The following is a 106,279-nucleotide window of genomic DNA, read 5'->3' as shown; positions in this document are numbered from 1 at the left end:
GGCTCATGTGCTGGAAGCCTGGTCCACAAGTGTTGGTCCCATGTCCAGTGTGGCAATGTTAAGAAGAGGTGAGACCTTTAAGAGGTGGGGCCTAGTAGAAGGTGGTTAGGTCATTGAGGGTGCCACCTGTGGAAAGGATTAATGTATTCCTATAGGGCCCTGGTTAGTTCCTGCAAGAAAAGGTTGTTAGAGCAAGCCTGGCTCCTGCATCACTCTGGCTTCTGTCTCACCACGTGATCTCTCCTTCTCACACTTGTTCCCACCAGGTTGAGAGATAGCCAGGACAGTGTCCACTAGAGGCCAAACAGATGGTGAAGCTGATCTTGGATTTTCAACCTTCAAAACTATGAACTAAACAAACTTCCTTATAAAGTACATCATTTACAGCAACAGAAAATGGACTAGGAGTTCCCCTATTTTCCTTCTGCACAATCTCATTCACTAGTACTCATTAGGTCTCTAATTAATGTGTTCTATAAGAGGAAATCCCACAGGTCTGCAAACATTCATGGCACAGTACCTTCTTCCCATTAGTGCCTGATAATAACAGTAGGTATCAATTATTGGCTTGTCTTTGATGCAATGTTGGGAATTTTACCCAAGCTCTTCTGTGATAGCTTGGTAAGTGTATGTGAGGATGCAATTCCTTTACCTCTGAGGTCAAGCTATGGAGTGGGGCATAGAGTTTCAGAGAGCTATAATGACCTGACCAAGTGGGTATTGCAGTTTAATGGCAGACTGGGACCAACTTCAGGCCTCCCCACTGTGTTGTGAAATCAGATAGGCTTGGGTATTTGAGGACAATTTTCACATGTCTTTGAATTTCAGTTTCCTCACTCCAAAAAATGGTGGTGATAATGTCTTCCCAAGCAGGACTGCTGTGAAAACACAGTATACACCTACCTTGTCCCACTCAGTAATGTCTGGCCACCTTTGCTTCCCTCAGCCAGGGATCTTTCTGGAATACTTTTAATTTGTCAACTTTTCCATGATTATCAGGGCTTGGAATGGATTCCCTTCAAATGACTAAGGTGTCCTTTATGGGAAGCTGTCCCCAAGCAGCTTACATCACTAGAGAAACAAGAAACGAACACAAAGACTAGTCATTCAGTGTAGGGTTGAAAATAGGACCAGAAATAAGTAGGATTTGGAGACAGGAGAGACCAGAAGGAGCTGCACTGATTGGAAGAGATTTTGGAAAGGCCAAGAGTCTGGAGGCACATGCGTCTATCTTCCAGCATCTAGCATGCACTCATTGAACTGAAATGAACCTGAGTCTGAAGCCAGAATTAGACAGGCAGTCAGTATAGATAGGTAAATGAAGTCAGTTCAGATCAAGGAAGTCAATTTTGAGTGAGTCTGGCAAGTTGGAGACTGTCCCACGAGGGACTGAAATGTTAATTCCTTCAGAGCCCTCCCTCCACCCTTATCAAGAACCTCCCCCTGCTCCAACCTGTTGCTAAGGTAACTTGTCCCACGAATTGCCCCTCCCTACAGGAAGCTATAAGATTGTTAATTAATGCTCCATCCTTCCGTTCTCCCTTCAGCCCACCTGTTTTCTTTTGGCCATCCCACCAGCATTTCCTAGGCCTAGTCAAATGCCTAGTTACATAGCTGGAAGGAGAAAGATAAGGGGACGAGGGCAGGAGAACGCTTCTTGGGATACCAGGATACCAGCTATGGCTCCCTCTCCCTCATGGGAGAAGTCTATGTTACCCCTTTCTAAATAAACCCTGCTTTATATGCTTGCCTGAGCATGCTTCTCTAATGTTCAAACTTCAACATGTGAGGAAGCAGGACTCGTCACCAATAACCAGAATCAAGTCAAGGAGTCAAGAGGAGCTCTATGGTCCAGTGTCACCTCAGCCAGAAGAGGAGTGAATCCTACCCTTCCTGTCACCCTTATCCTTACTCTGAAGACCACACTTGAGAGCCTGGAGCAGGCAGATGGTATCCACTGGGGAATAAGGGGGGATACCCAGAGTACACACATGGACCAGCTTAGGGGTCAGCCTTGGTTAGTGAACCCTAAATAGGTGGACCATGTCACACATCTCCCAATTCCAAACACTCCCCAAAATGTTAGTCTTATCTCCCAAAGTGTCCCTGGGAATTGGCCTCTGAGTGTCCTACCGAGAGTCAAACCCTTTTCTGTCTCCATGATTGGCTCTCAGTTCTGGCATACTACTCAGTAGGCCTTCTCTGCTTTCTGGATCCTGGGGGACACTAGTTCCTCTGAGCCCATCCTGTTTCCTGTCAGATGTCTAGGCATTCTCTGGGCCCTGGGGATTCCTTCAGCAATGCAGCTCACACCTGCACATTCCTGAGCTCAGGTATCCAAAGGCAATATCCTGAAGGAACTTTTTTCATTGCCTATGTGGGTGATAAATCTGCCCAAATAAACCCATTTTTAATCTACTTCGTTTCTCATTCCTAATGTTGGCAAACAGGTCAGGAAATCACATGCTCATCCTGTGGGTGAGAGTTTTAATGGACACAAATTTTCATAGGACATATGGGACTTTGTGCAACAAAGGACTTAAAGCTTGCATACCTTTTGGTCTGCCAATACCTCTTCTAGGATTTTATCCTGAGGGAAAAAAATTTAGGAGAGTGTACAAAGACATGTACACAAGATGGTTCATCAGAAGGGAATCCATTCCAAACCCTGATAATCATCCTTAAAAAAAAGTAAAGACAACCTCCCAAGTTCCAACATTAGCGGATAGGTTGATTAAATCATGGCACATCAATAAAATGGAATCCAAGTAACTATGAAAAAAATGGTATAGCTAGGTGCTATAAAAATGGTATACAGGTGCATGCCTGTAATCCCAGCAGCACAAGAGGCTGAGGCAGGAAGATTTCAAGTTCAAAGCCAGCCTCAGCAAATTTGTGAGGCTCTAAGCAACTTAATGAGACCCTGTCTCAAAATGAAAAGGACTGGGGCTGTAGCTCAGGGGTTAAGGGTCCCTGGGTTCAATCCTCAGTACCAAACACACACACACATACACACACACACACACACATACAACAGTGTAGATTATATGTGTTTATACATATAAAAATGATAATAATAATAATAAGCAAGAAATGGTTATGAGAATATGTAATGATGATAGATAGCATTGAAGAAGCACTTACTTGTGCTAAGCACTATTGTAAGAACTGTATGAGGACTAACTCATTTGTTCTCTGCATCAACTCCATTAGGAAGAAACTGTCACTATTCCCATTTTACAGGGGCTCAGTTGGTTCTATAACTTATAATGAACACACTAGTCAATGAGCTGAGGCAGTTAGACTCTTAAAAACCACGATTCTGCTTCTCAGTAGAGGGCTGAATTTATTCTTAAAATAATAATAAGTAGTATATATGTGTGTGTTTAAGAAAGTCTGGAAGGCCTGGAGTGAAAATACTAATTTGAAGCATTATTATAAAATGCTATTTTTAAAACCCCTATTATATATACTGCTATTCTTTCAGAGACATAAATTTATTCTGTAATTTTAGAGTTCACTCCCTCAGTTCTACCATACACTCATGTTCATGAAGTGGATGGATGTCACTCTTTCATATTGAGGGTTAGCATTATTGGCATTATTGGATCTAAAAGGATTCTTTCTCAGTTTCTTCCAGTTTCAGTGTGCACAATGTTTAGAATTCTCTACATGTTGAAGGTATATTTAAAATACAAAGACTCCCACTACAGAATGATTCCTGGCATTCTTTAAATTTAAAATCTCTAAAGCTTTCCTTTTTCTTCTTTCTCATTTTAAGAGACAGAGAAAGGATGAAATGGAGAAATGTTTACAGAACAGTTTTTATTTCTGTCTTGGTCTCATTAAACTGACATTATTTAAGTCATTGCATTCATTTAGAAATAGCTTCCAGACCAGCTTCTGTTTGGGTATAGGGCTCCTGGGACCCTCTGCCCCTCTCTGAGCCCAGTTTCCCTATCTCCTGGTCCTGACAACAGTCTTTGCTCTACGTATACTCCTTTCTGGTCATTTCTACAGTGCGTGGTTTCTTGCTACTAGAACACTTCCAGCCGTGCTTTAAAACAACCTCCAGAGTGACAGCAATGGATGCCCAGGTGCCTGCTCTGCCTGGGCCAGCCCCTTCTGCATTACCTCATTTGCTACTTACATTAGCCTACTGAGTAGGTATGATTTTCCTGGGTTATTAGGGGATGAAACTATAATCAGAGAGTGTTGACAGCTTGCTAAAGGTCCCATAGCCAGAGTTTGTACACAAATTTGGCTCCAAAACACACATTTTCCTCTTTATCCCAACTCACGGTGATTCATTGAATTTTGTGGGCTTTCTTTTTCTTTTTCTAAGCTGGGGGAGGTAAGGAGAACCTGGAAAAAGGGTGGGGGATTTTTACAAGGAAAAACAAATTTTGCATTTTGTGATCATGAATATATCTTACTTACTCTTTTGAGAAGGTGTGTTAGCTAAATATATTTTGAAAATTAAAAGAAACACACACTCATACATACACACATAAAATCTTATGCTTTTCCATGCTTCTGTAGTTCATACTGATGGATGAAAGATCACTGTGATCTGACCTTTACACTCATTCTATAGCCTGGTCTGCTCTGAATCCCTCTACATGGTCATGGAGTAAACACAGAGACAACATTATTAGTAGAACAAAATATATGGTATTTATTAAACATATGTGATATAGGTAATAATATCAAAGTACAGCATGCCTGAACAGATTACTCATTCTTCCAACAAAAACACCATTGATACTGAAAACATCCAATGATTAAATTTCTACAACATAAAAAATTCTCTTTAAGTTAAAGTGAAAAAAAAATCACAGGTTGAATAAATACGGTGATTTCAGCTGATCCTACAAAGGCATAAGGCACAAATTAAAATAAGAGATTAGCAATCAGAATGAAGCTTGTCTGGCCCACACAAGTCTCTAATGGTGGCTCCTACAACCCTGCACAGACCCTCAACACCAAGAGGAGAGAGCACTGTACATTGGGAATCCTTTCTTCGAGGTTCAAGTTTTTCCAGGTGCCCATGCTTCTTGTGAAGAGGCTTCTTTGTGCCAGAGAAACACTGTCTCTAATACTTTTATGGGTAAACAAAACTTTCATGCTATAATAACCCACCCTGGCATGAGTAACATGAAATTTCAAACTAATGCCCTTTCCCTTCCCAACCAAACTCTAGCAAAACACAAAATAAATTGTGAAATTCTGTTAGGATTTCAGTGTCTACATGAGAAATAAATGACGATACAGTACAGCAGGGTAACATTGGTTGGGTGTCTGAAATATGACCTTATAGACCTCTTCCTTCTGTGTCCCCTCTGCCTTCACTTTCCTTCCTCTCTTGGAAGTAGGTCAGAGGCTCAGCAATTTTCCACTCCTGTTTACACTGTGTATATGAAGAAGCAACAGTCACCCTTTCCTGACTTGAAGCCACAAGGTTTCAGGGGCTTTGCCACCTGTAGAAAGTGCATGTATCCACATGCCTATGTCAGTGTTTTCTTCATGGTCAACTCCAGGACTCTCGTGTACGGGGTGTAGTTTCTAGAAGGTATCACAATCTCGCGAGTCCTGCCTGTTTGGCTGCAAATGAGAAAAGGCAGATCAGGAAGAAGAAACAAAAAACTCTACATTCTTCACATGGCAAGACGACTCTCTAAAATGGTTTTTCAGCATTTAAAAAACAAAACAAAAAAAAAAACTGCAGTTTAATATTTTACTCAAACATTACAAAAGAGACCTGCAACGGACTGAATGCTTTGGTCCTTCCAAACTCATGCTGAAATCCAAACTTTAAGGTGATAACTTTAGGAAGCAGGGCCTTCACAGGTGATTAGGTCCTAAGGGTGTGACACCCATGAGTGAGATTAGTGCCTCTATAAAACAGACCCATCATCTCATGTGCCACAAGAGGACATGAGGAAAAGGTGTCATCCATAAGCCAGAAAGTGGGTTTTCACCAGAAACCAAATTTAGGTTTTAGACTTCCTGGTTTCCAGAAGAGTGAAAACAAAGTTTCTGTTTTTCAAGCTTCTCAGTTGATGGTATTTTATAATAGTAATCCAAATATATTAAGACAAGACCATAATTTTTGAAACTTTTAAAGGTGTACCAGGCATCAGTGATTCCGAAAAATATAAAACATACAATCAAGGAGTGCATACCTTGGCAGGAAAGACATGCAAATAAGTAACTTTAATATAATGTGTTAGGTACTATGAGAGAGACGTAAAGAGCTGTGTTGGATATTCTGTTTGCTCATACAGATCTACTTTCCATCCCTCTTCACTTGCTGTATGCTCTAGGAAGCTGACTTGAAGGTCAGCATCAATGAACTTCTCTGTTTTGTTCTAATCAGCTTGGAAATGGCAGCTAAGAATCATAGAATGGATGGACAGAGAGTCAGGACATTTGTTTCTTCCAGCTAGGCTGCAGCTGGGTAGCTTAGTACATTCCTCTCTCAAAGGCCAATGCTACATTTCTGCCCTTGCTCTCTTTTACCAGCATTCTCCCCTGCCTCTTCAGGCCTATGGTAGTGCTATGGTTTGGATATGGATTGGTGTATCCACCAAAGGTTCATGTGCTAGAAGCTTGGTCCTCAGTGTGGCATGGAAAGGTAGTGGCACCTTTAAGAGATGGGGCCTAGGTGAAAAGGGCTCTACCCCATGCTGGATTTATGGTCTGGTGAGAGTGGACTGAGGCTAGTAGGGGTGTATTCGTTTCTCAGAGCAGGTTGTTATAAAAAGAACAAATATTGGCCCTCCTCAAACTCTTGCTTCCTGTGTCACCACATGACTTCTTTTTCTTTTTCCACATGTGCACCCGACATTGTGATATCATCTACCATGAAATGCAACCAGAGCGACATAAAACAGACTAAGACAAGTGGTTACGGCTTCCACTGTTGCCAGCTCTGGAGCACAACACTATTCTTGTTTATTTCCCATACAGTTGCCCAAACATTTCTAAATAGCCCCTTTGAACTCCTTCAATTTTCCCTTCCTCTCAGGACCTTGAGCAATGAAGATGAACACATGAAGAGTTAATTGAGGGCAGAACAATTTAGCATCACCAAGAAATTCACATCCGGGAATTTACACAGGGAAGGTGAATCTTGAGGGATGCCTGGCATCATCGAGTAGGCAAAGAGGAGATTGGAACTTCAGGCCGAAGGGATCGTATGTGCCAGGGCAAAGGAGGGTGAGCAACAGAGACATGTATTAGTAAAGCAAGGAGTTCATAATAAAAAGTGGCAGAAAAAGAGACAAGTGGAGAAGGACCCTGAGTGCCTTGCTAAGGAATTCAGGAGGGGATAGGAAACCATGATGTATTTTTATTCTAGCAAGATTTCTCTGGAATTGCTGAAAGTTATCTATGGAAAAGCTGGCCTGAAGGTAGAAGGTTAGCAAATTCTTGGTGGTTAGGAAGTGAAAAAGAGATGAGAATTCCAACAGGAGTATCAGAGGTGAAGTAGCAAGTTCAGGGAGATATTTAGGAGGCAGAATTAACAGGAGAATGAGACTAAAATGGAGACATAACCCATTTTAATCCTTCTGGATATATAACTCAATTAAATTTCCTAGCTTCTCTTACAGTTAGGTGAACCATGTGACTAAGTGGGCAGAAATGATTCACATTACTTCAGGCTTAGCTCTTACTGCCTTTCCACATATTCCTCCATGCTCCCTCTCCTTTCCCTTTTATGCAGACAATGCAGTGGAGGATCCAGGAGGACTCTAAAAGCCCAGGAGATCACTAGATGAAAGAATCTTGGGTTCCATTATACACATATCAGCAAAGTAGCAGGATATAAAATTAACACTCATAAATCAATTATGTTCCTATACATCAGTGATGAATCAACTGAAAGAGAAATTAGGAATACTATCCCATTCACAATAGCCTCAAAGAAAATAAAATACTTGGGAATCAATCTAACAAAAGAGGTGTGAGACTTCTACAATGAAAACTACAGAACACTAAAGAAAGAAATTGAAGAAGACCTTAGAAGATAAAAAGATCTCCCATGCTCTTGGATAGGCAGAATCAATATTGTCAAAATGGCCATACTGTACAAATTCAATGCAATTCCTATTAAGGTTCTGATGACATTCTTCATAGAAATAAAAAAAAGCAGTCATGAAGTTCATTTGGGAAAGTAAGAGGTGCAGAATAGCCAAAGCAATCTTTACCAAGAAAAGTGAATCAGGAGACATCACAATACCAGACCTTAAATTATACTACAAAGCTACAGTAACAAAAATGGCAAGGTATTGGCACCAAAACAAACATGAAGATGAATGGTACAGAATATAAGGAACAGAGACAAACCCACATAAATACAGTTATCTCATATTAGACAAAGGCACCAAAAACATTCATTGGAGAAAAGAAATAAGCCAATTACAAAAAAATGAAATAAGCCAATTCTAAAAAACCAAAGGCCTGATGTTCTCTCTGATATGCAGATGCTCACTCAAAATAGGCATTTGCTGGGCTGGGGCTGTAGTTCAGTAGTAGACCACTTGCCTAGCATGCATGAGGCACTGGGTTTGATCCTCAGCACTACATAAAAATTAAAAAAAAAACCCAAATAATATAAAGGCATTCTGTCCATCTACAACTACAAAAAAAATTTTTTTAAATAGGCATTTGCTTGTAAATGGATAGAACTGGAGACTATCATGCTAAGTGAAATAAGCCAATCCCCCAAAACTAAAAGCCAATGTTCTCTCTGATACATGGATGCTGATTCACAATAGTTGGGGTGGGAGAGTCGAGGTTCACCAGATTGAATAGGGAGGAATGGGGGAACAAAAGGGGAGATAGGAATGGGAAAGACAGTAGAATGCATCAGACATAATTTTTCTATGTTCATCTATGAATACATGCATGACCAGTGTAACTCCACATCATGTACAACCACAAAAATGGGTAACTATACTTCATGTAAATATGATATGTCAGAATACATTCTACTGCCATGTATAACTAAAAAGAAATTTAAAAATTAAAAAAAAAGAATGTTGGGTTCCTGAATGACTCTGTGGAGTGGGGCTAATACAACCTGTCTTTGACTATGATGTGAAAAATTAATATTTATAGTGCTGAGCCACTGAGATTTGTGGATTACTACATAGCAAAGCTATATTGCTCGTGCTGACTAAAGCAATGATGAAAAGCATATGAAATATGAGAGTAAACCTTTCCCCTAACTTCCCACATCCAATCATTCACAAAGTGGTGCAGGGTGTATCAGAAGCATGGTGGCCAGATCTTAAACTTCACATGTCCCCCTCCAGACATCCACCATGTCTTCCCATGTTTTCCATCCCGCATAGACACCTTGAAAATGACTCTTTCATACAGGCTCAGCCACAGGAAGCATCTCATGTTGCACTTGTTGTATATATTTGTCTCCATTGCTAGGTATAATTTCTCTGAGGGGAAAAACCACATCTCAGTCATCTTCATGACTCCAGCAGCTCACACAGGCTGGACACAGCTGTCATTTTACATAGAGATGACAATGGACACCAGAGACCAAGGGAATTTTGAGGAGTGAGTGGTCCCAGTGTCACCTTCCATGAAGAGAAATCCATGGGACCTGGCACTTCAGGAGTCCCTGGAGACCTGACCAGGCAGTGTAGGCAAATGGCAGGGGCAGAAACCAGATGGCAATTTGTGCCAACTCCTGTGAAAATTCCTCAAAACAGAAATGGTCTCTGGTGACAATATTCTAAAAGCCTATAAAATGCAGAAATATTTATAAAGGTGAACCTTCTGGGTTTCAACAACAGGCACTCATATCCCAACCTTCAAAAAAAAAAAAAAGTGGCATATTTTGCTAAAGCAGGTCACTAGGAAACAACAGGATTTCAAGAGCACAAATAATTTCAACCACAGAACTGAAATTCACCTATTTTCTTTAACACATTCAGGCTATTGTTAACCTTTTATTAATCCACAAAAGGGCAATCCTCCTCCTCCACATAGGGGGGGCAGTATTAGCAGAATCAGAAAACAAAGCTTTTGACCAAAAGTTGACTTTGCATTCCAATCTCTACAACAGAAATGTGAAAATGTGAGCATTTTAAAGCACATACTATGTGCTGTGCACTTATGATCATGGGGAATTTTTTTTTCTTTTTCATCAAATTGTACCTATTAAGGCATCATTGATGAATTTCCTGGAAACCATGTTTCAATTCACTAAAGGCAGAAGAAAGAAAAGCCTCTTTTTCTTTTGGATTTTCGCTTTTCTCTGTAAATGAAGGCTAGACAATCTGAAATTGTTCTCCATGGCTTTAATTAACATGTATCATACTTTTCAAACCGAACTTCTCTGTCTTTAAAAAGGAAGGAAGGAAGGAAGGAAGGAAGGAAGGAATGAAGGAAGGAAAAAAAGGAGAAAGGTGTTTAAAAGCCTCTGAACTTACAGTGAGTCACTCCTTACCCTTTTCTCTCCCCTCACCTTAAGAGATCCTTGCTCACCAGAAATTCAAGAACACAAAGGTTAGACAGAGGGGCAGAAGTTGAAGAGGAGACAGTAGGGGCAGGGAGAGGGTACTGAATAGATTCCACTTAGGGGAAGACTAGTCTCAGGCAGGCAGGCAATCCAGTGAGATTTGAAATTATTTTCTTCATCCCCTTTTTAAGGATAAAAGAGTTGAGGTTTCAGAGAGGTTAGATAATTTGCCCAAGGCTGCAATCAGTAGCAGCTAGTGGGACAGGGAATCCAGGGCATCTAGACTCCGCAATTAGATCACACTGCTCAGTTCTTAGTCAGAAAATAGGGTGTAAGAACAAAGCACTTTTGTGTAATTGAGGTTTAATTCAATACTTTGATTGATTGAAAATATTCTGGAGGTGACTGTTCAAAATATATTCTGGAAAACACCATGGACTCTTTTATTAATTAGACGCAAGTCTGAAGTCCAAGTAATAACCAGAAATTTTGTTAAAACATACATGACACAATTTAGCAACTCTATCAAGTATTTTCCAGCTACAATGTACTCCAAGACTCAGGCCTGCTTCTAACCCCAGCTGCGTGGCTTCTAGCGAGTCACTTTATTTCTGTGGGGTTCTGTTCTGTGGCCTGTAAAACAAAGGGATTCAACTAGGACAGGGATGGGAGAGTCCAATTTATTTCTGACCACAGAACTCTATTCAAACAAAATCTTATTTGGAATCCAATATTCAAAACGGACTCAGATTGTTGTGGGGAGGGAGGGAGGCCCCCAGGTCAGGACCTCACTAACCCTTCCTCACCCCCAGCCGTGAGGCCTTTCCAGGAGCCATGGCTCAGAGCGAGGCAGTTCCAAGAAGCACAGGTGGAAAACCACTGCCCTGAGTTATCTCCCAAACTCCTGCACCCTCACCAGCAGGAACTGCCTGCCCTGTGCCTTTCACATAGTAGGCACTTAATAAATAATTGTGAGGAAATGCATGAAATATGACTCTGCCTTTTCGGAAATGTGGCTATGTAGTTTTCATTTCCTCTGCTGACTGACCCAGGTAGTTAAAGTGCTAAGATGGATCCTGGGGGAAACCAAATGTTACATTTATGGAAAAGCTGCTTTTAGATACTGAAGCGGCTTCCAAGTTCACCGTGGCCATAAGTTAAGGGTCTGTCAGCACTTCCATTATGAAAACCGCTTTGTGGTTTCATAACTTAGCCATAAAAGTTTGCCTTGGGCTCTGCTTGGACATACAAATTGAAAAGCTTGTTTTAAGCCAAAATGTGGGAATTAGAAAACAAACAATTTATTGGTTTCAGACATAGTTTTGTACCCGACTTAGCCAAACAAGATTTATTATGTGGGCAATTAGAGTGGACTAAACCACTTGGTTCTTGAAAAACAAAAATGGCCAAATTATTTATATTTCAAAAAGAGTCCCTGAACACAATCAATCACTCTTTTTAGTTATATTTTCATCACATACACTGTATCACACATTGATGAAACAGTCTATTTATGTATATTTTTTTAACATTTTCCGTTAATTTTATCAGAATGACAAAATTGCCTTGTCTTTACCAGAAGACAAGAAATGTAAATAAGAACATTGTCAAAAAAAAAAAAAGAGCTTTATGCTGCTTTTGATAATTTCTTTGAGGATGATGAGTGGCTTATTTTAATGAGCAAAAAAAAAGCATCCTTAATAAATTTTTAAAAAGTCAAGTAGGGTGGGCAATGAGGTTTTCTCTTATAACATTACAGATGATAGAGACCAGGACACTGAGGTCCAACCAAGAATGACCTGCCAGAAGCATTCCTGCTGGCATTTAGGAAGCCGGAACCAAGGACTCTCATCCCAGCTTGGTGACTGGCTTATCACTCTTTCCCACCAGATATAACCATTCAATTTTCCAGGATTCAACATTTTTCTGGGCCACCAGTGTTAGTACAACACACACAAAGGCCCCCACTTATGCAAGAATCCCCTTTTGCACACAGGATATAAGGCATTTTGTGACTTTGACTAGCTAGATCACAAGTCACATGTGTATCCTTGTTATAAATTTGTTTTATGTCCTCTTTAGGCCAGGCACAGTTGTGAGCAACTAGAAATGAGAAGTTAGTTATCAAGGGCAGACTACTAAGGCACAGGCTCCAATCTCACTCAGGAGGGACACAGGCCTGGGCATGAAGAGCAGCTTAACAATGAAGAAGCCAGTCCTGGCCCAGGCATGCCCTGAACCAACCAGGCTATCGACATCACAAATGTGACAGAAGCAGATTGTTTATACATGAACCAGACCAAATGCTAGATAATACTCTGCTACAGCTCTGGGGAACAGAGTATCTGGTTCAAGATTTAGACCCTCTTTCTTCAACATTACCAAGGCACCTTGCACCACCCTCTCATACTGTCATCAATGTCTGCTACATATCTGTCTGTCCTTCCAGACTCTACTGTGTGGCACGAACCAAATCTCACTGCTTTCAGTGTCACAGGGGAGGTATCAACATCTAGTTGCGGAGTGAATGAATGAACAAATACTTGCACTCACTGGTATGTCCAATTTCTCTTTCAAAGTAGCTTTTCCAGGTCTCTCCTTCAATATCCCCTCCACCTTATATAATGTCTCTGTTCCTACGGAAACCATTCTGAACCCTCAGCAACCACCGCTTAGTTTTGCAGAAATATTTTTGGTAGAAAGAATGCAATTCTGTAATTAACCATCCAGTGAAAGTATTTTCTTAAGTCAAAGAAGAATCTGGGTCAAAAAAACAGGAAATTCTTAAATACCTGGGTAGAAGGTCACATCCCACTCCAATCTCTCTGGTTTCCACTTCAGTTTTGGATTGGGTTTCTGTTAAATAGTCCAATCTGCTTTGTAGCTCATTATTCTAGAAATAAGGGGGAAAGTACTTTTAGTCAACCAAATGTTTTCTCACAAATATGCAATTTATATACATTATTTGATTTCCCCCTATGACATGGACATCTACCACAATGTATTTACTAAACATCTCTTATACAATAGAATGTGAACAAATACATTGAATCCTTTTACATAAATCGGTGTGTGTACATACATGTACATCCAATTTTACATAAATGAAAACAACATATCTTAGTCTACAAAATAATCTGTTTTTTTAGTCAACAACTTGTTATAGGTATCTTTCCATGTTTACTAGTTTTCTTTTTGTCAGCAAACTATTTTAATTGGTTCATATTATTCCATCCTACAGATGTTCATTGTTTATTTAACTAGTCTCTTATTGATGGGCATTTAGATATTTATCACTTTTTTGCCATTAAAAATAAGGTGTCGCTCAACTTTTAACATTCCCCCATTAAACTATAAAATGAGTAAGTCTATTAATTTAATTTAGTGGGAAATACCTCTATAACTCAATAATTAGTATTTCATAGGTGTGGAAAATTCAAAATCTCAAACATATAAAATAGAACAAGCTCCTTGGGATTAAAATTAACATTCTGAATAGTTTCTTTTTTTCTTTCTTTCTTTTTTTTTTTTTTTTTTTTTTTTTTAGTCCAGAGCCAAACATTACATAGGTAGATGATTAGATGCTCACGAACTGGAAATTTGTCCCATGGGGGAAATGAAGGACAAAGGTGCAAGAAAGTTGAGGATATGGGAATAAAAACAGATGAAGTGGTTGTATCTGAAATTTAAAGGACAAATCACATAAAAAAATCAGAAAGAAGTGGTTATCTCTGTGTACTGAGGTTTTTCAGATGCTTTTAAAGAAGTTTTTTTTATATATATTTTTGGTAATGCTAGACTAAATTTCCAAGAGGTAATGACAGCATTTATCTTCCTGGCTCTATCCTTGAAGCATGACATGTAGGAGATGTCAGATAAAATGTATCAGATAAATAAATGTATAAATACTTTTACAATGTTATTTGTCTAACTAGAAAAAATTAAAGCATTTGCTTTTTCTTATTTTCTTTTTATTTATTGATTTATTTATGTATTTATATATGACAGAAGAATGCATTACAATTCTTATTACATATATAGAGCACAATTTTTCATATCACTGGTTGTATACATAGTATAGTCTCATCAATTCGTGTCTTCATACATGTACTTTGGATGGTAATGATCATCACATTCCATCATCATTAATTTTCAAGTTGGAGCTGAAGCTAAGGCTCTAGTCTAAGATACTAGAAAGCACAAGGAAGTTTAAACGTCTTTTGAAAATAGAAGCTTATTTGTTTTGAAAAGAAATATGTAGGTTAGAGTCAGAAGCTCTCCCTCTGAAAGGGTGATACCAAGGAGCAAAGCAGCAGCTCTCATGCAAACCCGTGTTCTTCACCAGGTAAAGGTCTCTGGATCCCTTCTGATAATTAGGGAGCAAAGAAAGATAATGCATTCCAGATTCCCAAGAAGCTAGCCAGCTATGACAGGAGTATGGGCTCCAAATCTTTCACCCACTCCTTAGTATGAAGAATAGTGTTGGCTTACTGCCAAGAGGATGTCAACATTCTCTTCTCTCTCTCTCTCTCTCTCTCTCTCTCTCTCTCACACACACACACACACACACCCCTTCCCTGGCAATATCTGGACTCTCCCATTTGCAAGGAAAGAGAAAGGCAAAAAAGACCTGCCACTGTGCTAAATCCAGCAATCCTGTGACCTTACCCCTTCTCAGTTTAAAGACTTTAGTCATAAGGATTTCACAGAACGCTGGGTCTAGAACCTATTCTTAGAGGGCATAAGAGACAAAGTTAGCAGATATGCCCCAAATGCTACATAGTGAATAATGGCTATGTAGCCCCAAATCCTTTGCTCTTCTGGAAATTCTATCTATGTACATCAGGCAACCAGAGAAGCACAGAAATAAAACATTTATATTCATCAAAGTTCAATTCGTTGATAAAATATTGGTTTATCTTCTGTATATCAGGCAGCCTGTGAAATTAGGTGAGGAGAATTAGTTAGCAGTTTTAATAGATATAGCATGATTTGCAACTCCAGAGCAGCTCAGACCTGTGGGAGCACAGACAACTGAGCAGAAAGAACTTTGTGACAACTTTCATTACAGGAAGTCACACAGAATACTAAGAGAATTTTCAGGGGACAGCAAATTCAAAATGGGAACAGGGAACGGTGATTCTGGAGTTAGGCGAGGGAGAGTAAGAAAAGGCAAAGTAGAACTCCAGGACTGTAGAAACACACTAGGTTGAGAAAAGGCACCAGGTTGCATTAGAACAGCAATTAGTTATGAAGGGCTATGGATACTATTATAAGGAGTCAAAAGCCAATCCCATAAAAGCAAGGTCAGCACCAAAATTTTATAATCCCTTGGCTCCCAAGTGAAAATTGCATTAGAGGGAAATCAGACTAAAGACAGGGAGGGTAGCCCGGAAGGCCACTGCAGTTATATCGCTAAAAGAGTAAGAGCCACACTTCTGGTATAGAGGAGAATGTACTAAAAAAGCCAATCCTGCTGCAAATAATATCAATACATACTGGATAAGAGATAAAAGGCAGCTAACCAGGTTTCTAGAGAGTTAAATAGAGACAGGCAAGAGACCTGAAACTTGAAGCAAAGTGATAAGTACTTCTTGTATTCTCTGTTTTGTTTCTTTTCATTTGTAGCTTTACCTTCAGAGTAGCAATGCTGTGGTAGCAGCCACAGATAAAATAAAAATTTGTCATAAAGACCATTGTTCTGGTAAAAGAAACCAAGAGAAGGAGTAAGGGCTGCCAAGAGAGAAGTCAAAAGAAAAGTGTGGGGGGATTGGAAATCTGTGCATAGACTCAGCTCAAGTGTCTGATAGATCCTTGAACCATGTTTACAAGGGGTGAATTAAAAAGAGTTTGCAGCTAAGACTTAAATAATGGAACTCAGACCTGAGATATCATCTATCCTGGGCTTGGCAGGGTGTAGTTGGGGTCAACAAAATTCAATTCATTTTAAGACAAAAACCTCAGTAATCTTCACAACAAAGAAATAGAAACTAAAGTGTTATGGTTTAGATATGAGGTGTCTCCCAAAAGCTCCTATGTGAGACAATGCAAGAATTTTCAGTGGTGAAATGATATAGATTATGAAGTTTGACCTAATCAGTGGGTTAATCCACTGATATGGATTAACTAAGTGGCAACTTTAGGAAGGTGGGGTGTAACTGGAGGAAGCAGGTCACAGGAGGTGTGACTTTGGGGCTTATATTTTGTCCCTGGTGAGCAGACCTGTTTCTTGGATGTCAAGTCCTGAGCTGCTTTCCTCCTCTATACACTTTCACCATGATGCTCTGCTCACCTTGGACCCAAAGCAATAGAGTTGGTCAGCTAAGGACTGAACCTCTGAAATCCTGAGCCCCAAATAAACTTTTTCTTGTCTATACTGTTCTTGTCAGGTCTTTTGGTCACAGCAATGAAAAAGCTGGCTAAACATCTTGTCTCCATAGCAAAGCACTTATAACATCCAGCTTACAATGCAAACGTCTTGACATCTGGAGAATCAGGAAAAATGTGATCTATTTTCAAGGGAAAAAGAATCAACAGACACCAATGTTGATATGACTCAGATGCTGAAATGTTCAGATAAGGACTTTAATGCAGCTATCATAACTGTGATCAATGAAGTAATGGAAAAATATGCTTACAAGTAATGCTATAGTTTAAAAAAAAGAAAGAAAGAAAGAAAATATAAGAAAGGACCAAATGGGAATTTAGAACGGAGAAGTACAATACTTAAAATTTTTTAAAAAATTATTTTTGCTAGATAGACTTAAGAATGAAAATGTTGCCAGGTGTGGTGGTGCATGCCTGTAATCCCAGTGGCTCGGGAGGCTTTAGGCAGGAGAATCAGGAATTCAAAGTCAGCCTCAGCAACTGCAAGGTGCTAAGCAACTCAGTGAGACCCTGTCTCTAAATAAAATACAAAATTAGGCTGGGGAGGTGGCTCAGTGGTCAAGTGCCCCTGAGTTCAATCCCTGGTACCCCCCCCCAAAAAAAAAAAAGAGGGAAAAGAAAATGACAAAGGAAGGAATCGGTAAATTTGAAGATATATGAGTAGAAATTATCCAAATAAAAGAAGATAAAGAATGAAAATAATAAATAGAACTTCATGGAACTATGGGACAATTTTTTGAGGGCTAAAGTAAGAATACTAGAATCACAGAAAGAACAGGGAGGGAAACAAAATCAGAAAAAATACTCTAAGAAATAATGACTGAAAACTTCTTGAATTTGGTGAAAGTCAAACATTTACAAAAGAAGTTCAGCAAACCCAAACAGGATAAAGTCAAAGAGAAACATATTATAGTCAAACTGCTGAAAATCACAAGCAAACCTTGAAAGCAATCTGTTGCCTACTAGGTAATAATCATTTGGGTTATCACAGATATCTTATTAGGAAGGATGGAAACCAAAAACAGTGAGTATTGAGAGAAAGAAACTGTCAACCTTGAGCTTCATACTTTTGGTGATAAAGTGAAATTATGATCTTATTTTCAGGTAAGAAAAACTAAGAAAAAGTTTTACTACATGGCCTACATTACACATATGCTAAGTAAAAGTTCTCTGGGCTGAAGAGAGATGATATCAGGGAGAAACTTAGAATTTCAGGAATGAATATCAAGCATCAAAAATAAAAAAAAAGTGAATAAATATGAAGTTTTATATTTTCTCTTAATTTCTTTATAAAATATGTAATTTATTAAAGCAAAACTAATAACAATGTATTGTGGGTTTGTAATAACTATAGATACAATGCATATGACAATTTTAATAGTGGGGAAGGAGTAATCATACAATCACTGCAAGGTTTCTTCATTTTACACACAATGGTATAAGACTATCTCTAAGTGGACTATGAATAGTTGGTGTATATTGTGACTCCTAGAGCAATTACTGAAATATTAAAGAAATAGAGCCCAAATGCCTATAGATAAAATGTTCATCTAAAAAAATATTGAAATAATCCAAAAGGAGGCAAGAAAACGGAATAAAGTAACAAAGCAAAACAAACAAAAGAGCACAAGCAGAAATGAAATGGTAGACCGAAATCCAATCATATAAGTAAAATTACTAACAAATTATCCTTTATAATTAAATGTTTATGGGCTCACTGCAATTAAAGGCAGAGACTACTAGAATGTATGAAAAAGCTAAGTCTCAACTATATATTGCCTATAAGAGATTCACTTTAAATACAGAAAAACAGACCAGTTGAAAATGAGTGGATGGAATAAGATATGCCATGTAAATAATGAATATAAGAGGGTAAAAATGGCCATATTAATATGAACTAAAAAAAATTCAAGGCAAAGAGTATTAACTAAGGTACTGACCAATATTTCATGATGAAAAGGTCAATTCATCATCAAGATGTAAAAATAAAAATGTGTACGTACCTAAAAACAGAGGCTTCAAAACACAAAAATAAAAAACCAATAGAATAAAAGAAATAGTCCAAAAGATATTAAGGGATCTTAATAAACTCTCTCTCAGCAGCTGATAGGACAACTATTTAAAAATCAGGAAAAATATGTTATGTAAATGATATTATCAATAACCTAAATGTAACTGATAGTTATAGGACATACACAACAACAGAATATATATTTTTCACAATATTTAATCAAAATAAACCATATGCTGGCCATAAAACAAGCCTCAATAAATTTAAAATAATTAAAATCAGGGGGCTAGGGCAGTGACTCAGTGGTAGAGCACCTACCTTGCACATGTGAGGCCCTGAGTTCAATCCTCAGCTCCACATAAAAATAAATAAAGATATTGTGTCCATCTACAACTAAAAATATTTTTTTTAAAAAAAGAAGAAGAATTAAAATTAGAGCTGGGATTGTGACTTAGTCAGTGGTAGAGAACTTGCCTAGCATTTGTGAGGCACTGGGTTTGATCCTCAGCACCACATAAAAATAAATAAATAAAAGTATTACGTTCATCTATAACTAAAAAAAATTTTAAAAAAGAATTAAAATCATACAAAGTAGGTTCTTGGGCCATAATGATATTAAATTAGAAATTTAAAAAAATAAGATATCTAGGAAAATCTCAAAGATTTAGAAGTTAAACAACACACTTCTAAATAATCCATAAACCAAAGAAAAACCTCAAGGGAAATTAGGAAGCATTTTGAACTGGATGGTAATAAAAACACATCATATCCAAGTTTTGGGGATACTGCTGAAACAGAGCTTAGAAGGCCATCAATGGCTTTAAAGGCTTATATTAAAAACAAACCAAAAAAAAAAAAAGCCTAAAATCAATGACCTAAGGTTCTGCCTCAAGAAGCTAGTAAAAGAAGAGTAAAGAAATCTCAAAGTAATGAAAAGAAAAAATTAATGAATACCTGAGAAAAACTCAATAAAATGTAAAACAGGAAATAGAGAAAATCAACAAAGCCAAAAACTACTTAAATTTTTCTAAGAAAATCAACAAAATTGATAACCCCATAGCTAGATGATTAAAGAAGAGAAAGAATGTACAGATCACCAATATCTCTCTTTTAAAGAGAGAGCAAAAGGAAAGAACTGAATAGCTAGGTGGGTAAAAAAGAATAACTCTTACTTGATATAAAACACAAAAATTACCTCATAGTAAATCATCTAGATGAAAAAGCTATAAAATCCTTAGGGGAAACCACAGGAGGAAATCTCTGAAAACTTGCAGTATGAAAAGATTTCTTAGTACCACAAAAAGCATAAATCACAAAAGAAAAAAAGTCCAACTGAACTTTATCAAAACTAAAAATAAAAATCTTTTCATATTTATCGTTAAGAAGGCAAATTAAGAGAAATATTTGTAGCACATTTATCTGACAAAGGGCTGGATCCCAAATATATAAAGAACTCTTCTTACAACTCAATGAGAAACCAAATATTCAATAGGCAAAATTCAAAGGGCAAAAGATTTGAACAGAGACTTCAGAAACCAAGATATATGACTTGTCAGTAAAGACACAAAAAGATGCTCAAATAGGAAAGATATTCAACATCGCCAGTTACCAAGAAAACTCAAATTAAAGCCACAATGAAATGCTACATACCCTCTAGAACAGTTAAATTTAAAAACAAAAACAAAAAACCCAGCAATGCTAAGTCTGAGTAAGGATGTAGAAAAACTGGTATATTCAAAGTGATGGTAGGAGAATACTGTATGATTCCACTTATATAAAATGTAAACAAATCTAGAGTGGTAAAAAGTGATTAAAAAGTGAACCCCTGCCCAAAAAAATCAGGGGGTACCTGTGGTGAAGGGGGGATAGTTTGCAGAGGGAAACAGAGAGTCTTTGGGGGAATGACAGAAATGTTCCTTGTCTTGACTCTAGTGGCCACTCACAGGTATATGCACCTGTCAAAGCTCACTGAATTACAAGTGGAGCATCTTTAATCCAAAATTATGAAATCTGAAACTTTTTACACACTGACAGAGTGCTCAAAAAATTTATATTTTGGAGCATTTTGGATTTCCAAATTTTGAATTAGGGATACTCAACCAGTAAAGTCTGGAAATATTCCAAAATCTGATACACTCCAAATACTTCCGGTCCTAAGCATTTCAAGTAAGGGATTCTCAATCTTCATACGTTTTAAATGGACATAGCTTATTTATGTAAATTATACACAACAATGTTGATAGGAAAAGGTAAAAGATGATAAGCGTCTACACATGGGTAGTTGAGGAAAGTTAGAGGAGGGACAGATTTAAGAAATATTTAAAAAGTAAAATTAAGAGGACCTGACCCAGTGAAGCACAGAACATCTGCCTCTCAGTCTTGCAGAACTGGACCAGAGTGTAAGACAATGAATAGCTTCAGACTGCTGACTGGACTATGCTCCATAAAAGACTGCTTCTGAGAATCAAATTGCAGCATATTCCTGCTTTCAAATACTACCACCTTGTGTTTACATGTGTAATGAATACTACCAGGTGACTTGGAGGCTTGCGTGCCTCCCAGAGAGGAAAAACCTAATGTGGCACCTTTGAGCATTTGGGGGAGCTTATGTACGACACAAATGCATGGTAGTCACCTCCTTCCCAGCTCCCCTAAGACCCAGGAGAGTGAGCAACCAGGAACTGTAACACATGCACTGAACAAAAATTCATCCAGTCAAAAGTAAATGGGGATATAGCTAATTAGTAGAGTCCTTGCCTAGCATGCACAAGGCCCTGGATTCGATCCCCAGCACTACCACACACACACACACACACACACACACACACAAAAGTGAATGGGAAGCCCTAGTGCAGGCACTGCAGCCTAGTATTATAGGGAAAATGAATGATAGTCCCAACAATGCACCAGACATATTGAGAGGTTTATGAGGCACACAGCACATATCAAGTGCAGAATGGACAAAACCAAGACATTTGACTCCTTTCTTCTGACTTTAAAATTTCACTGTAAGTTTAGGATTTTCAGCAGAGAAAAATGTAATGGAATAAGTCTCAAAAAGCCTTTCAGCCTAGTGTGGTGTGTACGCCTGTAATGTGACTTGGGAGACTGAGGCAGGAGGATTGCAAGTTCAGACAGCCTCGGAAACTTAACAAGATTCTGTCTCAAAATAAAAAATAAAATGGGCTAGGGATATGGCTTAGTGGTTAAGCAACCCTGGATTCAATCCCTGGTACCAAAAAAAAAAAAAAAAGCCTTTCAACCTTATGAAGATGTATGCTTAGAATTTTATTTTAGGAAAAAAATCTTATATCAGAAATAAGGAATTGAGATATTTTGTCTCCTAAAGATGAGCAACACAGAATTGTTGGGAAAAAAAGAAAAAGGAAGAAGAATTGGTCTATTTTTGTTATTAGGAAGATTTTAAATCAGTTGATGATGGTGGAGTCTGACAGGGCCAGGCAAGAAGAAGCTTTTAGAAATTTGATGTGTGTTTTTGAGGGGGTGTATAAGTGTAAAATCTAATGAGTTTGAACACAGGTAAGTATTGATGATGAATACAAGAAACAAAGTAATCCACATTCTCAATTTTCAAAGAAAAAAAGGGTTCTAGATTGTCAGTCATGATAAAGGGAAAAGCCAGACCCTTTCTCTCAGTCCAAGATCAGGTACAGAATATTCTCCTGCACTGTTCATCTAATGTCCTGAAAATTCAACAAAGTTTTAAGACATTTATAAAAGTAATCTCAGAGATGATCTAAGTCCTCTTCTTTCCTTCCTCCCTGCTTTTCTAAAGATGAAGTAACTAAGCCCAGATTGTCAGTTGGCATGATTTCCCTGAGGTTAAACATAGATAACAGCAGAATGTGGATAAGAATCTAAGTTTCGGGCTGGGGCTGTGGCTCAGTGGTAGAGAGCTTGCCAAGCATGTGTGAGGCACTGGGTTTGATCCTCAGCACCACATAAAAATAAATAAATAAAGATATTGTGTCCATCTACAACTGAAAATCTATTTTAAAAACTGAAACAAATAAAATAAAGGTATGCTGTCCATCTACAAATACAAAAATATGTTAACCAACAATAACAAAAAGTAATCTTAAGTCTCCAAATTGCTGAGTGATCAAGAAAGAATTAACATAGGGCAACCTTTTACAGTGTGTCAAGCACAGGTCTAAGTGTTTTACATAACATTGTTTCATATAATCTTAAAAAAAAATCCACGTTACAAATGCTGAGACTGAGGTACAGCAAGATAAGTCCAGAGTGGCTTAGCTTGTAAGTGGAGGTGTCAGTATGTAAATCAAGAACCCCTAAGACAATGGAGTTAAATTAATGATATGTTAGTAAATTTTTTTTCTCTTTCTAAACAGTATATATTTTCTTAGTTTGTACACATTCTCTTATCACAAAGGCAATTTAGTGAAGATTTTTCCTTTTGATATTTGAATCCTCTGAATGCAAACAGCACTATACATTAAAAAAATAAAAAAATAAAAACACCTCACTTTGTGTTAGTAAATTTTTAACATAAGGCTCTCCAGGGAGGAAAAAACTCCGATTTGTGGTGACTGTGATCTCCATGGTGTAAAGACTCCCTTCACAGCTAATTTCAAAGTACCCATGTGATATCTCACTGAAAGTAGAATTGAGAAAACATGCACAGAATCATGTCTCATGAGCCAGTAGGAGGCAGCAGCTCCAGAACAGCACCAGGTGTTCCTGATGCTCTGTGCAGTCCTGAAATCCATGGCTCAAGAGAATAGCTAAAATGCTCCTGGGGGAGACGGAGGATGGAGAGGGGGGCCTCAGACTGAAATTGAGTTTGCTAAGCCAGACTGCCGGAGTAAGGTGGGGCATTGTTTGGGTGACCTTCTTTTTCCTCTCTTTCCTCTCTCCTAGAACCAGCCTCTTTCTGGACACATGGACCTCCATCGGGACACTCACTCTAACTTTCCCCAGGGAAGGTGTGACCCCTTTTACAGGGAGCTGCAATTTCAGAAGGAAATCTGAGAAATAGAAATGCACATTCCTAAAGCTGAAGCTAGACCCAGGGACCATGGTGGTGGGGGAAAGGGTGGGCAGGAAGAGGGATGAGAAAAATAATAATTTACTCAGCTTCCAGAGACTGGAATTCTTGGGCCTTGACTCTGATACCAGACCCCTATGGGCCACAGGGGGCTTCTGGTTATGACTGTCGTAGGCAGCCCCTCAAAACCAGAGTAAATGAAGACCCAGCTCATGATCCCTGCAAACAGGCTCAGGCTCTGATTCAGGCTTACCCATCTCCACTAACCTGGACAGGTTTCCTAATGTCCCTGAACCACGGGTTCCCATTTATAAAATGGGGAGAATACAATCTAATGTGAAAGGAATCCCTTTTAATAAAAAAGAGAATAATACATTAAAAATTGAGTGTGAGCATGTGCCAGGTACCATGCATTCTCATTTCACTGTCACACATACGTAGGTGCATTTATGATCCCATTGTATAATTTTAAGAAATTTCCCCAGGTCACTCAGCTAATAAGAAGCAGATCCAGTGCTCACTCTTGGGTAAGTGTGATTCCAGTCTTCACTTCTTACATTATGCAGAGCATATGGAAAGTAACTAGCAATGTCCGACACACACTCCATACTTGATAGATGTCATTTCTTCCCTTTCCCCTTGCTTCATAATTGTCTCCTGTGCTGTCTCACTGGGGAAGGACAATCATGAGGAACACTGACAAGGACAGGTGCTTGGCAAACCAGCTTTTCATGGAATCTCAAAAGGAAAAGGCTCCATGCCAAGTTCTTAAGAGCCTTTAGAGCAAATACATTTTGGCTTCTCCTGCTATTAATACCTCACCTCCTAAGGTTCTTCCAACCCCATAATTTCCTTCTCTGGAACCTATACAAAAATCCCCAAATGACTTTCAAAAAGTCAGAGAGTCAAGAATACTATACATCTTAAAGTTTCAGGTGAATTAAGTCACCTCATGGTCACGCACTCAATGTAACAGAAGAGCACTGGATTAGGAGTCTGTTTTTCAGCTGGCTCTGGCATTCACTAAGCTGGGTGACCCTGGGCGACACCACATATCTTCTCTGTACCTCTGTGTTTTCATTTGTTCACACAGAAATAATAGTCCTTGTTTTGCCTTTCTTAAAGTCACTGAGAAAATCATATAAGGAATGTAAGTGAAAATACTCCACAAACTATACCGCACTACATGAATGTTGGAAATTGTCAATATTAATCAACAGCTTTTCAGCCTCATTGAGGAAATTCTCAAAAAAAAAAAAAAAAAAAGACAACTATAGCCAAAAAGCAAAAGTGAGCAGCAAGCTGGCGTGAGGAGAGTGAGATGGTAAAGAAAAAGGAGCTGTCGGAGCCTCATTTGCAGAGCTAGCAGTTAACCTTCAATCCATTTTATAAGGCCAGGAAATAGCCATATTTTTTAATTAAGTGTCAGCGGCAGGATCAGCAACATAAAATTTAATGGTAGGGAAGACACTGACTTAAAGAACCATAACTTCTTACCTCTCCTTCCAAGAAGGAAATCTTTTCTAAAAGCTGCAATATCAAAAGCTGTTTCTGTTGCACTTTTTTCTTTAATGATTCAATCTAGAAAGAAACAAATGAAAAACTGTCAATCAAAAGTATAGAACTGTATAAGTTAACCTACTGGGAGAGTCATATGGCTTTGGTTGTCATTTGAACAGAACCAGCACATGGATTTCTTTGTGTTTTCTAGAACAGCGCTGACCTGAGATGCTCTACACAGGAGCTCTGTGACCAGGGAAGCTTGGGTTTACAGTTGTGATTTCAGAGTCACGTCTCATTAAGTTTGTTTAGTGCAACATCTCCATGTTGGTTCTGCTGTGTGATCCTTAATAATAGCCTAGAGACAATCCAGGGAACTGCAGATATAGCTCAACAAGAAATAATCATTCAGCTTGAATTTATGAAGCAACCCACATTTCAAATATTCATTTTTGTTATTCCTGATAGCACATTCATATCTGTTCAACCAAGTGTCAAAAAGTTGATGTGTTAATGGAATTTCAAGGGTTGAGGATTCTGAGGTCTGGAGTAAGCAGGACTAGCTTCCTAAAACAGACTTGAGCTGAGCTAATGCCTTTGTTTCTACAGTATACTTTAACTTGGACTCCTCCCAGACAGACCAGAGGTTCCCTAAAAGCAAGAACTGGAGTACTTTATATCAGACTATGTCTTGAACAATAGCGAAAATGGTACGCTCATTAAATAGCACTTTAACTTTCTAACCATCTTGCGTATTAAAGTTGAACATTCACAAAATCATATTTAAAATTTAAAATTCCTCTCAGTGCAAAATGTCATAATTCCTCCTGCCACAGTGGTGCACGCCTGGAATCCCAGCAGCTGGGGAGACTGAGGCAGAAGCATTATGAGTTTGAAGCCAGCCTTGGCGATTTATCAAGGCTATATGGAACTTAGCTTCACCCTGTCTCCAAATAAAATATAAAAAGGGCTGGGATTGAGCCCCCCTGGGTTCAATCCCTGGGTCCCCTCCCAAAAAAGTTATAATTTATATGGAAGGGAATATAGCAAAATAGAAAAAGTACATATGCATTTACCCTTTGACTCAGCAATCCCATTTCTAGGAATAGATTTCAAAGATATAGTGGTTAAATAGAGAATGACTTAGATACAGGATTTTTTTTTAAGAAAACATAAAGCAAAACTCCATGATGAGTGATTGGTTTAATAAACCATGTATCATAACAATAGATGTAACCTTCCAAAACATGAAGATCTCTAAAACACTGATATGATGTGCATAAAGCATGTATAGTATGCTAGCTTTGGTGTAAAATAGCTGGGGACAAACAAATGCATATATATTTGTATAATAAATACTACAAAGATAAAGCCCTAATTATTTTTATATGTTTATTTTTTTTTGTATTTTTGGTACCAGAGACTGAACCCAGGAGTGCTTAACCACTGAACCACATCCCCAGCCCTTCTTATTGTTTCTTTAAATTTTGAGATGGGTTCTTGCTAAGTTTCTTAGTGCTTTGCTACATTTCTGAGGTTGGTTTTGAACTTGTGGTCCTCCTGCATTAGCCTCCCAAACCATTGGGATTATAGGCATGTGTCACCACACCCAGCTAGAACTCTAATTATTAAGAAATAATTTATCAATAGAGAGAGGGAGGAACTTAGGGAGAGAGAGACTGGATGAAAGACATTTTAGATATTTTGTTACTTTTTGGATAACTTTGAGAGCATACTTTATAGATTCAAAAAATAAAATTTAACCAAAAAGAAAAAACTAACTCTAAAACATGATGACTAACTGAAATGAAGCAATTTTATCTGTAATATTAAATTGGTGAAAAGTATTCAAATGTTGTTAGCACAGGTAATTTGATATTTTAGAGGAAAAAATACATTTTAAGTATAAATACTGTTGCAAAGAAACTATTTTATATATGTTGTAGTATAATCATGTTTGGGAACAGGATTTTTAGTATAATAAAAAGCAATACAAGCATGAAATTAAAGAAGCAAAAAATATTTTGTTAAATTTGAAATGACCATATCAGTATAAACCCAGAATCTTTTGTTGTTTTTCATAAAAGATGCATTACTCCTCTGAGAAAACTTCAAAACAATAACAACATGACACCTTCAGATCTCTATTTACTATTCTCCATTAAAATCAAACAAACAAAAAACCCATAAGATATGTTAGAGGAACAACCCATTCCAGGGACAAAAAATAAATTAGATGAATTTGAGATACTTTATTATATCTGAAAACAAGAACAGGACAAGTCCCTCAGTGGGCCAAGGAAAGAACAATTTGAGCATCAAAAAGAATAATGAAGCCAGGCAAGGTGGTGCATGCCTGTAATCCCAGTAGATCGGTATGCTGAGGCAGGAGGGTCATGAGTTCAAAGCCAGCTTCAGCAACTTAGTGAGGCCCTAGGCAACTAAGTAAGTTAGTTGTGGGGACGGGGTATGTGGCTCAGTGGTTAAGTGCCCCTGGGTTCTATCCCCAGTACCAAAAAAAAAAAAAAAAGAATTATGAAATTGAGTAAAACACATACATGGGAGATATATATTCATATATACATATATGTACACACACATGAATACTTCATAGGTCTTCAAAAAAAAAAAAAAAAGCAATCACAGCTTCTTGGGCTCCACTGGAAGTGACAAAGGCACCAACTCCTTACCTGAAAATGTGGCAATATAAACAGAAAAAAATCAAGCATTTCTCTTGCCTCTTTTATACAAACTACTTTTTGAGACTGTAACAAGCCTGAGTTTATGAGGAAAACGTTTTCACTTTACTGAAGAATTTTACTTAATCAATATGGTAGGAATGACAGAATAAGAAAAATCACAATCTTGCAATCTCTGTGAAATACTTAATACAACCATCACCAGAGAATGAAACAGAGTGGATGAAAGCTGAGGAGGAACTGTATAGTTATGTTTTGGCCCATCACCACCTGAATCCATTATTAGCCTTCACATCACCCAAAGTAGGACAACTGGCCTGTCTAGGCCTCAAAAATGACACAAAATGAAGTATATAGTACTAACCCCGAAGTATTCTTGACTTCTCACAAATAAAAGTTAAAACTTAATCTGATCAAGTTTCCAGAGCTAATAAGGAAACAAAAAGTCAAATACAGAATGTGGAAACTTTTATAGGACAACTGGCTCAGTTCCTGCAATAAGCAGCCAGCAGGGTAAAACCAGAAGGTGGGATCAGACAGGGGCAGCATGCTCTAGGTTAACAGATCTTAGAAATGTAACAACTAAATGTGAAGATAATGGTGCTGATTGGGATAAAGCATCAGTAAAAATAAACTTTGCAAATTTTTATTACAGATTGGCGTTAAATGATACCAAGAAATTACCATTAATTTTGTTAAGTACGACAATAGCCTTATGATTATATAAGGAAAAGTTCATATGTTTTAGAAATGCATGGTGAAGTATAAAGGAAACATATGCAGAATGTCTGGGGTTTGCTTTTTACCTTTTTTTCCTTCAAATTTTTGTTTTAGTTATTGATGGACCTTTATTTAATTTATTTATTTGTATGCGGTGCTGATAATCAAACCCGGTGCCTCATACATGCTAGGCAAGTGCTCTACCAGTGAGCTACAATGCTAGCCCTGGCTTTTAAAATACTACACATGATGAAGAAAAGAGGTGATTAGAACAAATATGGCCAAATCATAGTATCTGTTGAACCTAGATAATGAGTCTAGTGGGCTTCATTGATTTTTTTTCTCTGAGTGCATTTGGCATTTTCATTATAATTCCACACAGTTTTAAAAAATATAATACTCTGAAAATAAAAAGCAAACTACACAAAATAGAATATAAGAAACACACTTAAGAAAAAAAAAAAGTCCAGGGCTGGGGTTGTAGCTCAGTGGTAGAGCACTTGCCTAGCACATGTGATATACTGGGTTTACGTGTGGCAACACATAAAAATAAATAAATAAATAAATAAATAAAGTATTGGGTCTACCTACAACTAAAAAAATATTAAAAAACAATAAAAGTAAGTCTAGTGTTGATAATAATGAAAGAAATTACCAATTAAAAACTGTAACAAGTTACCCTTTAATACCTATTAAATTTGCTCAAAATTAGTGACTAAAGAGGCGGGTGTTGGCAGGGCTGGGAGGGACAGCCACTCTCATGTGTTGCAGGTGGCACTGTAAATTAGAATGACCCTTTAGGCAATTTAGCAATAAATATTAAGAGCCATAAAGCTGTTCAGACCCTTTGACCCACTAATCCCACTCCTGGGAATTTATCCTGAGGATATAATTCAAATATAGGAAAAGAGCTGTATATATAGAGATGTTCTTGCTCCCATTATTTATAATAGAGAGAAAATGGAAATAACCTTAATGTCTAGCACTAAAGGAATGGGCAGTAAATTATGGAATATCAATTTGATGGAGTGTATTACACAGATGTTAAAAACAAATACACTGCAAAATGGAAGAGTGTTTACAAAAAGCCTCAAGGGACAGGAAAAAAGTTTACAATGGTGAAAGTAAAAGCTGGAAGAGAAGTTAGATAAATGACGTAATTTTGGGGTTGATGTAGGATTATGAACAACATCAAAAAAAATTTAAATCTGTGTAAATTTTCTTCAATTTTTATCAGAATAATTTTCAAAAGTAACCTCATCATGCTCCTTTTTCATTCTTTCCTACAGTATTAAGATTTTCTTTTTAAATTGCCTTTTGAAATCTAAATGACAGCCATAATAGGCACTGAAATTCACTAAAACTTTCTAAGAAGGTGAAGGGTGATATTTAACCCAACAACATAAAAAATGGTTTCAAATATACTTCTTTGCTGTCTCTGAAGGACTCAGAGAGGTATGTGAGTCAAGAAAAGCAGTAGATGTAGTTTAAAAACACAGAAGTGAGCAGCTTATAGGCACATGCCAAGAGGATCCTGTAGATTTTACTTTAAAAAATAGTCCTGCATACTTATGTATTCTGTGTCCTCAAATTCAAACCAACAGCATATTGAAACTATTTTTTTTAAAAAAACGACTGTATCTGTACTGAACATGTACAGACTTTATTTTCTTATCCTTAATCCCTAAACAATACAGTATAACAATTAGTCAGACAGAACTGATATTTTATTAAGTATTATAAGTAATCTAGAGATGATTTGAAGTCCATGGGAGGACATGTGCAGGTTATACACCAACAATGTGCCATTTTACACAAGGGACTTGAGCACCCTTGGATTTTGGTCTTCATGGGCATGTCCTAGAACCAGTGCCCCATAGTTACTGAGGGGCAGCTGTAAAAAATTAAATAAATAAAAGGCAAAGACATCATCAGGAAGGAGTGTTATCAGGAAAGATTCTGGGAGCTCTTCTGAGAAAACAGGGCCAATGCTACACTGATAAGTTACCTGGTTCTGGAAGAAGGAAAGGGCCATGAGAAGGATTTGGGGTACAGAATCTTCTGAAAATAGAACTCCAGATTTTCAGCAAATAATGTTTCATGAAGCAACCGTGCTATTGTGCTAAGTGAGGGCTGTTCATGCACATTTGCTTCCATCTTTAAGCATTCCTTACAGCAGCACCCTGTCCAGAATATTCTGTGACCAGAGTTGACTAGTTCAGATTAGAGGGGAAAAAAGGATGCTTGGGCTGGCCAAGCCCCCCATGCCTAGAGAGGGTACCTACTTTACATCCCGCCTTGGACTCCCCTGCAATCTGCCCTGGAGCACATCCCATACCTTATCCCAAGTGAGGCCCCATTCTCTAAAAGAGCACACTCACGTGCTCCTGGGTTTTATAGTGTGGTAGTAATATCTGACCTTAAAGTCCTTGGTTCTTTCTTCAGAATCTCTAAATCACATGTTGGTATGGAAAATGGTACTATTTCTAACCACTTTTTAAAAATCTTAAAATACTGTCTCGTAGCATTTTTGTACATGAGAAGCCTTCATAGTTAGCTACTATTACATGATTACTGGTTTTTCTCCTTCACTAGACTTTCTAAAAGTAAAGATCTTAAAAATTTTTAAATTCCCTGATAAGAATAAATCAATGAACCCATCTGTCTATCCTCAAATAATCCAACTTCAGGGTCAAAATAGTCTGGAATCGACTCTGTTGAACCAAGATGGCCTTGCTAACCACATGTTTCCAAAGCACCCCCCAAATCAGAGACTACCCCAAAACCCAGGGTACCATGCTGTCAGTATGCAAAGGAAATCTATTAGTTATATCTGCTCCTACTCCTTGATCCATTTCAGTCTACAATTTGACCTTCAGGTTTACCGACTCCTCACAAAGCTGCATTTAGGGTTAGCTGTCACCAAGTGGTGGCAAAGGACCCAGGTCATCAGGCTCAAGTCAGTATTAAAACTGAGAAGTCAGAAGTACGTATCTCCAGACTTTGCCTAAACCATTTCTATGAGGACACCTATCTTGTTGCAATGACTAAACCTAAATATCAAAAACAATCTATTATTAGACTCCCTTAATAGAGCAAGGGGGAAATACATCTTGATGGAACCTTTTAAATGATGTTAACAAAATTTCTTCTAATCTTCATCTCAATTATCATGTTTCTTTGTAGCTCAAACTGAATATGACTTGTAACCTCATGTAACCAGGCTGATTGCTGAATCTCTAAGACTTCAGGCTGGTTTGATATTTGAAATGAAAGGGGAAGTAAAAGTTCTAGCTTCTTAAAACTGATGGAGGCTTTTCTCCTTTTAGCTATAATTGAGTTATCTACCTATGGGGTTTGAGCTAAGTGGTCACCCTTAAGCATTGCCACCCATCTATGGGAACTGATAAAACACCTAGGCCCTGGCCCCAGAGAAGCTAGATATCTCAGTCTCCTCCTTAAGGGCCATACTAAGCTCCTAATGTTCCAAATCCCTAGTATAACACATGAGGCCCTTCTGCTGGGATCCCATTCTTGTCCCAGTATCATTTCATGCCCAACTCATCCCTCAGTGAACCTACATGGAAGCTGCTGCACCCCCTCAGCACTTGGTTAACATACTACACTCCTGCCTGCAGGCCTCTGCACAAAGCTGGTGCCTCCATCAGGAATGCCCTCCCACCCTCCATCACTTCTCCACACGGGTAATTCGTGTTGTCATGATCAACTCACTGTCATCTCCCAGGACAGCACATCCCAACTCCATGTCCCTCCTCTGTGATGCTACAATCCTCTGAACAAACCCATTAGGACATGTCAATGTTATTGTTATCCTTTGTTTCCATCTCTGCCTTGCAAAGACCCAAACCCACAGAGAACAAATGAATGGTGAATCAATTATCTTATACAGAAGATCACTTCTCGGAGATGAAATCACCCTTATCAACCCACAATTTTTTATAAACTGCTTTGGAAACAGAGACTGCTAGAGTAAAAGAATTTCTCTCAATCCATTTCAAAAAAGAGCTTCTGTTAACAAGACCAAAATGAAATTGTATACAAATTAGGAAGGTTCTGTTTTGAATTCAGCTCAACCCTGGAAGTTGTAAGATTTCTCAGCTTCCTGAGAAGTTTTTTTTCCCCCATTAGTAGCAGGTAGAACATGGGCCACTTCTATTAGATGTTGGAAATTATAAAGTTGTGTAGTTAGAATTATGTGACCAGTGTCCAACAGTGTTAAGACTCAGAAAACATGACTCAGTGTTGAACTTGGGGACTATGAAGAGACATTAATGAAAAAAATACAGTAACAAATAATCATTAAATACTAGACAACAATTGTTTGTCAAGATATTGTTCTTTGGGTGTTTCTCAGCTGGGAAATAATAATATACATAGGAAATGCCTCATGTAAAATAGGAAACCGGCTGAAACAGCATACGGGAGGTGCACATTAGATTGTCACACACTAGGAGTGCGGAGTGTGCAACAACTCTACTCCTTATTTCACTAATACTAGAAGGCACATTAAAATGGATAGTCACACAAGTTTCACACTGACACAAACTAGCCACGATGGTGACAAAGAGCATCACACCCAAGTTTGGGTCAAACTCTCATAAATGAGAGACTGAACAAAAGCGGGGGGTTATTACAATAATTAGAGCTCTAGGTCCAGGGGTGCCTACCAAGCAAACCAAACGAAACCAGTATGTATCGTCATAGGTCAGGAAAATGAAGCTCAAGCTTAACCAATCAGAAACTGACAACTAACCTAAGACTAAGAACTCTACCCATCAGAAGCCACCAATTAATCTGTAGCTAGGAACTTCGCCAATCAGAAACTGCAGACTAACTTCAATGAGGGGCTTTCTACTTTAACCAATCAAACGTTTTCCTCACACCCCTTGGTTGAAGCCCCAGTCACTTTCCATCTGGTGGTGCCTGGTTAATGATCTGCTGATTTCTCACATAAACTCCTTAAAACTAAAACAAAACAAGACAAAACTGAGAGTCACATTTAATCCAACTGTTTAAGATCCTGTAAGGGAAAGAGAACTAGATTTTTTAAATCCAGACCATTTATGACATTATTATTTTCTTTGAAGTTTATTATGTGTTCACTTTAATTTTAGGAATAGCCAGTTGAGGCCCACAGGCACATTTATTCAAGTCTGGGTTTGGGGGCTTTGTGCATATTATGTGCACCCACACCACAAAACTCCACCACACATTAATGAACAAAGTGTCCCAACCTCTGTCACCAACACCCCTGCTTTGTTACTCCTTCCTGTGGACCCTCATTTACAAAGACTTCCTAGTTTGAACTGCATTCATAAATAAATAATTAATTTTTCCATTGAAATATTTATTAATGATGTGTAACTACCAATTAATGTTACTAAACAAAATGAGATCATTTAGATTATGAATTCTAGGTCATAATTAAGCAAAATGATGCTTTATTTTGAGTTCCAATAGCCTTTTCTGGGGAAAGTTATGTTGCTATGTTATTTGAAATTTTTAAAATTTCCCAAGGAAATAGTTCAAAATTCCCCATTATTGTTTTCAAAACCCCTACAGATCCAGTAAACCAGTGATCTGACTAGGCAGGGATGGAACACGACAGGCAAGAACTTTCTAGAGCTCAGCCAGGCTTCTACCAGATGCTCCCTTGGTTTCCTCTTGTCCTGACAGGGCCTTGTTTTAACCCAAATCTTGATCACTCTTGATCACTCTGGCAGACAGTCGTCTCCATTTCCCTCAACAAAACAGGAATCATGTTTGATCCCTATATATTGCATTGGAGAGAGGGAGAGAGGGAGGGAGAGAGAGAAAAAAAAATTGATATTTTACATTCTTTCTCTGAAAATGATTTTATTTTTTTGCTATAGCTTCCTTTAATTCTACTTTGAAAGTCTTTAATGCTGTAATTTCATAGCTATTGTATTTTTAAAGTACATTCTCCTTGATAAAAGCCATCACAAAATTCAAGAATAAAAATAATAAAGCTTAGACTCTTTTATTAAAAAAATAATACATAGAGAAATATGACAAGATCAGAATCTGCCCTGCCTTAATGCAGCATGAAAGAACAGTTTAATAAGGGGAAGGAAAATGGAACATTATCTCATTTGTGGGGAGGGAGTGAAGGGAATGAATTAAGGCCACAACAAAATTCAGCTGAAGAATTGCTAAATGAAGCTCTGAGTGGGCAAAATGAAAAATCAATGAAGGAACGGAGGGGAAAAGGTACATTTTTCATCTTCATGATGCTTGATTGGGTTTGTGGAAATTCATTTTCAATTAATGTGCCTTGTGGCATTCAGCCAGGCTACATATGAACAAGGCACATATTTTAATCAATTTTTTTCTATTAAGTTTGAAGTAATATATAATAATAGAACTATGCTATTCAAAAGAATCCATTGAAACTGCCTTCTGAGGTAAAATAATCTAATTTGGTATGATTTCTATCTTTTATTAAAGATAACCTAACTTCTCTTTAAGGAGAGCAACTGATCCTCCAGGGTGCCTAAAAATGACTTGGCTATAAAAATGTCAAGTAAGGGTGGATAAACTGGCTTCCCAAGAAGGCAGGAAGGATGTGCACTGGGTACCTGGCCTTTGCAGGGTTAGCCCTCGATGCTGAGAAACGAACTCAGGTGGTTATACTCACTCAACGAGGATCCAAGAGATTCACCATTTGTTCATCCCCTCAACAAGCACCTAGACGTTGGTGGGGCCAAGACCTCAACTCAAGAAAGACTCTCTCTATTGGGAGAGGCCCAGGCTCTTTTATTCACACCTTCCTGCTGGTCAGAGGTTTGTCTGCCCCCATCCTTCCTGAGGCAACAAACTAGCACTGCATTGCTGCCCTAAAAGTGAGGAGAGGATGGGAAGAAGGTTGGCATGAGCTCTTTAACAAAAAACCTGCAAGGACCCTCATTCTTCAGGCTGTTCATTTCCCTGTGACTTTAGAGGAGGCAGGTGGAATGGAGAAGTGGGGAAGCAGCTGATTTATCCCTGTGCTTTCTCTGATGAATGCAGTTTCAGAGACAAAATACCAGATGCATCATAGCAATATCCAGGGAGAGAACTATTTCAGAATAATGTAATGAATATATACATATATTCACACCTGGTGCTAAACAAATGGTATTTTCAAAAATGTTCGCAAATGAAGTTCAAGTACCCTTGGACATCAGCCCTCCCTAGCACTAGCCCAGCCTCCCTCCCAGCTGCCCTTCCTGCCCTTTCCCCTCCTATTTGTCCAGCACCCACTGCCAAAAACCTCAATCAGAGACTCAGATATGATCAGGAAATAGGGAGCCACTGAGGAATTATGAGCAAAGTAATAAAGACGATTTTTCTTGGCTTGGTGTTGACCACCTACCACGACTACTCTCAACCTACATTTCCAGCCTCTTCATTTAGCAATCTCTCCTCTAATCCAGTCAAACTAGATCAGTGTTCCCTGGACTCACCCTATGCTTTCTGGCCTCCATGTTTTTGTTTTTATTTATTCTATATCTTGTCTGGTATAACCCTTCCCACTCATTCAATTCCTGCCTCAAAAAATTCAAGCTATCCTGCAAGACCCAGTCCAACACCACCTCCTCCCTGAAGTCTCTCCGCCCACACCAAATTTAGTACTGATTTATAGGCACTGTGCTATTAGCACTTGGCATGCATGCTCTCAGTGGCCCTTACAGCCACCTTATAATCATCCGTGGAGGAAGTCCTATGATGATTATTCTTATTTTATTGATTAGGAATCAGAATCTTGGAAAGGATAAGTCATTTGTTCAAGATACAAAGCCTGATCAGGAGCAGAGGCAGGATGCAAAGCCAGATTTCATTTACTTAGGACCTTCAAACTTAACCACTATGCGGTCCTGCTTCTGTGTTCCCAGTACACAAAGCTCACAACTGGACGTATCACTTATTCTGTCTCAGACCTGAGGAGTTGAAATGTCAGCCAGAAAGTCCTCTGAGAGCAGGAACGCATGTCTATTTCTGGACTCAGTTCACAAAAGGTACTTCTTCCATGTTTACTAACTGTCCCATCAGAGGAGAGCTCCCTGTGTGCTATTCCTGGCTCTGCCTCAATCCCACTCCCACTAAGCAAAGGCCTGGGTTTTCCTTTAGACTTCAGCAGAGGGGCAGGAGGACAGAAGTATTCAAAGACAGTGGCACAGGGCAAAGAAGTACAATTTTACAAAGGTGACATTAAAAAAAATGGTTTTAAGAAACAAGCTTTCATGAGCGAAATAAAAAGATGCCTTAGTCATACCATATGCAAAAAAATAAATCCCACATGGATTATTCTTTATCAAATAAATATTTATTGAACACCTCCTACAGGGCAGTGACCATGCCAAGTATCAGGGATACAGCCATGAGCACAACAGACAAAAGTCCCTGCCTGCATAGAGCTTACATTCTAGCAATGAGAAAACAACAAAATAAATAAGTAAAACTGACAGGAGAAGTACAAAGTGCATTAGCAGGCAATAAGTGCTACATGAAAAAATGGAGTAGGGAAAGGACGGAAGGGATGGGCACATGGGGCATAATTAAAGACCTAAAGAAGAAAAACAAAACTTCAAAACAGTTACAGAAAATATCTTTACAACAAACAAGATGTACAGCAGAGCACAAAAGGACTGATAACTTTACCAAGATTTAAAAGTCGTACAATATGAGACACCACAAACAAGCACCATTGACTAGGTCACCCAAATGTTTTTGATAAGTGATTAATATTAATAATATGGAGAGTTTATACAAACCAGCAGGAGAAAAGATAAAAACCTAATATAAACATGAACAGAGGATGTATTATCACCCATATACATGAAGGAAGACACCTGAATGGTCAAGGAGCTTATGAAAAGTTGCTCAGTCAAGAGATCTGGAATGGGTAGAAGTCAGGCTGACGCAAATTAAAATTAAAACAATGAGATGCTATTTCATAACTGGACAAAATTATAGTCCACACAGTGCCAGGTGGTGATGAGCATTTGGAGAATTCTTCCCTCTCATATATGACGTAATGTAGGAATGCTTTGGAAAGCACATGAGCAGTATCCAGTAAAGCTAAGCTGCATCAACCCCACGCCCTGGCCATTCCTCCTGCAAGGGTATTTCCCAGTTAGAGAAGATGGAGGTATGTTTGATGCAGTTTGTTGAATAATAAACCTGGGAAACTAATAAATGTCTATCAACAGGTTAGACAAATTACAATACATTCAGATAAAAATATATTAGGCAGCCAATGAAATAAATAATTTAAATGTATATGTAATAACATCAAAAACAAAACAAGAAAAAAAGAGTAATTTGCAGCTGGGTACCATGCACACACCTGTAATCTCAGCAACTCAGGTGGCTAAGGCAGGAGGATCACAACTTAAAGGCAAACCTCAACAACTTAGTGAGAACTTGTCTCAAAATTTTTAAAAGGGCTGAAGATGTAGCTCGATGGTAGAGCACCCCAGGGTTCAATCCTCAGTACTACACACACACACACACACACACACACACACACACACACAAATACAGAGTAAGTTGCAAAATGTGTATAATATGATTTATTTTCTACAGTATAGATTAAAATCTATGCAAAAAATTTTCAACACAAAATAAGCCATATACTAATAATAAACACATATCTCTGTACTAAAAGTATGGATTCATGGCCTGGATAGACACCAAATTGCCTCTGAAGGAGAAGGAAGGGTAGAAGTGGGAAAAGGGGTAGAATTGGATGGAATTAAAAAAAGAAGAAGAACCTGTTCTTTATCTGCAATGTTTCCTTTTATTTTAAAAAACAGAAACAAAAACATGTCAAAATGTCAGCATTTTTTAATTCTAGAAAATGGTATGTGGAGTTTTTTATTGTTATCTCTAATTTTCTTTAGCTTGATTTTTTTTCCCTCAATCAAAAAACTGAGAAGAAGCTAGCTTTGGAGTCAAAGACCTTGGAGTGGAACCAGCACCACCATTATTTGTTGAGAGACTTCTGGCTACTTATTTTCTAAGACTGTAAGACTCAGTTTCCTGGACTTAAAAATAGAGTAATGGAAACCACTCAGAGGGGGTGAATGTGGGAATGTGAGGTCTGTATACACAGCCTTGAAAAAAGAGACATGCTCAACAGCTGGTAGGGACCTGGAACATGAACTACTCAGCCTCCTGAACTTCCTAGGGACAGAAACTGGTCAGCCAGGTCTCTGAGAATAGTTCAAAGCAAATGAGAAACAAGTTCAATAAAGAGAACATGGATTCAGTGACATTTACAAAGAAAAGACCTTCTCCCTAGGGAAGACACTGGTGCCATGAAAACATTAATCAAGCTCTATCATCAAGTGCACTGTGATAGTTCTTGCAAGAATACGTAGAGAACAAAGGTTCACACAATTATGCTCCTTCTAATAGTTTTGCATTTTGGATAAAGTATTAAGGTTTTTAAAACAAGGATGTAACTAATACCATATTTAACATTAGACTTCAAAACTCTAACATTTTCATATACTATAAATAAATTCTGCCTCAAACTATCAAGGAGCACCTCCTTTGGGTGGGAGCATCCAGACAGGAGAGGAGATGCAGTTAAGGGCAGGGCGAGGGAGGCTGGGGATGGGGTGCGTTTGAACACACAACTCGGGTTTTGCTAGGCAGTAATTCAAGTTCCTACCACATCCCCAGGCAAGAAAGAAGTGAACTGGAGGACACCAGAAAAGGCAGAGAAGAGCAGCTGAATACCAGTTGTGTGAGGAAGGAACGCAGATTTGAGAAGATCATGAATTAGCCCAGGACCACGGCCAGGATGAGAGGAAGCTGTAATGAGGCTCTAGGCCATAATATTTAGGAGGTACTCTAAGGTTAATAGAGATGCTTGGACCTCTACTATCTGCTCCCCAAAACAAGGCCTTTCTGGCCTCCAGGTATTGTCCATATCCAAAAGAGAGAAGAAACAGGGGAGCCCACCACCTGAGGGACTCAGCTGGTGCTCCACTATCTCTGAAGGTCATGGCACTCCCTTCATTCCGATTATCGCACCTTTTGAAAGTGGGTAATGAATCTATTCCACTAGAACAAATGCCAGAGACTTTTCCACCAGAGACTTAGAAAAACATGGGATGAGTAGAGGAATTCCTGGAAACAGTGTAAGTCACCGCCACAGTGTAGCGTCCAGGTGAGCTGTTCTTCAAGCTCACTCCAGGTCCTGTGGAACTCTGGATGCTCAGAAGGGTGTGTGGGATCCATGTTTAAATGGAGCACCAGGCACAGGGTAAACTGGTTGCAGCTACTTAGTAGCAGTTAATTTCAGAAGTGGCTGAAGCAAGTAGGGAATGACTGGAAAAGGGCCGGATAGAAATATCAAAATGAAAGACTAAGGGCAAATGCGGACAAGAAAACATCTGCATACCTGCTTTTCCACAAAGATGTGAGGGGAGAGAACTATCCAGTGTCAGAGGCATGGTGGGCCTCCCCATGAACTACCTCCATTAGCCCAGTCCACTGGTTTACAGAAGCTAATACCCCCTTCACTAAGACTGCTGCTGCTACGACCAACTAGTTCCCAGCAACACTGTTAAGTTTTGATGAAAAACCAGCACTTGTGGATGTCCAGAAAGACCTCTATAAAAATAAAGTATACATGAGCTATATTTCACTTCAGTATATTTTAGCCAAATAGTTTCATCAGACATACTTCTCTTTCCACGAGGTTTGTTGAACTGTCCAATCTGGCAAAATGCCCAGGTTGGATAAACTTTCCTTAAACAAACAAGGAGAGAGAGCCTACTAGTGTTGATACCCATTGGGAAAGGACACCTGAGGGCCACTTCCCAAATGCAATCACACTACAGGGACATGGCACTGCTTGTCTTTTGTGAGGTGTGATCCAGTGGGGCACACTTCCTTCTCAGGGCACTGAAGTTCTTCAAGTTCTCTTCCCATCACTATATCTGGTGTTCTCAGCAGCTTTTCCATAAGAAAGGATTCATGTTCCAAGATCCTAGGTCAATCTACACTTCCTGAATTATGGTGAGTAGTCTTTTTCATTGTGGTTCTTTCCTGATGTCTGAGAACCTAAATGTCTAAAAAGTGCTCTGTGGATCTCGGATTTCTCCAGACTCTGCAGTTTTATGATGTACAAGTTGAGGTCACAGTATGTGGGTGTTTTCACAAATGAGAGCCCCACAGGATCCAATTTTCTTTTGAACAGAATGTCCTTCCTCTTTTGTTCCTTGGCTCATCACAGTAAATACCACCTCTTCCTGCAGAGGGCGTACAAGTGTTCTTCTAATCAGGAGCAGCAGAGGGAATCGCTTCCACACAGAGCAGAATACCAGTGTATCATCTTCCAAAGAGCCGTAGACTAAATCTGGAGAAGAGCTCGTGCGACATGATCTGGAGACAGTTGAATTGAGTGGATTAGGGATGAGGGCTTAGTGCTACAGCTCCTTCCCCTACCCCAACCTGGCTGATTATCAGAGATGAGAAACAGAATCCTCTAAACAGGACATTTGGCCAAAGTGTGTTTCTATGTGGCACACTCCAGTGCACCACAACAACTTTGAAATGAACTGTGACAGCAAATGGTTGAGCCAATTAAAATGGAAGTTTCTTGGGAAGAATTTAAATTTTAAAAATTGCATTGCATGTAAATATTCTACTCAATAGTCTGATGGCTAAGCTAAAGATCAGCACAGAGCCCAGAAGGAAAGAGAGCGGAGTACCAAAAGATCTGATTTTGCCCGCACGGCCTCCAAAAGGAAAAAACAGCAGCCCTGAGTATTGGTCAGTACTTTAATCAGCTACACTTGCTTTCAGTCACTTCCCTTTACTGAAGGTGTACACAACAGGAAGACATTCACCAGCAGTAATAGTAATAGCAGCAGCTAGTATTTATTAGGCATTCCCTATGTTCCAATTAACACAATGCTTTATTAGACATCATCTCATTTAACTCTTACCCAAAAATCTCTCAGATAATGATATCAACCTCATTTTATAGACAACAAAATGAAAAACTTTTCAGGTTACTTTTTATTGTCATCCCTAACAATCTCCAATCTCCGCCCACAAGAGGTTCTTGTGTGACTCATGGACTGGGGAGATAAGTTCAGGGGCTCCACATAGAACAGACAAGGGAAGCCCTGTTTGGCCAATTGGCCAAGGAACCAGAAACTCAAAGTCGCTACTCTCTGAAGAGCCACATGTCATCCGTCCCCCTTCCCCCACCCCCATTCAGTTTGTTTCCCCAAGGAACTGTCATCACATTATGATGAGGGCATCATCACTCTGAAAAGGGTCTAAGAGATGGTGAGCAAATACTTTGAAAAACATTGGATAGGAATTGAGAAACCATTTTGCTGTGTCTTCCACTTCAGAAGTGGTCATTGTTAATATGATTTCACCAAGGCATTCTGTTTGTTTTGTTTGTTTGGCGGTACTAGGATTGAACCTGGCTCGCTCTACCACTGAGTCACAACCCCAGTCCTTTTTACTTTTTATTTTGAGACCAGAGTCTTGATAAGTTGCTCAGGCTGCCTCAAACTTGCAATCCTCCTGCCTTAACCTCCTAAATCCCTGGCATTACAGGTGTGCATCAAGTCTAGCTTGTTTGTCTCTTTTCTAAAGAGGTACAGTATAGCCAAGTGTAAGGTCCTCTGATAAATAGAAGAAGATTGTTTAAACCAGGAGGAGAGCAGATACACCCAGATGTGCACAGTGGCAAAAGGATCCAGGAGAACCACTCAGTCTCTGTGTTAAGTGTTAGGTTCCCAGCCTCCATGGACATTATGTAGACTGGATTCTGTAAACTTTAGTCTCTATTCTCTGTTTAACAAGGACATCTCAGTCCCCTTTGTAATATCATCCCTCCAGGATTGATCTGGATGACTATAGAAAGATATTATGATCTGCATACCCCCAAGCCAATACAGCATTAAGAACAAGTTTTTATAGAATCCTCCCAGGACCCAGGATCTAGGGGTTGGCAAGGAATAAAGCTTGTCTGACAAGACCTGGATAGTTTCAGACTTGGACCAGCTTTCTCATTTTAGTGCTCCAATCCCTGATGACTAGTCCCCTGGGCTTTCTTCCATGGAGACCTTCTTACTCCAAGTTCACCAGCAGCTTTCCCCTCAGGTCTAGGAGCTTCCCAGGGAGGCTGGCTGAATTCATGAAAAACATGAAACCCAACCCAACAGGGGGAGTCAGGCCACTGCTATGAAAATCCGGGGCATGGGTCTCAACCCTGGCTGCAGTCTGGAATCACTTGTAGAGTAAAAAAGCAGCCTAAAAGGCCCACAGTACCCAGTCTGCACAGGTGGGGCTTTGTTGATGTCATTGTTGTTTTGCATACTATTTTTGTCAGACCCAGAATCAGCTAAGAGAGCTAGTGATGGGAAGAAGAAGCTTGACCTCCATGACAAACTACATAATCCTGCAGAAAGACCTAGACTAGTGCAGGTACTTACCCTACACTTTTCAGAAGACAATGTTCTTTTTGCTTTTTTTTTTTCAATGAATTGACCCCTTCAAATATGTACTCAACTCTAGATAGGGCAAAAGGGAGGAAGGTGAATGGAGGGGGAATGGAGATAGGAAAGATGGTGGAATGAGATGGACATCATTACCCTAAGTACATGTATGAAGACACAAATGGTGTGCCTATAGTTTGTGTTCAACCAGAGATATGAAAAATTGTGTTCTATATTTGTAATATAAATTTTAATGCATTCTGCTGTTATATATAACAAATTAAAATTAAAAAAGAAAAAAAATATGTACTCATCCTACATTTCAAAAGATCCCCTCCCCACCCTAAACCCTTCTTATATAGTACAAGTCCTTACTGTCCCACACAATGGAAATTATGACATTACTGAACTAAGGACTATAAAATGTGGGCCAGTCACTTTTTTATTTAGATTACTATCATTACCACTATTTTTATGAGATGATATCCTACAGGGGTGGAAAAGATAGATTGCTTAATATTTAAGGTTTCCAAGAGCCTCAGTAGTAGTACCTGGACATTTTGAGCTGAAAAAAAGAAGCCAATCAAATTAATAAGTTTCTTCATAGACATTAAGACCAAAATGACACTAGAGGTAGATGGAAACTGGATTCCCATCCTTGCTAAAGGTGGAGCTGTGGTGCATACAAACTTTCAGATTCAGCATGAAGAAAAGAAAACTGTCCCTAATATCTGCTTGAAGGCTGGCTCTATCCTAGGCCAAATCGGCCTCTTTCCTCTCTCTTTCTCTTTCAGTAGCAAGTGTTTCCAGATAAAAATATACTTCTCTTCTAAAGCCAGAATTCAAGAATTCACACTGACCAATTCAGTCATCTGGATTTTTCAAAACTTGGCCCAAGTGATCTGAAGGGATTTAGTTATGGTTTAGCTGATTTCACTCATTATGCAAAGTAATAATGCTGAGATCATAAGAAGGGGCACATCATAGTAAACAACAAAAAATTCTTTATATAAAGGTACTGGATTTCCTCCACACAGCCTTTCAGATGACAGAACACAGAATTCTGTTGGAACACTGAAGAGCTCCTCACTCGACTTCTTACTTCATGAGGAAGACACCCTTGGTGAAGGGCTATATACTTTCCCAATATCAGAAACGTTTTCTATATTTTGAATGAAGCACTGAAATTTTTTTCTTGCAAGTGCCACCCAGTGGTTCTGGCCTGGCTCTGCCTCATAATACAGACCAAAATATACTTCCTCTTCTACTTTCTAAGAGCACAGCTCTCACAGTGCTCCTTGGTTATGTCCTCCCCAATTTCTCCAACCAGTGCCCCCATTATCAGAACTCTCAACTCCTTCCAACCTGGTCCTGCTCTTCTGAAAGTGCTCATTTGTCAATGCCGCTTTTCCATGTTTCTAACTTTAAGAAAAAAAATGTGTATTTCCATAAATGTATACACAGCTGAGATTTTTCAACAATTTTTTTGTTGTAGAAGTTAAATGGTATACTAGAAAAATACGATCATTTTTACTATTTGATTTAGGTAATTTAAATTCAGAAAAAAAAAAAAAAGCATTCTTAATTTTTAAGTCTCCATTCACTGTTAAAACCCAGACAGCCCCTAGGTGGCGCCAACTCTAAAGGCGCCATCCTTATGAGTGACTGGGCTTTCTGAATGCAGAGAGAACACAGCATGGACATTGATATATGTACATGCTCCCCTAAACATACATACACACACACACACACACACACACAGTTGGCATTTTGTCTCCACACCTGTGGATTTAACCAACCTCAGCTTGAGTATATTTTAAAAAAATAAAAATTGCATCTGTACTGAACATGTACAGATTTTTTTCTTGTCATTAGTCCCTAAACAACACTGCATAAACTATTTACATAGCCTTGACACTGCATTAGGTATTATAAGTAATCTGGATATCATCTAAAGTACATGGAAGGATCACATAAATTGTATGCAAGGGATCTGAGTATTCAAGGATTTTGGTATCTTTGGGGAGTCCTAGAGCCAAAAGTCTCATTTACTGAGACATAATCAGGTGTATGCACATGCATGTTACTCCACTTCATTCAAACTGGTACCTTCATTCTAATCTGGCAGGTTACAAAGCAGAGAAGTCTATACTTCCTTTCAAGTGTCTTTATAACAAAGTCTATCTAATTTTGCTACCACTCTAAAACCCTTACATATAAGGATTTAACTGCTTCAAAAGCCAATCAGTGTGAAGTTTTGTTTTATGGTTTTCCAACATGTCACATGAGAATAGTATAGTCTCCTGCAGTGAGGAGGAAGAAATGCAGCTCCCACAGGTAAGGAGTCCCATGGGAGACAACAAGAGATCACCTTTGCCCCAGACTTCCAGTGTGTGAAATTCAAAAGCAGAAAAAGTATGCCCTGAAAGCCAAGGTTCACTGAGATGGAACTGTAACAAGTGATGCCTCCCCTTGGGAAATACCTCTGAGATCTACCTAGTGCTGATGGCAGGCCAGAATCACCCCTGTGGCCACTGCTTGGGGTGGAAATCAGACAAAGGTACGGCCTAGCTTCTCCTTAACTGATTCCACTTCTCCCCAGAGACTTTTGTGCAAGCTCATAAAAGACATGATTCACATGGTATGGTTGGGCTTCTCTTCTGGGGACAAAATTCTATCTGGGTGACATGTGTGCTTATCCTATAGCCAATAAAAAAGTGTCCCTCCTCACCCTTCTAATTCACTGACTTTAACTGCACCACACTAACATCCCCAATATTTTATGGGTTAATAAAACACATAAACTTTGAATGTTGTCTACCATGTGTATGAATTATTTATCAGAAGTAAACTTTTAATTTTAATAATTCACTAATAAAACAGATATCTCTTTAGGGTTGTGCTTAGTATTAGGCAAAAAAAAAATTTTTTTTCAGTTCTCCAGTGACAAACAAATGTTGAATTGAATTAATGCCTTTTCTTCTCTTTTGCAAGTTAGAGAATTTAACCCAAGGGATTTCTTATAACCCCATTAGCACTGACTATTCTTTTTCTATCAAACTACAATAATATGTGACAGGCTTTACAACAGCATGGACTCTCCTCTATCAAGTCAGCACAAGAGGGAGAGAGATGAACACACTGACCAAGCCCAAAGACCTCTTCTTTCCTCTTAGAGAAATGTACGTGTTCAACTTACCTGCTTTTTCTCATTTAGAAAAAAGGTAAAACATCCCCAGAAGAATAAATATGTGACTTCATTTCATGTTATAGAGATCATTATGAAAGAGAAAGGACTACAGAAAAAAGAAAGCATGAAGAACAGGAGTGAGAGAGAAAACGGAGTTGGGAGAAAAGAGAGAAGCAGACAAGGAAAGGGAGTGTGAGGAGCAGCACAGGAAGAGGCACTCAAACATGGAGAAAGGACAGCAGTGGCGGCTGGGAGGGAGAGGCAGGCGGGTCTGGGAGGCTGCAGCGCCCTGAGCTCAAGTCAACCTCTCTGTTCACACCACAGAGGGTATCTCTGTCCTCCTAGACGGGGTGCATTTATGAACCCACTTGCCTTCACAGCTTTCTAACTGCAATACTTTATGTGGAGAAAGCCCTCTTTTAGAAGGATAATCACCAGACATATGAAGAAATCCCTGCCTGAGTAAGTTCATGTGGGAGCCAGAGGAAACTGCTGAGAGAGCCACATCCATTCTAGGGCTGAAGTCTCCCCATCACAGGAAGCACTCCTGGTCCCAAGGCTTTGCGCTGCTGCTTACCTCTTCAACCATCTGCTTGACTTTCTTCTGCTGGCAATGCACCATGTCATCTAGGTGTCTGATCCGTTCTCGCAGGCTGGCTGATGCCTCCTCCAGCTGTTGATACCTAACACAGGGAGAAAAAAAGCAACTGAGTCCTAAACCAATGTAGTCACACCAGCACAGGTCACCACTTTGTAGAAATACTGCCAAAGAAACCCCAAGACAGGCTCTTCTTACAGTGCACAACCTAGATGACTAGAAGGAAGACAGGACTTTTCCAAGTTCCCACTTTCAAGTTGTATCCTATGTAAAGCCAATTGCTACACCTTCCGGGGAAAGAGAATTTTTTTTTCCACTCACAGGTATAATAGCAGAAAAGGAAATATAACATGCAGTATAGAAAGATGTACCCAGAAATATGGAAAAGACAGTAGTCAGGGTTAATACAGGATTGGAGCATCCAGTTGCCATGATTAGAAAGACAGACAGGGAGAGTCTAGCAACACAATAAAATATGTGAAATCCAGGGCAAGAGTCCTAGAAAAGCTGGAGTCAGAGTTAGCCTATACATAATTTATTTGGGATAAACAGAGAACATGTTGAAAGACCTTCTCCACATCAAAACGGAGTTGCTCAGGTCACAGAGCATTTCATACTTTTGTTTTGAAATAGCACAAATGATTCTCTGACTTTGGTTCAAAGAAATCAAAGGAGCCCCAGATGACTCTAGCCTTGGGGGCCCCCAGCATGGAGCATTAGAGGAAGGGTTTGGTAGTCTGCACCACTCAGCTCTGCCAGTCCCTCCTCAATACTACAGTTAAAAAAAAAAAAAAAAACACTTCTATAACCTTGACAACTCTGAAGTTACATAAGAGGAAGGAAGGGGCTGGGGCTGGGGCTGGGGCTCAGTGGTAGAGCACTCATCTAGCATGGGTGAGGCACTGGGTTCGATCCTCAGCACCACATAAAGATAAATAAATAAAGGTATTGTGTCCAACTACAACTAAAACATTTAAAAAAAAGAGGAAGGAAAACAGGTATTTTTTTCAGCATATACTAAGTGGTGGGAAGTATGGTCTAAACTTCCGTCCTAATGTGATCCAATAAGAGGGACCATGCTTTCAACATTATCACCCTTTCCGCCTTTAAAAAAAGAATTCTCATTTGACAGTCTAGTAAAGAGCCTCAGGGAAGTTAAGTGACTCACTCAAAGTGCTCCAATATTCCAGCCTCCTTTCCTTTGAGGGACAGCCATGGGAGGGCCACTGCTCTGCCTTTCCATATCTAGAGGGAAAGTGGACGACTCCCATATTTTCCATCCAGGGTTTTATATGCCCATAACCAAAGGGCAATCCAAGGTTTAGAAACAAACAAAAGCATTTTAAAATTAATTTCCAGGACAAACAGTATTAGTCATAGTTGATGAGCTTTCTCATCAACAAGGTACATCCTGCAGAGTTCAAGGCTCGGGAGAACATTTATAGATTGAACTTTTGCACTTGCGGCATCTTTGATGTGCTTGAGTGTGCCCAACAACTAGTGCAGGGGAAAGATGGATGTAAGTGCCTAAAAGAACCTGCTTCACACTGGAAGCTCTCAATCCAATGTCACCTTGTATAAGTTTCTAGTAAGTGAAAACCACATGAGTGAAAACGCAAGGGTCAAATGAGCCCACAAGAACAGAGCATACCTACCTTTGATATTCACAACGTGACAAAGGGCATTTCCTCTTACCTTTCCTTGTCAGAATCAGTGATTTCCCCTGACATTTCTGTTTCATGCTCCAGGAGTTGGAGTTGCAGTTGATGCCGTTCCTAAAATCAATACAAATTGTAATCAATGGATCAGTAGCTACACAGCAGATATGCACATGTCAAGCAATTCCAGCTCTAGTGACTCCAGGTCTGTATGACACCCCCCTGGGCTTTCCACACCACTCGCACAGAGTCCAAAGTTCAAAGGTGCCAGATCTGTTGATGTGCATTTACAGCTGTATTTATGGATTTAGTGACAAGTACCCTGGATAAAACCACATTCAAGATTTTTTTAATATTTATTTTTTTAGTCATAGTTGGATACAATACCTTTATTTTATTTATTTATTTTTATGTGGTGCGAGGATCGAACCCAGGGTCTCGCATGTGCTAGGCGAGTGCTCTACCGCTGAGCCACAACCCAGCTCCAAGATTTTTTAAAGAGTATTCCATCAGCCCAAGCCCTAAATAGTGCTAATCAATGCTCCAAGTTAGTAGCTCTGGGATTCTGGTGATGTCCTATGTTCTAACCTAGCAGTGTTTACACAGGTATCACTTCTAAAAAATGTACTGTGGTTAGAATAATGGTCCTCTCAAAGATATCCATGTCCTATAAGCATGTCATCTTATACATAAAAGGGAACTTACAAAGTTCCCTAGATGTGGTGAAGGATCTCTGGGCCCTTACTAGAAGGAAGCATTAGTTAGACTCAGAAAAGTTGGAAGATACTACAGTGCTGGCTCTGAAGCTGGAGGAAGGGAACATAAGCCAAGGAATACAGGAGTCCTTAGAAGATAGAAGAGGTAAGGAAATGGATGTTCTAGAGCTTCTGACAGGAATCCAGCCCTGCCAACATCTTGAGTTGAGGACTTCTCACTTCCAGAACGGAAAAAGAATAAATTGGTGTTGTTTTATGCCACTAACTTTGTGGTAATTTGTTACAACCATAATAAGAAACATATCCTTCATCATATATATGTAAATTTTAAAGTTTACCTTAAAAAAAGTAAGAATTTGGACAATTATTTCTTTGGAGAAAGTAGAAAAATGTTAAAGCGTGGTGCTCATCATCACTGAAATTGTACTAGAAATTCATTATAAATGTCAATGTGATACATTCCCTTAAAGTGGAAGCTTATCAAGTCCTGCTCACTCAGTGGGAGGAGAGTATTTTACTTTCAATCCTCTTCTAAGAACTACTGTGCCTCATCTTTATGTTCAGGAATTCTCTTCAATAAACTCCTACAAATTTTATAGATACCAAACCTCTTTTCCACCAAGTTATTAAAAGCAAATCTTTGAAACTTTACCTCCCACTCCTGTTCCCAAGGGGAAAGCAGGAGGGGCCAGAAGTCTCCACCCTGGCCAGGGCACATTGGGAAAATGAGGGAAGGCTGTCTTTTGCTGGGGCTTTGTTAATGTTTTCAAGACTCCACAGCAGACACATATTCATAAGGCCTGGCCTAGGCAGAATGTGCACCCTATCTGTGTACTATGCCATCAGCTCTCCACTACACAAGTAGAGGGTCACACAATAGGACAAGACCTAACTACAGAACGTGATAAAAATTCTATTTTTAAACACTGAGATACAACCAACCTTCAGTGTACACTGCACAAAAGTTTCTTTCATTTGTCTACACTTGTGAAGGTTATCTGTTCCTGAGGAGACCCTGGGGGAGCACATTCCTTAGATTTTCACTGAATAGAAACAAAGATGCTTCCAATATCACACTCAGTGAGACAAAGAGAAATGAGGTATGAAGTAGAGAAGCCATTCAAAAGCACACAGTTTGTCCTCCAGCAAAATCCAAAAGTAGAGGAGAGCAGGACACAAACACTGCCACCGTTCCCGCCTGTGGACACACTGCTCACATGCAGTGAGCGGGACAGAGATCTGGCCAGATGCCTGCTTGCAAGGATTTATCCCTGAAGGGGAAAGAGCCTAAGTGTGTATATCTAATCTTAGCTAAATAAAGGAAGCATTTCTGTAGTCTAAATGGACAGGAAGATTTAGAGAAAGGACAATAAATTTTTAGTCACTAAAGAAAAAGCCAACAGAATTTGAGGAACCTTTTGTGTTCCCTTAAGTACTGGCAAAGAAGGCTGGCCTCACCCCCTTCCTGGCCTTCCCTCCCATTTGCCTCACATAAGGGCTGCATATGGAAATCAGTGGGAGCAAACTAGAAACTTGCAGAAAGCCAAGGGTACCAAGAAGACCACTTATAAGATGGGCCCTGCAAAGGGAAAGCTCCTGGGGCAGACACTTAGGCAAAACTGTAGCAAAATAAAAATTGAGGTCATAAATTATTAAGCCCTTTATCATGTGCCAGGTACTATGCTCAGTTAGCATTTGGCATGGACTTTCCCCCCTCATTTATATCTCACAAAAGGATAAGAACTAATATTATCAGTATTTTCAGAAGAGGAAACTGGGTTTTAGAAAACACAACTAGAAAGACGGGCAAGTTCCAAACCCTGGGTCTGTCTGATTTTAAACACTGTGTTCTTACCACACACATATACTCTTTCTGGAAGATTCTTTGCTGCCGAAGCCACCTCTCCAATACTGCCTGCTTTTTATGCAGCAGTAGAAACTGCCATCTAGACACTGTGTTTGACTTAACCAGCATATTCTGCTTTGTAGGAGAATGGTGATCAGGGGAACATTCACCCAGGTTCTAGAAAGTGCCCCTATTGTCGCATCTTCACTACTGTGATCACCTCCAGTCAATACTGATATTATTCCTAAATGAGCAACAAAGTACATGTGGGATTCTGTTTCCCAGGAGTAGAGGTGAGAGCATAACTCCCAAATTAGGATATTTGCTCAAAAGGAGCCTTCAGTGAACTCAGAAGCTCCACAGCCCTGAATTTAATGCAGTTTCCCCTCTGATTAGAACTCACCTTGTGAGAGGGCTGTAAAGGGGTTATGTGGCAGATACCGAGGGGGATGTAAAGGGACCTTTCCTCTAAAAAACAAGGAAGCCTGGGCTGTGACCTTGCTCATTGTCATTTCCCCGTCTCCATCATCAGTTGGAAGATTCTCAGCATGCAGAGTGAGTTACAGGGTGCTAATAATGTCTGTCTTGACAGGTCACCTCTATCTGCAACCTAGTAGGCACCTAGAGAGCCAGTGCTTTCCCTGAAACCAGCCACAGCTTTGGCCCTGAACTCCTGGGCCATCCCCAGGAAGTCAGTGTTAGGTGCTAAATGTCACCCATTCTTCCTCTTCCTTCCTGTCCTCTGTCCCCTCTCCTACCCCTCTCCCCTTTTTTCCACTTCCTGTCTAGTTTCCAGCCTCTTCCCTTTCTCTAGAGGGTTTCATTATCTCAGCTGTGCTCCTACTTCCCAGGCCCCTATCCCCACCCCTCAGCCTGTTTACCACTCCCACAGAGAACGTGGCTTTCCCAGCTCCTCCCAGTCCCTAGTCTCAGGGAAAAGTCAACATGCCCCAGACGCATGCCCCATAAACAACAGGATTGGGGTGTTGGCTGAACATCCAAATAGGGCTGGATTACTCAATGAGTAAACTACATGCCTGCCTGGAGTATTAGCAAAGCATGGATGCTAAAAATAAAATTAAATTAAATTTAAAAAGGAGTTTTTGTAAAGAATTTCATGTATAATATTTTTAAAGGCATGGAAATTAAGTAATCAAAGTTACTAAGGGAAAAATTTGAATTCTATTGGACTTCTCATATTTTATTTTATAGTTTTTTAAATTGCAAACTGGGGAGCTGAGAGGAATCAGTGTTGAGGGCTTCTGTATTTTCAGATAGGCCTGCAAAGCACCTGCAGAAATGCAGCAGAGGCTGGGAAAGTGGGCAACTGTGTCTAGTACCTTCTCCATGCGTTCAATGAGTCTGTCCAGCTCCCCAATCCTCTGGTCTTTCTCCTCCAGGCTGATCTCTGCTGCTTGCATTTTTTTATTGGCTTCTTCAATTGCTTTCAGAAAACTGTTGGTTTCTTCCTGCAAAAGAAATATCCTGTCCTCAGTATAGGCATGGACTACCTAGGCTACTACAAACAGCTCTGGCCTTGGTAGACCATGATTTCCTGTAAAAGTCAAACCTCAGGAACTAATTTCTGACAAAAGATGATCTCAACTTCTGTGATTCTGGTTCTCAATTCTGAATAAAGACTTATCATGTGGTTTCCTAATGGGCCTCAACTCTATTTCTCCTTTTCTGCTTGAAAACGTATGTACAAAAGGCATAAAGAACCTGTGACAGTTCAAGTAACCTTGAGCAGATTCACAGAATGTCATTGTATTTGCCAATAATATAAAAGGAATTAGGGCCAGATCTGGATTGGAATGCAGAATTCCCAGATCTTTATCCCATACTGCAACCCACCAACTCACTCTTAAGGGGAAAAAAACACAAAAAACAAAAAAGCAACCCAACTCAGTCATCTGACACATTTACTAAGCCTCTAAGGATGCAGACAAGGCAGACATGGAGTCCCTGCCTGCAAAGAATGTACACTATCCTATGAAAGCAAGACGTGAGACACAACTCAACGCTGTGACAGGTACAAAAAAATTCCACAGCAGAGAGCAGAGATGGAGTGGCTTCCCAAGGACTGAGGACATTTCTAGATGCATTAATGGAAGAGACCCAGGCATGGAGAGGGTGGCACTTACAGGGGATTTAGGAAGCCCAAGAAGATTCTTGGACGGAGAGGCAGAGATTTCAGGTAGAAAGGAGATGCTGCCACAAGGTTAGCTGAGAAAGGCATGCATTTAGAGACCAAGACTTGGGCTACTCTGAGCAGGGAAGGGGATGAATGAAGGCAGGAAGTGGAGAGAGGAGGGAAGTGGATGAGCAACAAATTCCCTGATCCCTACCACTTCCATTCCACTGTCCCTGTAAGAAACCTGACCCTTACACCTCGTGTCCCAGGTTCCAGTGGGTGCTGCCCCTACACACCAGGAGCGCCTCCTTCTCAGCGCTGTGCTTCCGCTGCTCCTCTTGCAGCCTCTCTTCATACTGGCTGTACAGCTTCTTGGTCATCTCTCTCATCACCTCAGCATTGGCTTCTTGAGAAGATTCCACCTGCAAAGAGACTCATTTCAAAAACTGCAGCTTTTGCAGGTCCCAGGGCCATCAGGAGCTTTCCCTGTGGGTATTTGGTGCATGGACACACAGAGTTAGGGAGCAGGTCACCCAAAGTTCTCAGTAGAGGGAAGCAGCAGAAACTCTCAGGACAGGGAGGGAAGGAACAAGGAAGATGGGTGAGCAGGGCACAAACTAAAGTGGCACTGTACACTGATTTTTTTTAGGATGTTCAGGACAAAGGTGGTCCACATGCATGAATTTTTCAAAAGGTAGAAACTTAGCTTCTCTGCACAATCCTATTAATTATGTTAGCTAAGCCAGTCTGTAGGTCAGACTTTATTTAAGTTTAAATAAGAAATATGGACTCTCCCTTCCCCACCTGTGTCCGTTCCCAAATGTTACATTTGGAAGCACTTTGACCTAGTGGGGAAACTAATTTGGGCACTTTAATTGGCCTGAATGGGCACAGCTTGGAAGATGAGATGACTCAGTAGCACTGAGGGTGGGCAGGGCTGAGATTGGGGGAGCTGGGGCTTCCTTTCTGACCAGGCCTCGTTCTCACACGTGAATTCTGTGCCGTGAATCTCATGCCGCTGGGGGCTTGCTCCCATGCTCCTTCCAAGTGAAGGAATGTTCAACCAAGAGAGCTGAGTCTGCAGCATGCATAGCCTCAGGATAAGGGAGGAGTCCTTCAACCTCCACAGGTTAAGTGATGTTTACTCCAAAGGTGTGACGTGTCTCTTTTGACACCCTTTAATTCTCTGTCTCATCACTAAGCAAGTGTTGGCACCAAGAACCACCAAATGGAAACTCCTAGGCAGAGGTTATCATTTATCTGAGAGTCTTGGTCCATGGCACACGGACTGCAGGAAAGGGCTCTGTCCCAGAGGCCAGATCACTCCACATTCAGGTGGTGCGAAAAACCCTGAGTTCCCGTAACATTTTTTTCTTTTTATTTGGGAGATAAAATAAGAGAAAGGGTAGGGGAAAGAACCCTCTTGAACTCCCCTGGTGAGCATAAAAATAAGCATCAGTCTATGAAACAGGCCTGGACTTGGAAGCCTGGATTCCAGAAGCAACAAGACCGCCAAGCGGCCTAATGATGTCCCTCCATGTCTGGTGACATGCCACCCAGAGCAAACCGGAATACACAGAGCAAACGTGCATAGTAAACATTCAGTAAGTATTTGTAGAATAAATAGGCAGATACAGATCCTGTGTTCAGGAAAAGGCTTCATTCAGTCATTTCAGACTTTTTTTTCAGCAACAAATCTTTTTAGTTCAAGCTTCACCCTGAGGGATTGCCCACAAGGGGGAGAAATTTTAACCAAAAAGAGAAAGGAGAAAAGGAAATGGAAGACTTGAAGACTGGAGGTGAGAGAAGAAGGGAAAGGTTAGTAGGACATGGGGGATCACGGACTTTACCTTCAGTTTCAGCAGCTGGTTCTCCACTTGCGCCACCTCTAACTGCCTCTGCTTTTCCCGTAGCTTGTCCATCGATGCTTCATACGTCTGCTGCAAATTTCTGATTTGATCCTTAATGTTGCTGTTTTCCAAAGTAACATCCACAAGGGTTTTCTATTTGGATGAAAATAAAAACAAAACCACATCTAGGTGTGAGAAAACATAGCCAGGGTCTTGTGCTACCACATCCCTTTGTCGGACCACCCTGGGACCTGCTGTTTGAGGGACTAAGGGCCTCCCACAGTGGTAACATGGTCTGCCGTCCTGTGGCCTGGTGGACCAGCTAGCCTCCCCCATAACCTCCCACAGCTGTTGCCAACACCACCTGCCACCGCCTAGGATGGATAGAAGTGGATTACAATGGAGTCTTTCCAAGGAAAAATGACTATAATACCTCACTTCTCATGGGGGAAAAAAAAAGGCTTTAAAATAGTACAGTAAAATCCCATTAGTAAATCCAAACTCAAATAATAATTTTCACTGTGATAGAAGTATAAATATCTATTTTCTTCTTTTTTCCTGTATTTTCCATATCCACACAATGAAATTAGAAAACAAAATATAGGCTTTACAGAATGAAGAAATCCCCCTCTTTCTTAAAAGGGCCCTAACTTCCCATCACTGCCCACAGGGATGTTAACAACGTGGCTGACACAACTCTGAGCCTCCCCCCACCTCGCTCCCCCCTCTGCTCCTCCCTCTCCCCCAAGTGCATCACCTTCCTCTCTTAGGCAAGAAGGGTGGTGATAAAGAACTACAGAGGAAGGAACAGAGGTTACTAACTTAGACAAGTGCCTGGCAAGTGTCAAGAGCCTGGTGATTATTGCTTTAGGCCACCCACTGGGGCAAAAATGTTCAAATTAATAGTGTGACTATTTATTGCTTCAGTTTCTCCTTGGCTAACCCTCCTTAGAGAGAAATGGCTTCCATACACTCTAGAATCCCCACCATTGAACACTGGGTTCCGGGCACCTTCTACTACCTCCCCAAGTCATCCACATCTTCAGGAGATTTAGAAATTGGTGCTGGACTGTTCCTAACACCTCTGTCCTCTTTGTTAAATCATCTTCTGAAGTTTCCTCAGCCTCCACTTTGGACAATAAGAAGTGTCTCATCCAAACCTTATTTGAGTCAGGAAAAAGAATTGTTGATGGAGGTAATTAGATATTAAAGGAAATACTGAGGCCATTTAGTAGCAGGGACTCACAGAACATGTGAGCTTTAAAGGGCTTTAGAAGGCACCTAGCCCAACCCCCATCTCCAATCCCCTCTGGCTCTACAGATACTATTCTTGTGTCCATATAAAACTCACAGTCCAGACCAGGATTCTTCTAATCCTCATTCTGCCACTAGCTAGACACCTTGTTCACATAATTTCTCTCTGTTGGTCTCAGTTCATCCATAAAACAAAGGGAATGGACATCCTCTCAAGAGTTCTTTCCAGCACTGATAGTCTATGAAATCAAACCAAGGGTCTGGTTTCCCTATTAATAACAATGAATGTGGGTAGAACCTTCAAGTGGAAGAAGCTGAGATCTTGCATAAATAAGAAACCAACAACCTTAGGATTCAAATACTGGTTTAATCTATTAGTTATAAAATTCTCTGAATGTTCAGGACCAAGAGACTGGACAATAACTAGGGGTCAGTCAGGACCCCTGGGTTAAGGCTGCACTTGTCCTAACAGCTGACCTCTGGGGATACATTTCTGGAAGGCTGGTAAGGGGCACATCAGAAGCATTTGAAAATCAGCTGGAAAAAAATATTTTCTGGCAAAAAAATAAAACAAAACAAAAAAATAGAAACAAAGTACAGCTACCAACAAAGTCTAAACTCTTCCTGGTGGGCTGGGTGAGATGGTGGGCTGGGTGAGGTGGCATCCAGGAGGGAAGGGAAGGGAGCCTTGTCAAGACCCCTTAGTGACAAGAGGAAGGGAAAACAAAGGCTCCTGAATAAATCAGAGCCAAAGTGGGACTGAGACTGGGCCTGGGGCCAGGGGAAACTGGCATATACAAAAGAGAGCCAGGAAAAGCAGGGGACTCAAAGGCCCCGCCAGAAATGGGCATCCCAGACAAACCCAAACACAAGACCCACCCAGGCCCACAGCGGGACGGCGGCCAGCTGCTGCTGACACTACTGCCACATGCTGATAGAGCCGTTATTAGAGAACACTAGGTCTTGGGGGGAAGTAGAGAGGCCCAACATAAAAATCTGTTTGCTTATCCACTAAATTATTTATAAAGTACCAGAAGATACTTGGAATAGTCTATGGAACTTTTAAGAAGAGCATAAAAATAGTCCTGTGAAACTGGAGGAGGAGCAAAAACTAATATTTTATGTCTTTGGAAAGTTAGGCCCAGGAAAGCTATTTCAAGCGAATATAGTGCTTTGTTTTGAACATCTTTAAAATAACCTCCATGTTAGGTAAGGGACTACATGGCTAGAAGAGTAAGAATGGGAAGCAGTGAATGGCTGGCTCTTAAGAAATCAAATTAATCAAGAGAATGATCCCTTGAAATGAGCAGACCACACACAGTTTTACAAATGTAGGATACTGGGTCTTTCTCTATCTCTACATAAGACATTCTTTGGGATACACAGGACTCTTTCTATTGCAAAATAATTTCTAAATTAAGAAAAAGTGTCTATCAGCTTTTGGGAGCTTTTGGTCATGAAAGTATAGACTGTTTTTGGTTAAGTCCGTCTTCTCTATGATTGGGTGGAATTTCCTGAACCATCAGGGTTATGGGAGAAGGTCATTGATGTTTTGGGTCTGGCACAGACACTGAGGACTACTGAGTTATCTGTTGGAGCAAGTGACAGCTCTAGCACTGTACTCAGAAACCAAAGCCACATTTTACAGAGGATAAAGCAAAGGGTTAGGGTCTCAGCTTGGAAAAGTTTCCTTCCACTTGCTTCAGCAACTCCTTGGCACAAGTCTTTGCTGTAGTTGTGCTTAGAGGACTCTGAATCATGAGCTTGGGGCTTTCTGTGACTTTACTACAAAAGAATAGGCCCCCCTCCTGAGTTAAGCTCAGCTGCCCTATGACAGGAGGAGCCATGCAGCAGGAAGCCGATGAGTACCTGCAGGCCAATGGAGTCCGAAGCCAAAGCCGAGTTCATAGCATTAAAACTATCCAGGGCTGACGACTGGGTCTGGATGTGACTCTCCAGATAGTCCTGCTGAGCATGGGAAACCTGGAGAGATGGAGGAGACAGCCACTCAAAACCAATCCGTACACACCCACAGCCACCCTCAGTGAGGCTGGAACTTTCTTCTGAGAGTAACCACATCACTTCAACAGTTATCTACAGTAAAGCTGTAGATGAAAAGTCAACATTGGTGTGACCCCGAGAGTAGAAATGCAGGACTTCTCCTTGGGGTGGTATGTACAGGTCCACCTACAGCGCCTCACTGAGACCTCATGGTCACTCTGCAGGAATCAGTCACTGCCCTTTACTACGGGAAGAAGCAGAATGGCAGAGGGACGTTAATGAGTTGCTTACAGTCAAACAGCTGAAAAGCATCATAGCTAGGAGAACCCAGTTGGGATGACTTTGGCCATCTTGCCCTTTCCCCTCACCACTGACAGAACACATTTTGGGTTCACCCAATTCTCAAAGAGTTGTTTTGTTGCTGTCTCTGTTGGGTGTGTGTGTTTAATGAGTTTGAGGAAGTTTCATCAGAGGCCAGAGTTAGACATTACCAAGGGCTGGGCAGAGAGGCGAGCAGGCAGTAGGACTAGGGACAGGAGTTTTCAGCAAAGCTCAGGAGTGGACCTTGCATGAATGTGGGAGGTCACGGAAACAGCCTAGCACAGCAGAGCAGGAGGTGCACCCTGCTGGGTGGGAGAGAGACAGCTGAAACAGGAAGCCAGGACTTGCGCATGTGGCAGGCTCTTGTCCAGGGGCATGCTTGTATGATAATAATTTAGCAATCCTAATCTGGCTGCAGGATGTAGTTGGAGAGACACTGTGGGCAGAGAGGTAGGGCTCCTGGGACAATTCTATAGTGAGAAAATGAGCATATGCAAGAAATGATGATGGGAAGCAATGGGCAGGTCTTGTTTACACTTCTATTGCAAATTCAATCCTTTGGCTGTGAGGATAGTCATTAGTGTCTGTCAGGGGATGACAGAGTGAATTTCCATAATTAGGTGAGAATGTCACACATCCCCTCCTCCAGGCCAGGAAAAATAGGCCAGTGGGTATGTTTACATAGCCCCATGACTATAATCAAGGCCAGAGGGCCTACGTGAGCAGGAAACCCCACAGCCCAGCCAGGAACTAAACTCAGGCACAGCTGTAGCAACTGTCCTCTTTCCTGCAGATGTTGACTCTCACAGAAGGGATGTCGCATGTGTACACAGACTCCTATCTTTGGGATTATTAATAACAAATACTCTATATCCCACAAGCATTAGCTTGGTATAAATAGAGGAAGCTTATTTTCTTAAATTTTTGAGTAGGTAATAGATTAGCCCGGTGCACAAAAAGTATACAAGGCACACACTGAAACAAATCCCCCTTTCACTCCTGTCACATCTGCCAGGTTACTCCATGGCCTCCTCTGCCCTCCAGTTAGGAGCCATTGTGAATAATCACTTTCTGGATTATCTTTTAGTCACTTTTGTGCATATAGAAAACAATCTTGATGTTTGTATTCTTCCCTCCTGTTTTATATAAAACAGGATATTTTGTTATGCAGATTTTTTTCCTATATTTTTCATCATGGACCCTTCATCCTTGAAGGCCTTCCCTATCTCTTTTCAAAGGGTTTAGTTACTCCTTTTTTTCTTTTACAGTTATATGTCTTCTGTTGGAGATATATAATATATTACTTTCCTCTTCTTATACAATATTTGTGTGTGTGTGTGTGTGTGTGTGTGCTGCGCTTGGAGATTTGAACCCAGGGCCTCATGCATGCCAAGCAAGCACTTTACCACTGAGCCACATCCCCAGCCCTACTTTCCTCTTCTTAATGAACGTTTAAGTTTCCAATCATTTACTTTTACAAGCAGTGCTGCAATAAATAAGTTCATCCATAAGTCATTTCTCACACAGATCAGAGTTTATCTGTGGAATAAATGTTTAGGAATATTAGGAATAGACTTCAATGGGAATGCTTCAAATATAAAGATACCCTTGCCACAAAAGTTTCCTTTAAATAATAAAGTCTAAGTTGTGATAAAATTCCCTCAGTTTGTTTAGAATGTGGCTCCATTAAAAACCAACAACATTGTATTCTCAAGTATCTTTGGGGATCAGCTGCTGAGAGAAACCTCCACCATCCCTTAGAACAGCCATGACTTGAGATATGGACTTACTGATAGCTCCTGGGTAAGCTGGCGAATCTTCTGTTTCATCTCATCATAGTCTCCATACATCCGCTTCCTTACTTTTTCCAAAGTGGCTCTTACCTGCAGCCCAAAAAGTGTTAAACATCAAGCATTTTTACATTTTCATGCAAGATATCCAAAACTTCACTAATGAATAAAGGGCTCCATTAATAATAATAATAATAATAATAACAATAATTTCAAGTACAGGACATCTAGTGAATTAGAGAAGATGATCCAAAACCTAGTTAGAAAACAAGAGAATAATCCAAATTTTATATATAACATAATGATTAAGAAATATTAGATATCCAAATAATAATCTAAAGGAAAATATGGTTTTTAGAAATTCACCAATCACTTTCCTACTACATTTGGGCAAGGTCTGACTTTTCCCATCACATATATATTTTTACGAGTAGAAAGTTTTTCTGGTTTTTTTTTTTTTGCAACAGTTTATTCTGTAAATGCACAGCTAAGAGGACCACCAAAAGGCAAACATAAACCTCTATTTTTCTCTATTTCTGCTCTGATTGCCAAAAAGCAATTAATGGAAGATGGAAGACAGGAAAACATAGCTGAATGGTCCATAAAATCCAAAGTGGGTTCCTCAATAATCACCAATAATCCATGAGGCACCAGGTCTAAGAGAGGTTGAAGGGGGCCCCCAAACACTATTCACACAAACACTATTTGAGGTTCTCGGTAGTGACTGTCAGAAGAGCACCAGGGCCTTAAACATTTTTAAACAAAACAATAAACCTCACAAACAGACACTGCTTCCTTCTTTCTTCTGATGCCTGTAGATGGACTAAGTGCTCAGGAATCCTCAAACAGGACAGGAAGTCTCAAGGATCTTCCTCCAGGCTCACTCTAAAATATCTACCTTAGGAAGGATTCACGGGCAACAGGTCTCACTAGAATGTGCATGTGTAGGGACAGAACTGGGAGGCTCAATTTTGAAGGTGGGTTTGCATAGCAAGCACATTTTTTATGAAAAATTATTCTGTATTATTAACCACCAGGTAAATGCACATAGAAAGTATAATAATATTCCATCTCCCCCTAGTAGAATGATTGTTATGAAAAACAACAACAAATACTGGACAGGACATGGAGAAAAGGACTAGTGTACACTGTTTCGGAGAAGGTAGTTAGTAAGTTAGCACAGGCATCATGGAGAACAGTGTGCAGCTCCTCAGAAAACCAATAGGAAGCACAGCATTTTAATTACACTGTAGGTTGGTGGTGATTTAGGGGCAGAAAGGAGGAAAGACCCTAAGCCTTCCCCCATGAATGCTAATAACAGGGTCTACTTTCTTGCTATTAACTATAAACAAATTGGGAAAATTAGGCCAAAAGCATGACTTTCTATTGTGGGCAGATGGAACAACTGTCATTTGTGGCCCTGAGCTGGCTTGCGTACTGTCACCTGTGGTGAGTGGTGAAATCTTGAGCTGGGTGTCTCTGTCACTAAAGAATACCAGAGGAAGCCAACAGAGCCAGCATGCTCACCAGGGAGAGAGTAAACAAACCCATAAACATACACAGGAGTGACCAGGCCAGAGATGGATTTGAAGGTGAGACTGGAAATTAACATTACATTGCAGATCACAGTGGAGGCTAGTAATTCCAGGTCAGAGCCAGCCCTGCAACTCTGGCACGTGTCACCCACAGGTAAGGATCAGCCTGAACCTGCTGTCTTTGTCTTGGGCAATTTGAGACTTGCAACCTTGCTTAAAAGGCTTTCCTCTAAAGCAATAGTATGTTATTTGGAGCATATAAATGATAAAGACCTAAGTGTTTCCTTCAGGAAAATACAGGAGGCTTAGAATGCCCAAGATGTTAAGAACACATAAGAGGGCAGAGGCTATAGCTCAGTTGCAGAATGCTTGCCTAGCATGTGTGAGGCAATGGGTTCAATCCTTAGCACCACATAAAAACAAACAAAATAAAGGCATTCTGTCCATCTACCACTACAAAAAGGAGGAGGAGGAGGAGGAGGAGGAGGACAACAACAACAGATAAGAATGAAATAATCCACATGGCTAAAAATTGTCTTTGGTGGATAGAATAACTGGGAATTTGAGGCAGGTGGTTGACACACACACACAGTGTATGTGTGTGTGTGTGTGTGTGTGTGTGTTGCTTTTCTAGATTTTCCTCACATTTTCTGCTAAGCACTTATTATTTTTTAAATTCAATAATACATGTGTTTGGGTGAGGGTTGTAGCTCAGTAGTAGAGCACTTGTCTAGCATGTATGAGGTACTGTGTTTGATTCTCAGCACTGCATAAACATAAATAAATAAATAAAATGCATGGTGTTCATCTACAACTAAAAGAAAATTTTTTTTAAACAGTGGCTTTGCATGTCATCTGCAAACCCACTAAATGAAATAAGGACAGCCTCACAACCTTCACATGAGAAAACAGAAGACTAAAGAGGCAGAGGTGATGTGCTGGGCCACCTGGAAGCAGGGTCTCTGAACTCACAGGCATGGGAGCCTCCCCTGCACTCTGCTGCCCTTGCTGCTCACAAGTACTTTCCATGCCACACACAGGTCAGGGCTTGGGGCCCATCAGTGTTAGAGCAGCTCATTTCCTCTTTCATCTGATAAGTGTGGTTTGGGCAATAGGAGCACAGAGTCAATCTAGGGGGATACTGGGTGGGGCTAAAAGAAACAGAGATAGACATTAAAATGTGTGAGAATGCTCCAAAATGTTAACAACTATGCGGGTTAAATTGGCAATATTATGAGTGATTTTGTTTTCTTCTTCATATATTTTCAAATTTCCCAAATTTTCTCAAAAGAATTTGTAACTTAAAAAAGATAAGAAATAAAGCATTCAAATAAATGGCATTGATTGTCTTGGTTTGGGCAATGGTCTACCGTGCTTTATTTGCCAGCATTCATTTCACTCAAATAACTGGTCTGAACCCACCACATCCTCTTAGTCCATTTGCCAGGATTGCTTTGGGATCAGGCATGTGACCAGCCCTAGTGAATGAGACAAAAGGGGAAATCTAATGGCTGGAGGTGGAGGGGTGGGGGGGATACAAAAGGTATCTCAAGTGAGTGGACTCTTTCCTTCCTCCAGATACTGTCATATTTTCAGAAGATGCCCCAAGCCTAAGGCTGAGGAGGAAAAAAACAATGGGGAACACAGAAAAGGAGAACCAGCACCTGGCCATGCCCAGCCTGGAGTCCAGCTACTTCCAGACTCATTGCCATGTGAGATCAATTTTCTTTCCGAGTTGACGTTTCTCTTACTTGTATTCTAAAGCATCCAAAGTCATGGAGTTGTCCAAACTTATACATTAGGCATGTCCAACGTAAAAAAACAAAAGCTCTTAAGAGTCTTCATACCATATATGGAAAAAGGAAGCCTGGATGGGTCTCCTAGGATCCTCATTTAGTAATATGTATCCCATGCAGAATGACATCTGTGCTTTTAACATTACCACGAAGATATGTAGAAACATTTCCATTTAAAATTACACTATGAATTTTTACAAAATGCCTTATTATATTCACATCAATGTTTCCAACTCTGCCCTCTTACATGTTATAAAAGGAAAATAGACCAGAAAAACAAAAAAGCCTTCAGTGGCTCACATCTTTGATGTAGTTCATCTCTTCTTTCAGCTGATTGGTGGACCACCCATACACCACCATTTCTTTCTGCTGATTTGGATCGGATCTTCGCACCACACCATAAACAACACCCTGAGGAAGTTTCCTGGTAGGTTCTCCATTGCTTAGTTCAGGAGGCTAAAAGAAAGCAGGAAAACAGAAAAAAAAAACAAAAAACTCATGAAAATGGCTAAATAATGGGCCCACTGTATGGTAATGCAGATTGTGCACAAAGCTGCCTGGCAACAGGGGTGGGTGGGGCTCCCAGTTTGGGCTGGGCCTCCCTCTACCCTAGAGGAAGAACATCTTTGGCTAACTTCTATAGAGGCCCTTGTCCACTGACCTCAAGAGTGCATCTGCACAGTCCCGCCTTCCCAGAGGGGGACGCCCTTTTTCAATTCTCACAAGGTGCCAGAAGAACTCGGGTTATGACACAAAGAAGTGTTTGAAACCTCACACTTATGACACTAGTTCCTTTTATGACTTAGGTGCATCACTAAATACATGGCCTAAAATGCAGGAGGTTGAGGTTAGCAGTCATCAGTCAGCCAAATTGTCTTCCGAGGGTAGGGCTTACCCTTGGAGCCAACTTCTGAGAAAAAAAGGTGGGGTTAGTGATCATTCATGAAATATTTCTGAAAAGGCAAGCACAGGCCATGTGACTCCAGTCCAAAAGAATCTTCCTACTCCTGCTGATGGATCCTTAATTCCTTCAGTTAAAGCTTTGATCACTGTTGAAATGCAAATCCCTTTAAGAAAGGATAACATGTCCAAGTCTTAATACACCTTTATGGAAGAAGACTCAGGAAGCAAGAAAAAGGAGAATTAAGGTTGGCTGAGTACCGACCATCTGCTAGATTAACGTTCATAAGCACTCTGTCACAGCAATTTTCCTCTTATTCCTAGCTGAGAAAACTGGTATTGAGAGAGATCAAATAACTTATGTTCTTTAAAAGTAAATTCAAGCCTATCTTGTCTGACATTAAGTACATCCCCTTGTACTGTAGGGTATGCTAGATGTAGAGGGACAGAGTGGGGGCCTCTACAACATGGAAGGGACAGAGGCAAGAAAGAAACCCAGACCAAGGACTGGGACTACAATGATAAGACAGCCCCCTCACAAAAGCATGGTGGTGCACACCTGTAATCCCAATGACTCAGGAGGCTGAGGCAGGAGGATCACAAGTTTAAAGGCAGCCTCAGCAACTTAGTGAGGCCCTAAGTAACTTAGCTAGACTCTGTCTCAAAGGAAAAAAAAAGGGGGGAGGGATGTGGCTCAGTGGTTAAGCACCCCTGGATTCAATCCCCAGAACAACAACAAAAAAAAAAAAAACAGCTTCCTCCTCATTTTTCCTGGGCTGATCCTCTTACCACCATGACACCAGCAGAGGCAGGAAACCTATCAGGGCAACCCCACTCTCCCACTAGCTCCTCAACCACCTTTGCATAGATTCTTTCCATATCTTTGCAATGTATTTTTTGACATACAAAACCAAAATTTGCATTTAATATCATTTATTGTGTCAGAACAATGAGGATTTTAATGATCCCATTCGAAGTTTGTAAAATTTTTAAAAAGCCTAGAAAGATACATGACAAATTATTAATACTATTGACCTCTGATGAGGGGACAGTGGGGCTGGACAGGGACACTGGAGAGCAGGATTACTTTTGTTTTTTTCTTTACATACTTCCATATTATTTGTATAATTTCTCTCTCTCTCTCTCTTTTTTTTTTAACAATAAGTTTTATAAAAAGAGAGAAAACACATTCACTACTTCCCAACCTTCTTCTGCACATTCTTGGGAGAAGATCCGAGAGTCTGGTACACTCTGTCCTTGCTCCTTGTAAATGCACACGTGTCCCTGGCAACTAGATCCTGCAGGCACTGCTGCTGCCCCAAAATTTGTTCATAAATTCAGGTGAACAGCTGTTTAATGGTTCTCTGTGGGATGGCGAGTCAGCAGTAAGATCCCCAATGTACTAGGCACATAATTAGGAAGAGGAAAAGCTCTACTGAAAATCCCCACATACCAGGAAATAAAAACATGTTCTTTCAGTCATGGGCTCCACCCAGTTCTTGAAAAACAAGCTCATGAGAACCTGAGGCTTTGGTGAGATGCAGTCACACAAAGCAGAGGTGCTCAGAGGTGGACCAGCATGCAGGAAAACTCAGGTAGCTGGATTCTGTCTTCCAGGAGGGGACATGGGTGCCACCATCAAGACAGGAAACACAATACCAATAACAACAGTTCCATGGAACTCTGCCTGAGAGGGCCTGGATCTAAAGTTGTGTGCGCAGAATGATACTGAAGATGCATTTAGTGAAAAATAGTAAATGGCACATTCCTATTGTTTGTTTTAGGAATATGTGCACTTATGTGTAAAACATCTAGAAAGATGCAGTGCAAACCTTCAATGACAATTTCCTCTTAATTCAGAACACCACTTTTCCTTTATACTCTTTTGTACTCTAAATTTTGGCAGGTGGGGAAAGGGGGGCAAAAAAATCAAAGTGTTATTTTTGAATTGATGATTTTTATTTCAATTTTCAATATTTTCTGAATACGTAGGAAGCTTTAAAAGATAGAAGAGGTTATGGGAAATCGTCCTCAGAATATAAATATGGTACAGCTGAAGGGAACACCTTTGTTCCTCTTAGTTGGAGGGGTAGATAGTTGACATTTGCCCCAATCACAAAATGTATACCCAAAAAAGTGCCCCAAAAGCAGAGACTGCTATCCATCAGTTTTACAAAACATCAGTATGCTTGTGGTCAAAAACTGGAGAACACAGGAAAAAATTAAAAGAGCTAATGTTTGGCAACATTATACCTGAATGTTTCTCCTCTTATAGCCTTTAAAATATCTCTCTGTAAGATAAATAATAACTGATACATGATAAAAGTATTGTGATGATATTTAGAAACAGTCTATCTTGAGAGAAACATGTTGAAATATTTATGACATATTTATTTCTTTACACAGGGCAGAGGGAGTGGATGGGGGTATAGACAAGGAGAACTGGCCATGGTTGAGGGCAACTGGAGCTGGATGAAGGGTTAGTAATTCATCACACAGTTCAGTCCCCTTTTGTATAAATTTCTCCATAATTGAAAGATTTCTTAAGCCCTCCTGATAGTGTTTTTGAATATTAAAAAGTCAAATTTTAAAAAGGATATACTAGGGCTGGGATGTAGCTCAGCGGCAAAGCACTTGCCTCATGCTTGCAAAGTTCTAGGTTGAATCCCTTAGTTTCAAAAAAGAAAAGACAAAAAAAAAAAAAAGAAAGAAAGAAAGAAAAGAACCCCCCCACACACACACACACAAAAAAAAAAAATTAAACTAGACCTATTACCAGCCTCCTGGGGTAAAACAGTAGCAGGCAAAAATCTCCTTGAAGACAAAAGCCCTAACACGACCTGGAAGGAAAAGAAAGTTGTTCCAAGAAGGGAAAAGGAAACAACCAACTGAAGAGGCCCTCCATTGGCCCTGAGTGAAATGCATTAGAATTAACAGCAAGTGTGGTCAGAATGCAGAGCTGCCCCATTAGGGTATGTCTAATGAGTACTTAGAGCTTAAGTTTAACCTCCAGGTTCACACTGTGTTAGCAGCTGTTAGCAGCAAGTACTTTAGAAACTTAAAAAGAAGAAACTAAAGGAAAGTATTCAGTCTAAATTGCTACAATATGGGATTCACTGGCCATTGGAAGAGTCTGGCCAGTGAGGCCAGTGAAAGGTCACCATATTTTCCAGCTCCTGAATCTTACAATACAACAAGTTTCACAAAGGCAGGGACTTAGTGCCATCTTCACAGCTGTGTCTCTATACTAAGCATAGATAGATATTCAATATGCATATGTTGAAGGAAGGCAGACAGATCAAATTTTTGAAATTGGGACTCGGGTATTTGGCATCAGAGAGACAGACAGTCAATCTGTACAAAAAAAAAAAAAAAGTCCTTTTGTCAATAAGGGATCTTGAGGAATAAATAACACAGAAACATAGCTTAACTCATTGGAACCGATGGCAGTAGACTGCCACAGCCAGCCACAGCCCCAGAGGCCAGAACCAGCAGCTGGTCACATTTCCAGTCTGCCAATATAACTTAGGATCATGGCATGAATGACTTGAAAAATAGAAGTCAAGTTACTTCCAACATTTCTTGCAGTGGACCTCTTTTCTCTGACCAGAGGATAGTGGGTGCCCTGGGGCTGCTGAGTGCTGAGGCAGAGGGCAACCTATCCATCTTGTAAGCAGAGCTGGTACTTTCAGGAATCTGCACTGGCCTGTCTGACCTGTGTGTCCATCTTAGCAAATTTTTCATCCCAGGTCATTACTCATATTTGACATTGTTTTGCCTTCTTATAACAAAAATGAACATAACAGCTGAGCCCAAAGGCCCTTCCACAGCCTGGAAAAGAATAGGGAAGAGAAGGCTGCCAGCTCTGCATCTTCAGAGAAATGGAAGCCTTTGACTTATGAGAAAAGTTATTATTTTTTTTTATTTTCTGACAGTCTCACAGATTAAATAGAGACCACTCTCTAATCAACAGTCCCAGAGTAAAAGGAAAGAATATCTGGGGGGAAAAATCAGGAACTGTTTTTCTGGAACCTAAGGGTATATAGGACATGCCTTAGGTAACCCTGACTGATAAAATGTAAATATATCTCCTAAGCAGCTTTAGCCTGATAAGACAGAGTATGCAAGTTGATGTTCCCAGGGCTACATGGCAGAGTTACAGACCTGCCTTAGGATCACAAATTCACTTTTTGTACCAGCTGGGTGGCTCTGTGCAACATTAGTTACTTCTCTGAACTTCAGAAAAATTGAAAAAGAGTTGTGTAGTCGAGACAATTTACAAACAATATTCCCAGCTCCTTTTCAATGTTCATGGAAGTGTGGGTGGAAGGCTGAATGGGGGTGGGGCCACTGGGGGCAGCCAATATAGCCCTGATCTGATTTGAAATCAAGCCCCTGCACTAGTGGGATGCTTTATGGCTTTACAAACATATTATTTGAAGAAAGAGTTCCACAGCTAAAATAATTTGGAAAAACAATGAGTCTAAGCTAATATTTCCATTTGCTCTCAGAGGAAACTGAGGCCCCTAGAGATGGCATGACCTGCCAGAGCTCTGCAGCGGTGGTGAGGAAGCCAGGACTAGAAGCCCAGGCCTTGTCCCATCCTCCAGGGCTGTTATCGCTGAGAGGCACCAGAGTCCCTGCACACTGTCACAGAGGGCAGCCCCAGCCCCATCTGCAGCCCTGAATCATGGCAGCACACTCCCTCACCTGGCAACAGTCTGGATGTTGTATAAACAGTCACGCCAAGGATAAGAACCAGAGAGCTTATTCATCCAGGGCTTTTAAAGGAAAGGGACTATAAAACCTGATAGCCAGGGTTTCTTCCTGTGAAACATTTTACTGGCTACAAAATTCCCCACTCTATGTCCATATGCACACATCTGCTCTCCCTCAATCGGTTTTCAAAGGTCTGGAAAGGGCTTCTTTAAAAACATCAGGTCACTGAAGGACACTTAAATGCTGGATGTTAATAACTATTTAAAATATTGTCTGCTTCAAGCTATTCTATCAATTTGCAAAAGCCTTCATGACAAGTACACAATCAGCTCAAATAAGATTCCCTGAAATTCAGCTATGCATTAGATCCTGATTCAACACATCTGTGTTGGCATAGGCTCTGTCTCTTATTTATTTGTGTGTGTCTGTGTGTGTCTGTGTGTGTGTGTGTGGTCGGGGGAGTGGGGATACCTGTACACACATGGAAACACCGTGCCAATGGATCCGGATAATAATGTGAAAACAGACATTCTCAAAGTTCTTAGAAAATTATAGATTTTATAGCTTCAAATTATCTACTATCCATTTTAATTCTAATGTTCAACAATTTTGTAAATAATTCCATATTTATCACTTTTTCAACATGAAATTTGTACTTGCAAACTAATTAGCATCCCTTCTCCCACATTATCAACGATTCTTTTTTTTTTTTTTTGAAGAAAATGCCCGTTTATTGAGGAACAGCTCTGCATATTTATAGAACCAAGGGTGGTTAGACAGATATGACAGTTTAAAGGTTGAAGGGTTTGACACTTGGCATGGGGTGCTTTCTAATTGGTGGGTAAGGATTATGTGAGCCAGCAGGGCTAGTCTGATTGGTGGGTAAGGATCATGTGAGCCAGCAGGGCTAGTCTGATTGATGGGTAAGGATCATGTGAGCCAGCAAGGCTAGTCTGACTGGTGGGTAAAGATCATGTGAGCCAGCAGGGCTCACTATTGGACAGCTTTTCTTAGGGGATGGGGAAGTTCTTTGGAGCCGGGGCAACTCCCAACATTTCCCCCTCTTTGTTATTAAATGAGAGTGGGCATTGACTCATTCTGGCTGTTTCCTGCTGAGATGGGGTAGTGTGGGAGAATCAGAGAGGAGGGAAGTAAGGAGCCCCCCCAGGAGGGCAGAAAGGACTGGTATAACTTCAGGAACCAGATCAAGGAAGGTTCCTTGCCACCACAGATCCATGATGATGTCAGTCCATTCGGCATAGGTCTTGACTGGAGGTATCATCAGTAGCCAGGAGTTTTAATTCCCCATTCGGGAGGTTCTTCACAATCAGTCGCGACATGGCACCAGGTTCCTCTGTTCTGATTCTAGCACCTCCGGACAGCGACTGCCCACGACAACTTTCACGCTGCTGCCATGGGAGCTGCCATCTTGAGCAAACAAAGTGACCAGTGATCCTTAATATACAATTAAGAGCCCACAGCTAATTCATCTGAGCTGTTCATACAATTTAAGGTAATTGTATCATACAAAGAAATTTGTTACAGGTTGAACAGAGTCCTCAAAAAAGAAAAGTTGACGTTCTAGGCCCCAATGCCCTCAAATTTTGACTTTATTTGGAAACAGGGTCCGGCTGGGGATATAGCTCAGTTGGTAGAGTGCTTGCCTCATATGCTCAAGACTCTGGGTTCAATTCCCAGCGGGGGAAAAAAAAAAAAAACAGGAGACAGAGTCAAGTGAGTCCTTATAGTGGGTCCTAACCCATTTTTACTGCTATCATTACTAAAAGGGCAAATTTTACACACAGGGACAGATGTGTACACAGGGAGAACTCCATGTGCCACATGAAGAGTACAGTGATGCAGCCACAAGCCAAGGACTGCAGGAGGCACCAGAAGCTACAGGAGGCAAAGAAAGACTCTTTCCTTGAGCCTCCAGAGTACAGACCTGCCAACACCTTGATCCCAGATTTCTAGTGTCCAGAATCACGAGGGAATAAACTTCTACTGTTCAAGTCCTACAGTTTGAAATGCTTTGTTTTGGCAGCCCTAGGATATTACCACAAAATTCATTCAACACAATCAACAGTCATTCATTGGGCTCCTACTTGGAGCGAGAAAGGGAGCTAGGTTCTGGGGAGAAAGAATAAAAGATACTGCTCATTGCTCTGCATGTGTCTATACACAAGTGAATGTCATATACAAATATTTCAGAAATACAAATCTGTAGACATGTGGAGTTCTTAGCAGCAGATGGCTATGTGCCATGCGAGGGGGGGGGGCAGCCTGAAGGCTGGAGTTTGACGGAGGGATAGTCACTGAAGCAAGGGGAAGGTCTCTGTGGGGAAGTTGATTCTTGAAAGACAAGGGAGTCTTGGGTAAAGTGAGAGCTGGCTGGGAAGAGACTGCAGACATGGGCAGGGATCATCAGAGGTTCAGAGGAAGAAGGAAATGCTAGTTGCTTGGGAAGTTCTTTAACAGCAGAGAAAAATGACCAGATGTCTTCTAATGTGTCCACCTATACCCTGTTGAATATTCTGCCTAGAACCTTCTGGGAATCTGTTCATATAAAATGAAATATATTTAATACTGAAATAATAGCAATATACCAATAAAACACTGGCATTTTGTAAAAAGAAAGAAAGAGAGAAAGAAAGAAAGAAATCATCAAAACAAGCATGGCCACACTCTAGGACAGGGCCCAGGCTGCAGAACTGGTATGTGGGATAGGCATCTTTCCAAGAGAAGCCAGCTCCAAATTATGCTGGGAGGTTAGGTGCATGCAGAAAGAGGAGGCATATGGATGGAGGGATGCTCAGGTTCACAGAATAGGATGGAATGACATAAAAAAGAAGGTAGAAGGCCTGAGCCACATGGCCCCCAAGGAAGGAGGAGAGGCAGGGAAGCAGCATGGGGGTGAGGGGGTGGGAGGATGACTCCAGGGGGGTAACAAGGAGGACAGCAAAGGCCAAGGCCACTGGGTCTGGCCTTCAAGGGAAGAGATCTGACATGTCATCACTGCCTCTCCAATCTACCTTACAAGCCAGACACTGTGGTGGCTACTTTGCTTGTATTAACTCATTGACTGTGTAGCCAGGTGTTGTCACTCCTGCTCTGAAGATAAGGAAGCTCTGTGTGTGGGTGTGCACCTGTGACCAGCAGAAAGCAGGCTCCAGCAGTTGAAGTCTCTGAAGAGAAGGACTGAAAGGAGCAGGCAGCCAGGCATCTGCCTTAGGGATAGGAATCCTCCCAGTATATATCATGATCCCACAAATCCATAAAAAGGCACTGACTCTGTTGTAATTGCCTCCAGAAGGCTCCGAACACACCTTCACACAGCCGGGCAAAATGCACCATCTGCAACACACCTGCATTTTGAGTAATTCCTCTTCCGATGACTGGAGAACAGGGAAAGAAGAATACCCAGCAGGCAGTGGCATCTATGCCTGGCCAACCACCCCACGGCATCCCAGTTACTCTAAATACACTAAGTGTTTTCCAGGATGGTATTGAAGAGTAAAGCTCAGCCCACCCTCAGCCAGCTGTAGCTCTAACAAGGCACTGGAAATCCTTTGTGAAGCTTTAGGTTATTAGGAGTCAATCAGGCTACTGACCTCTTCCCACTTCCATATCCAAGCTAGCACCAATCTCTTGGCCTTTGACAACCACAGTTCCCCTTTCAAAGGAACCAAGTTATCTGATCAGGGAGGGTCATCCAGGGTTTTGGGTACTTTGCAATTTTGTGGGTTCCAGGGAGGGGCAGTCATATTAGAACCACATCAGAAGAAGTGGCCCCTCCAGAGTAGCCTTGTGGGTGCGTGGACTCTGGCTCTCAATGATTCAAGCTCAGGAACCTGTCCAGCACATGATGATGAAACCACTCATAACAGCCCCAACAGAACCTTCAGGTGCTGCCACCACCCAAGGACTTCAGTCCTAGAGAAACCTCCAGCCCCACCCTCCTCCTCTCTATCCCAGTTCTTCTACAATGAGTCACCAGTGTGTGACAGGTACTCAGACTGCACACCCGGTCTCCCTAGTACAAGAGGCATCCTGATGCCTATACTGCCCCAGTGATTTCTGACCTAAGCTCCTCTGCACCTTGGAACTCCTAAGCACCCACAGTAGGATCTGGGAACGGAAGAGGAAGGGAGACTAGGAGGACTCTGACCCCCAACAAAGCCACTTTTGCCTGGTTTATATATGAGGGTTCAATATATAACATATTTATTTTAAAAAAAAGTCTACTGCTTTAACAAATTTAAAAAGCATTACTCAAGACAAATAAGCAAATGGGTACACAACCCAATTATCAATACCACTTGACATGGCTAAACACATGCCTCTTTCCTTGGGATCACCTGATTTGTCTTCAGTAGTGACAGCCCCTCCAGGACATCTACCACCCCAGTTTCAGCACTCAGAAACCCTTTATGAACATCTCCCCAGGCATGCAGCTTGGGTCCAAAGACAACAGACCAAATTTTCAACTCTTCTACCACACATACAGGCGTAGCCACCAAGGCCCTGTCCTGTCACTCGGCCCACTTGGGCCTCTAATTTAAACCCATATAAATATGGTTATGTCATACTAGACAAATGTGCCATAAATATTTACTGGAGAAAAAAAATAGCCTATTCAACAAATGATGCTGGGAAAACTGGAAATCCATATGTAGCAAAATGAAATTAAACCTCTATCTCTCACCCTGAACAAAATCAACTCAAAGTGGATCAAAGACCTAGGCACTAGGACAGAGACCCTAAGCCTAATAGAAAAAAAAAAAGTAGGCCCAAATCTTCACCATGTCGGCTTAGGATCTGACTTCCTTAACAAGACTCCTAAAGTGCAAGAAGTAAAAATCAAGAATCAATAAATTGGATGGATTCAAATTAAAAAGCTTCTTTTCAGCAAAGGAAACAACCAATAATGTGAGAACAGAGTCTCCAGATTGGGAGAAAATCTTTATCACTTGCACCTCCAATAAAGCATTAATCTCTAGGATATATAAAGAACTTAAAAAACTTAACACCCCCCACCAAAAAATACAAATAATCCAATCAATAAATGGCCTAAGGAACTAAACAGATACTTCACAGAAGAAGTAATACAATCAATCAACAAATACATGAAAAAGTGTTCAACATCTCTACAAATTAGAGAAATGCAAATCAAAACTACATTAAGATTTCATCTCACTCCTGTCATAATGGCAATCATCAAAAATACAGACAACAATAAATGTTGGCAAGGATGTGCTGAAAAAGGTACTCATACATTGCTGGTGGGATTACAAATTGGTGTAACCACTATAGAAAGCAGTATGGAGATTCCTCAAAAACTGGGAATGGAACCACCATTTGACCCAGCTATCCACTCCTTGGTTTATACCCAAAGGATTTAAAAGTAGCATACTACAGTAATGCAGCCATATTAATGCTGATAGAAGCTCAATTCATAATAGTAAACTATGGAACCATGCTAGGTGTCCTTCAATAGATGAATGGATAAAGAAAATGTGGTATATATATTCAATGGAATATTACTCAGCTTTAAAGAAGAATGAAATTATGGCATTTGCCAGTAAATAGATGGAGTTGGAGAATATCATGCTAAGCAAAATAAGCCAGTCCCGGGGCTGGGATTGTGGCTCAGTGGTAGCACAGGCGGGACCCGGGTTCGATCCTCAGCACCACATAAAAATAAAGGCATTGTGTTGTGTTCATCTACACCTAAAAAACAAATATTTTTAAAAAATAAGCCAGTCCCAAAAAACCAAAAGCCAAATGTTTTCTTTAATATGTGGATGCTAATTCACAATAAGGCAGGGGCCACTAGAGAAGAATAGCATTACCTTAGATTAGATAGAAGGAAATGAAGGGAGGGAAGGGGAGGGGAGGGAATGGGAGAGGAGGGGATATGGGGATAGGAAGGATAGAACAAAACAGACATTATTACTTTATTTGTATATGTGACTGCATGACCAATATGATTCTATATCATGTACACTCAGAAAAATGAGAAATTATATCCTATCTATGTATGATATATCAAAGTGCATAAATTTATTCTACTGTCATGTCTAACTAATTAAAACAAAATTTTTAAAAGTATTCTAAGCAGTCATTGTGCCTGAAACCATCAGCTATAAAAGGGACCTACAGGGAGAAAAGCAGTGTGGAGGCAGAAGGGAATGTCCCCCCAGCAACAGAGGGTCCCATCCAATCCTGGTCATCTCAAGGCACCAGTAGCCAAGTTGACCCTTCCCACTCTCTTTGTGGTTATAAGTTTTTTGACCCAAAACTTTTTTTTTGTTCTTCTCAGTTATACATGACAGAGAGTGTAATTTGGCAAATTATACATACAGAGAGTATAACTTATTCTATTTAGCATCCCACTCTTGTGGTTATACATGATGTGGAGTTACCCTGGCCATGTATACAAATTCAAGGCTAGGAAAGTTATGACCGATTAATTCTATTCTTTCCTATTCCCCTCCCTTCCCAACCCTTCCCTTTGTTTCCCTTTATCTAATCCAGTGGATTTCTATTATTCCCCTCCCCAACATCCCTTGTGACCCAAAACTATTTTTTATGGTAAATGTTCAAAGAACTTTCAGAGAAGCTGAATGAATTCTTCAACGACATAACCATAGTACCATTATCACAAGTAAGAAAATGACCATTTACTCAATGATAGCTAATATATTAGATATTATTTATATTAAAAATTATTTAAGTTATCTCAATATGTCTTTTATAAATTTTTTTATCCAAGATCTAATTAAGGTTCACAAATTACATTTCATGTTAGGTCTTTTAAGTCTCTCTTATCTACTACCAAGTCTCATCTTTTTAAAAATATCATTGAATCTATGGAGAGGCACAAACCACTTGTTTTGTAAACTGTTTCACATTTTGGATTTTGCTTCCTTATTTTAATTCAGTTAGACATGTTTGGCAAGACTGGTACACAGGTAATAGTGCACTTCCTCAGAAAGCACATAACCTGGCCTGTCTCCTATTAGATCACTCGGTTGAAATGCTGACTGCCCAGTTGCTCCACTGTAAGGTACGCTGACCCTGTAGAATCAGTAAGTCATCTTTCAAGGTAACATTTTTAGACCACATGAATATCCTATTCCACAATTATCTTTCACCAATTAGTTTTTGCATCCACTTATGAACATCTCTGGTTACAAAATGGAGATTTTTTTCTAAATTAATTAGCTAGCATTCTATAAAAAGGCCCTTTTCCCCTCCCCAACACTCTCGCTCTCTGATTATCAAAATGTACCTATATATTTTGATACATTATCAACTATACCTATTCAATGTGTTATAACCCTTATCCAAAATGCTTGGGATCAAAAGTGTTTCAGACTTCAGAGTTTTTGAATTTGGGGATATTTGCAAAGACTTTACCAGCTGAGCATCCCTACTCCAAAATTTTGAAATCTGAAATGCTCCAAAATCCAAAGCATTTTGATTGTCATGTTAGTGTTCCAAAAGTTCTAGGTTTTGGAGCATTTGGGAGTGCAGGTTTTCAGATCAGAGCTACTCCACCTGTACTGTCATTATTCTTTGTGATGCTCCATCTGTTACCATTTGATCAGACAGGGCCCTTTTAATCGAGCTCCTGAATCCTTTTCCAGGACTTCACTCATCTCTGAGTGCTACCCTGCTTTCTAGCTAGTTGCCCCAGGCCCACCTTGCCCTTTCCCTGCTTCTCCCTGGAGAAGCCATTTTTCTAGATCTTTCTAATGGGACCCATTCTTTATGAGCACATCAGCAAGTTTATATTCTCTCACTTTTCTCTACCTTTTCTTTCTTCTCCACTTCCTTTCCCAGTCCTTCGTCATCTGCACTGGCATGGGAAGCAATTTGTCCTTCATAGGAAGTGGGAGGAGAAGGATGTCAGAGGAGGAAAGGGGATATGGGGACCTCCAGTAAACTTAAGGACATTATTAACCAAACTACTCACCAATCAATGAGAAGCTTCATTTTCTGTGGTTTACCACATTATTGGTTAATGCCAAAGCAAGGCTTGTACTTCAAGAAGCTTCTATCTCATGATTCCATTTGGAAACTTACATCATTTTTGTTTTGTTATATTTATATGAAACATGCACAAGGACTACCTAATCTCTGGCACTTTTATCTCCTCCTTTTGTTTTATTTGTCTTCATTAGCACTCGCTATTTCTTAAACTCTATAAGATATATGTAGAGTTTATAAATTCTATATCTTATATATATTTATTTATTTTCATTCTTGTCCCACTAGTATATAAGTTCTGTGGATGACACATATTTTTTTTTTGTCTATTTTGCTGTTTACTACTATACTCCTAGTGCATAGAATAAATAGTGCCTGGAATTCAATAGGGGCCCCATAATTGCTTGTGAATGAGTAAAATAGCTTGGCCAATGTGTTAGTCAGCCTTTTGGTTGCTGCAACCAAAATACCTGACAAGACCATCGTAAAGGAGGAAAAGTTTACTTTGGGCTCGTGGTTTCAGAGCATTTCAGATTTCAAAATTTTGGCAGAACACCATGGAGGAAGGGTGGCAGCAGAGGAGAGCTGCTCACCTCCTGGCAGCTGGAAAGCAGAGACAGAGGGAGGAGCTGGGGGCAAGATATAATTCCCAAGAGGGTGCTCCCAATGACCCACCTCTTCAAGCCACACCTCACCTAACTACAATTACTACCCAGTATAATAATAAATATAATTATGAATCTATCAAATGAGATAATCCCTGATTACATTACTAAACACTTATACTCTAATCATTTCACCTCCTACATCAACACAGGAACTTTTGGAAATCTCATATGAGAACTATAACAGCCAGGAACATGGGCTAAGGTAAATACAACCTCCCATTTAGTCTTTAAGCCTGCACTTCAATGTCCCTGCCAAGTATTCAATTATTCCCTTCTCTGTGTTCCCAAAGCCCTTTCTATGTTGCTGGATCTGAATACTTGAAATATCACATCATTGTTTATTTATGTCTGTTTCACCTGAGAAACTGTGAGTTCCTCTAAGGCAAAGACAAGGTCACACTTATCTTCACAGTCCCAGCACTTAGCACAGGAGTTGCTGGCACATGAGTGTTTACCATTTGGAGCAGGACTCCTCCTGCATCTAGTCAAGGTGTCCCTTCTGCCACCGGAGCAGGCTGCTGGGCTTTTCCTCCATGCCTGAGCCTGAACTGGGCTCCCAGCTGGCTACTCCCAGCTCCTGAGAAAGTCTCTGGCTAGGCAGCAGCTCACAAAGGACCCTTTGACTGAACCGCACTGGGCTGTTTCAGGAAAAATCACGTTCCCTGCCACAGCACCTCTCACTAAGGCCAGTGTCCCTATAATTCCAAGGCAACACAGGGCCACAGTGTTCGCCAAGAAACAAGAGTAGGGGCAGAACACTGGCAGAGCCACCAGGGAGAGCAGGCTGGCTTCTGGGAGACAGGCGGGCAGGTCAAGGGGGGCTTTATATCAGCAGAGTAGCAGATGCACAGCTCTGAGAACTGCCTCGGGATAGGAGGAGAGTGGGTTAAACAGAACAAGTCCAGGACTGTTGAAGATTGGCCTCAAAGATGCTCACCTGCTCTCTTCTCTCAATCTTCTTTTCAGTTTGCTCTGAAACTGGACTTTCAGGTGGCACGGTTAACCGCAGTCTGCAGACATTTGCCTGGAAGAGGTGGAGAGGAGAGGCAAGTTAGGGACCAGCGTTTGAGGCAGAAAGAGCAAGGTGACCTTGGGCTTCTCACAGCCTGTTTCCACTTGGCAATGGGGGCTGCTGTACCAATCACCCAGAAGACTGAGAAGGGAAGGCCAGCCTCTGTCTGGCCCGGCACAGGCACACACCAGCCTGCTGCTCAAAACAAGGAAACCACTGATTGACTTCGGAAATTTCAAACATTTTTAAACAGCTCAGGTTCCATAACAATATGTATAAAATGATCCCAGTTCACAAGTACAGGCCAACATGCAGCTAGAGGAAGAGAAGACGAAATACACACAGTGGTTCTCTCTAAATTAGAAGATTTCAGGTGACCAGGGTAGGAGGGTGCTTTCTAACTGACTATATATTTAATTATTTTACAACAGAGATATATATGCTTGATCACAACTTTTTAAAGTCTATTTACCTATGTTCATAGTAGCATTATTCACAAGAGCCAAAAAGATTTTGTTTATCAAATGGATAAACAATATGAGGTACATATGAACAATGGAATATTATTCAGCCTTAGGAAGAAAGGAAATTCTGACACATGCTACAACAGTATGCTAAGTAAATAAGTCAGTTACAAAAGGACAAATGTTGCATGATTCTACGTATGTGAAATACTCAGAGTGTTCAAAGTCACAGAGAAAAAAAGCAGCAAGATACTGGGCATGGCGGTGCACACCGTGGGAGGCTGAGGCAGGAGGATCAGGAGTTCAAAGCAGCTTTAGCAAAAGCGAGGTGCTAAGCAACTGAGTGAGACCCTGTCTCTAAATAAAATACAAAATAGAGTCACAACATGTGGCTCAGTGGTCGAGTGTCCCTGAGTTTAATTCCCGGTACTCACCCTAACCCCTCCAAAAAAAAGAAAGCAGCATGGTAGCTTCCAGGTGGCAAGTGGGAGGAATTAGGGAGTTGTGTTTATTGGGTAGAGTTTCAGTTTGGGAAGATGCGAAGGATTCTGTGGGTGGACAGTGGTAATGTTCACACAACACTACCAGTGCACTTAATGTCACTGGACTATATACTATATATACTATATACTATATACTTAGAAATGGTTAAGACAGCAAATGTGATGCTTTGAGTATTTTACAATTAAAAAAAACTAATAAAACCAAACATGAGGCATGTTTGCTGAATTCAGATCTAAAGAAAGAGCATTAGATGGAAAGGCATAGGAGACTAAAACATAAGATTATAAGTTGATAAAACACCTGACTCCTTCATTGGCTATACCACCATGAATATTTGTCCCTAATTACTGAGCATCTTCTCAGTTTATTAAAGGCTGCCAACAGAGTTCACTGAAACATTGGAATAAAGGTTCCTACGTGATTTTTTTAAAGTCTAGGGCTGGGATGTAGCTCAGTGATAGATCACTTGCTTAGTATGCACAAAGCCCTGGGTTCGATCCTCATTACTGAAAAAAAAAAGTCTAAATTACACTATTTCTCTTAAAATAAAATAAAGCATTATACCATTCCTGGAGAGAAATTACAACATATGTGATCTATCAATATTCTATTGATAAGGACAAATCATTGAGCAAAGTCATTTCTCTGCCTACTAGGACGGAAAATATACAACCACAATCTGTAGTGTGAATGAGGCATTAACTATAATAACAGCTAACCACAGACTCCACTTACTGCATGCCAAGCACCTGTAAGCCTCTTCCCTCCACTTATTCATGTGATCCTCACCATGACCCCATGGCAACAGGTCCTCCCACTAGCCCTACTTTGCAGTGAGGAAATCAAGTCCCTGAGGGGCCTCATGGCCTGCAAATGGCAAAGCTGAGATTTGAACCCAGGGAGTCTCCAGAGCCTGTGCTCTTAGCCCTCAGATTCACCGTCTACTACATCCCTGAAACGTCACATGGGCTCAACTCATGGGAGGGCCACTTGTCCCAATATGGGTTGAACTGTGTCTCCCTAACTTCATACGTTAAGTCCTAATCCCAGTATCTAAGAATATGAACCTACTTAGAGATAGGGTCTTTATAATGGTACTCAAGTAAAAAAAATGAGATCAAGGGTGACACTAAATCAAAATGATTAGTGTCCTTATCAAAATGGGAAATGTGGAGGTATACACACTTGCAGGGAAAAGGGCTTGTGAATTTAAGATGTTATCTACAAGCCAAGGACAGAGGCCTGGGACAAATCACTCCTTCATGGCCCTCAGAAGGAATCTATCCTACTGACACCTTGATTTTGGACTTCTAGCCTCCAGGACTGTTAGACAAAAAATGTATATTGTTTAAGTCACTGGGTTTGTAGTGCTTTTCATGGAAACCCTGGAGAGTATCCCCTACCCTTTCTTGGCCCAATCTGGTTAGCTGGGTCACAGATCTGCACTGCTCAACAGGCAGCCTCTGAGCAAAACACCCTGCAGACTGGAAGCCCGGGTTTGGGTGGGATTGCAAGAGACCTTTCAGATCCAACCTGCCCACCTATGAAGGCATCCCACACTCAGAAATGTACCTGAAAGGTGGGGCCCCAGCCTGTGGGAATCATTTTGCATGAGCAAGTGAGAGAATCCGAGGTTGAGACCCAAGTTAGTACTTCCACATATGCCATCACCTCCCTCCAAGATGTCACATCTTTCTACCAGGCATTTTCAAATTTCTGATGCTGAGTCTACATGTTCTGCGGAATTTCTACCTAACCAACCTAGGATTTTCCTTGAACTACAGCAAAGTTGCCCTTTCTAGATAGTTCTCCTTTATTCTATTGATATTCTGAGACCTGTTCTGTATGGACTAAACAACCCCAGTTCTTTAAGATGTGGTTTCGAGACCCCTTTCCCTCCTCATTCTCTTGATCCCCCAATGTCTTCAGGGTGAGATATGGCCTGACAACCAGGGCTATCAATGGCTCTAATGTGGCCAGCCTTGCAACCAGCCTTCAGAGCTCACTACCAGACCTATGGTCAAAAAGAAACAAAGCCATTCCGCCAGCTCCTTCTCTTTCCTGAGAGAACTATGCAAAGGCACTGATGGAAATCTGGGTCCTCCAGAGAAAGGCAACCCTCTCACTCCAGGCCACTTGGACACATTAAAACCAGTCTGGCACATGCACAAACATTAGGTATAACCCACCCTGGGTGGCAATCCATATCCATCATATTCAGCAATCTTCTCTGATAGGCTGGGTCTAATCCATGGCATCCCATGCACACACATATGTACTTGCACATATACATGTATACACAAGTACACACAGACTCCAACATGAACTAGTCCTGTGACTATGGACAAGTTAGTTATATCTCTATGTCTCAAAGGTAAAATGAGATATACTAGGACTAGCTAGCATATAGTAAACCTCTATGAATGTTAGATATTTTTATTATTATCTAAATACTATCTTTGTCCTAGAAATCTATATCCTCCAAAATGAAACAGACCTATTTGGCTTCACTACCCTGCTTTCCATGAAAATAACAATTTATTCAGTGGGTTGGGGACATTAGCACTGTAAGTGATGCCTTTTGATTGCCTGATTACCCTAGAGGGGTAATCCCTGATGGCCATAATTTTCAGGAAGGCGCTTATGAATCCAATCACCCAAGAGTGAGATGGCCTCTCCCCCTGGTTGAGCTCATTCTTCATCTGCTACCACAGAACTTTGATATTCCTCAACATACTTCCTACACAGTGTGCAGGTACCTTTTGTGAATCTAGTTCTCACACTGAACCATGTGTATGCTGGGGTATGGAAACCCAAAGGGTAAAACACAATGCATAAAACAAAACAAACCTGTAAAATAAAACATTTGGCTTCAAAGATACCTGGCAGTTGCAGCAGGTGCTTAAAGCTGCACCCCAGGGCCCTGTCTGGGGAGGTTACTATTGTCGATAGGGGTGCTTTGATGGAAACATTAAAGAGCACAACTATTCTTTAATAAATGCTGACCCACTGACTGTACTGAAACAATTTAAACTCAGCTGGGAACAGGATCACATACACACCTTCTACATTGTCACAGGGAAAAAGAAAGCTGCAGAACAAAATGTTAAGAATAACCTCATTTTTGTTATATAAATATACACTGATGATTTGTATAGACTTAAAGGAAAAAAATATCTTTAAGGAAACAGCCAACTGTTGATGCTGTTTATCTCCCAAAAAATGGGGTTTCTGTATTGTTCAAACAACTGTTTGAATTATAAGTTTTTAAACAGTAGTAGTAGTAGTAGTAGTAGTAGTAATAATAATAATAATAAAGATGGAAAGAGAATGTGCCAAAGATACCAAGACAGATAGACCAATCCTCCCTAAATCCACAGAATAGTTTCAGTGACAGCAAAAATAACAATCTAGAGGTCTAGATGGTACTCTGAATTCCTAACAGAAGCACTAAGGAAAGTGAACCCTGAACCCCTCCCTGCTAGGCTGACCTGGCACAGTCCACCTCCCTCTACTCATTCACCTCTAGCAATCTCCCCACAGGAAAATCCCCTGAACAAGATCAAGGCCCTGTAGCTTATCTCTGAGCATTTTATGATGCTGATCACCATGGTTTCCTGAAACTCAGATACACAACTCCCAGAGCTGACCCAGGCTAAGGAATACGTGAAAGGCAGAGGTTCTCACAGCAGCTGGCTCAACCCTTGAGTTCTGAACAATGCAGAGAATTGCTTCTTACTTATTCTGAATACCACTGCTATTGGACTAACCATCCCTGGAACCAACATCCATTCCAGTGGATCAAAGCAGGAACTGGACACAGCCTATTTCATTACTCAATCACTGAGTACCCACTAATTGTAAAATACTTTTTAAGAGATATAAGGGTACCATGTTACCATGTTGATAAAGAAACTGCTGTGCCCAAGGAGCTTATAATCTAGAAACACCCTCACACAAGGTAATAAAGAACAGTTGTCCTACCCAATACTGCAAGCTTAATGGCTAAAACATGGTAAAACTGCACTTCCTGGGTTTCTTCTGGGTTCTGACACCTACCAGTGATAAAACCTCTGGAAAGCTACTTAATCTTCAGGGCTTCTGTTACCTTATTGTACAATATAACAAACAATATTGTACTCTTTTAAGATTGTTGTAAAGATTAAATTAACTAATATGGGTAAAGGGCTTAGAATAGTTTCTGGTACATATTAAGAGCTCTCTAAGTGTTCTTGATTATCTTGGGAATAGAGGACAACCCTAATCTTAAGTGGAGGTAGGATTATGGAAACAAAAGTGCCTAGAAATGACACTTGATCTGGGTATAGAAGGACAAAAAGAACTTTCCAGATCAGTGAGGTTTGAAGAATCCATCATCATCATGAGAGACAACTATCAGGCAAGGTGTTCCAGACTGGCTGAAGATATACATAGCTGTTGGCATGTTCAAAAGATGATAACGGGGCCTTCTGAGCTAGATAGGAAAGAAAAATGAACAAATACATAGGGGCCAAACTCTGACAATCAGGCCCCAGTTAGAAGACAATAGAGTCAATGAAATCTTTGGAGGAAGAAACTAACATTCAAATCTGGGTTCATTTCAATAATTAAACCAATAGTCACTGAGTATCTCCTACATTCCCTGCACTATAAAATGGAAGGAATGGAAAATGTAGGGGGAGATATCAAGCAAACTTTGTACCATAATGGTTTTTTGAGCCCCTATAGTACTTAGCATAGTATCAATACATAATGGGTGTTTGTTCAATAAATGTTTTGTTTGTTGGGGGGGGGGGGCTTTTGTTATTATTATTTTGCTTTGTTTTGCTTTGGTTGAACTAAAAACAAAGAAAGCTAGCTACACCTGAAACTCCCTGGAGATTCTTCTACTTAATTGGAAGCCACTCTCCTGGGAAGGACAGAAGGAGAGGGACAGATAGCATCTAGGCCTCCTGTAGAAGAAAAGATACAACCAAGCCCTTGTTCACAACTCCAGGCACCTGGGGAGCTCAGTGGGCCCCCGGAGCCTTGTTTCTCACCCCCTTTATGGAGGCAGAAATTCCTCACTTAGGGGTATTCTGGGGATCCCCATATCATGATGCTCTCAGCCTCTGGTACCTGGGCTCACCCAAGAGGGGAAAAATCTATCTCAAATAAGAAAGGGTAGAGAAGATGACCCAGGGAATTGACAGGGACTTGCTAATCAGTTTACAGGGATGGATTTCCCTAAGGAAATTAGCCAAATGCATTTGCATTTCTCTCAGGCCTGGTCCACTCTGACTGAGTCTCTGCCCAATTTCCCCTGACAACAGAAGGTGTGGCCTCTGTGGATGTAGTTGGGGAACCCACCCCACACTGTGCTCAGCACAATTTATCCAATCTCTGGCACCTGCAGGCCAAGCTGGGTGGGGCCTGGAGCATGCCCCATCTAGATTAGGCCTCTCAGGTCTGCTGTGTCCCTGAACTTGTAGCTTGATTATCTACCTCAGGGTGGGGCAAACTTTCTCTGCAAAGTGCCAGATAAGAAATATTCAGGTTTTTCAGGCGACTGTAAAACCATTCCTAATTCAGAGGCATACAGAACAGTAGAGAATCTCCCCCCTCTACTTCCTGGGACACTTTTCCAGGTGGTATGGTGTCCTAGAGCCCCTCTTTCCCATGTCAGAGAAAAATTCATCAATAGGAGGACAGTAACCTCTCCTCCCCGCTCTCTCTGGCTCCTTCTGTACCAGGTACACAATGTACCCAAAATGTCAAAATCCAGAGAGAAAGCACAGGTGAGGTAAAGGCACAAAAAAATACCAGTGTGTCTTAGAGTGCTCTGACTCCCTGTCCCTGCCCCTACCACCTGGTCCTCCATTTTACAAGGCCCAAGGGAACTTTCTAGAACACTGTCCCAAGAATGAACCAGGAAAGCTTCCAGGGAGGAGTGATTCTTATAGAAATATTCTTATCCTAAGCTGCACTCAAGGAAACCTCCTTAAAAATGCAAATGTTCTTCTCTGTTTTCAGAGGTTCCCCTGAATTGGCTTAGGGTGAGGTCAGGACAGAGCTCTCTTAAGTTTCCTGGTGATTCCACACAGAACCAGGGTTGAGAACCACTGACTTAACCAAAGAATGAAACTCCAACTGTGCTACAGGATGAAACAACTAGAATATTTGGAGGCTTTCCCAGAACTGTCAAATCTTCACCTGGACTAGCATTCCCATCCACTCAGTCACCTGTTTCCTGCCCAGGTGGATTGGCTTTATCCCAAGGCTTCTCTTCCTGTGTTTCCGTTTGCCAATTGGACATTAAGTGTGGCTTCTTTAGGACCCTGGGGACTCCTCTATATAAGCACTTATTCCATCAGGCCTGAGGAGGGAGGGTCCCTAAGACTTGTCTTCAAGTAGTTAACCACAGGGGAAATAAGCAATGGCGAGGTACATAAGCCATGGGAAGGAAGAATCAGGGCAGACTTCTGGAGAGGATGATCGTCATCAGAGGAAAGCATGAGGAAAAACAAAGAGGCAAGGAACAGCACTGAAGCTCAGAGAATGACAATTAATCTGGAATGCCTGGGACTCTGTGGGCAGAGTATGTGGGGTATAGAAAAAACAGCCAATGGCCAGGTTGGAGGGCCCAGATGCTACACTAAGAAGTTGGAACTTTTTCCTGGTAGTACCAAGGAGATTCTTGAAGCAGAGGAATCAGGTGACTGGATTATGAATTTTTGAAAGATTACTCTAACCATAAAGAATGAATAAAAGTCAGTAGCAGTGTGATTGACACTTAGGAAATACCACTCATCTGAAGTGGGAAAAGGGGTAAACCCTGATATAGTAGCCTACTCTGTGTTGGAAAAGCACTGCAATCTATTTTAAGATCATAATGTGGTTAATCACTGGAAGTATTTGGGTTGAAGCATTTCAATACATTTCTCTAATCAGCCCTGGATCCGCAGCTCCTTGAATGCAATTGAACAACAATTCTTGGGGATTACTGACTTGAAAGAGTTTCCCAAGTGACTAGAAGCATGGTAGTGCCACCAGCCTCCAGGTCCCCTGCTCAGATATGGATGCACATTATAAAAACAACAGGGACCTCACATGCAACCCTTCTGCAGTGCTTTGGAGATAGCATCCCTAAGGATGCTATCTATGGTTTCAAAACTACAGAATCCCCCATAATCTTTACAGAGCAACCATGGCATCTCTATAAATCAAGTTTCCTTAAGAATTTCAAGTCTGGCCTGGCATGCTGGCTGGCACACACCGATAATCCCAGGGCCTTGGGAGGTTGAGGCAGGAGGATCAGTGATAAGTGTCCTTGATTCAATTCCTAGTACCCCCCACCCCGCCAAAAAAAGGAGAATCTCAAATCTGTTCATCCTACACTAAACACAGCAAGATGGAAAAACGAAAGCACAGAAGTTGGTTGGGTTTTTTTTTTTTTTCTGAACATACAACTATCATTTTTTTAGTGACTAAGGCTTTGGGGATAATCCCTAAGGACGCTATCTATGGTTTCAAAACTACACAACTTGGTCTGTCAGGAGCTGGCTCAGAAGGACTGTGGTGAGAAGCCAGCAGGTTTTCTGTACAGCAGGACCCACCTCTCTTCTCCCTGTGGATGCTGCAGACAGCTTCCTTCCACCAGTTGCTGAGATTCCACAACATCCAGTGTTCCTTCCTCAGAGCCCTCAGAAGGATACAGAGCTTACATGCACAGATGTTTTTGTGGACTGGGAAAAAGAAGTGAGGTAACACCTGTCTGGCCCAAGGGAATTCTTCATTTTGAGCTATTAAACAGAAATGGGACATTACAGACTAGTGCATTAGCCAGGGAGCAAAGACTCTCAGCCCATTCTGGTTTTAAACATAGGAAGCCTCTGCCAAGGCAAAGGCAGGCTAGGAAACAATCCTCTCCTATGGCCTTGTTGGGGTTTGTTTTGGTTTGAATTGTATGTGCCATTGAAGAGCCATGATACCAGCAAAACCAGCCAACAGTCTCTTATTATCAACAGAACATAGTGCCACATAAAACCCTTGACAGGTCTAGCATCTCACACCACCCTAGCCAAAAAGCTTAGCCAAAAGTACTGGGGTACATAAAACAACAAGTACTTTCCACCCCAAGCCCACAACCTGGCCACGCAACTGACCTTTCATTTGAAAGGCTCACACAGCAAGATTAACTTTCATTTACAAAATTCCTTTCAAAATCATTTAGTAATGTCAATATATTAAAAAATGTTTCCCCCACTCCCCAAGGTCATCATTCTAGCTGTGGTTATTCTCCAAACAATTTATCTCCCTGCTGTTGCCATAGATAAAACTATTTTTAGAGCACAACTGGTTTGAAGGCTTTTTTTTTATTATTATTTCACAACTCCTGTTGTTTGGCATCCATAAATGCTTCTTAGGATTTTGTTTATCAGCTAACAGAAATTAGTCTTCCCACCTTCCCCCCGCCTCCCATGAGAGATGATCTTAGGAAGGAAGTGCAATTGCAGGTGGCAGTCACTGAACAAAGGATAACTGGTGACAGGCTGGTCTCCCACACTGCCCCTGGCAGCTGACTCAGAGAACTGAACTCCTGCTCAGTGTCAGCTGTCACCACGGTTGGCTGGAATGACTGGACCAACATAGCCAGGTTCCCCCACAGACACTAACTCCATAAGCTCTTTGGATGAAACAGAAGATTTATTTTAATGGCTAATATGTTCCTGCCAAAGACCATCACTTGTGTACCATTGGGTGAAATGAAAGAATGATATAGGCTTTACCAAAAATTTTCAGCTTTGGAAATACTTTTCATAATCATTTGTTTAGCCTGCAATTTTATTTTCAAGACATCCTGTTTTTGTTTTCCTAAAAAGAAATTAAAAATAAATGTTTTTGTCCCAAGGCAGGTCCAATATGCCACTGTTGTACACCATATGTCAAATATTCCATTTAGACAAATGCTACCATTCCTCCATGCAGTATCCCAATATTGTCAGCTGCCCTACAAATTCCTACTCACACAGCAAGACTAAACTCAGACATCACCTGCAGTAAGAGGCCTCCCTCAGGTGCCTCAGGAAGAACCATGCCTTTTAGCTTCACAGAACTTTGAAAATACTTCACCCCACTACACAATTAATGCTTTGATAATTTCATGATAGCAGTTTGTGACAAAGTCTGCCTCCATAGGTAGAATGGACCCCAGTGCCCAGCACTGTACCACAGTCCCCCCTACACACACACACACACAAACACAGCACCTGTGATATTTTCAAAACCAATAGCAGAGTTGGAAGTGATAAAGATATGGAGAACACTAGAACTTTTTGATATCCTCTTTCCAAAACAAGTACCAGGATGCCTAGTATAGCCCTGCATGGTCTGATTCAGATCCCTGGGACCTCCAGTCCAAAGTCTTATACAGTCTTATTCAAAAGGCAAAGCACTCTCAAAAATGTTCACAATGTACCAGATAACAAAGCACTTATAACTAAAGAGATACTCAAAAGAAAATATTGGAGAAAAATGTCATTGGGTATATGGTATACTAACTAATCACATTTATGTATCTACCTACAATATCATTTTAGCTACCCCAACCAGTCCCTATCTCTGGAGGGGAAATGGACCTCAGCTGGGCTCAGGAGTAGCTTTTCAGTGATTTCTATTCTCTCCCAATCAAAATTTTTTTCCAATTGACAAATAGTTCCAAAGAAATATGGCAAATATTCACCTTGAAGTAAGGCCAGGCCTGTGGCTGGAAACCCCTTAGGATCTAATATGACTCTTGAAGTTAATGATTGGACAACTAGAGTTCTGTCAACCTATATGAACACAAACATAAACACACACACACACACTCAAAACCCATCACTTGGCCCAACCCAATTGTAACACACACCCATCTTCTACAGCTAATGAAAGACAACTCATAAGATGATATAACCACTACCAATTGGTTGAGGTATATAAAAGTAGATAAGCATGTCTACAAAACTAGCAAACAGAGGTACCAAAGTGGCTTCTGGTTTGGACTTAAGCACTCATTCAGCTAAACTTGGGGAAACATTATTCAGCAAGTTTCAATCACAGTGAAGAGATGTCAAGTAATAAGCAATGAATATCACGATGAAAGAATAAGCCACAAACCAAACCTCTAACAGTTTGCTCTGAGATCCTGATTTTGGAAGAAATGCAGAATGTGAAAGATGCATATGCCTAGCCATTCTTCAAAGAGCATCTACAGAGGTGGGAAAGGATATAACAAAGATTGCAGAGAAACAGGCTTCTAAATAAAACCCTCCCTGAGGATGTTGACCAAGGACCACCTCTGCTGCCACTGTGTTAGTATTTAAGCTAGAAAGAAAAAAGTGGCTTGCATAAACTAACCTCCCATACAACTGGGCTCCTGGGCAGCCAGCTGCTAACCCCTGATTTGCAAAGAGGCACCCACTTTGGTTAAACCCACTCCAGAATCAGTATTATTCTGTCACACTGAACACAAGTGACACCTACTTACTTCTAATCAATGGAAGAAGGAAAAGTTTGGGTTTAAAATACCATCTTACTTGTGGGCCTCAGGGTAGAGATACTACAGAAATGTCTCCCTTGCTTTTTTAAACTGGTGCCACCAATAAGTTTGGCTTGACAGAAGAGACAGGAAGGAGAGGAAAACTCTGGGAATTCCAGAAAGTCTCCCAAGACCTCTTTTCCAGCTGGTGAGGCATCCCTTGGGCGTCAAGTGGGAAGGTCATAACCAGCGCTGGGACTGACGGGAAAGTTGAGCCCAGGGTGGGTGTCAAGGCCAAGGGCTGGCTCCCGTGCGACCTCAAACGCAGATACCTACAGAAGTGGCAGGGGAATGAGACCACGGGGCCACCTCCCCAGCTACTCACCCTCCTGCTGGGCGTCCCGGGCGCTCTGGAGCCGCCGCCAGAGAGCAGGGTGACGGTGGACGTGGAACGCAGCATCCTGCAGCGGTTGTCTGCGTAGGGCTGGGCACCCGAGCTGCTCCGGGGCAGAATAAGTGTGCTGGGCGCGCCCTTTGCGGGGGTGGCTCCGGGGCCACTTGCCGCTCCAGCTTCGGCTCGACGGGAGACGGAGGGGGCGGGGCCTGGACTGGGGGCGGGGAAGGGGCGGGGAAGGGGCCGGGCCAGGCCGCGGGGCGGGGCCCTAGCGCGCTTGCCCAACAGGTCCTGCTGCATTTTCTCCCTAGTGCTCAGACCCTGCCAAAGTTGAGCGCTGTCCTTTCCCGTGTCGCTTTATTCTGTTCCGGAGAGTAAAGAGCCCTCGATATTTGGGAGGCCTAGACTCTCTGTCTTCTGAGGAGTCGAGCTCCGCCTGCACTTTCAACCTCAGGACTCATTGCATAGGTCCCACACCCACCCCTAGCTATTTCCCCCACCCAACCCCCAGCCACACCTGGGGATCCCTGGGATTATCACCCTATCATTTATTGATTATTTATTGAGTGCCTATCCTAGCAGCCAGCACAATCGACTGACCTCGTGGAGTTTGCAATCTGGTGGGGTCCCCAGAAAGATAAAGAGATGACAGGTGTGGGTGCTAAGGTAGAAGAGGGTACACACGGAACTATGAGAGTACACAACCTGGAGCCTGGAAAAGCTTCCCAGAGGAAGTGACTAAGCTAGAAAGCAAGTAGGAGTAAGCCAGACATAGTGTCCATCACAATGGACATATTTATTCAATGATTACTGTGCAACCAGCTGACAAGTACTTTGCATTACGTCAGTTAATTCTTACAACCACCCTTTGCGTTAGGCACCACTTTTATCCTGTATCTTCATTTTGCAGATGAGGACATTGACTAACCAATGGATTGAGTAACTTAACAGGGGCCCCACTGTCTGCTGAAGGGCAAAGCTAGGGTATGAATCCTGTCAATCTGACCCTAGTGTCTTGCTTGTGCATGCTGCCCCCTAACATGAAAGGGACCAGCTCCAGGACAAAAGAAGGAGCATTTTCAAGATAGAATGGAGGAAAGGGAAAGTATATTTTAAAAACTGTAAATATCACAATGAAAGGGATAAATGGTAGAGATGCAGCTAAAAGGGATCTGAGGCCAGGTCATGATGAGCTCAGTTTGGAAAGGATAAAGATATGGAGAACACTAGAACTTTTTGATATCCTCTTTCCAAAACAAGTACCAGGATGCCTAGTATAGCCCTGCATAGTCTGATTCAGATCCCTGAGTCCTCCAGTCCAAAGTCATACAGACTTATTCAAAAGGCAAAGCACTCTCAAAATCAAAGAAGACACGATATCTCCACCCATCCTTCAAAGCCCAGGTCAAACTCTGCCTCCCACCAAGCTCTCCAGGACCCGTGCCCTTGAACACTCACACTCCTGAACCCAGCAACTCTTTGGGACCATGTTCTCTGTTAGAGTCATCTATTTGTATGTTTCCTTCCTATCCTTCTGGAGAGAGGGGACAGGCTCAACCCTCTCTGAATGCCCAGTATGGCACCAACAGGGAAGACGCTCAAAGAATGTTACTGAACAGAATTTCACATGATCCTGCAAAACTCATTTGTTTTTCAGATAAGGAAGCTGTGGCCAGTGTGTTTAAGTGATTTTCCTGAAGCCACACAGCCTGCTCTTTATTATCCTCACCATAGATGTGCCTGTGTTCTAAGTGCTTTATACTTACTTACTTTCTCATCTAGTTCTCCTAGAGACCCCATCAGATGGATATTGTTATCATTCCCATTTTCAGATGAGGAAACTAAAGCCAGACACATTAGGTCACTTGGTGCATAGCTGAGACTAGACATCTACTCCTCTAACTCCAAATCTATTGCTTTTTGACTACACTCCTTCCTTCATCCTCCCATCTACCTACCTTTTCCAAGAAAGGTTCATGAGAAGTTTCTTTCCATCCTCATTCAACACAGCCCTCTACACTTGTTAGTTTTATAAGACTGAAAGCTGGGTCTTCCTTTCAATAAATAGTGGTCAACATATGGCTGTTGAAAACCACCAGGAGTAGAGACATCTGCATGGTCATCTCAGTGGAAAGAAACTAATGATTAGTGTTGCTTTGTTGTTTTGCCCTGGGATAAATAGAAATGGGCTGTTTGTTGAATAAAGTCAAAATAACCTGCCATCAGCAATATTTATTTATATTATGGTAGCCACCCAATGACTACCCAAGATGGAGTCAACCTTTGAGAGAAAGAGTGGTCCATAGATCCATTTTTCTTCCATCTACTGATGTCTTTCATATTGTTAATATAAATAATACTTTTCATTGTAATCCATTGCAAAAGTAGCAGACTGCTTACCATCTTGGGAGCCACGTATGAACTTATTTACATCTCTGCCTGCTTGATACCTGCTTGATACCTGGAACATATTCATTGGCACATGGTAAGTGCTCAGTAAGTGTTGAATGAGTGAAGAAATTATATTACAGAGCAAAACTGCAACTGGCCTATCACTGAGCAAAACAGAAACTAAGGTCCTTGCCAACCAATCTTCTAGGATGGACCAGGGTCTCCAAGAACTTTTCCAGCTGAAGCAACCAAAGCCCTGGGATTGTCCCAGTGAGGGCAGTTTCCCAACAATGGCTGCCACCAAGGATTATGGGCAAAAGCCAATCTCTGGCTTATGCCTCAGCCACTCCCTACCAGGCCAACACTGGGTCTGGTAGGACCCAGTGGTAGTAAAGTTCACAAGGATTGCAGGAAAGAAGAGAGTAAGGAGCCCCAGGAAGTAGAAAAGGAGAGGAAAGAAACTGGTAAGAAAAGTAGGGAAAATAAATCAATGGAAAGTAGCTCTAGAATGGAGAGGAAACGATGTCAGTGGTTAAGTACCCCTGGGTTCAGTCATCCCTGGTGCAAGAAGAAGAAGAAGAAGAAGAAGAAGAAGAAGAAGAAGAAGAAGAAGTCCTCAGAGTCTATAGATTATAGAGTAGGAAAGAGGGCAGAGTGAGAGGAGCAGGGACAGGGCTCTGGTGGGGAAGGTCATTGTGGTCCCTCTCAACGTGCTCCGGTTCTCTCCAGGACCTCCCTGAGCATTGGTGGTAGAGGGTTGCCACTATTTGGGCTCCAGAGAATAGGAGATGTGACAAAACTAACTTAGCTGCTCTCCCTTACCCTCTGTTGGAATAGCTACATATGCCTGAGAGCTGCCCTAAATATCTCTGCTGATGCACAGGTATATAGAAAATTCCAGATACCTGTATAAATGTCCAGTTTTTCCTGAAATCAGTTATTGAATTATACCTCCTCTCATCTCAGTTTCTAGAATTCTATTTCATATCCTCTAGGCATCTGCTTTCTGAATTGTCTCTGTTGCTTTCTGTTAATTCTTGTGCAAACTCTGTGTCTTTAGCTGAGGAGCTTTTGATGGGACCCTCTCTCTAGCAAGTCCTAAGCAGCCAAGACTGCTATTAGATTTTTAGCAGAAACAATTAGGAATTGAATCACTTGCTGGACAGAAGCACAAAATAGGTGAGCCCAAGCCATGTCAGGCTTCCTGATATTTGCACCCTCTACACTCTCAACATCTCTGAAGCGTCCCTTTCTTCCTTTTCTATTCATCTGCAGCAACATCCCAAAGTCCTGGCACATTCTCCTGTTCTGAATGCCACAGAAACCAAACTTTCACAATGGAAAAAGGACATGTTTGCAGCCCAAGAACAAAGGTATTGAATTACAAAGCCCTTTTGAATAAGGTAGAACAAGAAACCCTACATATTCACAGGCATCTGAAAAGTAGAGAACAGGGCCTAGTGATAAGAAAAGCAGACTGAGAGGAACCCAAAACCCTAACCAAATCCCCCACATATCCACAGTGTTTGTAAGACTATCTAGACTGGGACCTGCTGCTGACCCACCTGGGAAATACAAGCTCAATGCAAATGATTCTGCTGGCTTACCAACTAACCCAATGAGCAAATGATCAACCAGTAGAATGATCAAAAATATTTTTTTTTTCATTGAACAAATATGTACCAAGCATTTACAATGAGCTGGACACTGGGGAGGCAGAGACAAGTAAGACAGCCCTGCTTTCTAGGATTTCATGATCAAATTGGGAAAAGAAACATGCACATAGGAAATAAAAATTATGGCTAACACTCATGTGGCACTTACTATGAACAATGAATTGTGGATGCATTTTGAGATTTTTGAACATAGAGCAATGAGAAAAGTACTATTATGTCCCCTAATTTGCAGATGAGGAAATTGAGCCACAGGGAGTTGAAATGACTTACCTATATTACCAATACTAGTAAGTGATGGAGCTAACCTTCAATCTAAGGCAAGATAGCTCCATCTGTGTACTTGACAATTCACCTCCTATTTTAGGACAGGAGCTAGACTTGAGACATGTCCAAAGCACAGAGGTGGACAGAGAAGAATCTGCTACTGCTGCTGCTGCTGCTGCAGAGGACAGGAAGGGCTTCCCTGGGAAAGTGACCTGGGAGCTAGTCCTAAAAAATGAGGAGGAAAAGGTAAGGGCTTTCCACATCAAAATCCTGGAGGAAATGGTGGGATCAGAGGGTCTGGGAAATGGCTAATAGCCAATTCAGCTTGAACTTCAGGGCAGGGAGAATGGCCAGAGACCAAGTAGGGTGGGGTTAGAGTGTAGAGGGCCTTGAATTCAGTTGAGCTTGGATTACAGGTGATGAGTTATGGAAATTTCATGAGCAGGGCAGTGATATTATCAGGTTTGCAATAAGAAAGGTGGCAGGGTCTGGGGCTGGGTCTCAGCAGTAGTACACTTGCCTGGCATGTGTAAGGCACTGCATTTGATTCTCAGCACCACATATAAATAAATAAATAAAATAATGGTCTATCAAATATATATATGGAAGATGAAAGGCTGCAGAGAAACCTATGAAAGGAAGGTAGAGGCTGTCAGATGAGCACTTGTTTGCTTTTTGGATTTTGTATTTGTTTGGTTTTTGGCACCAGGGATTTAACCCAGGTGCCCTTTACCACTGAGCCATATCCCCAGCCCTTTCCATTTTTTATTTCGAGACAGGACCCCACTAAATTGCTAAGGGTGGCCTTGTACTTACAAGCCTGTCTCAGCCTCCCAGGTCACTGGGATTATAGGCATGTGCCACCATGCCTGACTGTGGGTTGAGCACTTTGGAATGTACTGAAATTGTGTTATTATGATATAAAGACGATCTCAACAGGGAGATTCAGTGGCAGTGGAAAGAAAAGTAGGGGGGTGGGTTCCAAAGTTTAACAATCAAGAGAACTTAGTGACCAAATAAAAAACTAGACAATTTTTGTGAATTGTAAGACCAAGGGAAGAAGAATCACTCATGCAAATGAATGAAGTTTAGGATGAGTGGTTACTTTCTCAGTTTGGTGGCATTTCTGTTCATTAAACACAAAGGTACAAACCTCACGTCCTACAAGGTGTCAGTCTGACTTTCTAAATAGCTGCTACCATGGGCTTATAGTAGAAAGCCTTTAGATGCAGAGGCAGGAACTTATGTGTTTATTTTCTCAGAAAGACATCCTGCTGTCTTTTAGAGGAATTAGGCTCCTCCTAGTATCAATAATAATAGAAGGAGTCAGACAGTTGAGAAATGTTGAAGGAATTAGGACCTTTCTGGTCAGTGTGGTACAAAAAGCAGCTCCCTCTATAGCTTATGTGTGTCATGGGGTAATTTAGATTTTCCCTGAAAGCTACTGAATTGGTGACTGGTTAGAAAATTCCCCTTGGATGAATTAAAATGTGAGTCATACCTGTATTTTAATCTATATGAAAAATGAAAGAGCTAATCTATGAAGAGGAAATTTTTATTTTGCATTTCTGCTTTAAAAATAGAAATCCCTGAGATGTTTATGCATATATAGTCATTCATGCAGAACACCTGCTAAATCCATGTGAGTTATGACCATCATCTCAAGTTAGCTTCTCCCAGAAGCAGACTCTATATAGGTGATCATTAAGGAGCTGCTTCCAGGAGAAAACAAAAACGAAATGTGGGATGCGGGAAGGGGGAAAGCCAGCAAGGGAGCAAGCTCCGTTGAAGTTCCAGATTCAGCCTGATCCCAAGGGCAGCTCTGGAGTGTAAATGGCACCTCAGAGCTGGTCCTGCCTCAAGACAAAGCCTGAGGTGCTTGTAAACTATGTTTGTCAGTCCTTGTCTCAGGTTTCCTGAGGATGGGGGTGAAGGATAAGGGAGGTTTATGATCTCCCAGGTGCTTGCAGCACTTGAGAGGAAGGAAACTTCAAGTCCTCTATAAGCGACAGGGTAAAGACAATTAAAATTAAGAACACAAAAACAACCTGAACAGACACTTCTCAGAGGAGGACATACAATCAATCAACAAGTACATGAAAAAATGCTCACCATCTCTAGCAGTCAGAAATGCAAATCAAAACCACCCTAAGATACCATCTCACTCCAGTAAGATTGGCAGCCATTATGAAGTCAAACAACAACAAGTGCTGGCGAGGATGTGGGGAAAAGTGTACACTTGTACATTGCTGGTGGGACTGCAAATTGGTGCAGCCAATTTGGAAAGCAGTATGGAGATTTCTTGGAAAGCTGGGAATGGAACCACCATTTGACCCAGCTATTCCCCTTCTCAGTCTATTCCCTAAAGACCTAAAAAGAGCATGCTACAGGGACACTGCTACATCGATGTTCATAGCAGCACAATTCACAATAGCAAGACTGTGGAACCAACCTAGATGCCCTTCAATAGACAAATGGATTAAAAAAAATGTGGCATTTATACACAATGGAGTATTACTCTGCATTAAAAAATGACAAAATCATAGAATTTGCAGGGAAATGGATGGCATTAGAGCAGATTATGCTAAGTGAAGCTAGCCAATCCCTAAAAAACAAATGCCAAATGTCTTCTTTGATATAAGGAGAGTAACTAAGAACAGAGTAGGGACGAAGAGCATGAGAAGAAGATTAACATTAAACAGGGATGAGAGGTGGGAGGGAAAGGGAGAGAGAAGGGAAATTGCATGGAAATGGAAGGAGACCCTCAGGGTTATACAAAATTTCATACAAGAGGAAGTGAGGGGAAAGGGAAAAATAATACAAGGGGGAGAAATGAATGACAGTAGAGGGGGTAGAGAGAGAAGAGGGGAGGGGAGGGGAGGGGAGGGGGGATAGTAGAGGATAGGAAAGGCAGCAGAATACAACAGACACTAGTATGGCAATATGTAAATCAATGGATGTGTAACTGATGTGATTCTGCAATTTGTATACGGGGTAAAAATGGGAGTTCATAACCCACTTGAATCAAAGTGTGAAATATGATATATCAAGAACTATGTAATGTTTTGAACAACCAACAATAAAAAATTTAAAAAAAAGAACACAAAAACAGGAACAGATATACAGAACAGGTCAAAGGAAGTCTGGGTGGGCACTAAGTGTGTCTATCACATCTATATACTATATCTACATACAAATCTGGAAGTAAATATTGATATCAAAGGGTATAGCCTATCTCACTGCTCAGTAAAACCTCTGGAAAAACAATGACCATAAATCACTGTGTGGCCCACAAGTCGGGAACAAAGTAGTATAGATATAGGCAGTCTAAAATAATCAGAGGAAAAAGTGTTTAATCTACTAATAGAGGAGGCAGTACCTAGAAAATCAAGAAGCTGGAGAAAGGAACGGAATCTGATTAGATAAAACCTGGAAAGGATAATTTATGGTCCTAAGCTGGGTCCAAAGTCAACAAGAGCATGTACAGGGCTTTGAAAACCCAGTTCAGCAGTATCATGCACTAAGATACTTGTAAAACTGAGTTTGGTCAACAGTTCCAGAGCAGACCACTTTTCTGTATCCAGAATATCTCATCTTATTTCAAGTGGGATTTTCAGAGAAAGGAAGGTTTGGAATCAGAAAAGCAAGCATCTTTACTGTGTGGTTCTGGTCCAGGCATGACTGGAATGTGCCTTCAGGTCTGGGTACCCTAGTTAAAAGGAACCTGAAACACCTGGTAAACAATAGTAGTACCTATTGTGAGGCTTGGATGAAATTATAAAATATAAACTACATGATTATGATATGTACAACATAGCCTTCAACAACTGTGAGGTCCTTTCTAAAGAAAACCATGAATTGCTAACTCAGGTTTTGGGTAACACACAGTGTGGACGAGCACAGTATGGTTCTTTAGATTTGGAGTACTTTCTTCCAAGCAAAAATATTGAGTGGTCCATACCAGTGCTAATGTAAGACATTTGGAAAAGAACAAAAGCATTTCTTTTCCTCTATTTGATTTGCTCTATTAAGAGAGATTAACATGGAGAATTTATCTGCTCTCAGCATGTAAGAAAGAGAATCATACAACTTCAAAACCAAGGAGCATTTATCTTTTTTAATCCTAAGACTACCAATAATACACCTTAGCATTATTTTTTCTACATTTATGCCTAATGAACTTGTGCCAACAGACTTCCATTATAGATGCTGAGGCAGATGTAAAGTTTACTAAAAACATGGAAGATGAAGAGTCTTTCTCTAAGTTCAATTTACCCATCTAGCCCCACTCCTGGGGTAATCTTTCTGCTTTCTGGCATGCCAGTGGTCACTCTAGGGAGGAGCTCTGCCTATGGTTGTGAAGGCTATTCACAACACAAGGCTTTGCATCCTCAGAGCTAATGTCCTCCTGACAAGCTGTGCCCCCAGTGTGGGGCTATGCCCACTAAAGAAAAAGATGTCATTTCTAATCCAAAGTGGGGGTCCTGTCCTGAATGTGGGGTGCTCCATTATTTTTGTGTAAGATCCCTCCCCGCAAAACCCTGTTCCTGACATAGCTCTCCTCATTTCAGGTTCGTGGGGACCTCTTTCTTCTGGCCAAAATCCTTGGAGTCGTCCTTACTTCCTCCCCTTACTCTCCTAACCTTCATTTTATCTCTCTGGCTTTCCCTTCAAAATGTGTCCAGAATCTAAGTTCTTCTCCTTACCGGAGCATAATCCATCATAGCCTCTCCTTTGGTTCCTTCAAGCCACCTCCTAACTTGTCTGTTTGTTTCCATCCTTGCCTCCAATAGTCTAACTGATGGCCACAATGTTCCTTTCAAACCCACACTACTCCTCTGTTTGAAACCTTGCAATGGCTTCACAACTCTTCAGAGTAAAAGGCCAAGCTTTGTGCATTTGGTTTGTGCCCATGTTCCCTAACAAAGATCCAAGGTCAATGAGGCAAGGGTTTAGTCAGTTTTGTTCATTACTCTAAAACCAGCACCCCAACAGTGCCTGGCACAGAATCAACATCCAGCAAATCATTCCTGAATGAATTATTGGGCTTTTGTCATGTCCCTGGGGTTACAGCTTGTTCAAATCAGTCCTTCAGGATCCCAGCACCTGGAGAGGGGGCAGTGTGGGCTCCATTACTCAACTGACCTAGAAAAATACATATAAATATCTCTGTCCAAACATCTCTCTGATCTGGCTATTTCTGCCTTGCCCATCAACAGCAGGACATCTCATCCCCTCCTCTTCAAGAACAAATGTGATCAGTAAGTCAGAACTTTAAAAGACCCAAGGACCTGCTGATTTGGACCTCCATGAAAGGCACTGGAGAAAAGGAACAGAAAGGCTTGGGAAAGGAGGAATAAGGGAAAGCATCATAGCAGAAGAGACAAGGGACAAAGAATCACCCCATCCATTGTGCATCACCCTCCTCAACTGTGGGTGGGCCCTTGATGTCAGAAGCTACCCATTCATCAGAGCAGACATCTATGTGGCCCAGAGATGCACATAGCCATCAGTTGCAGGTGCCAATCATCCAAATCCTGCTTAACTGCAACCATGTGGCAGAAGTGGGAAAAGGAGATGGGAGGCTGCATGCTTCTGCAGCTGGGACGTGCATGCTTGGGGCTTTCACACCATTGATTCAAGTGCCCTGGATCCATCAGCACCCTCTCAGGTAGGATCATTCACCATGATCTATCTTGATGTGACTCCCACGCACCTGTCAGACTAAGAAGATATCCTGGTGCTCTGGTTACTGGGCACAGATAGGATGAGGCTAAGGTTGGTTCAGAGAAGTAGGAAGGGAGCTCTTGGATCTGTCTCTGCTGCTGAGGCTGATGAGGACATTGAACTCAACTGGAATATGAGAGGAAGGCAGTGAAGTATCTCCTGGTCACAGCCCCAGACCATCAACCAGGAATGAAGAGTTTGAGGTTAAAGAGCTCCAAGTGTAATAGAGAGACTGAGCCCAGCAACAGAGAGTCCTGGAAGAGAGGTCAAGAAAGCACGGGGTGGGCTGCCAGGGGATTTCAGGCATGAGGCAGGATTCCAGATAGAGGGGTCAACATGCCCCAGTTTGCCTGGACTTTCTCAGTTTTAGCACTGAGTCGGAAAACCCCATCCATCCCAGCCAGACTTGAACGGTTAGTCCCTCCAGATCAGAGGAAAGAACAAGGCCAGACCTTGGTGTGAAAAAAGAATACTGGACACTCACAGAAGAGTGACCCAAAAAGAAAGCCCAGTTGTAAAAAACTAGGACAGATAAGAGAAACTGGCTTTAGAAAGAGGTGAGGTTAAGTCCCTTGGAAGAAGTTCAATGTATTCTATCCAAAAAAAAAAAAGTTTCATGGTATGATATTGGCATTAAAACAGATAGGTAGACCAATGGTACAAAATAGAAGACACAGAGACAAACCCACATAAATACAAGTATCTCATACTAAACAAAGATGCCAAAAACATGCATTGGAGAAAAGATAACCTCTTCAACAAATGGTGCTAGGAAAATTGGAAATCCAAACATAGCAAAATGAAATTGAACCTCTATCTCTCACTATGCAAGAAATTCAATTCAAAGTGAATCAAAGACTTAGGCACTAGAACAGAGAACCTGCACCTAATAGAAGAAAAAGTAGGCCCAAATCTCCACCATGTCAGCCTAGGAAATGACTTCCTTAACAAGACTCCTAAAGCTCAAGAAGTAAAATAAAGAATCAATAAATGGGATGGATTCAAACTAAAAATCTTCTCAGCAAAGAAAACAATCAATAATGTGAAGAGAGGACCTACAGACAGAGCAAAAATCTTTACCACATCCATTTCAGAGCATAAATCTCCAGGATATATAAAGAACTCAAAAATTTAACACCAAAACCCCAAATAACCCAATCAATAAATAGGCTAAGGTACTGAACAGACACTTTACAGAAGAGAAATACAATCAATCAACAAATATATGAAAAAAAAAAAGGTTCAACATTTCCAGCAATTAGAAAAGGCAAATCAAAACTACACTGAGATTCCACCTCACTTCAGTCAGAATGGCAATCATCAAGAAAACAAGCAACAATAAATGTTGGTGAAGATGTGGGGAAAAAGGAACACTCAAACATTGCTGGTAAGGTTGCAAATTGGTGAAACCACTATGGAAAGCAGTATGGAGATTCCTCAGAAAACTGGGAATGGAACCAACATTTGACCCAGCTATCCCACTCCTCAGTTTATACCCAAAGGACTTAAAATCCGCATACCACAGTGACACAGTCCCATGAATGTTTATAGCAGCTCAATTCACAATAATTAAACTATGGAACCAACCTATGTGCCCTTCAACAGATGGGTGGACAAAGAAAATGTGGTATCTATACACAATAGAATATTACTTAGCTTATAAGAAGAATGAAGTTATGGGATTTGCTGGTAAATGGATGGAACTGGAGAATATCTTGCTAAGTGAAATAAGCCAATCCCCTAAAACCAAAGGCTGAATGTTTTCTCTGATATGCAGATGCTAATTCACAGTAAGGGGGATGGGCTAGGGAAGAATAGCATTACTCTGGATTAGACAGAGGGGAATGAAGGGAAGGGAGGGGGCATGGGAGTAAGAAGGATAATAGAATGAATCGGACATTATGATCCTATGTGCATATATGACTGCCTGAGTGGTATAATTCTACATCATGTACAACCAGAAAGATGAGAAGTTATATTGCATTTATATATGATGTGTCAAATGCATTCTACTATCATGTATGACTAATTAGAACAAATTTTAAAAGTTTCCATAGTTAAATAAAATTGGGAGAAGCAAGGCTAAACAAAGCTAGTGGGGGTTAAGATAAGACCTATTGTCCTGGAACACTTGGAGCATCTTCCAAAGAGGAATAGCTACATTCCGACTTAATTGACCACAGCACCCTCATCACAAACCATTGGATGCTTGCTAGAGGAGAACTTTAGAAAAAGTAGCAAAACAGCTCAGCTGGAGGAACGCTGCTCCAAGGCAACTTTTCAGGAATGTGCCCGCTATATTTGGTTTGGTTTCCCCTTAACCCCCCGGAAAACACATGTTGGAATTTAACTTCCATTGTGAGCTACTAAGAGGGTAGAAACTTAATCTGACTATAGTATTTAGAGGTGGGGTCTTAGAGAGTTTATTAGGATTAGATAATGTCATGGGGCGGAGGATCATGATTGGATCCTGACAGCTTTATAAGGACAGGGAGTGATACCAGCACACACATGCGCACTCCCCTGTCTCTCCCAGAGTGAGGCGATGCTCCACCTTGGGACTCTGCTAACTCTGCTAGCAAGAAGACCATCACCAGATGTGTCCCCTTGACCCAGGACCTCCAAACATGGGTCAAATTAACCTCTTTCCTTTAAAAGTTAGTCTGTGGTATTGTGTTATTAGCAAAAAAAAAAATCACACGGAGTTTGATTATGTGAATTAATAATTGCCAAGCCCAGAGAGCCAGGTCCAGAGACACAGCCTCTGCTTTAGAAAAGACAGCCGAAATTGAGCACTGCCGCCTCCAACAAACTGATGACTCACCAACTTTTCAGAGGTTAAAGTACCAAGGCTACGGACCATCATTTGTCATGATGATGCCCCAGCTGAACGCGGGCTTACCTGGGAACCGTCTCTGAGAAAGGAGGGGGCCTGCTTAACCCAGGGAGTGGGGGGAAGAACAGCGACTGCCCCACTAATGCTGGGGGCAGGAGTTGGGCGAGCTCGCCCCTGAGTGTGATTTCTGTGGTGTCCGCACTATCTTGATCTTCGCTGGGGAAAAGCATCTGAGGTAGATCTGGTGGTGAGCACAGGAAGTACAGAGGGTTCTGGGGCAAAACAGAGCCTTGACTGCATGGCATCAACCAAGCAGGTTCCCTGGGCACAGCCCTGGTGGAGAATTTAAAGTCTTCTGCAAGAGTTTATCTGCAGTCTTACAGATAAGCCACTGTGGGAAAAAAAGGAGTAAGATCGTGAAGGGCTTAGGCTTAGGATTCTGGTAGGCATGGTGTATAGACACACCCAGGAGGGGTGCAGAGACCCTGAGTAGAGGCCTGGAGACTGGGTTCTGTGAGGACTCTGGCTCTCTGTGTCTTCCTAGGCCATGACACCTCTGTGGGGCTTCATACTTCCATGTGGTGACTGAGGGCCTTGGGACTGAGTGCTGAGATGGTTTAGCCTTGACATTCCAAAAGCATTCATAAACAAAATGATTCCCAAACATTTCTTTGTTGTCATTTACTCAAGCTGTTGACTGTCATTTCCTCTAAATCTTAAGCCACTTATTATAAAGATGGGGCAGGCCTCTGTGCTGCTGGTCAGAGTTGCAGGGTGAGTTCTTGAAAAAAAACTATATATGGGTCCTTTATTGTGTATTCAGATCAAAAGTCAGGAGAAGCCACCTGGCCATGACCTGCATTCTCCACCCTGGCAAACTTGGACTGTGTTTACTTTCTGGACACGCTATGTACCTCCATGCCTGTCTTGGCTTGGATTCCCTGAGGTGTAGACTCTGAGGTGGGGACTTGTGTGCATGGGGAAATGGGGAGGAGAGCTTAGAAGACACTGCTGTCTTGCTATGAGAAAGCTAACTCAATGGAGGGAAGAGCTGAGCTGTGACAGACAGGGGCCTTGGCCTATGCCACAGGTACACTTGAGCTGAATGGCCCTTCAGAGTTGGGGCCACTTGAGGCAAGGTTTTTGAGCCTTCTTACCCACCACCAATCCCTGAATTTGTGTTTGCCCTGGGGAGGGGACCTAATATTGGATAAGGCAGCTCCCTCCAGTCAAGGGCAATTCTTGGGACCCACAGGCATCCACCTCTTCCTGTAGCCAAAAGAGTGAGAGGAATGTGGCAGCACAGGGCTTTTGCTCACACTCCTCCATTCACTACGAGGACACTTTTGCTGAGAAGCTTCCCCTTCCTCCCCTCATAATGCATTGTGTAACCAGGAACTCCTTGAGGGTGGGATTGCCTTACCCATCTCTGTTGCAGACACATGGTGCTGGACAAGTAGCCAGAATGAAATTGAATGTGCTGGATCCCACAGCTACCTAGAATGAGAAGTATTCAATTTTCTTCCCAGAGCCTCAATTTCTCATTCTATAAAGTGGGTAAATGGTCATTAACACTGCTTTTTAGTGTTGTTAGGATTAAAAATAGTACTTAACCTGGCCCAGGATAAGTACTTAAGAAGAGCAGAGAGCCTGTTTCCCATAGACTTAACTCATTGGCCTATTAGTGAGGATCTGATTATTCAGCAGCAGGGAGGAGAAAAGGAATCAAGGAGAAAGAAGCTGTGGGTAGCTGAGACCTTGAATGGACATACTAGGGGAACTGTGGGCTCTCAGGGGTGGAGGGACATTGGGGATAAAGGAGGCCAGAGGCTGGGGTGTGGTATCTAATGTGGGTGGCTGGGAGGGTCCTGAACTAGAGGGAGGGAAATTAAAGACCCAGGATCAAGCCTGGTTCCTGAGCCTGTGTCCTGTTTTAGAAAGTCTTAGCCCTTCATCAGTGCCTTATCTTCATAGAGATCTCTGAGCACACTATCTCCTATCTCCACTGTGTTTATCATCTCCCCCAACAACACTCTCAATGAATAAGCAGACAGACATATCATAAATGCCAGGCGTTTCCTCCCTCTAGTTTGGATTTCAGGACAATGCATTTATCACTGTTTCATCATATGGGCCACCACATACACTGCTGAAAGGAAACAGCCTACATTAGCAGGGGCTGGAGAGCTGGGCTCGCCTGCATCCT

The 106,279-nt window shown here is 41.1% G+C and overlaps 1 protein-coding gene across 2 annotated transcripts; it reads right to left on the bottom strand.

The window, feature by feature from the left end:
* Positions 1-4,651: 4,651 nt before the first annotated feature.
* On the bottom strand, positions 4,652-91,369 carry Myzap (myocardial zonula adherens protein). 2 transcript variants are annotated; one of them, XM_046461138.2, is made up of 13 exons: positions 91,171-91,368; positions 79,245-79,331; positions 64,326-64,481; positions 60,695-60,787; positions 58,452-58,565; positions 55,329-55,481; positions 53,775-53,900; positions 52,685-52,813; positions 48,820-48,899; positions 47,104-47,209; positions 25,414-25,497; positions 13,282-13,382; positions 4,652-5,604 (listed from the first exon to the last, which is right to left on the bottom strand). In XM_046461138.2, exons 1-13 carry the CDS (start codon positions 91,243-91,245, stop codon positions 5,508-5,510), a joined length of 1,401 nt encoding a protein of 466 aa, XP_046317094.1. In that variant the 5' UTR covers positions 91,246-91,368; the 3' UTR covers positions 4,652-5,507. The 2 variants fall into 2 exon arrangements, with proteins under 2 accessions (XP_046317094.1, XP_046317095.1); XM_046461139.2 differs by lacking the exons at positions 4,652-5,604; positions 13,282-13,382; positions 25,414-25,497 and adding an exon at positions 36,109-41,258 and having other exon boundaries at positions 91,171-91,369.
* Positions 91,370-106,279: the final 14,910 nt, after the last annotated feature.

Source organism: Marmota monax, unplaced genomic scaffold (assembly GCF_021218885.2).
Source record: "Marmota monax isolate L192 unplaced genomic scaffold, Marmota_monax_Labrador192_F-V1.1 WCK01_AAM20220418_F8-fsc00001, whole genome shotgun sequence".
Taxonomy (NCBI): Eukaryota; Metazoa; Chordata; class Mammalia; order Rodentia; family Sciuridae; genus Marmota; species Marmota monax.
The sequence above is the reverse complement of the archived record's forward strand: the minus strand, read 5'-3'. Positions and strand labels throughout refer to the sequence as shown.

What these genes read in the sequence shown, in the direction of transcription:
- Myzap (XM_046461138.2), bottom strand. Translation starts at nt 91,245, where the DNA reads ATGCTGCGTTCCACGTCCACCGTCACCCTGCTCTCTGGCGGCGGCTCC. An exon ending in CCGGGACGCCCAGCAGGAGG is followed by an intron (nt 79,332 to 91,170) that starts GTGAGTAGCTGG and finishes CACCTCTTCCAG; the next exon opens with GCAAATGTCTGCAGACTGCG. An exon ending in AGCTTACCCAGGAGCTATCA is followed by an intron (nt 58,566 to 60,694) that starts GTAAGTCCATAT and finishes CCATCTCTCCAG; the next exon opens with GTTTCCCATGCTCAGCAGGA.